This window comes from Marmota monax, unplaced genomic scaffold (genome assembly GCF_021218885.2).
Source record: "Marmota monax isolate L192 unplaced genomic scaffold, Marmota_monax_Labrador192_F-V1.1 WCK01_AAM20220418_F8-fsc00148, whole genome shotgun sequence".
NCBI lineage: Eukaryota > Metazoa > Chordata > Mammalia > Rodentia > Sciuridae > Marmota > Marmota monax.
Genome location: NW_026693034.1, coordinates 1,444,564 through 1,580,648, shown reverse-complemented (window position 1 = coordinate 1,580,648; position 136,085 = coordinate 1,444,564). Strand labels below are relative to the sequence as shown.

At 47.1% G+C, this 136,085-nt stretch overlaps 2 protein-coding genes and 1 non-coding gene across 4 annotated transcripts; 2 read left to right on the top strand and 1 right to left on the bottom strand.

Moving 5' to 3' along the window:
- The first annotated feature begins 20,351 nt into the window (after positions 1 to 20,351).
- On the top strand, positions 20,352 to 29,348 carry Bri3 (brain protein I3). Its single transcript, XM_046453670.2, has 3 exons — positions 20,352 to 20,574; positions 20,854 to 20,956; positions 28,961 to 29,348. The coding sequence occupies exons 1-3, from the start codon at positions 20,433 to 20,435 to the stop codon at positions 29,091 to 29,093; spliced, it is 378 nt and encodes a 125-aa protein (XP_046309626.1). The 5' UTR covers positions 20,352 to 20,432; the 3' UTR covers positions 29,094 to 29,348.
- A 124-nt stretch (positions 29,349 to 29,472) lies between these two features.
- On the bottom strand, positions 29,473 to 125,568 carry Baiap2l1 (BAR/IMD domain containing adaptor protein 2 like 1). 2 transcript variants are annotated; one of them, XM_046453668.2, is made up of 14 exons: positions 125,289 to 125,568; positions 94,320 to 94,395; positions 89,090 to 89,176; positions 54,786 to 54,847; positions 54,606 to 54,677; positions 52,990 to 53,127; positions 51,790 to 51,942; positions 49,141 to 49,308; positions 46,758 to 46,905; positions 44,521 to 44,728; positions 43,388 to 43,465; positions 41,426 to 41,606; positions 31,678 to 31,715; positions 29,473 to 31,255 (listed from the first exon to the last, which is right to left on the bottom strand). In XM_046453668.2, the coding sequence occupies exons 1-14, from the start codon at positions 125,337 to 125,339 to the stop codon at positions 31,180 to 31,182; spliced, it is 1,536 nt and encodes a 511-aa protein (XP_046309624.1). In that variant the 5' UTR covers positions 125,340 to 125,568; the 3' UTR covers positions 29,473 to 31,179. The 2 variants fall into 2 exon arrangements, with proteins under 2 accessions (XP_046309624.1, XP_046309625.1); XM_046453669.2 differs by lacking the exons at positions 89,090 to 89,176; positions 94,320 to 94,395; positions 125,289 to 125,568 and adding an exon at positions 88,159 to 88,369.
- Positions 90,741 to 90,815, top strand: Trnal-caa (transfer RNA leucine (anticodon CAA)). The gene has a single exon. It is a non-coding gene; the product is annotated as a tRNA-Leu (tRNA).
- Positions 125,569 to 136,085: the final 10,517 nt, after the last annotated feature.

Sequence of the window (136,085 nt, the reverse complement as noted above, 5' to 3'; positions counted from 1 at the left end):
CATGGCCTAAACCAATCAGTTCAAACGAATCCCCCTCTTGTACTAACCAATCACCCCTACCCAACTTGTTCCCTCCAGTGAATGTGCTAATCAATGTTAAGAATTATTGTTTGATTTTCCCACAGTATGGAATGATTTGCTGTGTGATGTTGTGACACGTAGAGTATCCCCCGCAAAACTATAAAATCTCACTGGACAAAGGACCAGGACTCACTCCCTGGAACCACTGAGTTGGGAACGGTTGTGAGTTCAGGCTCGAGCTTGCAATAAAGACTCTCGTGTGATTGCATCGGATTCGGCTCCTGGAGGTCTACTGGGGTCCCACGAATCTGGCATTACAGGCACAGTGGTACATACCTGTAATACCAGTGGCTCAGGAGGTTGAGGCAGGAGGATCATTAAGTCAATGCCAACCTCAGCTAAAGCAAGGAATTAAGCAACTCAGTGAGGCCCTGTCTCTAAATAAAACACAAAATAGGACTGGGGATGTGGCTCAGAAGTTGAGTGCCCCAAATTCAATCCCTGGTACCTCCCCCAACAAAAAAAAAGAAAGAAATCAAGAATCAATAAGTGGGATGCCATCAAGAATCACTAACTTTTGCCCAGCAAAGAAAATGATTAAGAGAATGAAGGGAGAGACTAAAGAATGGGAGAAGATCTTGGCTAGCTAGCCTCTGACAGGGAATTAATATCCTGAATATATAAAGAAGTAAAAAAACTCAATGCCAAAAAAACAAATAGCCTGCTCTGGATGCTGAGGCAGGAGGATTGCAAGTGTAAAGCCAACCTCAGCAGCAAGACTTTAAGCAACTCATCGAGATCCTGTCTCTAAATAAAATATAAGGGCTGGGGATGTGGCTCAGTGGTTAAGCACCCCTGGATTCAATCCCCAGTACCACCAACAACAACAAAAACCAAATATCCCAATCGATAAATGGGCAAAAGAATTAAACAGAAACTTTTAAAAGGAGAAACACAAATGCCAAGAACTATATGAAAAAGTGTTCAGATTTGCTAGAAATTAGGGAAATGCAAATCAAAACTACAGGAAGATTCAATTCAGATACCTGTAAGTAGACGAATGGATTAAGAAAACGCAATGTAGTGGGGCTCGATGGTGCACACCTGTAATCTCAGTGGCTAGGAGGCTGAGGCAGGAGGATCACAAGTTCAAAGCCAGCCTCAATAATTGAGGGAGACCCTATCTCTAAATAAAATAGATATATCTTTTTTTAAAAGGGCTAGAGATATGGTTCAGTGGTTAAGCGGCCCCTGGGTTCAATACTTGGTACCAAATAAAGAAAAAGAAAAAATGGTATATACACACAATGGAGTTTTACTCAGCCATAAAAATGAAATAATAGCATTTGCCAATAAATGGATGGAAATGAAGAAAATAATGCTAAATGAAATAACACTCAGAAAATCAGGGATCAAATGTTTTCTCTCACATGTGGAAGCCAGAACAAAACAAAGAAGGTGTTTGGGAGATCAGATATCCCTGGGAAGATGAGGAGAGAGAGTGAGGGATGGAGGAAGGAAGGGAAAGGGGAAGACAATGGAATGAATCTAATGAGATCATGTACTGGTCATATATAGAGGTACCACAGTGGATTTCACCTTTGTGTACATGTGTATGTGTTAGGAAGGAAGTGTAGGGCTACGGTTGTGGCCCAGTGGTAGAGCGCTTGTCTCCCATACATAGGGCCCTGGGTTCAGTCCTCAGCACCACATAAATAAATAAAGGTATTGAGTCCATCTAGAACTAAAAATTTAGGAAAAAAAGGAAGTTTAGTAGAAGAGGGCGAATAGGGGGCTGGAGGGGAAGAAAAGTGTGGGGAGGGGAATGGGGATTAAAAGCAAATTCCTTGTATCTATGATTTTGTCAAAATGAACCCAGTTACTGGTATAATTATGATGCTCTAATAAAACCCCAAATGGGCCAACATAGTTTAAGGCATTCTGAGGGCCAGGCATGGTGGCTCATGCCTGTAATCCCAATGGCTGGGGGTGGAGGTGGGGCTGAGGATGCAAGCTTGTGAATTCAAAGCCAGCCTCAGCAACAGTGAGTCACTAAGCAACTCAGTGAGACCCTGTCTCTAAATAAAATACAAAACAGGGCTGAAGGTGTGGCTCAGTGGTGGAGCGCCCCTGAGTTCAATTCCAGTGTCCTTACCCCCCAACCCCTACTCCCCCCACAAAAAAGTAAAGCATTACAAATAACGTTTAGCCCATTGCAACAGAAATTTATAAGGAGATGAAGTATGTGGAAGAGAAGTCCAAGGACATTTCCCCTAAGCTTTGTCATCTAAATTTCCAGGCCTCAGCCAGAGGGAAGGAACACAAAAGGAACTCTACCTGACTGGCACCTGACCCACCCACAATGGGTCACCTGCTGCCAATAAGCCCCAGGAAATTCCCCACTCACGTTCCTGTCCCACCCTAATAGGTCAGCTGGACCCCAGTACAATTGACCCTAGGAATGGCCCTCCCTCCCCACCCTAACTCAAGCCTACATAACCCAGGCCCTTGCTGCAGCCCACTGCCATTTTCTGCCCCAAGATGAGCCCCACCAAGGTTCCACTAATTGACTCGGCTGCTTCATACTGAGTAAGGAAAGTCTGCTGATCCCAGGTCTGCTTCCCAGCTCCCACCTTCGTCCTGTCTGCCTTCTTACAGGAGGGCGCCCATCACTTCAGCCACAAGGAAGCCAGAGTACCAAGCAGCAGTTTCCCACCGGAACTTTCCATAGTTATGTGTATTCACATAAAATTTATGTCAAAGTTTTCTGTCTTGAAAATTCCATGCTCAGCTAGATGAGGGTGACCTGGCAACAAAGGTCACCAAAGGAAGGTTCAGAACTAACCAAAGACAGGAGGTTCTAAATCCCAGAGGACCTGCCCCTAGGATGCCACTAGGAACACAGTGGAGCACCAAGGGCCCACATGGTTGGTTTCACTTGTGTCCGTGGCAGCAGAGATGAGGCTCTTCAAGTCCCCCTTCTGGCACCATGTGACATCCATCAGTTCAGACTCAAAACTGGAAAATCAAAGGACTTGAGGTCTTAGGAATCGCAATGCAGGAGACACAGCTTCTAATAGCTCAGAATCAGTGTCCCAAGGAAGGCATACAATGGGAGCTTGTGTGCTGGAAGGAACAGGAGCTCCATGGCTGACAGAAGACAAAAGAATGCCTGGACAGCCTGGAAATGCCCATAAAGCACAAGTCTAACAACCTCGCTATGCACCTTGAGCCTCTGAGCAGTGTCCTCTCCAACATATCTGGTTGTTCCAGATGCCTGTGGTCAAAGGGTGAAAGTGACCAAGGGTCAAGTCCCTAGGCAGCAGCTGATTGACCATCGTCTTCTTCCTTGGTGGCCTCCTGACTCATTTTGAAAAGCCTGTCAATGTTGTTTTCATAGTGATTTTCCTTTTATTTTCACAGTTTACTGGTTTGTTATAAAGGTTACAACCTGGGAATAACCAGTGGGAAGAGATGCCCAGGGCAATATGTGGGGAGAGTGGGGCGTGGAACGTCCAGGCCCTCTCTGGGGCCACCTTCCCGTGACCTCCTTCAGTTCACCTGCCCAGGCAGCTCATCCAGGGTTCTTAGAGGGCCTAATCTCAAGCTTCTGGCCCTTTCCACAAATCAGTGGGTGGGGCTGGAAGTCCCAACTCCGGATCTTTCTGGCCAGGAGGGTAAAGTCACCACTTTAACCTTAACTCTCACTACTTAACAAAAGATACTCTATCACTCAGGAAATTCCTAGGGTTTTAGGTGCTCTGTGCCAGGAACTGGGGCCAGAGATCAAATGTATTTCATATTCTACCATACCTACTCCGAGGTCCAGATTCCCCAAGCACAAGGAAGTTCACATTACTGTTTGTCACCTTTCCATTATGTGACAAATACCCGAAACCAACTTACACAGAGAAAAAGGTTATTTTTGACTCAGGGTTTCAGAGGCTCCAGCCTGTGATTGGTCGGCCCATTTGCTTTTTTTTTTTTAAGAGAGAGAGAGAGAATTTTAATATTTATTTTTTAGTTTTCGGCGGACATAACATCTTTGTTTGTATGTGGTGCTGAGGATCGAACCCGGGCCGCACGCATGCCAGGTGAGCGCGCTACCGCTTGAGCCACATCCCCAGCCCCGGCCCAGTTGCTCTTGAACCTGTGGTGAGATGGCACATCATGTCAGCAGGTAGAGATGCCAAGCACCTCACATTGCTGTGGCCAGGAAGCAAAGGAGAAAGGAGGAAAAGGGGCCGGGTTCTCATAAGCCACTTGGTGGGCACATTCCCCATAACCACCACCCCACCTCTTTTCTAAAAGTTTCTACCATTTTCCAAAAGCACCAAGTCAAGGACTAAACCTTTAACATGTGGGCCTTCAAAGGACATTTTAGATCCAAACTGCTGCACGCGCTCCATAGTCAAAAATCCAGCCATTGTGCCTTAGAACTAGTGACTGGGAGGACTGAGACTGTGTGAGGATGGCCTTAGGCCTTAGCCTAAGCAACCTCATTTTATTTTTTTTAAAGAGAGAGAGTGAGAGAGAGAGAGAAAGAATTTTTATATTAATTTTTTAGTTTTTTTTTTGGCGGACACAACATCTTTGTATGTGATGCTGAGGATCGAACCTGGGCTGCATGCATGCCAGGCGAGCGCGCTACTGCTTGAGCCACATCCCCAGCCCAGCAACCTCATTTTAAAACTCCAGTTTGAAACCTGCAGTCTCACCAGGCACACCTACAGAGTCCTCTAGTGTGGCCCTCAGACACAAACAAGTCACTTCTCCCCACCCTGATAAACTCAGAGTGAAGTCTCTAATATGTTGCCCTTGACCTGATAAGAACCAAGAACCGGAAGCAAGAAAATCAGGGTGGGGACCACCAGACCAGATGCTTTAACCTCAGGACGAATGAGGTCAATGAGAAATCCAGTGGCAGCTGATAGGGACTGAAAGGGTGGTCAGAAGCCCCCAAATTTAGTATAAATGGTGGAGCAAATGAACATTCAGCCAGCCACACTGATGCTCTCATGCAGGAGAGCCTGGTGAAGACCTGGACTGACATCCCAACTTTTCCCTCCGTTTGCCTGATCCTCTGCATCTTCCTCACCTCTCTCAAAAGTCTACAGCCGCATCTTGACCCTGGTGAGAGCCTCAACTTCTCCCTAGGACCCTCTCCTCAACCAGCTGTCAGCTCCACCCCAGGAGAAGCCTGCCTGGGTTCCTGATCTGATCACCGTGGTCTGAGTGAGTGTGCACCTGCTGGACTCAGAGCCTAAGGCTTGAGACATTTGATCTGAAACTTGAGCTTAACATGCAGGGGGAATGTCTTTCATGAGCCTGTCATGCTTAAGTGTGTTGGCAGTGCTTAGAATTAACCTAGAATTGTTTGCTGTGAATTGATTCTGTCTATTGCAATGCCTAGCATTAAGGGTTGTCATTTTCTTGATTAGAAACCTATAGAGTGAAATTGTATTAAGTGATTTGAGTGAATAAAGCATTGAAAAGGTCAAAAGCGCATGGACATTCTTTATTTCTCTCCCTCGACTGCATAAGTCGCACCTTTTGCCCATCGCGACAGACTGATGCTTGGGAAGACATGAATTTCTACTGTCCTGGTCTTGCTTTGGAGCTGGGGACTGAGATTGGACACGAGGGGACCACATCTACCCCCTGCCCCATGCCGTACCACTGGCCTCAGATGCCTCACTCACAGGAAGCGCATCCTTATGTGCTGGCCTGGGAGGCTACTGTCAGGAACCTGAGGTCACCTTACACAGAATAAATCCTGTCAACAGCACTTCACTTACCTTCAAGCCAATAAATAGAGCATGTCAGGGCAGAGGGGGCCAGGGAGTACAAAGAGAAGTACTTGGTAAGGTTCAGGTCCCTACAGAGCTGGGCCCTTTACAGTAAAGTCTTTAACATATAATTCCTGAATTCCTCCTTCTAGGTCACCATTGTGTCATCGAGTATGTTTTAGGGGGAAGACATTCATGCGGATACCTTTTCCAGATGTTTCACAGTTACTACCTGTTAGGACAAAGGTGGGAGAAGGGAAGCAAACCCCGGATCAGCAGGGTTTCCTCCTCTTTTTTTCCAGCAGGCTTTTCTTTATTCTGTATTTGGCCGGGGAGTCAGCTGGTGGAACTCCATCGTGGCTCATTTTCAAGGCAGAAAATGGCAGCCGGCTGAAGCAAGCTGGATTATATAGGCTTCAATAGGATGGGACAGGAATGTGAATAGGGAATTCCGGACCATCCAGGTGGAGTTCCTTTTGTGCTCCTTGCTCTGGCTGAGGCCTAGGATTCTAAATGACAAAAGTTTCAGTTTTACCCCAGACAAGGCCAGCTGCAGATTGGGAAAGTGTCCTTGGACTGATTTTCCACATCCTTCACTGCCTCTCTTCTTTCTCCCAAAGCAATAAAAATCATCAAATGAAACCAGGCACAATGGCACACGCCTGTCATCCCAGCAGCTTGGGAGGCTGAAACAGGAGGATCTTGAGTTCAAAGCCAGCCTCAGCAAAAGCAAGGTGCTAAGCAACTCAGAGAGACCCTGTCTCTAAAGAAAATACAAAATAGGGCTAGGGATGTGGCTCAGTGGTCCAGTAGCCCTGAGTTCAATCCCCAACCCCCTCCCCCCACCAAAAAAAAAAAAGATCATCAATTAAAAGAGGCTTTAGGAATGTGGGATAGTTTGCCCAGCTGTCACTCCAGGGCATAGTTCTTTGGTTATTGTTAAGTGCTCAGCAAGAGCGCATGTCAGGGGAAAGTCTCAGATTCACGGTCTCTCGGATAGCCCCCCCTTCCATCTCTTGATCCTCTTTGTTTTCCACAGGGCAGGTACGGGGATGGAGGAAGGGCTCTGCTGTTCCCTTCCCTGCCTTAAGACTGAGCCTGCCAAAGAGAACACTGTTCCTTCTACAAAATCTCATGATCTGTCCCAGAGGAGGACTCTCAGGACTGTAGCCACGCTTGGATGAACTCTTGTCACAAGATAATGTCTTGGGCTCATTCAGATTGCAAAGAGAGTCATTTGCAAGCTAATCTGTGTCTCCATGGGGTCCACTCCTTCTCCCTAATAACCATTCCCTATTCTTCCAGGTTGCCCACGTTCCCCCATCTGTCTCCTCCAATTGATACCATGGGTGATTGGTGACGAGTTCTGATCCCTCACATGTTGAAGTTTGAAATTAGAGAAGCAAGCATATAAAGCAGGGTTTATTTAAAAAGGGAGGGAGAAGGGGGCCATAGCTGGTATCCTAGTATCCCAAGAAGCCAGGGTGTTTTGCCTTTTAATAGGTCTTAGGCTTTCTCCTGGTCTTCCCCCGCCCCAATCTCCTTCCTGCTTATGTTACTAGGCCCAGGAATGCTCAGTGGGATGGCCAAAAGGTGGGAAACAGACGGACTGAAGGGGGAAGGGCAGGAGGGAGCAGCCCAAGACACATTAATTAGCAACCTTATAGCTCCCTGTAGGGAGAGGCAATTCCTGGGATAAGTTACCTTGGCAACAGGTTAGAGCAGGGGCAGGTTCTTGATCCGGTGGAAGAAGGGCTCTGAAGGAATTTCAGGGACAGCCTCCAACTTCTGGGACTTACTCAAAATTGGCCTCCTTAATCCAACCTGACTTGATTTACCTATCTATACTGACTGCCTGTCTAATTCTGGCTTCACCATCAGGAAGGGTTTGGAAGGCTCGGAACTTCCTTGGGTTCACAGTTGACACATTCCTGTGTGTGTGTGTCTTCTTCTGTTAATCTGTCTGTTGTTAGTGCATTGGGGGCAGGGAGTGGAAGTGATTTGGAGGATAAAGAATTTGGTTTAGGTATGGAGAGGCTTCCACGGGCAGCCCAAGATGATTACATCTACTAAAGGCTGGGGAAAGAGAACAGAGTCATATGGGTCCTGGAGAGAAGTATAGATCAGGGCTGTAACGACCAAGGATGAAGGTGAGTTCCTCCCAGAAACTACATGGGAGAGGCACACAGCGTCCATCCCAGACAGAAATGAGAGAGGTGGACGACTGTGTGCACCAGCCAGGTAACTGTCACAGCCTGATTGCTGTCCTCACCTGACCAGGTAGACACTAGTGCCAGGGGGGTTGGGGATCAAATGGCTGGTGCAGTGGCAGCTGGGATTCTGCCTTCAATCTATCAGTCACTGAGCCTGGCTATTAGTTCCTGCTCTCTGTGGCCTCTAAGAGCAGCCTTGGGGTCCTGGGTGAGATGATATTTTAGCAGAGCCCTCCGTAAAGTAAAGGAGTGAGTCTGGACCTTGGGGAAGACTGAAGTAGATAGAGGGGACATCAAGTGCAAAGACCTAGGATCAGCAAAGGGGCCAGTGTGGCCAGAGGCTAAGTAAGAGATGTGCCCAGGGAGCCTTGGGGATGGGGGACCAGGGATGTGGTACAGTCATGAGTTCGCGCCCCATCAGCACTGTGGTTAAGTCTAGTGAGACACTGAGCAGAAGACCAGCTAAGCTGTGCCCAAGTTCATGACCCACAGAAACTGAGAGTGAGCATGCATTGTTTCAAGGTGCTAAGTTTGTGGTCAGGTTTGGCAAAGCGTCTCACCAAACACATTACACTAGGTAACTTATAAATAATAGATTTATTGCTCACAGTTCCAGAGTGCGGGTGTCGCGACACATGACTAGATGGGTCAGCGTCACTGCAAATGAATTTGAGGACTATATAAAGACACAGACACAGAAAGTACCTTTTCTTCGGGTTCAGTGACCACTCCTCAGCTGCAGCTCCCACAAGGGGGGCAAGGCAGGCAAGAAAGAGAGCAAGGAGCATGTGCTGAACCCTTTTATTGGGGAGAGGCCATTCAAATGAGGTAAGGGGTCAGGTTTCAGGGGTTGAGTCTAGCTTCATGATGTCTTGCTGTCAGCAGGTTGACTGACATCTAGGAAGGCCTCGCCCATCTCATGTGCTGTGTGGGGATCATGGCAGAGCAAGCAAAAAGAGGGGCGACGTCAATTCAGTCCCCCCTGTGCGCTCAATGCTCACAGTTCACACACACACAGCCCGTGGCTGGCTTGCCACATCTCCATATTCTCATTGCTCAAGGCTAAGAAACACTGGGTTCTTATTTGGCAGCTCCAGACAGTGGGGAGTCCAAGGTCTAGGCATCAGCCGACTCAGGGCCTGAGAGGTCACTCTGCTTCTCTGGTGGTACCTCTTGGTGCATCTTTACAGGGTGGGAGAGGCCAGGAGCGCCCTCTAACTTCTTTTATAAGGGCACTAATCCCATTCAAAAGGGCTGCACCCCCACGATTTAATCTTAAGAGGTGGGGCCTTCAAGGGTGATCAATCATGAAGAGGATGATGGGATAATGGAAAGTTTGAATATAAAATTTAGGGGGACATAAAAGCAAGCAGCCTAGAAATCTGATGCAGTTGGGGATGGCTAATGTGTGGGTTATGTTTTCATCTGCTTGTGAAGCAATGCCATGGATATTCTCCATGGAAGTGGGAACAGAAGCACACAGGACATGAGGAACAAACAAAATGACCCCAGAAAAACTGCCAGTACTGGGGGTCCCTCAAGAGAACCAGGAAGAAAAGGGGCCCAGCCCTGGTGCTCACACAAGAACCAGGCAAGGAGCAGGTTCTACTGTGTGATCCAGGAACTACATCACCCCAGAGCCCTCATGAAGACAGGACAGACCGTGAAGCCTGGTCCTTCATGGCTTGGCAATGGAATTTCTGATGGCATGGCTCATTTTAATGCTATACTAGCAAGAAAATGTAATTTAAAATAATAATGATTCTAAACGATTCTCTATTTCACAATGATGGGACTGTATTAATCAATCAGAAAAACATAAAGGTGTATTATGTAATATCAGCTATAAAAGAACATCAGTCACATTGGGGGAATGACAAAGTTTCAAAACTCAAAAACCTCTATGAAGGGCTGGGGTTGTGGCTCAGTGGTAGAGCACTTGCCTAGCATGTGTGATGCCCTGGGTTCAATTCTCAGCACAACATATAAATAAATGAAATAAAGGTCCAAAAAAACCCAAAACACCGACATGAAGCGGGTGGGCCTTTTAGAGTGGACTTTATTGAAACTTGGTACGGTGGCCTACAACTGTAATCCCAGCAGCTTGGGAGGCCGAGGCAGGAGGATTATGAATTCAAAGCCAGCCTCAGCAAAAGCAAGGCCCTACACAACTCAGAAAGACCCTGTCTCTAAATAAAATACAAAAAAAAAAAAAAGGGGTGGGAATGTGGCTCAGGGGTCGAGTGTTCCTGAGTTCAATCCCTGCACCCCCTCCCCCCAAAAAAGAGTGGACTTTATTGAAATAGCAAATGGAATTTACTTATGAAGAGCAACTTTAATTGGATGACCAGTGGCCTAGTTTGACTTACCTTGGGTAGAGCAATCTTGATACAATCCTGGACCCAAATCAACCCATCTGTAACCCAAAAGTCTTAACTCAGCTGATGAACAATAGTAATCTTTTATTTTTGGATTTGCAAACTTGGAAGAATACCAAAATAAATATAGCTATAATGCTGAAAAGGCGTTTTTTTCTAAGTAAAGGAAATAAGATGTTAAACTCATGATGTTGAGATTATAGGTCAAGAAATTGGATCTGTAGTCATTACATTAGTATGTACCTTATTTGCTATGTAAGGTGTTTGCAATATTTGTAAGAATCAACCCTGCCACGTTTATAACTGCAGGCTAAATCACTTAAGAGAATTAATATAATGATGCTCTTAATCATTATTAAGATGTGCCCAAAAGAAGCATTTTTAAATTTTGGCTCCTAAGACATATGAGTTTAATAAATTGAGCATTAAACAAAACATAGGGAGTGTGGAAGCCCTCTGTGCCAGATGCTCTGGGACAGTCAGAAACCTGATCAACAAAGGAAAGAGACGAGGGTTCTGGAATCCGAGTGCAGTATCTGGCCTGCAGTGAACAGGCAAAATGTGTAATAAGGTGGGAGACAGACATGGAAGAGCTCTATGCAGGTGCAAAGATCTCCAAGGGAAACAGAAAGTCGCACAGAGTGTGATCCCACGTGGGCAAAAAGTCAAACTGTGCCAGTTGCTTATTGTTGAGGCTCAGCAAATGATGCTAGGAAAGACACCTCTTTGGACCTTAACCCAAGAGAGCAGTTGGGAGCAGCCAGTGCAGAAAGGGAGTTCCAGGAAGTTCCCTGTCTGCCTAGAGCAGGATTCGCCCAAGAGGAACAAACCTACCTCTGTCTTGTTTTTAAAATTTCTCCCACCAGGCTCAGGCTCGATGAGACTCGGGTCACAAAAAGGGAAACTAAAAATCAGACCCTATGTCTAAGGCCTAGAGAACTTTGTTCTAGGCCACTGTCTGTTCTTTGGGCTCATTTCCCCCATAAAATCATTCACTACCCCTCTAAAATTGCCTACAGTCCCCCAACAACTCTCTTCCCTATGAAGAGGGTATTTAGGCCTCAGCCCTCTAGCCCTTCTCTTTAGTATATTTTTAATAATTCTCATGTACATGTGTATGTAATCAATTTGCATACATTTTCCCTATTAATCTGCCTAGTTTGTTCTGTTTCAGCAAACTGAATTATGGAACCTTCGGAGGGTAAGTTTGGACCTCTCTGGAGTATACATGTAACTAATGGGAAAAGACAAAATTATCCAAATGATCCACTTGACACCATCCACTATGATACCTCTGGGCAGGGGACAGTCATGTTTTGCCTTATGTAAATGCTTGCTGTGTGGATTCTGTGTGCGGGTCCCTGGGCAGCACCAAGTGAGTGTTCAGAGGCAAGAACCACAGAGTGGGGACAGCGCCCACTCAGTGCCAAGGGCTGCCTCATTTACCCCACAAAAGTCTATGAAGCAGTTACAATCGTTGCCCCATTTTGCATACGGGGAAACTGAGTCACAGATGGATTCCTAGTTAGTAGATCAGGCAGCGGGGAGTTTGAACTCAGGCAGTCTGGCCTGAGTCTGTGTGCTTCATCAGAAAGCTGTGGGAGAATCCCTCCCTACCTGACTGACTCTAGCTGAGGGCTAGGAAGGGGACGTGTCAGAAAACAGCATAAATGTCAATGGACTGGGGTTCTCAGGAAATGGCCCTTTGAAGATGCCTCAATTGCGTATGCTAGGACACTAGGAGGGAAGGAAAGACCAGCTGCATGAGGTGCTTCTCTCAGGGGTTGATTTATCAGCTTCTTCACTGCCACCACTAAAAGACCAGACCAGAACAATTGTAGAGGAGAAAAAGTTTATTTGGGAGCTCATGGTTTCAGAGGTCTCAGTCCATAGATGGCCAACTCCATTCTTAAGGGCTCTAGGTGAGGCAGAACATGGCGGAAGAGTGTGGCGGAGGGAAGCAGCTCACATGATGATCAGAGAGCAGAGAGAGAGAGGGGACTCCACTTGCCAGATATAAAATATATGCCCCCAAGCCACGCCCCCAATCTATGCACCTGCATAGAGGTCTTTGATGTCATCTCCCACCTTATTAAGCCCACCTCCTCCAGCCACACCCTACCCACCTTTAGTCACCACTCAGTTAATCCCATCAGGGGTTCATCTACTGATTGGGTTAAGGCTCTCAGGACCCAATCGTTTCTCCTCTAAGCCTTCTTGCATTGCCTCACATATGAGATCTGGGAGGACACCTCCCATCCAAACCATAATAGGGGTACATGGTGCATCACTTGGCACAGGGCACAGAGATCTCAAACAGCATGCTGAAGAGCTTGGATCTCATGTCGGGGGTGGAGAACCACTAATGGGATCAAGCCTGGGACCTCACACATGCTAGGCAAGCATACTACCACTGGGGTACACCCCTGCCCTTTTAAAATTTTACTTTGAGACTGGATCTCCCTAAGATGTCCAGGATGGGCTTGAACTTGGGATCCTCTTGTCTCAGCTTCTGAGTTGCTGGGATAACTGGTGTACCCACTGATGTTTTTAAAGCAGGGACAGCTGGGAGCTTAGCCAAGAGACTCACTCTCCTGGAGGATTCCTCTGATGGTGGAGCGAGACAGGCACACACAGAGACACGGGGAAGGCTCTAGGGTCATGGGTCCAAACCAAGGGTCATGAGCTGGAGAAGAAGATTGTATATATCTTTAAAGGAAAGGCTAAGAGGTCCCATGTAATTCAGTGTCTAACACGAGGCCCTGGGTTCCATCCCCAGCACTGAAAAAACAACAAAACCCCTTCAGGCCCCAGTTCCTATGTGTATGTATAGAAATTCAGGGGGTGGGGAGGCAGTATGTGTGCACTGAAAGGAGTTTCTCAGTAGATCCAAGTGACAAGATATATTTTTGGGGGGATTGGGGGTACAGGGGATTGAATTCAGGGACACTCGACCACTGAGCCACATCAAATACTTTGTATTTTATTTAGAGACAGAGTCTCACTGAGTTGCTTAGTGCCTCACTTTTGAGGAGGCTGGCTTTGAACCCACAATCCTCCTACCTCAGCCTCCAGAGTGGCTGGGATTACAGGTGTGCACCACGGCACCCAGTGACAAGATGCATTTTGATTATTATTTTGGTACCAAAGACCAAAACTTATTTACCAGCATCCAGTTTTGCAAATTGTGATGATGTCGGCTTCAGATGATATCTCAGGATTTTAAAATGGATCCCCCAGGCAGAGTGGCACACGGTATGCAGGTAGAAACTATTCCATGTCTTGCACTTGTCACCATGTCCACCAGCAGCAGCCAGGATGAAGTTGATTCTGCCCAGTTGAGGGTCAGTAGTCCATGAATGCAGGCAGGCCCTGGATGAAGTGGACCCTCTGGGCTCCTATTGCTGATCTAGGCTGATCCTGATGGCCCTGGGGACATCTTGGCAGGGGTGTGGGGTACATAGCCCTTTTTCTAAGATCTCTGTTGGAAATGCAAGAATGAGCTTGTCCCAGGAAACTAAGAGAAGGGACCCCCAGAACCACAGAAATGAGTGTCATGGAATTTGGGGGCCATTCCTTCCTAATCACCTCCCCTGTCTCCACAGGTGCTCTCTGGTGACTGACCCAGGCTGTAGTCTTCGGTGCCTTGTCTTTGGCTCTGCATCCCCCTTATAAGTCGTGTTTTGTATCAAGGATTCCGTTGGCCGCGGGAGGAAAGGGGCCTGTCCTGGACTTGAACCCGCTCTGAGAGGACAGGTCTGACCTTCTCCTGGAGGCAGGGCTCCAGGCTCAGAACCTGAGAATCTTGGCGCGGGGCAGGATTGTGAGGCTGCATTCTGTCCCCTGCGAGGCCCGGCCCTGTCCAGTTCCTCCTGGGCCTCCCCACACCCTCAATGGGATGGCTCCCTCCTGCTGACTTTCTGGATCGCTCTTTCATGTCGGTCACTGCCCACCTGCTACTGGGCCATAAGGGGGCTTTTCCTGGCCTGACCTCAGGCTCCCTATCTTTGCTCTTGGGCGTCTCTCTGAGGCTAGCCATGGCCTCCACGGTGCAGGCAGCAGGTAGGAGGCCCTGGGAGGGCCAGGGAGGGAGCCCCCCCCCCAGATAGCAGGATGCAGGGAAGGGGAAGGGACCGGGAGATGGGGAGATGAGAGGACTTCCTGCAGTCGAGTATCTGGTGGCTTTCTTCCCTCTCCCTCTACCCCAGCGACCTCTCTTCTTCTCAAGGACTCTCCCACAGCTGTCCCCAAGCCTACCTGTTTCACAGAGCCAGGGACCCAGGACACCAACTCAAAGCCCCTGTGTTTATTCCTTCATTGGGACCTGAGTTCTGGGTGTTGCTGGCAACACAGAACAATGGCCGAGAGAAGGCTAAGACCCTTCAGCTTTGAGAGCCCCCTAAAAATCACCACTGGAGGAGGTTGGGTCCCAGAAGTCCTTCCCCCACCAAGGATTGACTTCTCCATCTCACCTTGGGAGATGTAGTTGGTCTGCCTCCCCCAACCAAAGATTCCAGATTGTCACCAGACTCGGCATTCTAGTAACTGGTGACAGGCGTGCTTCAAGTTCCACTTGGTTTCTCCGCCTTTGTAGAGTAAACCACAGCAGGCAGACTTCAAAGGGGAAGACCTTTGTGCGGTGCCCCCTGACAGGGCAGGAAAGCTGCGGAGTAAATGGGTTCCCTAGTGATGCCCCTCATCACAAAGCCCCACCCAGTGGGATTCCAGAGAGCATTCATTTGCCTTGCTTCACCAGCATCTTCCCTTTGGGGCACTCTTTTTTTAAAAAAAATAATTAATTAATTTTGAGAGAGAGAGAGAGAGAATTTTTGATATTTATTTTTCAGTTATCGGCGGACACAATATCTTTGTATGTGGTGCTGAGAATCGAACCCGGGCTGCACGCATGCCAGGCGAGCGCGCTACTGCTTGAGCCACATCCCCAGCCCCCTTCGGGGCACTCTTGAGTGAACTTTCTGGAATGATCCAGGCATATTTCTAGCCTGAAAGGGGTGGGAGATGCACTTCGTGGTCTATAGACCAGAGCTTAATTCTGGAGGAGGAAGATTGAAATTCTTGCTTTATTAGCCAAGTGATCCTGGCACATGACCTCAACCTCAGATGCTTATTGAGCACCTACTGTGTTCTAGGTGATTCAGATACACAAATTATATGGCACCTTGGGGGATCTTAGACACTCAGTGGGGAACCAATGTCTGACCTCCTCCGTGAATTAGGGGGAATAGTGTTCCTCATGGTTCTGAGAGTCAGATGTGATTCTGAAACACAGAAGGGTGAATCACATGTGGTGCCCCACACACAACGGGGGTGTGACAGATGTTGATGTCTCCCTTGGAGTTCCATTTTGAAAGGGTGATTCTGTCATCCTGGAAGGTGATGAGGCCAAAATGTCCCTAAAGAAGGCACATTATTCTAATTCTGAAAGGACCTTTGAAGTCTCTGGTTTAAGACAGCACTTCTCCCAGAGGTTAAGTGACTTGCTTAAATTGCACCTGGAGTTCTAAGAACCCTGTGGATGAGAACCAGTTGTTTCAACCACGGCTGGCTCCTTCTCTGTGCCTTCCTCAACATCCAGATTTGGATGGAGTTTCCTTGGATTCCTCCTGACCCTCAGTCAGGAAGTCTTGGCAGGCTCGGGATGTGGCTCTGTGGTAGAGTGCTTGCCTAGCATGCACAAGACCCTGGTTCTAGCCCCACCACATGTGGACATGCGTGTACACACACACACACACATACACACACACACTGTGCTATTAATTGGAAAGGCATTCAGTTAATTTTGCATGTTGGCTTCCATGTTTTAGGGTGTTCACATAGATACACGCTAAAATACATAGATATTTTGCATGTTGGCTTCCATTTTTAGCATGTTCACATAGATCTGTGCAACCATCAATGCTACCATGGCTTTTCAGGAGTTCCAAGCATGGTGACGTGGAAAACTGTTTAGACAGAAACTTGCTATTTGGAATTTGCTCTTTGTTCTTGTGAGGATTGCTTGTAAACATTGATTACAAAGGGAGGCCTTTCTATGTTCCTTTGGGTGAGCAGAATTCTGTGACAAGTACCACTCCCTTAGAGAATGAAGGGAATCCTGTGGATTTAAATATGTATGTATATGTCTTATGATAGGATGTACTAAGTAATTCAACTAAAGAGACATTTTTGTGTGTGATGTTGAAACTTATGTGCTTAATTTATAAAATATTTAGAAATATTTGCCCAGTAGAATTGCAAGGCTTACCACAGGCTTACCATAAAACTTAAAAGTGTTTATCTAAGATAAACATTTAACACATATTCAGCAAATATTTGGCAAGGTCCTTCCCTGAGTGAGGCACTTGTAATTGGTTACAGCCTTGGATTTTGAAATTATATTTGCTTCCTTTTTTTGGTCACAATCCCAACCATGTGAGATACCAGGATCCTGTATGTGCCAAGAAACTCACGTGATGGGTTATCAGCACTTCTCAAGGGCACGATCTTTGTTTTGGTTGCCTCTGATACATTTGAGAGAGTCACAACGACTGTCACTGCCACATCTGGGGGACAATGGCACTTCCCTGGGTCCCCCAGGCAGGAGCCAGTTGATCCTTTGTCTGACCAGATCCCTTTTGGGGCCCGGCAGAGAAAACATTTACACAAAACAGTCAAAATCAAAATTGTATTTACTTATTTTTATGGCAATACCAATGCTAAACCTTTTTTGTTTGTTTGTATAATACATTAAGTGGATAAAGAGCAGAATTTCAGCTACCTCAAAAATAAGCTTAGAAGGAGTTAGGATCTGTGTGAACTATATTCCATTCTGTAGAAATGTAGTTCTGTTCAAACCAGCCAACCAGCGCTGTGCCTCTCTGTGCATCTGGCGCAGAGGCACAAGTGTGGCGCACCTCAGGGCTATAAGAGGTAGATCTGATGTCTGAAGGTTGGGAGACCCTGGAGATGCTACAGAAGCTTTCTGTGCCTCAGTTTCCTCCATAAGCAACTGGGATGTCAATGCTTCCTTCCATGGGATAGCCGGGGACAAGTGGAGCACTGTGGCCAGTGGCCAGCATGTCTGAGTAGACTAGTGAGCACCGACCGCTGCAACCAGCAGTTTGCCTGCTCCTGCTTCTTGTCCTGTGGATGACTGGGTGGCCATCCAGGATTCTAGCAGGAACTGCCTCTGCTATGTGTGAGACTCCATCTTCGCCCTCTGCATCCTCCTCCTCCCTTTGCTGGACTGTTTCCATCAGCTTGCAAACATTCTGTTGCTCTCTCCTTAAGGAACAGGCAAACTTAAGCTGTTCCTCCTTCCATGTCTATGGCCACCTCTCTGACCTCCCTCCGGTCTTTGCTGAAATCCTTCCAAAGGGGCCCAGGGGGCTGGGGATATAGCTCAGTTGGTGCATGATTGCCTCACATGCACAAGGCCCTGGGTTCGATCCCCAGCACCACAAAGAAACCCAAACGGGGCCCACACTGTATGAAAGAAAGAAAATCACAAGCCTCTTCCCCACCCTGCCTGCCTCACTCCCCAGCTCCTTGAGCCCGTTCATCCCTGCCAGCACTGATCACTTCCTAATTCCCTTCCCCCACTCCAGCCCAAGAAAACTCAAATCCATAAGCAGGATGAATTTGAATATGCATTTTGTTCTGGGTGCATCCACGCACGTGCTAGGTGCTCCATAAATGCTTCTTGGATGAGCCACTTTAGCTGTGAGACATCGCAGAACTTTTAGCAAGAATCAGCTTTCAACAGATGCCATTTTGTAATGAGGCTTAGCTCAAATTCACCTTTGCAAAAGGGCTGCTTGGTCCTTTCCCTCACAGCAACTTCTCCTGAGTCCTCAGCAAGGAGCAGGTGTCTGTATCTAGGGTCATTTGAGCCAGAAACCTGAGCATCTGGAGTCCTCAGCGCCTTATCTCTCTACCCAGGAGGAGTCTTAATGGGCTCTTAACCTCTTCACACCTTTCCTTCCATCTTCTTGACTCTCCTGCTGCTGGTCATTTTTCTAAATATGCAAATCTGCTGCTAACCAGGTTAAACTCCATGCAGTTTCCCAATTAGCTCTTACAGGATGCTCTCCCAACTTCAATGACTGGGCCCACTTCTGGGGGTTTGTCTTTGATTCCAGGAGACCCTTCCTAAGGTTGCACTTCAGGATTTAAGAGTCCTGGCACTGAGTTGGCTGTTGTGTCCTCTTTGGGATTGTGGTTCCCCCTGCCTGGGAGGCTTGTGCCTGGTCCCTGGGACCAACTCACCACTGGCCCCTAAGATGGGCTCTGGCCCTAGTACTCCAGGATACTCAGGTGTACCACCTCCTGTGTGTGGCATCTCTTAACCTGTCCGTTGCAACTTTACGGCCTGGCTCTCTACCCAAGGGCTCCTTCTTTGTGTTCCCATGAATGCCATCTTTGTCTCCCCAAGCTGGGCTGGAACCAGGATAGCAGAGGTACATCAGCTGCAAGCTGCCTGAATGAAGGGCAGCAGTAATAAAGTAATGTTGGGAAATCAAGGGGCAATGCTAGGGGGAAAGAAATCAATTAATGGAAAGGAAGGGAGCAGAGGCTTGTTGGTTCAATGAATAAAGGTAGGCGAAACTAGCCTGTGAACTTTATGAAGGTTGATATTTTATCTCGAGCTGGATTGGCAGGAAAGGATATCAGGAGGGCTAGATGACCACCATTTACTAGTAGTCTGCAGGGCAGGGGGAAGAATGAGGGTCCCCATCTGGGTGGCCACAGCTGACCAGGTGTTAGGAAGCTTGACCTGGAACCACCTCTCATGTGATGATGCTGGACGACACGTTCCCTGGACAGACTCCCACTTTCACTGGCCCTCCTTTGAATTCTGTCTCTGAGGAGTGACTGTCAGGGCCTTTGCTCACCCTGAAACCCCTCAGCCACTCTCCATCAGTCTCATTCTTGACCTGTCTGCCCTCCTAAAGCAGATCAGGCCTGAATATGGCCCACTACTTGGTTCTTCTCCATGGGATTTTGGGAGATCTTACAAGACAGACGGAAATGGGCTTAGAAGAGAATATGATGGTTTTTTATTAAAAATCAAAAACAAGGCGGGTCTGAGTGGACTTGTAGTTTTCCCAGTGCGGAATCAAAATGCAGGTTACATATAAAAGCACGGAAAACGGGAAGTGCTACGGAGTCAGCCCTTGCAAAGCGGCAGGAAGTGATCCTAGGAGTTCCAATTTTGCAATAGTCTTCACACCAAACCCATTAAGCTTCAGATGTGGGAGCGCTTCAGCGAGGGGCCTAACAGCAGCCAGCCGGGAGCGGGTTGGGGCCCGGGTGGAGCCACTGCTCCCCCGCGCCCTCGCGAGTCTCAGTCCTGCGTCGTAACCTCGGGGCCACTACAGGCAACTCGCAGGGTAGTTAAGTGGGAAACCTGAGGACGCACAGCAGGTGCCCGGTAGTTAGGATTTGCCGGAGATGGCGGAATTATTGTAATAAGTGCCACCAACCCTGGCTACGACCTAATTTGTCAAAAAAAGCAGAGGGAGGAATGCGCCTCAGCTGAGCAGCCAAGCGCGGAGCGGGCGTTCCCGCGGGAGCCAGTCCTCGGTGCCCTGCAGCCCTGGCTCTGTGGGTGGCGGGCACACCCGGGGACCGTCTGGGGCCTCGCCCCCACTCCGTGGGTGGTCACCCGTAGGAGGTCGCCTCGGCAGGCCAGGGCTCTCCGCGGGCCGTAAAAATCAAGACTCCAAGGCGCATCTGGGGCTGCTGCGGGATCTCCTCGGGCAGGGAAGCCCCTGGTCCGCCGAGGAGATCGGAGCCAGGCGCTAACCCGCGGGCAGCCGCGGCCCCTTTAAGACGCCGGCGGCCCCGCCCGCCGCGCAGCCCACGTGACCGGGTCTTGTGACCGGCGGGAGGGCCGGGAAGCCCGCGCCCGCCCGCCCCGCCCGCCCGGCGCCTCCCAGGGCCGAGCCGCGGGCCGCCGTCCCCGCCGCGTCCCCGCTGGGCCGAGCGAGCCGACCGCGCCAGAGCGGGCTGGCGCGGGCCGGGCCGCCATGGACCACAAGCCGCTGCTGCAGGAGCGACCGCCCGCCTACAGCCTGGAGGCCGGCCAGGGCGACTTCGCGTGCGGCCCGCACGGCTACGGCGCCATCCCCGCCGCGCCCCCGCCGCCGCCCTACCCCTACCTCGTCACAGGTGGGCCCGCGGGCGCGGCGGCGGGGCGCATCCCGCAGCCGGGCAGCCTCCGGGCGGGCAGCGGGGCCGAGCTGCCCCGAGCGGCTCCGCGGCGCGCCCCTCCCGGAGCCTGCCCCTGGCCGGCAACGTGGGGTCCGCGAGGCGCGGCTGGCCGGGGGAGCCCTCCCTCCAGGGGCCGGCGCTCGGGGCAGCGGCCTGGCCAGGCGGGCCAGGACCAGGGGTCGGTCGCGGGGAGGACGGAGTCGGGCCACCCCCTCTGATGTGCACCCCCGCCCACAGGGATCCCCACCCACCACCCCCGGGTCTACAACATCCAGAGTCGAACGGTCACCCGGTACCCTGCCAACTCCATCGTCGTGGTCGGAGGCTGCCCGGTCTGCAGGTAAGTCCTGGCCCCGGGAGGCTGAGATCTCACGTGCCGGGACCTTGCAGAGGCAGCGGGGGGCGGCGAGCTGGGGTGAGCCCTGCTTTGGGAGAGGCCGCTGGACCGCCTGACTGCAGTGTGGGAGAGGTGGAATCGCTGGCCCACGGCGCGCAAGAGGGCAAAGGGCGTGGGCTCCCTTTGCTGGGGAGTCGTGTGCTTTTGGGGGGCATTGTACCTCCGAATGAGTGGCATGCAAAATGGGACTGATAGCTTTTCCTCGCTGGTGTTGGACCTGCAACGGGTTTTTTAGAAAGTTTGCAGTGCAGTTGATTCTTTAAGAAGGCTGATTCGTTTTGCCACGACTTGAGTCAGTTGGCCTTTATGTTTAGGGAGATGGGAGTCCAAGTGACCAGGGGAGCCACAGCTGTGAGGGTCAGTGAATGCAGAGCCCCGGAGCGGGGCTTAACAACTCTTGGCCACTGGCTAGTCTGGGAGGAAATCCGTGGTTCTTTGTTCCGCGCAGGAGTGGTTTTCTCATATCCTCAAACCTGAAGCCTGACAGAAACTTTCTAAGGACTTTTTATAGGGTCTGAGGTACAGCTGGGCCGTGTGCGTGGGCGCATGTGCGTGCATGTGTGTGTGTGTGTGTGTGTGTGCAGGTTTTGAGGATTCAAATGCAAATAAGACTTGATCCCTACCGTTGGCATTTGGGAGTACTCAGTTCAGGAAGTTGGGGCAGAGTTGGGGAGCAAGGTTTCAGCCTGCCTCTGAGAGGAGTAAGTTGAAGTCTCTGAGATGGAATTAAGAAACCCTGTTTTTTTTTTTTCAAAAGTGTCTTGGTAAGGCCCAGTGTGGAGCCAGCCATAGGGAAGTTAATGATTTCACAGCCCTGGGGGCAACTGTGCAATGAGGAGGGCATTGTGGGTTGAGGGGAGAGACACTGGAACCTGGGAGCTGACCATGTGCCTGGTAAAGGGGGCTGTGGGCCAGCGAGAGCCTTGGGAGGCTGTCTGCCCACCCAGGAACCCCAGTACAAACCCAAGCTGGGTGTGTGCGTTCTGACACCCTGGTGGTCATTTTCCCGCTGACACATGGGCCTTGGGAGAAGTGGGATCGAGGGGACTGGCTGTCTCCCAGTGCAGCTGTCTGCAGGTGCTGCACCTGGGGATGCCAGTGATTGGTTTTGAAGCACATGGGGTGGGCTTGGTGGAGAAGAGGGGGCATGGCTTGGGAGCTGGGCCTGTGCCAATGAGTGAGGAGGTCAGGACTTGGTCCCCTGTACAGAAAGTCATTGGGAAATTCCTCTGGATAATTGGTGGGAGAAGGAGAATCTCTGGCTTTGAGGTTCATCTTGGGTGCTCAGAGTGCTGCTGTGTGCAAGGCCCTCTGTCCCCACTCAGTCAACTAACTCCTGGATTCCAAGCCCCCCCCCCCCCCGCCTTTTTTTTTTTTTTTTTTTTGCGGAGAGCAGACATCAAGTGATCTGAGGTGAGGTTTCTAGGCTGGTTGACAAGAGGGAGAAGCAGGAAGGTCCCTGGAACAAAGGGCCCAATGCAGCTGGTCGCTTCCCAATCCTGGGATATGTTGGTGTTTGATGAGATGGTTTGGAGGCTTCTCTGGCTCGAGCCCCTGAACTTGGAGGGGAGGCCAGCGCATGGCAGGGTGGCCATGAAGTTCCCAGGAATGTGGGGTGCCTAGTCAGCTCCTGGCATGGGGAGCACTTTCCCTGGTATTTCCCTTTCTCTAGGAGGTGACTTGGAGGCTGTGGCTTTTGCAGGTCTGGAAAACTGGCTGTGCACTCTGGGGAAGGTCTGGAGGGGGGCTGCCTTCATGGGAGCTGGTGGTTTCCTCTATGCTCCGAGGATAAGGTTATGGGTACCAGATCCCTAAAGTTGGAACCAGAGCGCTCCTTGATCCTCCTGGGCCCTTCTGTCGGGGCTGAGCATGCCTGATGTCTGACAGTAAAGGCCCTTTGCGCCCTTGGAGCCTGTACACCTGGAGACGTGCTGTCCTTACTGCTGCTGGTATCCGAGGCTATTCTTGCCACGGTGGCAGCAGCCTCACTGGGTGAGGGGCCCCCTGCTCTCAGGCAGGAATCCTAGGTGAACAGGGGAGTGGGTAGCCACATGGCCAGCCTGGGAGAAGGCAGCCTCTTGATTTGGGGAGAGGGTGTGTGATCTAGGGCCACTTGTGCATAGGGACAGAGAACAGAGATGTTCCTCCCAAAAGAGTCGAGTCTGCCCCTGTCTGGCATCTTAGGACCGAGACAGGATACTTCTCATGTGACCACACTTCCTCTCTTTCCACATCGGGCCTGCCAGGCTCTGTCCCTGCCCTCCCTGGTGGCTTGGCAGGAATTTGCCCAAGTCACACGTCTGTGATTCCCTCTGAGCGAGGCTTGGCATAAGAGGCCTATGTCGCTTGTCACTTTGCCATCCTGTCTGAGCCGCTGTTGAGCAGCCTGACTCCATTTTCCCTTTTTAGCCGTGTACAAGCAGTGTTTTCTTCACCCCCAGCAGCTGAGTGAGTCTTGTGCCTGCTTCCTCCAAGCCACCTCCTGTACCCTGCCCTGCAGAGGCCTGCTGAAACTGCCTTGGCCAGGGGTGTCCATGCTGGTGCTAGGCCTCTGAAGCTCGGTTCTCCCCTGCCCTAGGCTGTCCCTAGATATAGGGCAGGATGGCAGCACTGTGGGTCTCTGCAGCCTCTTTGGGCCACCGTGTGCTGGCCCAGGTACCCTGGGAGCACAGGCTGCAGGCAGAACGTGTGTGAAGCTGCCCAGGAGCACCGGTTGAGTCTTTGCCATTCAGTATTTGGCTTTGGGGGTGACCAGGGAGGCAGGAGGAAATTCACAGAAGTGGGGTCCTGGAAGCCAAGAGAAAGTACAGGTACCCTGGTCAGACGCTGCCCACAGGCCCTGGATGTGGCACTGGGTGGTCCGTGTGGAGCCCTTGGGGGCAGAGACAGTCTTTCTTTTGGTTGACTATGGAGTCTGGAGGGGAAAAGGAGTGGCCGAGCCTTGGGCATCAGGTGATGGTGGGTGGCCAAGGGCCTGTGGTGGGGAACTGGTCAGGGAGGTGACAGCCTGAGCTGTGGTAGGGGCTGTCCCTGGCCTCGGGTGGTCCTGGCCTGAGGTGGAGGCACTGTGCATGATGGCAGGAGCTTGTGCCCTGGCCTGCATGCTGGCCAAGGTGCCTGATGACAGGATGCCTGGGCTGCCTCCCTGGCTGCCTAGTCTCTGCTCGGTCCAAGTCCCCCAGCTGTGGTAGTGTGGGCACCTTGAAGTGGTGGCTGGTGGGACAGACTGGTGTTCTGGGAAGCCCGCTGGATGCTGCCCTGCCCAGGTCTGCTTTCTTCCACTGGGGAGGCCCGAGGCTGGGCCTGGCAGCTGGGCTTGGTGAGAACTGCCCTGCGTGGCCTGCAGGTCCAAGTGAACCTAATGCTCAGGGGGCCTTCAGGTTGGAGACCTTGGGACAGCCAGAGGCAGGTTGGTCCTGAGCCTTGGCTGCAGGTTTGTGGCCCAGGGAAGAAGCCCTCTGTGTTCCTTTTCTTTTTTCTTTTTTTGGTATCAGGGATTGAACCCAGGGGTGCTTAACCACTGAGCCACATCCCCACGTCTTTTTTAAATTTTTTTTTTTTTTTTGAGAGAGAGAGAGAGAGAATGAATATTTATTTTTTAATTTTCGGCGGACGCAACATCTTTGTGTGTATGTGGTGCTGAGGATCGAACCTGGGCTGCACGCATGCCAGGCGAGCGCGCTACCGCTTGAGCCACATCCCCAGCCCCTAAATTTTTTACTTTAAGATGGAGCCTTGCTAAGTTGCTTAGGGCCTGGCTAAATTGCTGGGGCTGGCTTTGAACTTGCGATCCTTCTGCCCCGGTCTCTGAGCCGCTGGGATTACTGGGGTGCACCACTGTGGTGGGCTTACGTGTTCTTATTCTTGAGGAGGCTGTCCTTCAGGGGCGAGTGAGCTGGGTTGCTTTTGGGGCTGGATTGTGCCTTGAGCTTAGGAGAAAATGACTGGGTATGAACTGGGAAGGCTCCTGAGTGCCCTGTGCAGGCTGGGGCATTTTGGGCAGGACCATGACTGGGGAGCCCATCTGCATTTCCTGTCACCACACTCCCAGCTATGTGGCCTTGCAGGTGGCTTCGGGTTGGCTTGTCAGGTGGGGTGGTGATGACACCTATGGAGTTCTGTGATGTGAGGACATGTGAGGGGTAGGGACAATTCTGACTGGGTACCTGTCCTTGGGCAGCTCAGAGCTTGCTCTTTCCAGTGTCTTCTGCCCATTTCTGTCCTGGTGAGGCGGAGTTCATCTGGAACCCCCCAGGGCCCAGCTCCGGCTGACATCAGCAGGTTCTAGTGGCCACTTGTTCTGAGAGGCTCAAGTGGGGGTAAAGCAGCGTTCTCAGTGTTAGTCAGTTCCCTAGTGTCTCCAGCTTCCATAATCCTCCGACCCCCACGTGACCTGTGTGCAAGGATGGGGGAGGGACCTGCCAGTGCAGCTGGAAGGACTGCGGGTTTGGACTCTGAGCCAGTTGAGGGAGTTGAAACTTGCTCCTGCAGCGTGGGGCTGCCTTTGGGTCTGGAGAGACAGAGTGCGAGGCCACCAGGGCCAGGCTGGCAGGAGGGGCTGGTCTCCACACAGGCGGTCTTGTGTGCCGAAGCTAGGTCATGCTTTTTAAATCAGAAGTTGTTGGGTTTTAAAAATCTAAACCATGCCAACACTTTTTGAGGTTTGGGGCAGTACTGTAGTTAAAACATTAATATTTCTATGGCAAGATGAGAATCTTACATTAAATAGGAGAAATTAAAACTCTGAATAGCCACACAGGAGCTCAGGTCATGTCGCTTCCAGTGAGTTTGCTATAAACTTGGGGAAAGTTGCACTTTCCCAGCTTTTTGGCATTTGGGGTTGCAGGTAAGCGAGTGGCATCTTGGGGTGGAGGGCGTGTGGGCCTCAGGTTGAGCCCAGGCTCAGGGCAGCAGCTTTCTGAAGCAGGCTGTGGGCTGGTGTCGTCTCCATCCCTTGGGCCCATTGAAGCCAGGTCAGACCATGGGTGCAGGTTGTCAGGGGACGAGCATTCTTGGGTCCTGGGTTACAGACTCTTTGCTGGTAGATACCTGAGTCTTGTGGGTGATAATCCCACATGGATGGGCCTGAGGGGTGCATCCTCACTCTTCCCAGAGCGCAGGTAGCCTTGGCCCTCTCTGGCAATGGGATGAAGGTAGATGGAACAGGCAGGCCTGGGCAGCGGGAGTGTGGGAAGCTACGCGGGTGGGTGCTGCTGGGCACTTCTAGCATCAGGCCTGGCTCTTGTGACCCAGGTCAGTGGAGGGTGGCATAAGCTGCCCAGCCCTGAGCTCTGGCTCAAGGAAGCAGTGGGTTTGAACAGGAAACCCATGAATTTGGGCACTGAGGATGAGCTGCCCTAGTGCCTGGAGGCTAAGGGCCAGGCTGGCCAGTGTAGGCCACAATTCTGTTACTTTGTAAGTTCTAAGTGCCCCTCCAGGGACTGAGAAAATGAGGTGCTGGGTGTTGAGCTGGGCCCAGAAAGCTCGCCTGGCCACTGGTGGGAATCGTAGCTTCAGGTGGTACTGTGAGTTGGTGGCAGGGAGAGCCCGGGAGTGACCACCTTTCCTGGGCTCCCTCCAGCTTCTGTAATGTGGCCAAGGCTTTGGAGTCTGGAGAGAGAATCAGGATGTTGGGTGGGGCTGTGCCCTTGAGTGCTGAACCTCGAGGACAGCAGCAGGCTGCAGTTGGGATGGTCTGTGGGGATGAGACGCAGGCCAATACCAGGAGCCCACCCCAGCCCCTCACGCCTGCAGCCAGGAAGCCCTGTGCCACCTGCTGCCCTCCTGGGTGCAGCTCCTCCGCAGCCCGTGAGCAGAGTCTAGCGCTCTCCTCGCTCTGCCTTTTTGATCCTTATGGGAACAAGCCCGGCAGGCACTCAGCTGGTCACTGTCTTTAGGTCTCGGTGGTCCCCACAGGCTCCTGGTTTCCTCACAGCCTGGAGAGGTGCTGGACCTGGCTCCCTGGGACCCCTTCAGAGGGACTGGCTTCTTTGGAAGTTGACTCACCTGGCCCTCTCCTGCCCTCTGCTTTTTTCATGGGACATTTTCTAATTGAAACATGCAAACCAGTGTCCCCAGGGTTTCACCTGCAGGTGTGGGAAGAACGGGGTGGGGAGGGCCGCGCAGCCAGAAGCTCCCAGTGGTCTGGAGCCACCTGGCCCCCCTCAGCCAGGGTAGAGGTCCTAAGCCCCGGGCCCTGTCCCATCCATCTGTGTCGGGGGCAGCTGGTGGCTGAGGACACCAGCGTGGCCTCAGGTGCTATTCATCTGGGTTGCCCTGCCCAACCCCTGGTTAGCCAGGGCCCTAGGTCGGGGCATGCTGTGTGTAGCACACTGGGAGTGGGTACCCTCCTTGGACTGGAGGCAGGGGACCAAGGGTAGGCCCAAGTGTGGTGACCTAATGACCTTGTGTTACACAGAGGAGTCATACCAGTGGTAACTTTGCCATCATCAACTCAGACCTGATTTGTGTGGCCTCAGAGCAGGGCTTCTCCGTGCTCCACCCTGGCCCACCATCTTGATGCAGAAAGGGCCAGCTCTTGGGAGTCAGGGAAGCAGAGCTGGAACAGAGCTCCCCAGGAGTCTGTTTTTGGGGGGATTGACCCAGGGGCGCTTAAGCACTGAGACATATTCTGAGCCATTTTTATGTATTTAGAGACAGGGTCTCACTAGATTTCTTAGGGTCTTGCTAAGTTGCTGAGACTGGTTTTGAAGTTGCAAACCTCCTGCCTCAGCCTCCTGAGCTTCTGGGATTACAGACAGGTGTGTGCCACTAGGCCCAGCTCCCCAGGAGTCTTGACCCAGGGCACTCAGCCTGTGAGCCAGTGGACGCTGGAACCCCCCGGAGGGGAGAGACCAGAGTCCTACCTTCCCTTCTCTGCAGAGCCACCCGGAGCCAGGTGTGGTGGAAAGTGCTCTTGGGACTCACTATTCATGCCCCTTGTGTGGGTTGGAGGGAGGTGGGCACTGAGTTTGACATCTTTTTTAAGCAAAAAAACAGACTTTTGGGATATTCCGGTTTGTTTTTTCATGTGCCCCAGAGAAGCAGGTACTGGTCCCTGGGTCCCTGCCTCTGTTGGCTGCTGCTGTGGCCTGAGTTGGTGAGAGCCCTCAGTTCTGCCACCTTCACACCTTGGTTGAAGCTGTGCCCTTCCTCCTTTCCGCCAGGGGGCAGGAGAACTACGGTTGCTTCCAGGCCACTGTGGGCAGGGGTGTGTGTGTGTGTGTGTGTGTGTGTGTGTGTGTGTGTGTGTGTGTGGAGGGTGGGCAGCTAGAAGAGGAGCTAGGATAGGGGTAGGGGGGTAGGGAGTGGGATCCTCTAGGGCCATGGTGACATTTTTCCCCTCAGCTTTACAAAGGAAAGCAACCCTTGCCAGCAGGTCCCTGCTCCCCCCCTCTCCAACCCCAGTCCTTCTGTCCTTTCTGTAGTTTCTTGTGACCCAGGTCAGTGCTTGAGTTCGGGGCCACAGTCCTGGGATAGGGGGCAGCACCTCTGAGGCCTGGAGGGGAGTGCTAGTGACACTTATCACTTCAGCCCTGGGTCCAGCACTTTCTAGAGGGAGACCCAAGTGCTGAGCATAAGCCTGTTTCCCACCTGCCAGGACTGTGGGAAGACTCAGGTCAATGAACTTGTGCTCACTGGCATAGGACCAGGGCGGTGTCCCCAGTGTCTTGGTACCCTCCGCCATGCACACTGTAGGTAGACTTCATCACTTTTTAGGGACAGTTGCCCTTTAGGGGGTGTAAAAGATGCCAGGGTGTGGCCGTGAAGCTGGTGTCAGCAGCCCTGTCTCGAGCAGCTGCTCTGTGCCCTCAGCTGAGGCTGCTGCTGGGGGACCCTGGGGACGGGCCGCCTTTCCAGGCAGCTCTGCTGTGGGTCCCAGCTGCCCTGTGTGCAGTCCAGGCAGGGAGGGCTGGGGTCCTAACCGCCCGCCCCCTCTCTCCACAGAGTCGGGGTCCTGGAGGACTGCTTCACCTTCCTGGGCATCTTCCTGGCCATCATCTTGTTTCCCTTTGGGTTCATCTGCTGTTTTGCCTTGAAGAAGCGAAGATGTCCCAACTGTGGAGCAACCTTTACCTAAGGGAACAACACACCTGGCTTTCCTACATCCAGCTCTTTTCTAATGTAAATGTCGTGTATAATAGTTTTATTTGATTAAGCTTCAGGACTGTTTTGTAAAGTGAGGTGGGATAGATTGGCATGTGCCAGCTTGGCAGAATGTGGAAGGCTGCTCCCAAGGTTAATGACAACTCAAGAAAGCACTGCTTTTATTTTTTGCAGTCTTCGATTTGAGAAAGGTGAGAAATACTGTTTTAAATAAATGATTCATACCATTGTTCAGCGGGTCCTGCGTGTTTGGCGTTGCGCTTGCCGCCCATGGGAAGTCTCCTTGGGGGAAACTACACATGCAGAGCCCGTGAGTGGCCGTCTTCTCATTGGCACTGATGATGGCGCAGGAATGGGTATTTCAGATTCTTTATTCAACATTAAACACAAGACCCCCAACAATTACAGAGCACGCACCTCGGGCACCTTCCCGACTCGGGACTAGGAATAGCTGCCCTGGTTCCAGGCTGTAGGGGCTGCACATTGCAACTAATGAATGACCTTGGGGGCTGGCGGGGGGGGGGGGGGGCCCTTACTACACCAAAGTCACAAAGCTTAAGAAAACTCCCAAATGGGGAGCTATGAAGTCTAGGGTGTGGACCCCCCATTTCCAAACCATGGGCCTCACTCGTTCTCTGCTGCTGAAGACAGTGGACTCCCTTAACCCTGTGCTTCTGAAATGGTGGGAGCAGCAGTGGGCCACTTAATAGATTTTAAAAATTTGCTTTCTTTCCAAGCTGGGGCACCTTAAAGACAGTGCCACGTGACACCTGCTCATGATGTAACCCAGACCTTGTCCTGGGAGGGTGTTAACTAGTCATGCTGCAGCAGCCCTTCTTGGGGGGTGCCTGTGCGTCTCCCAGGAGAGCCTGAGACATTGTTCTGCCAGCTGGAAGGAGCCGGGAGTCTCACATGCACTGGTTCACCTCCACCTGACCTTGACCAACTTCTGATTTACAGAACAATGATTTATATATGCTGAGATCAAAGTAGCCACTATAAGCCGCCTCCTGCCCCCCTCTAGTCTTCACTGATCAGACACAGATCCTTCGGAGCAGGGTCAAGCCACAGCCCCTGGCCTGGGGCAGTGTGCAGAGAGACCTGACCAGAATTTGGTCCTAGAAGGCCTGAAGCTGAGTGCTTGACAGTGGTGGGCTGGAACAAGTGCCACCTGCAGAGGAACTTGGCCTCGAGGAGGCCCCCTAGGAAGAGGTTTGTTAAGTGGATGCAGCTTTGGTCACCCTGCTTAGGGAGAAGGCCCTTGGAGTCACATGTTGCGCCAGCCCACGGTGAGGACGACCTGGGTGGCCCACTGTGAATCCAGCTGTGACGCCAACACTGAACTCAGTAGTTCTTATGGACGGTTTCATTAGTGCCCAGTGTGGCTGTGCAGAGGGCAGGTGAGCTGTGTCTGCACTTTGCAACTCCGAGGGAGGCCAGGAGTCCTCCATCTCTGGGGAGCTCTATGTTTAACCACAAGTTCAAAATTTCTAAGTTAAAAAAATTATTACCTTTAATATGATGTTTTCATAATTTATATTGCTTAAAATTATGATTTGCATGCTAAGATGCAAACTTTATACAATATTTTCTTTAGATAAATGTTATAATGCTATTTAAGAGCACATGCTTTGTAAAATAAAACCATGGTCTCATTCGCATTTAGGTGCAGAAGCCAACCATGAAAGCATAGACTATCCCTTATTCTGGCAGTTATTATTAAAAATCAGAATATTAAAGATGTAGTAAGGATTGGAACCAAATATGCTTTTTTTTTTTTTTTTTTAAACAGAATAGGAAAAAATACTTCAAATGATTGAGCTGGTCACTAAACTATTATTCACTTATCTTAAAGACAGAAATGTGTAAACCCAACTATGCTAACTAAATTGAGAAAATGCATTGATTTGCTCAAGTAGGATACATTGGAAATCAGGCCCCCTTGGGTGAAGCCTACGACAGTCCCAGCACTTGTCAGTATAGACCTATTGTTGTGCAGGTGAGAACTCGACATCAGAGGGACCAGGAGGATCTGTGGCATCTTCATCGAATGGGCATCTTCATCGAATGATCGGTGCTGATCGATCATTTGTCACTGTTGGTCGGAGTTTCACAGTAGCAAAGGGATTTTCTCCACTGTAGAGGAGGGAGGGGGAAACTATAGACAAACTGTTCCAGGACAGGAATTCCATTTAAAATGAGTTGCTAACCCTGTTCTTGCTCTGGGTTGTGGCGCTCCCCACCTTCCCCATGTGTATAAGCCTCGAATGATGTTTCTGTGAAAGTCTGCAGTCCTTTCCATGTGACCCACTGGGGACACTCCAAAGCTTTACACCTCTGTGGTCCTGTGCTGGGAGGGGGGCTGCGTGTGGTAACTACCCGGAACAGGAGCTGGACAGGGCACAAGTGCTCAGTCCCTCTAGGCCTGATGCCGGGAAGGGCAAAGCAGGCGGGGATGATGGCCCTCTCAGGCTGGGCCTCCTGGGCTGGGGCGCTGCCCACTCCCCCAGGCAAGGGCAGCACCAGCTCAGAAGAGCTGCTCCAGGAGTCACACATACCTGAGAAAGGGCGGCTTTGCGGTCCCGTTTGCATCACTCTGTAGGAAAGATAAAGAGGAAGTTCATGAAAGGCTCATGAAATTGGGACATTTTTAATAAGACCTGCAGATAAAGAACCGGAAAGCGTAAGGACTATTTAAGGTTCCTTGTTTTAAAAGCACCCTGTGGTCTGTCTGTGAGATCACCTCGGTGTCTGAATTCATTGGAAAGAAGAAGGGTGAGATGTGACAATGTCCTATGGCCAGGAGGGCCCCTCACTAGTGTCAGAACATGGACCAAACAGCTGCCTCAAGAGTGTGGCTGAGGCGCCCACACAGGCCAGCCTGTGACGACCATGTCCTAAACACGGACACTCAGTCCTGAGCAAATTAACTGAGCAGCCGAGCCACCAGGAAACACCTGTGTGCAGGCCAGCGCCGCTCAGGGGAGAGGCAGACTCGGCTCTGGCAGAGCCGTCCTGATGGTGGTGGGCTTTTTTGGGAACTAAATACTGAATGAAGACCTGAAAAAGTAGAAGGTAAAAACCGAACCTTGCTGACTGGGAGGCTGAGGCCGATTACTGGGGCCAGTGGTCTTACAGACAGGAAGTCCCAAAATGGGAGGGAGAGAAGACGGCACCAATGCAAACGTTAACACCAGGAACTGCCCAAGCCCTGCAGCGCTGAGCCCTCCCACTGCCCCTCCAGGGCTGTGCCTCTGGAGTCCCAGGGAGGCCGCTGAGGTTCTCATGGGCACTGCTGTGCAGTGCTGACTGGGGCCAGGTGTGTGTGTGCACCTTTCCCCCTCATTAGTTCTTGCTGTTCTCTGGAGAAATTGCCGCTGCTGCACATGGACACCCAGCAGAGGGCAGCGAAAAGCCGTCTGGCCAAGAGAGCCAGGCCCGACTGCCTTGAGGTCCCCAGAAAGCTTCCCAGGCTCCGGGTTGTCTTGGCACATGGAGACTTGGAATGCTCTTCTCACTTCCCAGCGCCAGCCTTGAGGGTGAAGGCTAGGGCCAGGCTCTTGCTGGAAGGTGTCTTCCAAATGCTGGGCCCAAGATGGCTGTGTCCCGGGTGTGACCACAGCCTCAGAGCCCTAGGCCAGGGCAGCTGCAACGTCTGCTGTTCCTCACAGAAGCACAGCCATTGCCCTGCTGAGCAAATCCCAATAGGACCTTGAAGTGGCTGCAAAAGTGACTTCTCCAGGGGAGCCGGGCTTCCCCGACAGGCCTCGGTAGGTCATTTCTGGTGTCATTCCTAATATGTTGGTTTTTGTACTGGGGAGTGAACCCAGGAATACTTCACACTGTGCCACATTCTGAGCCCTTTTTAATACTATTTTTGAGATAGGGTCTTGGTAAATAACTGAGGCTGGCCTTGAACTTGGATCAGCCTGCCTTCACCTCCTGAGTTGCTGGGATTACAAGTGTGCCCCACCGTGCCTGTTGATTGCCTTCTCAAAGCGCTGGAGTGACGCACTGCCCGGAGTAGGAAGCCCGCGGTGACAGCCCCTGTGCAGGAAGGGAGCTTCCTGTAGACCCAGAGGTCAGAAGGGCACTGTGTCTGGCCAGAGCCACTCCTCACACCATGCCAAGCACCGCTCACACCAGCAGGCCCAGCCTCTCACTGGAAGGCACTTTCTAGCCTTGGGGCAGAGCACTGTTCCCTCCCTGTGCTGCCACCTGGGGGCACAGGCGCTCTGCCCACTGGAACCGGAGCCAGAAGCTTCCTCTACCTGGGAGCCCCCACCAGTAGCTGTGCTCCAGCAGAGGCCTGCGCTTGCCTGGAGCCTCAAGGCCCAACTGAATCTTAAAGCAAGTTCACTGGTATTTTAATGAGCCCTGGCATCAGTCTGGGTGCTTACCCACCTTGCCTGAAGGAATCCTGGCAAATCTTCAAGAGTAACGTGGCATGAGGCAAGGACTGCCGTGAGGAAGAGGGAAAACAGACCAGAACCTCTCAGGTGTTGGGGCAGATCCTGGTGCTGTGCCTGTGTCTCCTTGGGCATACCCCGGCACTGGCATAGACCAGCAGGGCACACGGCCACCAAGGTGCTGCGGGCAGCCGGTGCTAACAGCCCATGCTGAACACACCCAGGCAATTCTGTCCCCGGCAGGCCACTCAGTGCCAGGACACTGGGATTCTGGCCTTGTGGGAGGGATGGGAACTGCATGGGGTGTGCATGGGTGGTGGTGGGGCCCTGGGGACAGGGAACCTTGTTTCTTGAGCTGCTGCTGGATATAGAGTCACTTTGTGGAAATGTGTTGTGCACTTTTCAGTATGTGGTATTCTTTAATAAAATGTTTACTTTAAAAAAACAAGCCTAGATGCAGCCCTGAATATAGTGTCTTGACTTGATTTCCACGTTCCTGCTGGTGTGAAAGCAGTGTGTGTTCAGTAGAAACCGTACTTTGAACTTTGTGGATCTTCACCTGGGCCAGCAATATGTGTGGCGCAGTCTCTAGTGGCCCTGGGTAAGGTCTCGAGCCGTGGCTCCTGTCAGCCCCACAATCACAGGGGGGACACCTGACACTGTGTGCCCTGTGCTGCTACTCAGCTGGGATGTCTGTAGGCGAGGCGTGTCCTCAGTTTACAGTGCTGTCAGTCCAGGTGCACCTGTGTCAAGTCATTTTCAGACCAATTTCCCCTTTAACACTTGGGGTTTTTTCTGTGTGTGGTAGTGCACACCACTAGAAGGCTGAGGCAGGAGGATTGCAGATTCAAAGCCAGCCTCAACAACTTAGTGAGACCCTGTCTCAAAAAATAAAAAGAGCTGGGGATGTGGTTCAGTGGTAAAGGGCCCCTGGGTTCAACCCCAGTACCAAAGATCCCAGTGACTGCTGGGATGCTGGGTCAGGGGAGCTCTCCACGAGCCCGGATTTCTTCTAGTCCAGTGAGTGCCGAGACTGTACTTTTGGTGCCGAGTATCAGGGCCCTCAGTAGGGACCGCCATCTCCCAGCACCCCGCCCAGCTCGGCCAGCACACGCCCTTGGTAGCCAGGACTGAGTGCTCCCCAGTGCAGCCCCCTTTTCTAGCTGGCCCAAGAACGAGTCATCTCTGGGGCCCTGGGGCACAGTGGGCCTGCTGCACTTCCTCCTCGGTCCTCTTCGGCAGCCAGCATGGTGCTTGTCCCAGAGCACAGTGGACAGGACAGGAGGTGATCCAGGCTGAACCCAGGTGCCCACAGTAGGCCATCAGGAGAGTGGAAGGGTAAGGGCAGTGACGGCTTTGAAACTGGAGAACCAGAGAACCAACAGGTGGGGGCCGCAGGGCAGGACAGGAGAACCCAGAAATCCCCAACGCCTTGCACGGGACACTGCTGACCGAGCAGCTGCTGTCCACTTTACTTCACCCTTCCCTCCTGTACAGGTTTTTGTGGGGGTGTCTACCACAGGGCTATGTGCCTTGATGGGATCACTTGATCCCCGCTTACAAGGAAGGTCCCTGTCACCTCAGACCACCAGAACAGTTCCTTCCCCAGCTGCCGGCACAGAGGAGCCTTGAGGCCCAGCCAGGGTGAGCCAGGTCCAGCCGAGGACAGTGAGTGGGCCTCACTGTGGCAGGCCAGGCGGTGATGGGACGGCGAGAATGCTGGCCTCAGGACGTCCACTCAGTGAAACAGAACACTTCCTTCCTAAGCAGTTGGAGGCCAGTCACTTGCCACAAGGCCTCCAACACTTGTCCTCAGCGCTGGCAATTCATGCCGTCCCCTAGGGCTACCACTGTCTCCCAGCTCCCTCTGATCTAGTTCAACCCTTTATTCTTAAAATGGGAACACTGAGGCCAAACAGGGAGAAGCCAATGGCTCCGAGTCCTGGGACCTTTTCTGAATCAAGGTGCCCAGTGGGGGGCCAACCAAAGCACCCCCCGGCCTGCACCAGGGGCTCCGCCATGGCAAACGTGCACTTTGAAATGTGGCTCTGGGCTTGAGACAGCTGAGCTTTTAATCATGTTTGCAAGGATGTCTCTCAGGTGACTTAGGGAACAATGGCCCACGCTGAGCCCTGAGCTTGGTCCACATGGCCGCTCCCCTGAGCCACTTGGGGTGAAGCCCTTCTCGGCTTTTCTGAGATCTTTTCAGAGGCGACATCACGGGGCAGAAGGGCACCAGTATCATGTGTGGGTGTCCTTAAGCCCAAGAACGCTGATGTTAGAAACACCAAACCTTTGCGTGCAAGTGACCATAGCTGAAGACGGGGGCCCGGGAAACCCTGTTTAAGCACAGAGGTGGCTTTGCCAGCTCTCATGGGTCCCTGAGTCTGGCCTGAGCAGCACCTAGTTCCCCACGTCAACAACTGACTTAAATATTTTGTTAAGGAAAGAAAGTTAAACCATTTGGGTGTCAGAACTTGACTGGGTCCCCATGGCTGCCAGGCATGGCGGGCTGCCATCTTAAGCGTCCCACAGTGGGTCAATCTTGAACACTGCTGTAGTTTGCGCGATTGGAACCTGGCTGTCTGGCAGGGTGGCCACTGGCCATATATGGACAAAACAGTCAATCCAACTTCCTAAGTGCCCTGCACTGTTTAAGGCTGCTCAGCTGCTGCACTGAGCAGGACAGTTCCAGAACATTTCCGCCTGATGCCTAAATTCTCCAGTGTCACCTACTGCAGCTCTCCCCGGCCACACAGAGTACTAGACACAGCACTTCCTGTTGCTCCGGGAGAGGCGGCCAACACCAGGAGGCCTGTGGCAAGCGGCCACTCCTGCCTGGAGTCAGGGTCCCTGGCCTCCCAGGGCTGTGGCCCTAGGACTCCTGGTTTGAACCACTTGGCAGCAAAGAATATGTAGTGGCCCATCCAGTTGAAAAACAACGTTAGGAGAGGCCACATATGCCGGGGGTAATTTCCCTTCTTTTCATCTGGGCGTGGTGGCACAGCCTGTCATCCCAGCGGCTTGGGAGGCCGAGGCAGGAGGGTCGTGAGTTCAAAGCCAGCCTCAGCAACTTCAAGGCGCTAAGCAATTCAGGGAGACTGGTCTCTAAATAAAATACAAAATAGGGCTGGGGATGTGGCTCAGTGATTGAGTGGCCCTGAGTTCAATCTCTGGTACCAAAAAAGAAAAGAAAAACATGAGATCTTGAAATACTACTTCAAAAACGTCAATTCTGTGATAGGAACGTAAGGCGACCATTTAACCGTGCGTGCACTTGTGAGGCACTACCTACTTGGGGGTTGCTGCCCTCTTCCTCGTTTGTTTCAGAGAGAAGGAAAAGTGGATGTCCTCAAGCAGCACAGCTGGGTGGCCCTTGAAGTGGCGGCTGACAGCACCTGCTTGGGAGGCGCTCAGGCCTGGTGGCCCTTTGATTTTTAAAAGCCAATTACTGTTTTCTTGTGACTTTCCCTACTTGGTATTTTCCACTATCCTCTAGGTCAGAGGAACGGCAAAGCAACTCCTCAGGACCTCAGTGACTAGCCACAGGTGAGAGTGGCAGGTGTCCATCAGTGAGCATGTTCTGATGTGAAAGGATGATGCCTGTTCGCAGCTTATTTCCCAACGAGCTGTGGGACCTCAGAACTGCCTGTCATGTTTCTGTGCTTCCCCTTTCTGTATTTCACCCCTGGGTGTCAGGGGCCTGGCTGACCACAGGGCAGCTCTGCTGGGGCCCCGGCTCCGCTGTGTGGCTGGTGCAGACAGGTGGAAGTTAGGAAAGCTGTCCGTCTATCTGTCTATCTCTCTCTTGAGGGAATGCGATAAAATGTTAATAGTAGGTATCCTAGAAGTGAAAACATAATTAAAAATTTAAAAATATTTTTCTAGTTTCCTCAATGATATTACCAAAAAAATCCCAGAACCTTAGGTGATTTTTTACAAGCAGCAAATGTTATTTTAATAGAAGCACCATAGGTATGAGTGTAACGATTAATTAGATGGTTAAGTTTTTACGAAGGAGCCACTGCCCAAACTTGAACTTTGCTCTTTAACAAAAACCTGGAGCTATGACTTGCATGTGGGTTTAAAAAGGGAACCTAATCTGGTGGATGTTTAATGCATCTAGCAGACGATGACGTTTGACTACTACATTAAAACATGGATTTCTAGTGAATATTTTGTTTAAAGCTCTGCTACAAAATAATCAAATTGACAAACTGTTTCTGGAGGCAGAAACAAGGATGAACTTTAGAACTAACATTTATCAATTGCTTTACACTTAGAAAACAAATGTAGATTTTGGTGTATTTCTGTCTCAAAAGTCTTTCATTTGGGAATTAATGCATAAGATCGTAACCTATAGGCCCTTACTTAAGAATTCAGAATCTTCAAAATGGTCCCATCTTTTTTTCTAGCATTTAAAGAATGTTTTTCCTATTTTTAAGATTGGCATGTTGCCAGACGCCTGTAATCAGCTCAGGAGGCTGAGGCAGGAGGATCTTGAGTTCAAAGCCAGCCTCAGCAATGGTGAGGCCCTAAGTAACTCAGTGAGACCCTGTCTCTAAATAAAATACAAAATAGGGCTGGGGATGAGAGTCGGTGGTCAAGGGTCCTTGAGTTCAATCTCTGGTACTCCCTGCCACCTCCCCCCCCAAAAAAAAGATTGGCATGTTAAAGATCTAGAGCTCAAATTACATAAGTTTTCAAAAAATGGCTCCAAAATATGTAAATATGAGCAAATCAGACCTGCTGAGGGCAAAGACAGAACAATGGCTTGCCTCATGTGGTCTACACCAGTCAGTCACCAGTTCTGGAGAAGCCCTTGTCACCCTTCCCATGTCATTGGAGGGGAATGACCACCCAGCCTCACAGCCAACTGAAAGGCTGGACCCAGGACCCAATGCAGTTCAGGCCGCCTGGCTCATCAGGCTTTAGGCCTGACCTGTCCACCCCACCACGTTCCTGTTGGTCCCCATGCTGCTTGTCCCCCACAAGTCATAGCCAGATGCCACTACAGCTAGGTTGTGTGTTTGCTAAATCTCAGCCTTTAGAGCTCGGCTCAGATGCTTTCCTCTTAGACATCCACCCCCATGCCTCCAGGGCCCAGTCCTGCACTCTCGGCTCCACCTGCCCCCTGGGCTCCACCCCCAGCTTGGTCTTCGTCCTGTCTGTGCACAGACCTGGACCACAAGCTGGTCTGCAAATGCAGAATGGTTGAATGCTTATGTGAAGGTCTCACCCTAATCCACAGAGATTCCTCCCACACGGGCCTCACCTACCACTTGACAGTGTTTACAGAGAGGTCAGGTTGGTGGGAGGGCTTCTGCCAGAGGAATGTCAGCTGCCATCAGTCATCCACACGACTTTGCTGCAGGTACCAACTCCTTACCTGTCTGAGGGGCTAACCAGGCTTCCCAGGAAGGTTTCAGGGGTAGTGAGAGTTAACCAACATTCTAAGACTTGCCAAGTAATGACAACTGAAATCACCATTAGAACCACGTAAGGCAGGCATTTTTTTCTAGACATTGGAAACTTGTAAGTGTTCTTAAGTGAAACCCAAAATCAATGGCTACTAAAATGACACAGAAGGCCTTCTTAGCATGTGAAACAGAAACAGGACCCCAGGTCATGGGGATGGACTGTGTGGGGAGGGGTTCTGGATAAGCAGCTCTGCGGGGCATGACTCACCAGGAGCCCCTTAAGTGGAGTGGTCAGCTATCCCCCACGCCCCAAGAGCTCAGGTGGGAAAGCGCCAGTGGCTTCCGTGTGTCTTGCCCCCCCACTCTCCAGGGCGGGTCCCTGGGAGAAGACTCTGTGCTTGTTGCTTGTTGGGGTTTAGACAGGACGTGTTCCCCAGACGCCCACAGTGCGAGGCCGGGGGGGGGGCTATGAGAGCTGTAACTGATGATCCCTGATGGGGATAAACTGGGCGTTGCTGGAGGAGGTAGTCACCAGGGGCGTGCCTTTGGGACTTGTTTTGTCTCTGGTGAGTAGAATTCTCTCTCTGCTTCCTGGTGGCCATATCCTAAACTGCTTTAATCCACCACGCCTTTCTGCCATGATGTTCTGCCTCACCTTGGGCCCAGAGCAATGGGGACAGCTGTCTGTGGACCAAGGACCCACCCTAAACAAACTCTGCCTCCTCTATGTTGTTCTTGCCGGTCTTTTGGTCACAGTGATGCAAATGCTGACTATGACAGCTCTCCTTCTGTGCGAGGAGCGGGTGGAATGGAGGGGTGGTGTCTGCCAGCCTCAGGCCACCCGCCCTCCCCAGGCAGCCACCGAAGGTTGGCCAGGCAGGCCAGCGATGCCAGTAACCCTGCTACTTAGGCAGGAGGATCTCAAGTTCAAGGCCAGCCTCAGCAACTTGGCAAAACCTTGTCTCGGAATAAAGAGTGAAAAGGACGAGGGACGAAGCTCAGTGGGAGAGTGCCCCGGGTCCAGCCTCAGTACAATGGCAACAAGGGCGAGATGGACGTCAGTGTCTTCATTCGTAATCCCAGAGCATCATTTTGGGACAAAATTCTTTTGCCATAAGAGGTATCACATGACCTTGCTGCAGCAGTGGGGCCTGGTGACTGTCAGCAACCACCAGCCCAGAGAGAGGCCATAGGATATGCAGACAGGACCATGAACAAGCCATGGTGCAGGTCCGACCAGGCCTGAGGCCTCCCTCACTACCCGTGACCAGGAATGCAGAGAGGAGGACACCGCAGAGGACGCCATGTGGACACAGCCAGCATGACACAGCCTGGGCTCCCCAGGACAAGCAGCCCTGTGCCCTGCTCCACAGCTTCCCGTCAAACTTGCCCCCTCGCCTGGCCTGGCCAGCAGCTGCCACCTTCCCTTGCTCTGAGCGGAGAGGGCCGGGGACCCCTGGGTACACCCCTGCCCTAGGCCTCCTCCCTGCCTGGCCTGTCTGGCCTCTCAGCCCCCTCTCCATCCCTTCTGATCTGTGCTGGAGAGGAAATCCTGGGGACCAGCAGTGCCCTGACCCAGCGCCACGTTCTCTGCTCTCTCGGAAACATGGCGCCCAGGGATTTAAAGCTTCCTGCTCGTCTCATAAGAATCTCAAGCCCTGCACAGCTGGATCCTTGTCACTGTCAACCTAAATGTCACCTCAGAGAAGCCCGTGGCTGTAGATGCTCCATGTCCTTCAGGTTGGAGGGCTGCTCCCCATGCAGGGGCTGCTGGGGGACTGCTTTTGGCTGTCACGAGGCCCAGAGGCCTGGCCCCTGAGCCAGCTCCACACTGTCCGCACCCAGAGCACCCCTCCTTCCCTCAGGCCTCCCTCCCAGGGTGCTGAGGTCACTCAGCACACTTAACCTGTCCCGTCCACCTAGGTTGTCACCCGCTCTGCCACCTCCTCGCCTGGCCTTAGTTCTTTCATTCTGGATCCGCTGGTTTAGTTTTACACTCTGCTTCCTACACCAGGACTGGGCTCCGAGGGAGCCAGGGCCTCGTCACTCATTGCTGTCCCCAGAGCCCGCACCAGCGCCTGGTGTGCCACAGATGCTCTCCCTTCGCCTGCAGCTGTCAAAAGAGCCATGACGCCGGGAACCCATGCCTTGGCTGTTCTTCCCAGGGCTGGTCTAAGATGACATCACAGGGGTGAACACAGTGCAGAGGGGAAGGAAAGGCGGAGGAAGGGGACACAGCTGCCACCAGAGGACTGCAGCTGCCACCAGAGGCAAGGTTTCCCGAAAGCCCTAAAAGACCCAGCCACTAGGACGTGGAAACCGTCAGGGACACAGGGACACAGGAAGGCTGTTGTGATGGGGCTTCAGGAAGATGACCCGGAGTCGGGGGGAGAAGACGCCCCCAGCCCACCTGGCCAGGAGCCCACCCTCTGCCAGGGCAGAGCCAGGTGACCGGGAGGGAAGTCAAGTGCACTCACAGGAGACGTGGCCTCTGGTTTGGACGCCAGCGCTCTGAAGGTGGACGTGCTCTGCGCAGCATCGGCTCTCCCACCGGCAGCGGCTCCCGCGGACACGCACTCCAGGTAGTCGGGGGGCGGGATGACCACGCTGCTCTTCTCAGTCAGGTCCACCGTGCTGACGCTCCTCACCGGGGCAGGGCTTGAGGCCAAGACCACAGAGCAAAGTCAGAGAAGGTCCTCCACCCTGCCCGACCCCAGCACCCCCGACCAGGACCACTAAGCCAAAAGGGAAGAGGGGGGGATGGTGGCACACACTCTATGCATCTGCATAAGGCACTCGGTGTTTTTCCTGGATTATCAAGGTCTATTCAAAAAACATTTTTTTTAAAAGACATGAAAAAAGGAGAGAGATTAAAAAAAAAGATTTATAGTGAAACTGAAAAAAAAAAAAAAAGGAGAGGAAAACAATTTAATTTGGGGTTGACTCTTGAGTCATTTAAGGACATCAACCAGAACAGCCAGACCCTCAGCAAGCAGCAGGTGACCAAGATAAAAAATGTTGACACTCAGAATTTTAACATCTTAAGACGATAGTTTCTGTTGTTGGCAGGTGGCCTTCTGGCTCTTCTGCTAGGGACGCGCATACCCAGATGGTGTCACAAGAACCTGCTGGGGGAGGACCCAGGACCATGGTGTTAAGGGTCGACCTGCACAGCCGGGGGCGGGGGGGGGGGCTGTGATGGTTTCTCTGAGACAAGGAACACTAAGAGGCAGTGTAGGGGAGGAGGACCAGCTCAATTGAACTTGTCATTTGTGGGGGCCAAGGGACAGCCAACTAGAACTGCCTAATACACACACAAAAATCCATTCTTAAATCAAAGAGCCCTTTCTGGGTCTGGGTTCTGCACTTCTCTGTATCCTTGGACATTTTCTTTTTTTATTTTCCAATATTAATTTTTTAGTTTTTGGTGGATACAATATTTTATTTTTCTGTGGTGCTGAGGATCGGACCCAGTGCTTCACCCGTGCTAGGTGAGTGCTCTACCACTGAGCCCCAGCCCCAGCCCGTGAACATATTCTTAAACCCTGTTTCCTGTGTCTGTCCGTTTGTTTTTCGTGGTCCTGTGACTGAAGCCGGGGGCTCTGCCAGTTAGCTGCACAGCTAGCCCTTTCCATTCTTTATTTGGAGACAGGGTCTTGCTGAGCTGCCAGCCTGGCCTTGAGTTTGCAATGCTCCTGGCCTACAGGTGTGCACCTGCCCAGCAGCTGCCTGTTTTAAAGGTGCGGGGAGGGTCCCGTCTCTGGGTTGCTGTGAGCTCCCCAACACAAAGCAGGGGGACAGCCCCGAGGTGGGGCTATCATTACTGGTCTGATCCTGTGGAGTATGGATTTGTGGGGTCACGGTCGTGAGCGGATGAGAAGGCCCAGAAAGCAGACAAGGGAAAGGCTGAGGACGGACCCAGGAGTGCCCAGTACTGGTGGTGGGCAGAGGGGGCCCTGCAGAGGCTTCTGAACGGGGACAGGGGGTGAGCCCAAGGAAAACAGATGGCAAACGGGTCATGAAACCAAGGGGAGAGAACACTCACTGCAGAAAAGCCTTCTCTAGTGGTAAGAGCTGCTGGGAAAGGTAAGGGCATTGAATGTGAGCGGGAGGGGGAGGCAGCAAGGGTGGCCTCAGAGGGCTGCAAGAGGTGGGCCAGGCACGAGCATCTTCACAGCAGACCATCGGGGCCACTCATAGAAACCACTGGAGCAGCCACCACTCCTACTCCCGGGGGCTGATGTTCTATGGTGGTGGTGGGGCTGCTGCATGTCTAGGTTATAACTCAGCTTTTCTTGCTTTTTTTCTTTTTTGTCTGTTTTGTGGTCCTTGGGATTGAACCCAGGGCCTCGTGCACACTGCAGTGTCCTACACGGACCCACACCCAGCCCTCTGGGAACATTAGGGGAAGGTCAGGAGAGCTGGCTCACATCGGCTACCTTGGAGCAGGCGCGGCCACCGATTCCTTTGCATTTTCTTCCAATAACTTTGTATATGACGATGGGAACCAACCCCTCCTGCAGGTGAAGGAAAAAAAAAAAAAAGGACCTGTTTGTGCTATGAGATGCGGGCAGGTCAAGTGCACAGTACAGGGCGTCCTGACGATGGCCTGGGCAGGTGGCCCCGGCTAGCAGTGAAGGCTCATAAGGGACTGAGGGAAACCAGGCTTTATAAATAAGTCTGACTGCACACACAAACCAGGACAGTGAGCGTCTTACATACATAGTCGTGTCACTCAGACTCCCTTTATTTTTTTAATTGGCTTTATTCCATACACAGCAAACTGACAACCTAGTGCCAATGAGACTTATGTAGACTTGTGGTTGAAATGACAAGGGTGACATTTAAACAATTTGTCTTAAATTCTTTTTCTTTTGGTACTGGGGGTTGAACCCAGGGGTCTTTTACCACCAAGCTACATCTTTTTATTTTATATTTTGTGACAGAGTCTCACTAAGTTGCTTAGGACCTCTCTAAGCTGCTGAGGCTGGCCTCAAACCTGCATCCTCCTCAGCCTCCCAAGCCCTGGGATTACAGGAGTATGCCACCACTCCAGATGCTTCTTAAAGTCTATCTAATATCCCCGAGAAACCCAAAGTCCTGTATTTTTTTCCTTTTTGGTATCAGGGATTGAACCCAGGGGCACTCAACCACTGAACCACATCCCTACCCTTTTTTTATTTTTTATCTTGAGATAAGGTCTTATTAAGTTGCTTACAGCCTCACTAAATTAGCAAGGCTGGCTGTGAACTTGCAATCCTCCTGCCTCAGCCTCCCGCACTGCTGGGATTATGGGCCTTCAATCCACGCCTGGCCCAAAGCCACATTTTTTAAAACAACATGTAAGGCCCTGTCAGAGGTTATGCACACAATCTGTTAATCTCTTCATGTACCAAATCTATCTCTGTATACACAGGTGCAACAAAAATAGCCTGGGATGGAGCGACCCTGCCAACTGAACTACAAACTCAACTCTGGCTGAAGAGCTAGTCTGCCCCCACGATTTGCATCTTAAGTAAACCTTCTGAACGAGGGCTGGGTGAGCCCTGTGAAGCGGTTCACGTCAACTTACGCTTTGGTGGCATCATGCTCCCCGTACATCCAGCCGTCCTTTTCCTCGGGGATGAGCAGCGTGATGACATCTCCCTGTGCAAAGCTGAGCAGGGTCTTGTTGGTGCCCGCAGTGTGCGGGAAGATGGTCTTTACTTTGTGCTTTTTCATCAGGTTCAGTCCAGAAGCAACCGAAACAGAACGCTGTAAACTGGCGTCCTCTGAGGTATCTGTTAAAGCGAGTGCAGCAGGGACAGCAGGGACGGCTTCTCAGAGCTGACCATCAGGCAAGTTCAGAACACCCCCTGCCACACCTTGCCCATGTGACCCTTTAGGCTAGTGGGCCCCTTCCAGGCCTTCACACTGCCCAGATGGGACTGGCCTGCAAGGGAACAAGCAGGCTGTGGCCCGAGGGCTTTCACAGTGGGCCGCGGGCCCTTTAAGAGGAGAGGATGAGCAGGGAGCACTGGTTTTTCTTGTACTGGTGGCCGCCAGGCTGGCTCGCTTCAGAGACAAGACCTGTCCCAACACCCCGCTGCTCCTTGCTTGGGTCACAGAAGCATCTGAGGCAACAGCACAACCCCACTGCTAATGCCCTGAGCCACAGGGAGAAGGGGCAGACTGGAAAGGTGGACCTTCTGGCTTCTCTGTACTGAGCAAGGATGAGGAGACAATTCTCTTTTTTGAGCCCTCACTAGGGGGCAGTCAACGATCTCAGTGCTTTTCAGCCACCAGAAAGCCACGGTTACTACTGACAGACAGAAAAAGGAACCGAGCCCCACAGAGTCCCCAGGATGCACCACTGGGTGTGCGGGACACCATGCGGGCAGCAAGCCCACAGCCTCTACTTGGAGGTGCTATGTTACAAAAGTCATGTCTCAAATCGATGGCAGGTTGACACGTGCCACTCCAGAAAACAAAAATTGGATTGGAGATTTAATTTAAAGCAACGCAGGATCTCTTTTTGCTTTATTCTTACCAAAATAAATAAATAAATAAGTAAAAATTTCCCCTTTGTAGCACTGGAATTGAACTGGTAAGTGCTCTACCACTGAGCCACATCCCCAGACCTTTCTTCTTTGTTTTTTGGTACTGGGGATTGAACTCAGGGGCACTCGACCACTGAGCCACATCCCCAGCCCTATTTTCTATTTTATTTAGAGACAGGGTCTCACTGAGTTGCTTAGCACCTCGCCATTGCTGAGGCTGGCTTTGAACTCGCAATCCTCCTGCCTCAGCCTCCTGAGCTGCTGGTATTACAGGCGAGTGCCACCACGCCCCACTCTCCTTTTTTGTTTTTATTTTCAGACAGGGTCTCACTAAGTTGCCCAGGCTGGCATCAAACTTGCAATCCTCCTGCTTCAGCCTCCTGAGTAGCTGGGGTTACAGACGTGTACCACCATGTCTGGCCATGTGCCTTACATCTTGTGCAATTCTGTACTTCCTTTGAAAGGAATTAACCACAGGCTATCATTTTTTCCTGCTAAGCAATCCTCACTGTCATTAGGGAATCTCTCATCTTTGGCCAGCAGCTGCAAGCATCTGTAATCTGCAGGTTCTCTTCAACACCCAACTTGATTGCTGCTGGGGCCTCTGAAACACCCACACACGTGGGCCAGGCACCACAACATGGCCCTAGGGCTTGGGTGCCAATGACCACATAAGAGAGGGGCCACCAGGGAAGCAGCCTGAGACGTCTGCTTTTCCTGATTGTCAAACTGGTCCTGAGTGCTGAACTACAGTGATGGGTTCAGAAATTTAAGCAGTTACACTTAGGTCTCCAGAAAGTCTGAGGTGCCCTGTTAGAGATGATGGAGAATACAGAGGAGAATTCAAATGAAGCCTATTGGTAAGATTTATGACCATAATTTTGTCATGTGAACTTTTATAGTTTGTTTTACTGAAAAGGAAATTTTACTGTAACAGCCACCAAATATGGAACGCAGGGTGAGGCTGGGTGCATTCTAGCTGGCTCATTCTTAGATGTAGCACGTCTCAGCAGTATGTTTACTCTATCCAGCATCCATCAGCATTCAGAATTAGTGTCAGAAATGGGTCACTTATCAAGATGTCCTATGGTCTAACCCTTATTTGTTTTGAGATGTGAGCTACTCAAGGCTAGGGCCAGATGTATCTACTCTACTCAGCTCAGTATTTACCTTTTTACTTCCCAATACATTTAGCCAAAATATTTATTTTACAAATTACTTTTAAAAATTTAAAAAGATACCTGAAAGGAAATTAAACCAAATATCTTACCTGTTGAATTATTTATCTTTTCTGAATTCTGTGCAACTGTTGCTGGGTTATTGAACATATCAATCAGAGGACTAGTATACGCTCTGGCTGAAGGAGCTGGGGGCATCTTTGGAGAATGGTTAGAAAGGGTGTCGTAATCTTTCCCAATCTGTGGGAAAAAAATATTAGTCTAATATTAGAATAACAGTGGAACGATAAAGAGTCCCAGAACTGTTTTGTATCACGTGTTTTAAATCCCACCTTCTTCTCCAATTCTCTTAGTTGTAGGGCAATGCTCCATACCTCTTTTTTCCCCTCCATACGTTTTTTAAAAAATATTTACTCTTAAAAAAAAAAAAAAAAAGGCAGCAGCCACTCTCCATCCCTCATCCCTGCGACCACTCATTGATCCGCTTTCTCTCTATAGGTATTTTAGGTCCCCTCAAAGTGCTACTTAGTTATAGGATTCTACATTTAAAATAATGTTTCCACAGAATTTTGAATGTACTTACACCAAATTCTATCATCTTGTTTTGCTAAAAGAAATCTGGTATCAATGGGATTCACCTTTCTCTGTAAGTATTCTCTTCCCCCTGGAATTTTCTAGGATTTTCTCTGTATCCTTAATATTCTGAAACTTGGCTCAAATCTGTGCAGGTGTTCATCCCTCTGGCTGCTGTGCTGAAGACCAGGCCCAGGGCCACTGCAGGCCTCCCCAAGAGAGGACATTGTGAGGGGGCGCGGGGAAGCCATGAGTGGCCTGAATTGGGCTTTGAAGGCCAAAACAAGAGGATATGCTGACAGAGGCTGGTGCAGAGGACAGAGACAGGAGCAGTGCTTTGGTGGCTGAGGACAAGTTGCCTCTTACTGGCTGGGGAAGACGGGACAAGCAGGGTTAGGCAGAGAAATCAGGCACGTTTTAGACAAGCTGGACTTGAAAGCCTGTGGAATCCAAGCAGTGGCGGTGAGGAGGCAGTGAGTGCACCTGCTGGCGTGTATCTGTCCTGGGTCCCTTGTTTGTGAAGCCCTCTGGTTACTGCCGTACTGGGTTTGGGAGAGCTCTTCGGCTTAGTTTTCCAGGCAGTTCTACTCTGCTACTGAGCCGTCCACTGGGGGTGTTATTTTGGGGTAAGGGAGAAGGAAAAAAAATGTAACTAAAATTCAAACACCGTGCAAAGGTGGGACTGAACAGCACGGCAACCCTCCCTCGCCCAGGGCCTGGTCTCAGTGGTGACCAATTCACGGCTTGTCTTTCTTCGTGCCTCGCCCTGCTTCCCAAACCACGCTGGATTATCTTGAAACAAATCCAAGACATATCATTTCAACTACAAATAATAATCCACTTTTTAATTCCCAAGATTTCCAGCAGTAGTTCTTGATGGCTTCCTCCACCTCCGCTGACTCTGTGACCCCAGTTGGTCCTGCTGGTTTACTCTGGTGCCTCCTTTCGTGATGTGGGTTTCCCAGTGTCCAGGAGCCCCCGCTGGCCCCTCTTCTTTTCACTGGTCTGCTAGTCTGTACTTGTTCCGTTCTCATTGCCACCGGTGCCACAATGAGGGAGGGGGCAGGTAGCACGTTCTTCCAGGGGCACTCGCCCCCGCCCAGAGTCCAGATACGCTGTCTGTCGGGTAGACCAAAGGCCCTGTGGCCTGTACTTGGGGCCAGGGAAGAGACTGAATAGAGATCCACGTCCTGTCTCCTGTAGCTCTGCTCCCTGCTCCTGCAGCAGCTCTACCCTTGGCAGGGGCCTCTCCCTGCCTGGGCCAGGAGGAGGCTCCTCCCATGTTGATTCCCTGCACCTTGATCCCGCCCTTCTCTCTTCTCTCACTCCTCAGCGCTGCTGCTCCTCGTGGCGCTATTTCTTACTTTTGCAGGTGCTCAGGGTTCTGTTCTGGGGCTAGGAGGCTATCATTTTTGGGGGCTGGAGATGAACAAATGTGGGGGATCCCTGTGTCCAGACACCTCGGATCCAGATCTCCACACACGCTTGTGAAAACTAAGAAGGCTGTCATGCCCAGGTCCCAACACCAGGGAACTAGACAGCCTGAATTCCTTACCTTGAATACCCCCCTCCCCGAGTGACTGACGTTGGGTCAATAGCACAGGAGATTTTCAGTCTCTTTTCCAAGATACCTATACTTTCTTCACTGGGGATAAACTTATAAAGCTGGAATCGTTACAATTAAAAAGAGTAACAATAAAATTTTAAAACAGAGATAAAAGTGCTACACATAGTATTCCACATTTGCACAGCTAATTCCAAATCTGAAGGTAAAGGAAAAAAGCTGAGAAAAGTAGACAAGGAGAGATCATGATTTCAACCAACAAAGGAAGCCCTGGTCCTTTGAGCCAAATCATATCAGTAAACATGCAGTTGAAATAGAGAAGAGTGATCGATTCCTACCATGTTGCTTCTTTGAATCATGGGTGACGGCTGAGGTGTCCCGGCTACAGGGGTAGAGACTGGAGTCCTTATTTCTTCTATCATGTTCATGATTTTCTCTGGCACTTTGGTGGCATCACAACAGGTTTCCTGCCACCTGGGCAGTTTGGAATTGAGTAATTCTGCAGACTGTAAATCCCAAAGAAACAAAGTAAACACAGACGTGCACTGTGTGAAGAGCTGGCAACACCGCATCGCGTGGCATCACTGATAATGAACCACTGGCTTCCCACCAGAAGGGGGGAGCTCCGAGTTTAATTCAGGAAGCCCTGGTCCTTTGGGCCAGTCCACTGGGGGTGTTATTTTGGGGTAAGCATCTGTGAGCACCTGCTCTCATTTGCTGAGATGGCAGCAGACTCCACCCTCAAGGAACTTCTCTGCTGCCTCAGTGTGAACACACACCTAATGCAGAGGTGGCAAATAAGTAGAAATCGCCCAGGGCTGGGGTGCGCTCAGTGGCAGAGCACGTGCTTGGCATGCACAGGCACCAAAACCAACCAACAAACAAAAATGACAAAACACCTGCCCCCAAAGAAAGAATCAGTTCAAATGCTAAAGGAGGCAGGGGTGGGCAATCTATGAATCTCACTATTTTCTGAGTTGCCCCAGAAATACCAATGACCGTCTCCTTCCTCCTACTCCTCAGTTGCTGGTGAGAGGCCCAGGAACCCCTTGGACTTTGAGAAGACCAAGGCACATGTTGACAAGTCAGTCAGATTTTGGCCTGGGATGGAGGGACTGCAGGCAGGGAGTGGTGGAAGCACCAAGGGTGCCCTCCCACAGGCTAAGCAAGGCCTCATGGAGCAGCGGGGACAGCCCAGAGGCACAGGTGGGCAGAGCAGCCCGGAGCCTGGGACAGCCCTCCTGCTCCCTCAAGCCTACTCTGCTTCTGGCAATGGGACTCCCAGAGGCTCCGGAAGCCTCTCAGTGGAGCCCTTTCCCAGGGCAGCAGTCTGGCCAGAGAAGGGAAGTAGGAGCCTTTCATGAAGCTACTTAACATGGCAATCGCATGGTTCCTATGCAGACTCTAGGTTTATCGGGAGTGGCTGGGGATGCTGATGTATATCCTGGGGACGCAAGGACCCCCCACAAAGCCCATTCTGACTATTCCCTTGACAAACTGGGGCAGTGCCACACAATGGACCAGCAGCTTGGCCCTGCCTCATCCAAAGCCACAAAAAAGACTGGGATGCTTTGGCTGTGATAAGGGAAGTCACAAAGCAGTTTTCAGATAGTCAAAGAAGTTCTAGTACAGAAACAGAACTGGTGTGTGCCACTCCAAAGCATAGCAGGGACCCAAGGTTAAGTCTAAGAAAGAGCTTGCCAATAAACGGCGCTCCCTGAAAACAGCCCAGGCTGCCTCACGGCACAGTGGGGCTGTGCCAGAGGAAGGGAGCTTCGGGGCCACTTACAGCTCTCCACAGCATGACCCTGCTGCAGGACGAGGCCCTCGCCATGGAAACAAGTTTCTAAAGCTACCTCAACATTGCTCTAAGTAGTGTAAGGTTAACAAAAGGAAACACTTAATACAGTAGTTCGTTTTTTGCTATCACAATTTTAAATCTTAGGTATTTATGTATTAGTTGGCTGAATATTTCTTCAAGTTGCAAAACCTTCTTAGAATAGGTAACATATGCACATATACACATAAGGCCAAGACTGCCCCCAAAAGAGAGGGACAGTTGACTTATGTTTAAGCTTTTGCAAAGCATCTCCTACTGTGGAGCACTCTCTGAATTACCTTATTATGAACAATGGTGGATATTTGACCTCAATTAGTGCTAGTTTTGGATATGTACATAGGCCCCAGAGAATTCATAATTAAAAAAAAAATAGAAGGAGGAGGAAAATTTAGCACGTTGTATAATAGCTCCTGGGTTCTAACCTCACAGCTGCACGTATCAGGAGCAGGGAACTAAGTCAGTCAACCACTCAGCTGAGGGGATCATGAATGAACACCTTGAAGATGAGTGAACAGTAATGGGACCAGCTGTCCTGATGGGTATGAATGGGGGGTCCATGCCTGATGCAGAGTTGCCAGTGACCATCCCCACAAAGTCTACAAGAAAAGCATCTCAGACCACCCAGGGGCTGGCCCTGGTCAAGACACTGGCACAGGAGCACACCTGTAATCCCAGCTTCACGGAGGCTGAGGCAAGAGGATCGCAAGTTCAAGGCTGTGCCTGGGCACCTTAGTGAAACCTTGGTTCAAAATAAAAAGGGCTAAGGGTATAGTTCGGGGGTCGAGTGCCCCTGGATTTGATCCTCAGGACAAGGGAGAAAAAAAAGACACTGACACTCCAGACCATCAGAGTGTACGAAAAATCAATTTGTAGGTGAGAAAAGAAAAAAGGTGCCATTTCTCAATGAATAAGCATTATAAGGAATTTTAATATGGGTGATTACTAAATATTATAAGTAGACATATGGTTAATATATCTGTATTTTTATATGTTTACACATTCAAATTGGCAAAAAAATAATTTTGTTTTGAATCTTCTTATTGGCAAATAGGCTACCACTGCTTTATAGGGGGCCTACCCAGAAGGGAGAGCATCCAGGGCATCTGCCTATGCTGGTACACTTACTGCGATCTGCCCACACACTCACCTGTAAGTGATAATAGTGTATGTGATTTGCAAAGCTGCAGTGTTTGTCCACTAGAAAACAGAAGCGCCTTTTCTCCTCAAGCAGAGCTTCTTTGCAGCCATCTGCAATGAATTTCTGGATTTCGCTCTGGCGAGAAGTAACAGTCTCTACGTACTAGGAAAATAAACAACAACGATAAAAGTATGACACAAGGCATCAGATAGCTGCATGGCCTGACGTTTATCTCCTGTCATCTTTATGCTCAGTTTATTTTGATAACAGAATAAACACTAAATGCAGACAGACCTTCTACGGGCAGAGTTGGAATCTGACTGGAGCAGATACCATCATCAAGGTCCTTGACTCACGTGTGGAAAGAAGTGGCCAGGAGTTTCATATTCCCACAGGACGCTGGGCACAAAATACTACTTTGTGCCCCAGAGATATGGTCGTGATGACGGCGTTCTACTGGAGAGCACTGTGGACTGTGGAGCCAGAGAGCTCCAGGTTTAAGCCCGGGTTCCAAATGCCAACCATAGGATTAACCTAAACTTCACTTCCCCTCACTGTAGGGTGTTAAATGGGGACAGCAATACCAGTCAAGGAGGCCCCTGCTCCTAACCACGTCAGGGGGAAATGCTAATGTTTTTAGGTGGCTGTGGACGGATTACTTTTTGAGTCTGGGATTGAATCCAGGAGCTCTTCATCACTGGGCTACATCTCCAGTCCTTTTTTTATTTTGAGACAGGGTCTTGCTAAGTTGCCCAGGCTGGCCTCAAACTTGATCCTCTGGCCTTAGCCTCCCGAGTTGCTGGGATTACAGGCATGTGCTACCATGCCTGACCCAGTCAGTTATATTTCTTGCTTGTTTTCTGAGGTGCTGGAGATGTAACCCAAGGCATGTGCTCTACCACGGAGCCACATTCCCAGCTCTTTTTAAAACTTTAAGGCAGGCTCTCAATAAAGTGCTCAGACTGGCCTTGAACCTGGATCCCCTGCCTCAGTGTAGTTGGGATGACAGGCGTGTGCCAAACCCAGCTCACAGACTAATCATTTTTGACGCTGGAAAATTCTGCAGTCTTCAGCTCTTAATACTTTTAATAAATAATGCTTACTTTTAACTACAGCAGTAGCACAGCAGTGAGTAGGCACAGCCCCGCCTCCCCGTACAGTGTACAAACAATACCCTACAGCAAAAGCAAACACCGAGGAAAAGCTCACCTCGATCTCTTTGTGTTCGTATTTTAGTGCATTTCGTCCTCCTTGACTTTTCCTTCTGATCTTCTTCAACTCAGCTTGAGATTTCTCCAAAGAGTCTAATTTATTCCTGTGTTCTGCTTGGTATCTTTTTAGAGTTGCCTGTAAATTAAATGTTGTGCTTATTTAACTGAGGCACCACGCGTGACCATTTTTTGCTCACGCATCATTGTGTGGCTCACTGCAACTCTAACACCCTCACACCCACACTTCACACAGATCCCCCCATTCATCTTGAACACGTTGGGGTCGTCTGTTCTCACGTCCCCTGCTTGTACGAGGGCCCTTGACCACAAGGGCAGCTCTCCAGGAACAACAGTCTCTTTTATTCTTCCTTTTCCTCAAAGGTTTTTGGACACTGGGTGGTAAGTATGTGTTTTAGTGATTACATAAACTCAATCACATGTTCCTGTTTTTTGAGTCAACCTACAAGAGACGGAATGAACAAATGAAATTGCCTGTGGCTTTTTGGGGGTCCTGTGTAACAGAGTGGATTTGTCTGTGTGTGTGTATACACCGGAGACTGAACTCAGGAGCGCTCTACCACTGAGCCACATCGCCAGCCCTATTTTGTATTTAGAAACAGGGTCTCACAGAGTTGCTTAGACCTCGCTAAGTTGCTGAGACTGGCTTTGAACTTGCGATCCTCCTGCCTCAGCCTCCTGAGCTGCTGGGATTATAGGCTGCACCCACCATGTCCAGCAATAGAGTATTTAAGAACTTAGTGTCGGAGCCTCATAGACCCAGGTTACACTCTCATTGCCTGTGTGATCTCAGCAATTAATTTCTCCAAAATCCATACCTTCCTTCTACTAAGCTGCATGTACGTTATGGGGTGTTTGTAGGGACTAAAATCAGATAATGTACACAAAAGGCTCAGAATTAAATGTGCCTGAACGGTTGTGTCAGGCCTTGTGGTCTCTCCAGCAGTGCACAGCAAAGCACTGTGCAGGCCACAGGCCTCATGAGGACACGGGCGGTAGGGTGGGTGGATGGGTGGGCATGATTTGGGGGTAACCTGTATCACTTACTGCCACATGGGGTCTTGGTAAGAAGAAAGGGGACTCGGGGTGGCAAAAGCAAGCAAGCATTCTAGAGCAGAAATGAAAGATGGGGAGAGCCCATGCACTGCGGCGGGGGACCAAATGGAAAGAGCCCAGAAAACCACTGAAATGGACGATCCTGGGTGACAGGCAAGAGGCACCCACAGGACAGGCTTCTGGCACCCTCCCACGCATAACTCATGCCCTCAACCACTGGTCTGTGAAAGCACCGGCTGCAGGACACGATGTAGTGGCCCTGTCACAGAGAAGCACCCTCTGAGACCCCTGCTCTCCAGGGCACTGTGATTTCTTCCATATTTTTTCTTCTATGCTTCTTTTAATGCAGATCCCGCGTGGTGGCAAAACTGGGCCTACTCAGCCCAAAGGGCTTGCTGGTTTTATGCAGCCAGACCCATATCAACGCCAGGCCTATATCAAGGCCACCCTCACCCCACTGGCTGCTGACCGAGCAATAGGGAAAGTTCTGGGGCCACGAGGTCAGACCCCGGGGTGGGAGAGGGTGACCACCCTACTCACGTTCATGTATTTTACATCCAGTTCTGTTTTCTTTTCCAGCTCGTGGATAATCTCTTTATGGAATTTTTTGAACTGTTAACAAAAGGGAATAAAAAGTCCACACCAGATTTGTGATTTTAGGCAAAATAAAATTTAAAAATAAAATGAACATATTTTGCAAATATGAAGACATCCACATACATTCTCATCAAGAGTCTCGTTGAGCTTCTTGTGGGTGATGGAGATCTCTATGAGGACGTGGCCTGCGGACAAAACCAGACCCATTAGCCGAAGCCAGCGCACCCTCCGCACAGATACAAAGGGCGCACAGGGGTGGGAGGAAGCACAGCAGGGCCATGGTCCCCAGGGGGTCCCAGGAGGGCCGGCTGGGGGCAGACTTTCTTCACAACATCCAGAGCCCACTGTCTTCAAATCCACATTGTTCTATTTTACTCATTTCCTAAGCCAGAACCTAGATCTGATTAATTTTGAAATTTTCTTACAGAAGATTACCTCGGTCATCACAGGAACTAACTATAGGAACAAATTAGTTATTTTTATCTGACCTCCGGAGTAATCTGATTATTTGCCAGTAATACGAGAAAGTGGCTATTCCCTCCCCTCCCGCTGTAGTTCTTGTATTGTTCAGGAAAATATGAGTGCCAGGGGTAACTGCAGCCAGGACCGCGCTCAGCCCCAGGTCTCCCAGGATGACATCACTTCTCTGAAACAGGGGCAGTCACATGACAGAAAGAATGTTCTAGGACAAAGAGCCTCACTGCAGAGAGCAGCGGTCTGACCACACAGTTTGCGGAGCTCGTCTCTTGCAGTTGGTAGCAGCATGTTGATGTTTTGCCACTTTCCTCTGACAAGAGTGAGTGACAGGCTCTCTCTGCCGACCTGTCTCCAGGAACCAAGTGCATCCAATACCTGACACAGAATCATTCAGAACCACACCGAGCCAGACAACAGGATGGCTGACCCCACAGTTCAGTGGCCAGGTTAGAACGTACACAGGAGTGTCACTCAGCCAGGCAGAGGGTGACTTTATGACCTTCCATGTAAATGGAAGGGTCTGAGGACCAGCAGACTGCGCAAAACAAGCCAGTCCCCCAAGCCAAAGGTTGAGTGTCTTTGCTGCCATGTGGAAGATAACCACCAAAACGGGGGACAGGGGGAGAGCAGATATTCAGTAGATTAGACAAACGGGAATGAGGGGAAGCCAACGGGGTTAGGAACAGAAAAGACAGTGGAGTGTGAGCCCAATATACTTTTCCCATGAACTTACATGAATACACCCGAGTGCACCCACCATCATGTACAGCCATAAGATTGGGGTTCTAATTAGAATAAGATATATGCCATGCTTGTATATTATACCAAAGTGAATTCTAGTGTCGCGCATAAGTAAAAAGAACCCCGTGGTGAGCTGAATGACTCCGGGGAAGGGTAAAAACGAGGACTGTGGTGGGACTCAGGGAAAGACTGTGGCCTCAGCTGTGACTCTGCACAAGTGGCTCTCGCTGCCATCCAGGAGCATTCAAGACAGCTGACTTCCCCTCACCCTCTGACTCAGAATTCCCACCTCCGCCTGGACACCCCCGAGGCACCTCAGACTGGACAGGTGTGTAGGTTAAGTCGCCCCCGCCCTTCATCTCCTCGCCCCAGCTCTGCCAGCCAGCCACGAGGGCTGCCACTTGCCTGTGTCTTACTCAGGGCCGAGGCCTGCTGCTGGGCACATGGTGCCTCCATGTGGCTGCCTCTAGGGAAGATATGCCCTCCCTCACCGTGCTTCCTTGGGCAACAGCTGTGCCGGCCCTTCCCAGGCTCCTATCTCCTTCCTGCCAGGGAGAGGACATGTGGGAAGGACAGGTGATATCATGGACACCCGCTCACTGAGTCTGTTCAACCAGCAGTAAGGGGAGGAATCTCCCCGTCCCCACAGGGTGCTGCCAGCTGACTCTTTAAGGTCCTTTCCTGCCTCCCCTGTACCCAAGCCCGGCTCAGGCCTTATCTCTGTGGACACCCCCACCTTGACCCCGTGTTCTCTTAGGGATCACCTTCTTCACAGGGGCCAGGGATCTTTCCAAAATACAGGTACAACAGGTTGCTCCCCGGTTCTCCTGGTGTCCCAGACAAACCAGCTCTGAGCAACAACTGAATCCTCCATGAGCAATGTCCCTAACCTCTGCAGGTGGTAGGACAGAGCATTGCCTACTGGTACATAACCGGGGAGGTCACACACTGTGAAGTCACAAAATAGCCCCTTCCCTCAGCTCTGTGATTCTAGGAAGTCAAACAGGACAACCTGCCAGACAGACTCGAGCCAGAGCTCAGCCATCCCCAGCCCTCAGGGTGCCACCGCCCAGTTCACCAGCTTTCCCTCCTGCGTCTTTCATGCTTTCCCTCCCAAAACTATGAAAAAACAGAGGGGATTCTTTGCAAAAGGAGCCTTCTGTGGCCGAGAACATGAGGACATTCATGTGCCGTTTGATCATCATTTAGTCATCTTATGTATTAAAATACTCTGAGTTTCTTTTACATCTCTTTTAACCCCCTGAACAACTAAGTCCTTGTTAAAGATGAAACACAAACAAAATTCACTTCAATTATCTGAAGATTAAGTACTCTATCTTTGGCAAGTTAGAGTCACTGAGAAAAAAAAAATGCCGAAAAATAATTTGGCTTAAATCATGAGAGCCACCCAGGCTGAAGTTCGGCAGCCACAGTCTTTGTTCTCTGTGACTTTGTTTCCACAACCCAGTGTACTGAGGACTTGAGGAGTGCGCAATGTGCGGCCAGGACACTCCTGAGGACAGGCGCTGGGTGACCCTGGTGCTCTGGCCCTGCGGGCCACCCCGCCCTGCTCCTCACACTGAGGCTCAGGCTAGTGAACCTGTCCATTCACGGCGGGCAGGCAGGGAACCCGGGCCTTGTTACTCCCGTCCCTGGCCCCACAGTGGCAGCCACCGACTCCTCGGTCATGAAAGGGATGACACACACCTTGGCTAGGATTGTGCAAGCTGCTCAAGTGTATTTTGAAAACAAGATGAAAAACTGTGTTTATGTTTGATCTGCAGATCTAGTCTTGGATTCAGTGAGTGTTGCTTTGTGTTTGAAAGTCATGCCCCGCCCCCCCCCAGGCCTTTGCTCTGAGTCCTGTGAACCTACTTCTTCATAAATCACAAGTGAGAAGGAAAAAAAAAGAAAGAAACCAAACCCTGAAAACACTGGAGGGTGGAGTGGAGAAAGCACAACCCAGATTCAAATAGAGCAGAACTAAGTGCGCGTGCCCCGACAGGAGGCCGCCATGCCCCGCCCCAGCCCTCCACACCTCCCTTCCAGGTGGGGAGAAACTCACAGTGATTATAGTCCTGCGATTCAGTCTGCACGTACTGTGTTCTTAACTGACAATATTAAAGGAATCTATAATTTTTTTTTTAACTAAAAAAAAAAATTCCGTGTGCTGGGGATGGAACCCAGGGTCTCTCTACCTCTGATCTGTACTCCCGGCTCAAAGAATTTAGATTTAATATATATGTACTTCAAAATCATGAACTCAAAATACAATACCTACCATCAAGTTTTCAAAAAATTCATACAAACAATAGGGATATACTCTTATTGGAAACCATGAACAAATATGTTCAACACTTTAAATAATACTATATAAAAATATATATTCGGTGGAGTGTTGTAGCACACACCTATAAACTCAGTGATGGGGAGGCCGAGACAGGAGGATTGCAAAGTCAAGGCTAGCCTCAGCAACTTAGTGAGACCCTGTCTCAAAAAATAGAAAGGCTGGGGTTGTGGCTCCATGATTAAGCACTCCGAGTTCAATCTCCGGTACAAACAAACAAATAACAACAACAAAAAAAGATGCATCTGGCCAATAGGCAGTATGGATTTTAAATGCTAAATAACAAAATTTAAAGGATACTATTGGCATAAGCATAGAAAGTTTTCATTTGCAATATGGGTCTTTGAATTTTTCTTCTTTTTGAGGTGCCAGGGATCAAACTCAGGGCCTGGCACATGCTGGGCAAGCGCTCAGACACAGAGCTACAGCCCCCACCACCCACTGGACTATTAGCATATTTTTGACTATACAATTCTTCACCAATTTAAAAATTGTAAAAATTTCAGGAGCCAGATGGAGACTGCCGAAGGACCCGAGCAGCAGGGAACATGTGCGGAACGCGTAGGCCGGGAGAAAGACACTTTCCATTTATATCTGATCACGGGTGCTCTGAACACTCATTATTTCCAGAAAGCAGAGTAGTAGCTGAGTCACGTGCCACTTCCTACGTGTTACTACAAGTGGAATGAGACTGTTCAGTAACCGAGGCAGGCCAGCCTCCTACTGGCCTGAAGTAACGCTGTGCGGAGTAAAGCAAGACGGATCAAAAATGTCACTGGAAAAGAACAGAATCTTTCTGATGATTTTCCAAATATCAAACATGATCAGGAGAAAATATAATAGAAGTGAAGAGCAAATACATGGAAGTTGGCAAGTGTGCAGCTGAGGTCAGAGGCCCCCGGTGTGGAATTAGCACACAGGCAGATTAGTGACCACATGGGGGGCTCGGCCCCTCTAACAGTGGCTCTGTCCCTGTGCAGGCCAGCAGCTCATGTGCTGTGCAGGTAAGGGAAGTGAATGCAGGGACAATGCCACACCGGGCACAGGGTGACACTCATTGCACGTTCCTCCAAAGGTCTCCTTCTGACTTAACCCACTACATGTTACTGCTCATGTTAGAATTCCAGCTCTAATAAACGTCTTTCACAAGGAACGGGTACTGGTCAAATATGGGGCAGTTTGAGCACCAAAATAGTGAAGGGCAATAATAAATAATAAATTGTTGAAGATTCTAGGAGTCCACAGGTCCACGGTGACAATGGATCAAACAAACAGGGCAGACAAGGAGGTGCGGCCCAGCGGCCATCAGTAAGGGAGGAGGGAGGGTCAGAACTGAGAAGTCACCATGCAGCAGTGAAGACTGGCTGGGGCCAAAGTCACTAATAGGTGCTAAGTAGAGGGTACAAATATTGATGAGGAAACAAGATAGTTGCATAATTTGGAAGTTTTCTCCCACAAATTGCTTGTTAGCAACAGTAGAAAAAAATAATTACCTGCGGTGTAGAAATCACATGACCCCTTTACTGGACAACCATATTTACATAAAAACAAGAGGAAATGAATGCTTGTATGCCCACATTTGATATTCAGTGGACACAAAATTAGCCAGACAACATTCCAGCTACGGGAGTATAACCTGCCGGGTGCTGTGGTGCTCGCCTGAAATCCCAGTGTTTTGGGAGGCTGAGGCAGGAGGATTGTAAGTTCAAAACCAGCCTCAGAAACGTAGCAAGGCCCTAAGCAACTAACTCAGTGAGACTTTGTCTCTAAATAAAATATAAAAATGGCTGCAGATGTGGTTTAGTGGTAAAGCACCCCTGGGTTCAATCCCTGGTACCAAACAAACATACAAAAAACCATAATCTGAATCCAATCACAAAGACCAGACATTTCAAAGTTACGATCTTGAGCTCCTGAGTGTTGGCCTACCATTCGGCATTATTTATTTATTTTTTGTATTTTGGTACAGGGGATTGAGCCTAGGGGCACTTAACCACTGAGCCACAACCCACCTTGGCATTTTTGATTCAGGCTTACAATACCAATTCTTTTTGCAGTATTTGCTTATTTATTTTTGGAGACAATGATTTTTTTTAAATATTTATTTTATTCATTTTAGTTACTGATAGACCTTTATTTTTTATTTATATGAGGTGCTGAGAATCGAACCCAGTGTCTCACACATGTGAGGCAAGCGCTCTACCACTGAGCCCCAGCCCCAGCGGTAGAGCGCTTGCCTTGCATGCTTGAGGCACTGGGCTCAAATCCTAGCACCACATTAAAAAAAAAAAAAAAAAAAAAAAAAAACTAAAAAAACTAAACTAAACTGAGCCCCAGCCCCAACCCTTCTTTTTCATTTTGTATCTTACACATATGTATAATCTTTGTACGCTCAAATGTTTCAGAATAATGCTTAAAAAGTACGGAACAAAGGAGAAACAGACACCTACTTCACCTAAGCTTGGCTCTTACTTCTCCTCTCGGTTCCTTTCTTCGCCTATCCCCTGGGTTCCAAAGGAAAACTGTCAATCTATCATGTAAGAAAAGACACTTAAAGGCTTTCCTCCACCTCACTGCATTTTGCTATATTAAACAGAATTCATAACAGTCCACCCTTAAGGACTGACCTTTCTCCTGTTTTATAAACTGTATTTATCAGAATTTATCCATTGGAGAGTACATATTCTGGCTACTGTTGATTACTGAATAGGCAATTCTGGGTTCTGCTCCGACAGGTAAAGGGCTTGGAGGTTATCCCTCCCTTACTCACAAAACAAAACAAGCAAAAGATTGTTCCAGAAGATTCCAGCAAAGAGCCTGGTGCAGGGGTCTGTGCCTGTAGTTGAGCTGCCGCAGGAAGATCCTGCGGAGGCTGCCGCAGGAAGATCCCTCAAGCTCAGGAGTTCAAGGCCAGCTTGGGCCAAACTGTGAGACCCCATCTCAAACAGAACAACCCCCCCCCCCCCCAATCCCAGCGACATAAACTGAGAAACAACAACTCTTTAGGTTCATCAGAGAATTGAGCTGACAGGTTGGCAGGCTGACCCAGAAGAGTGGAGAGGAGGTTGGTCAAGGACTCAGTTTCCTGGGAGCAGAAGGCAGTGTGAGGAGCCGTGTGGGCCAGGGAGGCTGTGATCCTAGACCCTCAGCTGAGGCAGGTGCATCCCAGTTTGAGGCCAGCCTGGGCAGCTGGGTGAGACCCTGTCTCAAAATAAAATACTAAGGTCTGGGGAAGTAGCTCAGAGAGAGAATGTCCCTGGGTTCAACCCCAGTAGTGCTTAAAAAAAAAAAAGCCAGTGCAGGAGCCACCCTGGGGGGAATCTCAGGGATGAGTGGCTGGCTTAGTGTGGAGCTGAGGTAGGAACTCCAGAGCTCGGTCCCTGGTCCCCTCCTCTAGGAGCCGCATCAGGTTCTTACTGTGAAGACTGGAAACAATTTCCCTTTGGCAATGGTGAGGGAAAATGTCACCGCCCTTAAATAAGCCTAGAGTCCTGTTCTGTGCTGGGTGAGCAAGGCCAGCCCTCGAGGGACACTGGAGGGACACGGCTTTATTAATGCTTCATCTGACCTGGGGGAGAGCGATGGCTCACTCCAGCCCCCTGAGTCTTCCTCTCTGAGGGGAGGGCCAAAAAGGCTGAGAAACTCTTCCAAAGATCAGATCCCAGGTAGCCAGGAAACACACAAAACACAACAACCAAGATTAACCTGAGATAGCAGAGCTACACTTCCTGTTCCCAGTATTTCACCACCACCCCAGGGCTCCAGGGCAGACTCCACTGAATAGAATTTTCTAGAGAAACCACAAAAAACAGAGGAGTCACAAACAGGGACACTGGAGGAAAACTGGAGCCCCTGGTGCAGGCAGAGCTACAGGCACATAGAACATGACGTACACCCTGGCCAGAAAACACATCCCAGCACTGAAGGCACTGACCCACCCAGTGACCTGATCCAGCACGTTCACCTTCCAACAGGCATGCGAAGAAAAAGAACCTGAGGAGACACAGCAAGCATCAGAACCAAACTCGGTCACAGCACAGATTTTGGAATAAGACTGAAAACTTGGGACAGCCATGATGAAGATCCTAAGGGCACTACTAGGAAAGCAGACACCCGGCAAGAACAGATGTCCACATAGGCAGAGATGGAAATGCTGATGAAGGACCAACAGGAAATGCTAGAAACCAGAGAAACGGAGAATGCCTGGCTCTCCCATGGACTGGACAGGGCTGAGGAAGGAATTGATGAGCTTGAAGATCTTGTCGGTGGAATCTCACCAGGCTGAGATACAAAGAGAAAAAAAGAATGAGAAAAGGGGAACAATATACAAGAAGAATGGACAGTTACAAAAGATGTGACATACCCATAGTAGAAAAACCAGACAGAGAAAAAAGAACAGGAAAAAAAACACATTTGATTATAATGTCAGAGAAATCCAGAAAGCTCAGAGAACACAAGATAAACACTAAAATTCTGACATCAGCATATTATATTCAAACTGTAGAATACCAAAAACAAAAAGAAATACTTGAATGTTAAAGTAGGTTCTTTAGACAAAATCACATGGTCAAAAACACGGATCTACATAAAGGAAGACCATTCAAGAAGGAATAAACAGCTGTGCATGGTAGTGCACCCCTGAAATCCCAGCGACTCGGGAGGTTGAGGCAGGAGGATCCAAGTTCAAGGCCAGCCTCAGCAATTTAGCAAGACCCTGCCTCAAAATGAAACAAAAAGAAAAAGCAGGGGTTGGGCATAGGCCCAGCTCAATGGCAACATGCTTGCGCTGCATGCTCCAGGGCTGAGTGGAATCCCCAGTAAGACAACAGAGAGAAAAAGGATTGAACTAAGATAAATAAAACCTTTTACTATTAACTCATTTAATAACTGAATGCGCAACAAGGGGAGGAAAGAATTGCTAATCTCCTATAATTAGGCACAGATGGTCTCCAACTTAGGATTTTTTGATTTTTACAATGGTGTAAAAGTGATATGCTTTCAGTAGAAACTATACTTTGAGTTTTCATCTTGATCTTTTCCTGGGCTAGTGATGCATGGTATGATGATTCTTTCCTGTGACGCTGGGCAGTGGCAGTGGCCAGGGCTTCCAGCCAGCTACGTGACTATGAGGGGGGACAACTGATACTCTACAGTGCGCCGCGTTGCTAAGCTCCGATGTTCAATAGGTTAGGTGTTTTAAATGCATTTTGACTTAATGGTCATCTTCAAGTATGACGGATTAATCAGGATATAGCTCATTGTAAACTGAGGGGCATCTGGACCTGCAGAAGTATAGTATTATCTGAGAGTGGACATAGACTAACTGTAAATTGTAGTAAAAACATTTTAAAAGTATAATTGAGATTACATGAAGAGGGGAGAAAATGGAGCATAAAATCTTCAATGAAAACCAAAGAAGAGGGATGGGGAGAAGAAATCAGTGGCGGAGTGCTTGCCTAGATGTGTGAGGCCCTGGGTTTAATCCCCAGTGCTGCAGAAACAAACAAAAAAACCCAGCAAACTAAAAACAAGGACAACAAAAAAATCAGAAGACAAAGAAGTTAAAAAACCAAAACAAACACCACTGAAAGAGTACAATGATAGAAAAATCACAAATCCAATAATCACTAATCACTTTAAATATGAATGGTCTAAATCTATCAATTAAAAGAGACTGACAGAGCTGGGTGAGGCAGAACACACTGGTAATTCCAGTGGCCTGGGAGGCTGAGGCAGGAGGATCATGAACTCAAAGCCAGCTGCAGCAACTTATTGAGGCCCTGAGCAACTCAGCAAGACCCTGTCTCTAAATAAAATATAAGGAAGGGCTGGGGATGGGGCTCAGTGGCAGAATGCTTGCCTAGCATGCATGAGGCCCCCTGGGTTCCATCTCCAGGGAGGTGCGTGCACACACAAGAGAGAGAGAGAGACAAGAATGGGTAAAAAAAACCCCACAAGACCCACATACATCATATGTGTTCTCCACAAGAAACCCTTTAACTCTAAAGATATAGCTATATTAGAAGAAAAGAGATAAGTAGGGTTACCGTGCTAATACTAATCCCAAGAAGTCTTAGTGGTTACATTAGCTTCACACAAAGCAGACTTCAAAATAAGGATATATTCAGGGATAAAGAGGGGTATTATATTACGATAAAGGAGTCAATTCTCCAAGAAGACATAACAATCTTTGATATGTGACCAAATGAAAAAAGTCAAAATACATACTGATAGGAATGCAAGAATAAACAAATGAATCTACTTTGATAATTGGAGACTTTAATACTCCTGATCAGTAATTGGCAAGCCCGGCTGGCAGGATGTCAGTGTGCACAGCTGAACTGCGTACCACCAACTCACTCCATCTCGTCAACATTTATAGACATTTCCACCAACAGCAGAGAACAAGTTCTTTTTACACTCACCAAGACGGACCACAAAACACACCTTCGTACATTTAGAAGAACAGAAATTGTACAAAGTAGGCTCTCGGACCACAATGGAATTTAACTAGCAATCAGTAATGGAAAGATAGCTGGAGTATCCCAAAATATTCGGAGATAAAACAACATATTTCCGAATAACCCATGGGTCAAAGAAGTAATCTCAAGAGAAATTTAAAAATAGTTTGAACTAAGGGAAAATGAAAAAGTGTAACTTATCAAACTTTGTAGGAGCAGCAACAGTGGGGCTTAGCTGGAAATTTATAGCATTGAATGCATGCATTAGAAAAGAAGACCTAAACCAACAAACTAAGCTCCTTTTTCAGGAAATTTGGAAGAACAATAAAAGCCTAAAGCAAGCAGAGAAATAAAAGTACAGCAGAAATCAAAGAATGAAAATGGGGGAAAAAGAGAAGAAAATAATACAAAAAGAATCTAGTTCTTTGAAAAGCTCCATAAAATTGGTCATCCTCAAACTAGGTTAACCAAGAGAAAAAGAAAGAAACATACATTACTAATATCATGCCACAATAAAACTCATTGTTCTGTATAACTGAAATGTGATAATTAGGGGAAAAAAAATCAGAGGGCCATCACTACTGACCCCATGAACATTAGAAGAATAATGAATTCACTCATGCAGGGCTGGGGTTGTGGCTCAGTGGTGGAGCGCTTGCCTGGCATGTGTGAGGCCCTGGGTTCGATCCTCAGCACCATGTATAAATCAGTAAGTAAGTAAATAAAGTAAAGGTCCATTGACAACTAAAAAAGTATTTTAAAAATTCACACACACCGAGTTTAATTTGAAAAGGATTGTATCTATTGAAGGAATTAAATCAACAAGTAATGACCTTTCAAGGTAGAGAGCAGTAGGCCAAGATGGTTTCACTGGTGAACTCCAAACACTTGAGGAAGAAAGTAGTATAAGTTCTCTACAGTCTCCTCCAGAGGATAAAAGCCAAGGGAGAGTTAATTCATTCATGAGAGAAGCATCACCCCAATTCCAAAACAAGATAAAAACAGTACAAAAGAAAACCTACAGATGGATGCATCATGAATGGGATGCAGAAATCCTCAAAAAACATGATTCACAAAATCCTATAGATAACATCATTCTTAATGGTGGGAAGCTAGAGGGAAACCCTCCCTCTTTCAAGTGGGAACGAGGAAAGACTATCCCCTCTCATGACTCCTATGCAGAATCCCATTGGGAATCAGAAGTAACGCTATGGGAAGAGTGAAGGAAATAAAGGTAAATAGGCTGGGAAGGAAGGGAAAACCTGTTATTCACAGATGACATGGTTCTCTAGGTAGAAAATGCCAAAGAACTCATCAAAAATACTCCTAGAAATCCAGGCCTGGGGGCACACATCTGTAGTCCCAGTGGCTTGGGAGGCTGAGGCAGGAGGATAATGAGTTCAAAGCCAGCCTTAGCAATTTAGTGAGGCCCTAAGCAAGTTAGTGAGACCCAGTCTCAAAATAAAATATAAAGAGGGCTAGGGATGTGACTCAGTGGGTAAATGCTCCTGGGTTCAATACCCAGTACCCCCCACCCAAATATTCCTTAGACAGACCACAAGTTCAAGGCCAGCCTAGGCAACTTAGCAAGACCCTGTATCAAAATTTAAAAAACAGTGGGGATGGGTGTGCTGAGGACGTAGCTCAGTGGTATAGCACCTCTGGGTTCAATTTCTGGAACTGCAAAAGTAATGCAAACAAACAAAATTTTAAAAACCTTCTAGAACTAAGTGGTTATAGCAAGGTTGCAGGACAAATGGTTAATACACAAAGTTAATGACTTTCCTTTATATTAGCAATGAGCAGCTGGAATTTTAAATTTAAAGCAATACTGCTTACTTATATTAAAAGGAGAACAAAGTATTTAGGAATAAAACTAATAAATCCTATGTGAAGAAAATGATAAAAACTCTGATTAGGGTTGCTGGGTGTGGTGGTGCACGCCTTTAATCCCAGCAGCTCCGGAGGCTGAGGCAGGATCCCAGGTTCAAAGCTAGACTCAGCAATTTAGTGAGGCTGTTAGTGAGATCCTGTCTCAAAATTAAAACAAACAAACAAACAAAACAAAAAAAAGGGCGGGGGTGGTGGTGTTGGGGATGTGGCTCAGTGGTTAAGCGCCCTTGAGTTCAATCCAGGTACCAAAAAACAAGTTATTTGTGTGTACTAACAACAGGATTCTATGCTTTATATGTATAGCAGAGGACTTCAAATAACCAGAGCAATACTAAAGAAGAATAAAGACGAGCTATGTGTGGTGGTACAAGCCTGTAATCCCAGTGACTCAGGAGGCTGAAGCAGGAGGACAGCCTTAACAACTTAGTGAGGCCCTAAGCAACTTAGTGAGACAATGTTTCAAAATTTAAAAAATAAAATAAGGGGCTGGGGTTGTGCTTTATTCATACTGCCCAAACCTAGAGGTGACTAATAAGGCCTTCAGAAGGTACACGGAGAAGCGAAATGTGGTTCAACCATATAATGGAATAGTATGCAAAGGTTAAAGAAAAGAAAGAAGCTATTAAGCTACAAAAAGACAAGAAGGAACCTTAGTATAAGCAGCACCTGTAAAACCTGTATAACATGTGTTTCCCGCTACATGACATCCTGGGAAAGAAATACTATGGAGACAGTAAAAAGATCAGTGGCTGCCTGGGGTTTGGGGAGTGAAGCCTAACGTACTAAGGATTTTGTTAATAATAATGTATCACTGGACGTGGTGGCACATGCCTGTAGTCCCAGCGACTCAGGAGGCTGAGGCAGGAGGGTTGCAAGTTTGAGGCCAGCCTCTCAGCAACTTGGTGAGACCACTGTTTTAGAATAAAAAATAAAAAAGGGCTGGGGATGTAGCTCAGTGGTTAAATGCCCCTGGGTTCAATTCCAGTACCAAGATGGTGATGGTGATGATGATGATGACGACGATGATGATGATGTAGTAGCAGCAATACTAGCTCATTATTTGTAACCAATGAACCACAACAATGCAAGATGTTAAAAATAGGGGAAACTGGGGAAGAGGGCAGCATATGGGAACAATAACAAGACCTGCTTATTTTTATGTAAACCTGAAATTGCTCTAAAAACCAGGCTATTAATTAAAATAAAATACAAGAGCAGACATCACCTAGAACTATCAGTAACTGGGAACCAGAGCTCTGCTGGGAGAAAAACACAGTTGCCCGTGGTTCTGGACAGAGACTGGTCCGGATTCTACGGACGGTGTGCCCCAGGGCTCGCGGGCCCGGAACAGGCCTTTAGAGTGTCACAGACAGGTCAATCTGTCCCGCAGATGAAGGTGGGGCCACTTAAGTGACAACACCGTGGAAACAAGTGCTGCAGCGGCGGAAGAGCCACCAAAGGGCCCTTAGAACCCGAGTCTCCTGCTCTACACACTCTCTACAGGGATTCCTGGGGGAAAATGACGCCTGTGGGACCTGAACCCCGCATCCTCACTGAGACGACTGTTTCTGGTACAGAGGGGCCTCTGTTGTTCCAGCGCTGGACCTTGAGCCCCCACAGGGCAGGAGCTGTCCCCACGTGGGGTCTGTCTCCCATCTTGGAGTTACCAGGAGCACATGCCTGGCAGTTTTCACTTCCTGTCACCGGGGTTTAGTGACACCAAGGTCCAGTCTCAGAGGATCCTGAGCCACAAGCAAGACGTGGGAAGGGAATGACAACAAACATTTCTGTTCACAAAGTTTTCCTTTTCCCAAGCAAGAATCGACAGCGCCAGACCCTCCCGCACCAGGACCAGACGCCTGGCACCAGGTCCTGCGGGTTCAGTCCTGGCAAGCGCAGAGTGCCAAGATCAAGGCGTGGGCTCAGTGCTATGTCCCCTCCAGCTTCCTGGTTTATGGCAAAAGGTGGGAAAAAGAGGGAGAGACGAGGGAGAAAAGAGAAAGTCGGAATAAAATGCTCAATTTCCAAGACTGACAATAAAATAAAAAAGGGCAATAATAAGAAAGAGCAATATTAGATGACTGCTTTCCTTTTTAAAAAAGAGATGACTTTTAAGGTTTGAAGGAAGAACAATCCCCAGGTGATTGGAAAACAATTAATTATAAACTTACACATAAAAAAAAATCTTTAAAAAGCTAAAACATTACTATTACCCTTGAAGTGGAACTCAAATCTCACTGGGAATTCCCATTAGAGAACATTCTAGACAGGCGTGGTGTGCATGCTTGTAATCCCAGCGACTGGGGAGGAGGCTGAGGATCATTAAATTTGAGGTCAAGCCCAGCAATTTAGCGAGACCCTGTCTCAAAATAAAAAATAAAAAGGACTGGGGATGTGGCTTAGAGGTTAAGCACTCCTGGGTCAATATCTATACCCACAACCCCCAAAGAAAACATTCTAGAAAGCCAGGTTCAGTGGCACAGGCCTGTAATCCCAGCAGCTCGGGAGGCTGAGGCAGGAAGATTGCAAGTTCAAAGCCAGCTTCAGCAACTTAGTGAGAGCATGTCTCAAAATAAAAAATAAAAGGCCTGGGGATGTGGCTTCAATTCCCAGTACCAAAAACAAAACCAAAACGTTCCAGACAGAACAAATACAACAGGAAACGAATAGACTACTGGGGATCTAATGGTGGTGCCTAGTAGAGATGTTTTCTCTGAAAATTAGAAGCAAGTTTGCATTATTAGGAGGAGTAGGGAGACATAGGGCGTAGGTAACAAGTCTATCTTTAGGGCTAATAAGTTGATTCTGAAGCAAATTAAATGTTTATTTCCCACTTGACTTTTGGTTACCTACTAAAGCAGTCAGTCTATCTGCTGGGCACAAGTACTGTGGAGTTAAACAAAACACCAGCTTGCAATAAATAAGTATTTCCCCAACTTAGATCCCGCCCCCCCCAGTACTAAGAACTGAACCCTGACTGTGCTCAATTCTTAAGCTACCTCCCCCTCCCAAGACAAGGCCTTCCTTGCCAAATTCATGAGGCTGGCCTCAAACTTGTGATCCTCTTGCCTCAGCCTCCCATGTAGCTAGGACTCCAGGAGTGTACCACTGCATCTGGCTCCTAAGTTGGAATTTAATGTACTATTTTAATTTTAGCTAAAAGGACAATGTTAGTTTATTCAAGAGTATCAACTATATACCACAAGAAATAATTTATCAATTTTGCATCTATTACAGATTACAGGTACTTGTTTTCTTTAGATCTGAATGTAAAACACAATATTAAAAGATTACAAGTTTTCTACAAGTTACTTTATCAAGTGAGGTAAATTAACATTAATTATTCATCTTCCTTCTTCACTGATTAGAAGATTAAGGCAAAAATACAACCATTGTGATGCTAACAAAAGTGAAGACAGGTGGTATCAATAAGGACAAGCTGACAACCACTTATTTCCTAGGATGTAACTAATTAACTGTAGGTATTTTCATTCAAGACTGAAACAATGCTAAGTCTATAGGCCAGTGATGTACCTCTGTGGCAGAGTGCTGCTAGCATACAGTTTCACAGCATTCCCTTTAAAAACTGGAACAAGGCAGCGATGCCCTCTTTCACCACTTTGATTCAACGTAGTCCTCGAAACTCTAGCCAGAGCAATTAGAAGAAAAAATTAAAGGGATACAAATAGGAAAATAAGAACTCAAACTATCCCTATTTGCAGATGAAATTCTATATTTAGAAGACTCCCAAAATTTGTAGAACTCACAAATGAATTCAGCAAGCTGGGTATGGTGGTGCAAGCCTGTAATCCCAGCATCTGGGGGGCTGAGGCAGGATGATCACGAGTTCAAAGCCAGCCTTGGCAACTCAGCAAGGCATTAAGCAACTCAGTGAGACCCTGTCTCTAAATAAAATACAAAATAGGGCTGGGGATGTGGTCCTGAGTTCAATCACTGGTACCAAAACAACAACAACAACAACAAAATCAAGAATACAAGTAACAATAAATGTTGGAGAGGATATGGGGAAAAAGGCACACTCATATGTTGCTGGTGGGGCTGCAAATTGGTGCAACCACTGTGGAAAGCAGTATGGAGATTCCTTAGAAAACTTGGAATGGAACCACCATTTGACCCAGTCATCCCACTATATCTATATATCTATATCCAAAGAACTTAAAATCAGCATACTATGTGACGTTCATGTTTATAGCAGCTCAGTTCACAAGCTAAGCTATGGAACCAACCTAGCAAGCAGATGAATGGATAAAGAAAATGTGGTTCATATACACAGTGGAATATCATTCAGCCTTAAAGAAGAATGAAATTATGGCATTTGTGGGTAAACGGATGGAACAAGAGACTATCATGCTAAGTGAAATAAGCCAATCCCCCCAAACCAAAGGCTGAATGTTCTGATTTGTTGATGCTGACTCACTATAGGCGAGGGTGCTGGGAATGGAGGTTCACTGGATTGGACAGGGTGGAGTTGGCGAAAGGGATAGGGGTTGGGAATGGGAAAGACAGTAGAATGAATCGACGTCACGTTCCTGTGTTCATATATGAATACACCACCAGTGAAACTCCACATCATGGACAATCACAAAAATGGGAGGTAATACTCCATGTATGTATGATATATCAAATACATTCTACTGTCATGTTACCAAAATGAATACAAAAGTTTTAAAAAGTTTCTGTTGAATATTACTGTGACCATCTTAAAATTTTTAAGAATTATTTTCCAAAGAACTAAGGTTTCTTTGTTGTTTTGTTTTAAAGCAACCAGTTCTAGCTGAAAAAGATTAAAAACACAAAAGTAAAACAGAGCCCCTGATCCCAAGTTTCAGGTGGCCATTTCTTCGTTTGATCTGCAACCACGACCCGGGTAGAGGTTGAGTGGTCCCATATGATGTGAATGCGAGAGATTCTGCAAAAGCTGGAATCTGTTTTTTCTGGATCCGACATTCCCCAGTGACGACTGAGACAGACTAAGAAAGTGTAGGTCCATGCTCTCACAGTGCCAATGTCAACCCACCTGCCACCTTCAGGCAACGACGGCAAACAGCACTGAACTAGGGCGGCGCAGCAGCGACCCGAGGGGTCAAGTCCTTTCTTCTGCCATGCACCATGTGACTACCTTAGAGAGACGGTCACACTCCAACCCCACAGCCTTCTGAGGGAGGTTCTGTGGATACCCCCATTTTACAGAGCAGGACACTGAGGTCTGGAGAGGCGCGATGGTCTTCCCAAGGTGACCCAAACAGCGAAGGCAGCAGGGCCAGGATGGAGCCTGGGCAGGTGTCCTTGGTCAACTATGTGAAGAAAGAGATTTGCTCCACTGGCACCTGAGGCGGGAATGGTCTCCCCCACACCAGCCGGAACCTTCTAATTATTAGCACTGTTTAGAAATGAGCCGGCTACCTCGGGAGGGCTGGCCAGCACCAGGCGCAGGCCCGCAGGAGCCAAGGGCCGGGCTGGTCTTGGAAGCAGTTTCAGCTCGGAGTGCACCACGGGTCGTGCGGGAGGCTCAACTAAAGTGGTGGACTGACTCCCCAAGACAGGCCCTGGCACCCGTGTCACAGCCCAGACACACACAGAGGCCCTGACACACAACAGAGTGGTCAGTGGCTACCAGCTCTGGGCACCTAAACTTTTGAAACCAATCAAATATGGTTTTGGGGGGGGGAGGGACGTCTCCGTGCCTGCTGCGAACTCATGCAGGAGATGTGGCAGCCCTGGCTCACCTGCCTGCTGCTCAGAGCTATGCAGAGAGGCGGGGCCTATGGGCGGAGGAGGCCTCTCCTGCACCCTGTAGTCACCCGTGAGACAGAGAACTGCCCCCTCCTAGGAGCTTGTGAGAATCGAATGAGAAAACCCCGGTCGGGCACACCCTGATCCTAAGGAGCGTTAGGATCCGACTGGGGAAGCCAGGGTGCTGGTGTTGGGTGTCAGTGTGGCCGAGGTCAGGGGCCGCTCCTGTTCACAGGGGTATAGAACTACACGCCCACACAGGCCTCCCCTCGCATTTCCAGCTGGTAGACCAGGCACCAGACTTTCCCCTACCTGAGAGCCAGCACACCTGTCACCTCTGTCCCTGTCAGGGCCATCACCTTTCTCACCTGGCTGGGGCAACAGCCTCCCAGTCACCCTCCTTGTCTCCACTCTCCACGGGAGGCCTGGAAAAGCCTTTTAACACCTAAGTGGGGTAGAGTCATTCTCAAGTTCAAAACCTCCAGAGGCCACGCCTCCACCTCAGGTAGAAAGGCAAGAGTCTCCCAGTGACTTCCAGGCCCCAGAGACCTAGCCCCGCCTTCTGGCCTCCAGGCTTCCTCCCCTCCACTCCCCATCCTTAACCGCACCTCAGACGGGCTTCCCCAGGGGCAGAGCCCAAGCCCACTAAGGTCTCTGGGCCTTTGCACTGATTGGCCTCCATGGGAAGGTCCTGCCTGATGAGCTTCCCCAGTGCCTGTCCCAGGTCACCCTACCTGAATCAGCTCCACTCTGTCCCTCACCTTATCATTACCTGGTAATTTGTCTTTACCACCCACTAGAAAGTCAGTTCCCGGAGAGCAGGGACTGGAGTTTCACTGCTGCCCCCAGTGACTAGAACAATGCCTACCAGGTAGTAGATGCTCACTTAAACGTGGTTTAACTAGGCAAGAAAAACTACGGAATACCTTGATCACTGGTATTTGGTTTTATGTGCCTTTTGGAATACCACAGAGTGATTCCCCTCTCAATTAAAGAACAACTTTCTCCCAAAGAGCAACAAAAACCAAACTCTGTCCTCCATGCGGGTACTACCACATTCATCTTTTTCCCTGGAATAAGGCTGTGCTCTGTGTCAGTGTCAACAGAGAGAAATTTAGGGTGAAAATAGTCATCAAAACTGATGGGGCGCTGAGTTCGATCCTCAGCACCATAAAATAAAATAAAACAAGATACTAAAAAAAAAAAGATGAGTAAACGGGTAGTCAATTCAACAGTAGACTGTTACATCTACAAATCAGTGGGCATCACAGAGCACACCTGTAACCCCACAAGCTCAAGAGGCTGAGGCAGGAGGAGCCAGGTTCAAGGCCAGCCTTGGCCACTTAAAGAGATGCTATCTCAACAAATAAACAAACAAACAAAAAACCATAAAGGGCTGGGGATGTAGCCCCTGGCTCAATCTATAGTACTTTATAGTATATGTCTACTACACAACAGTGTAGTAGACATTTTAAAATAATAAAGATAAAAACTGAGCTTGAGGGGCTGCAGTTGTGGCTCAAAGGTAGAGCGCTTGCCTAGCATGCGGGAGGCACTGGGTTTGATCCTCAGCACCACATAAAAATAAAGATCCATCTGTAACTAAAAAATAAATATTTTAAAAAAAACCGAGCTTGATGTTTAATTAGGTTCATTTTTCAATAAAGGTCTGACTTTTTTAAAAGTACATTTTAATTCTTATTATAAAGTGAAAGTGTCTCGACTTCCCAGAGAACTCGTGAGCTACAAACATCAAGTGGGAAACTGGGCAGGGTTGGGCAGAGAGGAAAAGAGGGTAAGATTAAAATACTTTATCAGGGACCCTGAAGAAGAGAGGGGGGATGGGAGATTGTCACAAGTCCATTGTTACAAAGATGAAAGCCTCCACCAGCCCTGCTTCTCAGTCACGTGCCAGCTTCAGGGCCCTGCAGTTTCAGAAGTGGACACTGGAATCTGAAAGTCCAGTTCCTCACAGGGAAGAGCCTATCGCTTACTGTGCCTCTTCAGTCACCTGCTAATTTGTCTTTTATCTTTGAACCCCATGATCCTAAAATATTAGTCAGCTTTTAATAGCTCAAAACCTTTTATTTCTAATACTAATTCTTACTTCAATTTGAAACGAAACCTACAAACGTGGAAACTGCAACCTGGCACAGAGTGACCAGGCTCTCCTTTCCTCTGCTCACCATCTTCCGTGATCCCGACAAACCTCAGGGTTTACCCAGCAAGCAGAGATGAGCCTGCCCCATCTGCCAGAATCCCGCCCCGCGGGGGACATAGCTCTGCCTGCCCAGTGTTATGCCCTGGGTTCAATCCTCAGGGCCAGTAAGAGAGAAAAGTGAAAGAAACCACCACCCCCCCATCTCCCACTTGGCCTTTGAGGTTTTGGGGTACCGGGAGTGAACCCAGGGTGCTTTACCACTTTACAACGCCCCAGCCCTTTTTAGTTTTTGTTTTGAGATGGGGCCTACGTTGTTGAGGCTGCCCTTGAACTTGCACCACCCCCTACACATTGTCCAACATCCCCTGAGGTGGTTCCCTGGCCCCTGCGGTACCTCCACCATGGGTGGGACCACCCTCCTGGTGATCTCCTGTCACTTCTACACATTTTACTCTTGTGTTGGTCCTATACACTATACATGTGCCCCTCATATGCCCCTTACTGTGTTGGGGTTATCTTGAAGCCGGGGATCAGGTCTCACCAACACTGGAAATGGTGACCCTGGATTCAAGAAGCTTAGATAAAACGGATCCCTAGGATCAGAGCCAACCCCTGAATCCGACACATGGACATGGTCAATCAACATCCTTAGACTATCTTACTCCTCACATCCGGGCCTCTCTAAAACTTATCACTGAGCTGGGCAAGGTTCTGATAACTGCTGTCACCCGGCCTTGGTACCTCCTCCACCAGGACATCTTCCCCAGTCCCAGAACCATTTCTGAAACACTGTTGCCAGCACAGTCGTGGGCAGGCCTCACACAGGGGCCGAGCCCAAGGCCTTTTTTTTTTTTTTTTAAATATTGAACCAAATTCTGGTTTCCTGCTTCTTCCTGCCACTGGATTTAAGGAACAATACGCAGATGATTCACATCATTCTCTGATACGCCCAATCTTTCAGTTTTTAGACTACTTTTATGATTTGCTTCCTGCCTAGGCATCCAACTTTTGTGAGGTCCTTTTTAAGGCAGAGAATACAAAATGACAAATTCACAATTAAGAACCAGGCTTTACCAACCCCCCAAAACCAAAAGCCGAATGTTCTCTCTGCTCACACACAGTAACAGGGGGAATTAGACAAAGGGGAATGAAGGGAAGGGTGGGGGATGAGAACAGGAAAGACAGTAGAATGAAAGGGACATCACTTCCCTGTGTTCATATGTATGAATACGCAACCAGTGAAACTCCGTATCACGTACAATCAAAAAATGTATAAGGTCAAAATACGCTCTACTGTCATGCATATCTAAAAAGAAAAATGTTTTAAAAAGCAAGCAAGGAGTAAAAAAAGAATAGAAATGAGGCCCTGTAGGAACTGGGGGCAGTGGTACACCCTCTAATCCCAGCTACTTGGAAGACTGAGGCAGGAGGCCGGGATGGGAGGATCACAAGTTCGAGGACGGCCTCAGCAGCTTAACAAGACCCTCAGCACCTCAGCAGAACCCTGTCTCCAAACAAAAAATAAAAAGGGCTGGGGATGCAGCTTAGTGGAAGAGCACCCCGAGTTCAACTCTCAGCACAGTACAACAAAGAACAAAGTTACTGAAGGGTGGGGGGACCCAGAAGCCTAAAGCCTGAGCTCTTTTGAGGGTCATGGTAAACCCTCCAGGACCCATAGAATCAGTGAATTGAATTTTAACCCCAACTTGACACCTTACAAACTGTAGTTAGATAATTTTCTTAAGCTGAGACACATCTGTCACCTGCTTGTCTAGGGGCTACAGGTAAGGTGTGATGGTGGCCCCTGGACTTCCTACAGCAGCTCTGTGGATTTTACTGTTTTAGTATGAATGAATCAGGACACCCCACACTGGGGACTTTACTGGCACACTCACTCGTTTGTTCTGGTGGTGGGACACACACGAAGATCGACAGTGATACTCACAATGTTGCGCACCAACGCTACCACCCAGTTGGAAGACATTATCACCCCAAGAGAAACCCTGTGCCCACGAGGCAGCCAGTCCTCATTTTCTGACCCCCCTTGAAACCTCAAAGTCTGATTTCTGTCTCTGGGTTTGCTGTCTCTGGATACTTCGCGTACATGGACTAAGGCCACATGTGGCCTTTCCTCCTGGCTCCTTCCATTCAGCATGTTCTCAAGGTCCCTCTGGGTTGTGGCATGCGTCAGCGCTTCATTTTTTAATTGCTGAATAATATTCCATTATACGAATGGACCCTATTTTGCTTTTCCGATCATTAGCTGCTGGACATGTGGGCCGTTTCCACCTCTTGGCTATGATGTGTGTTCAAGATTGGGTGTAGGCCTAGGTTTTATTTCTCTTGAGTAGGCGTCTAAGGGGTGGACAGCTCTGGAGGGGCCTTAGGCCGGTTCCATACTGGTCATATGGTAACTAAGCTTCAACGTTAGGGAACCAAAGGCTGCTTTCCAAAGTGGTTGCTCCATTTTACATTCCCATCAGCAATGTACAGGCTTCCGATTTCCCTACACCTTGGACAAAGCTGTTATTGTCTGTCTTAATGACAGCTGCTCCCTTGGAGTGAAGTGGTTGTCTGGTAAAGCACAAGGATTTGCATCTTTTCCTGTGCTTATGGGCACCCCTGCTTTTAATAATTTTGTTAAGTTACCTGAAGAGGAAAGAGTACCCGAGGAAGTACATTCACTCCCAAATAACTGGCGTCCAAAGACTTTAGTACCCGGCCCATGTTAGCAAGGAACGGGCCTAAGGCCCCTCCAGAGCTGTCCAGCCTGTTGGGCTCCACGGCATACTGGGGCGTGTCTGCTGAGGCCAGGCCCCACTCCCTCCACGACTCCAGCCATCTTCTGTCTTGGGGATGTCCCTCTCCCCTTTACTTAGCTGTCCTTCAGCCTGTCCCTGTGTTGTTTTCTGTGCATCTAATCAGAGCCACTTCTTGTTGGCGAATTCTAAATTCCCTCCTCTATTGTTACATCTCGGTGCTTTCTGATCCTTAATTTCAGGTCTAGCACAGCACTGTGAGCAGAATAAGAAACCCACATCCGCTTGTAAGAGCATGTAAGGAGCTCTGGTGACCGAGGATGGTGACAGTGGCTAAGGTAGAGTCCCTTGGGTCCTTTGCAGCTGTTCTGTGGCTGTCAGCATGAGAACAAGGGTGCCTCGCCCTGCCCCTCGGAGTTGTGAAGACACATGATGTTCTTTAAGAAGTGGATGACCAATTTAACTAATTGTGAAAATTAGGTTTAAATGAGATAATTTTATTGTACACTCAAAATTAAAAGATTCAGGGAATAGGCAAGTATCATGAAAATGAGGGAATGATGTGGTCTTTACTAATTAGAGTACCACATGGGTACATGGTTGGTTCAAAGCAGAGAAAAGTGCTTTCCTTTTTTTTTTTCCCCTTAAGTACTTTTTAGTTATAGTTGGACACAATACCTTTATTTATTTATTTTTATGTGGTGCTGAGGATCAAACCCAGGGCCTCCCATGTGCTAGGCGAGCGCTCTATGGCTGAGCCCGAGCCCCAGCCCCAGCCAGAGAGGAGTGCTTTTCTTATAACAACTTCAGTAAAGTGAGATTCATAACACAGAACATCTTAAAATTTTTAGGAACTTACACATACTTAAAACAAGCTGCCTATGTGATATATAGGCTTACATGGTACATGCAGAGCACAGACCTTATAAGTACACACTTAGAGATTATAAGCCTATTTTTCACTACGATTCTTATAGTTGAGATCCTTCCAGCTCTGAAAGGGGAAAAAGATGTTTTGGGTGAGCAACAGTCACCTAAAAGTTGAGGTACGAAAAGTCTCTTGTGAGGTCTAAAGGCATTTACCATATGGGCGATTCCAGGAAATAACACACTGTCTTCCAAATCTCTGACTAGAATTGCACAATTAAAAAGTTGGAATAAATGGTCACATTATAAATGCTCCTAAGTAAAAATGAGACAATCTTGATTACATCCGAGGAAAACCCACAACACAGACTTACATGCACGTGAGTCAGTTTTAGACCATGATGCCTCTCTATTTTCTTTTGCTGAGCTAGGATGGGAAGGCTAGTCTGCTATACAATAAAAAATGTCAGAAAGGCATCTTTCAACATATAGGAAATTAAGTTGGCACAATAGGCCACATAGCTGGCAGGCTGCCTGGGATCAAATTAACCAGCCATGAACAGCTGGATGACCTCAGCAATTACTCTTTGACCCCAGTTTCCACATCTGTAAAACAGAAATGATAATCATAGTGTGAATCTCACAGGGCTATCCTGATGATCTCAGGAGCTAACATCTGTGCGGTGCTTAGAACAGTGCCCAGCATGTAGCAGGCACTGGTAAGGAGGTAAAATAAAGCCCAGATGACTTCTTTCCTGTGTTTGTGGGAAGAATTTTAATCTCTTTAAATCAGCCTAACCTGTAACCAAAAGATTAAGTGATTTTAGACAACAGTAACCACTTTGGCTTAGCAGCACTGTCACTGATTCTGGAATGAATTCTTTTATTTTTACTGAGATCTTAGGAATGTATTTGTAATTTTCTATGAATTAGCAACACTTCTTTAAAAACATTTTTGAAAAATATTTGTTTTGCTCTTGCTTTTAAGACCAAAGACTGTCCAGGTTGGAACTTGAGTATCAATAAAACTGTAATAAATATATATATATATTTTAAAGTTGTAAGACCTATAAACATCCTATCAATTACAAAAAAAAAAAAAAAAAAAAAGAAAAAGTCTGTGATATTCTAATTTTCCTGATGGTGAGGAGATAAAATCTACTCTGGGTCCAATTTAGGAAGCTGACCCAACAATTAAATGTGATTCAAAATAATGGAACACCTGGCGAACCTGGAGCAAAAGAACAGCCTAAACTCATGTGATGGTGAATTGTAAGAAATCAAACAAATTTATAAAGTCCCCAAAGAAAGCCTGTTTTTTTTTTTTTTTTTTAAATAAATGAGAATAACCTTTAGTTTTCTCTGCTTTAAGGATGAAAAAACTAACTCAAGTTTTTTTCCCCCCAAATATGTTGCCACAACATTTTCCTCTGACCATTTCTGTTTTCCCTTTTCAATATTTTCCAAATTAAAAAAAATAAACTCTTCTTGATTTAGGGGGAAGAATGGAAGTTTGCTTAAATTTCAGCTTCCTTTTTGAAACAAGCTTTGCTAAGTCAGTGTGCTGCCCAGGGGAGCTGAGATACGCACTGACAAGGACTCATGTGGGCGGGGGTGCAGGTCAGCAGCAGGGCACTTGCCTGAGTTTCATCCCCAGCACCACACACACCGACGTGTGTGACAAAAGGTACACACCAACAACTGTAGAGTCATATACATTTGGTCCTGTGACTTTACTGTTTAAAAATTAAACAAAGTGGATGAAAATATTTTACAAGCCAAAATCTGGATTCGGTTTTAGTCTGTTTGTTCCTCCCAACACGGCTCAGTGGTTAGGGACTTGAGTTTCTTTTCTTTTTTTTTTTTTAAATATTTTATTAATTGCTGATGGATATTTATTTATGTATGTATGTATTTATATGTGGTGCTGAGAATCAAACCCTGTGCCTCACAGATGCCAGGCAAGTGCTCTACCACTGAGCCACAACCTCAGCCCCAGGGACTTGAGTGTCTTATCTGACTGTGGTGTCAGGACCATGTTGCTAACAATGCCTATTAAACCTGGATACTTGGGTAAGAAGCTGCTTTTTCTTTGGAGAAGAGGATGTCAAACCCTCACAGGATTACTCATATTCAGGCAATTCCATGACATTAAAGTCTTCCACCATCCTGGTAAGGATGACTAGACTGCAGAGTTGAGGCCTGTGGGCCAGACTTCCCAGCTGCAACCACTCAACATCCTCACCTGAAGATGGCCACAGCCAAACACAAGCCAGTGGGTGTGGTCGGGTGCCAGTAAAACTTCAGACACAGGTGCTGGCCAGCCCCTGGCCATGTGTGTTCACCCTTCAGTTAAGGTGTGATTGACAAAAGGTGATACTTGGCAACATGAATCTGAACAAGCCTTAAAAATATATGCTAAGGGCTGGGGCTGTGGCTCAGTGGTAGAGCACTTGCCTAGCATGGGTGAGGCACTGGGTTCGATCCTCAGCGCCACATATAAATTAATAAATAAATAAAGGTCCATCAACACTAAAAAAAAAAAAAATTTAAAAAATATGCTAATTACTATTGAGGAATTGAGATCACTCAGCATAAAAATGACCAGAGTTTGGTATTTCTCTTAAATCATCAATATATTTCCATTGTTTTCAAATATAGTTTAGAGCAATGACACATTTTCTGAAAGAGAATAGATTCTATTCATAAAGGACATTTATTCTCAAGAAATGAGGTCTGGGGAGGATGAAATATATACTTGGAAGATTAATATATAAATTAAATCTGTCATTATTTATTAAGTTTTGATAATTAGAGAAACTTGCAAATTTTGCGTATTTTAAATATCACTTTTTCTTTTTTTTGTTTTTTAAGTGCTGGGAATTGAACTCAGGCCCTCCTGCATGCTGAGCACAGGCTTCACCCTGAGCTACATAACTCCACTCCTACATCTTACCCCTCTGTAAGAAGTAAACCATGTTATATATCAGGCAATCGGAGAAGACCCCACTACTTGGCCTTTCTCATTTCTTGGTGACTTTCAATGGCAAAACTTCTACAGCCTTCATTGATTTAGGAGGCTGAGGGAAGCGCATCAGTCCCAGGTCAGCCTAAGCAAGTCATTGAGACCCTCAGCAACTTAATGAGACCCTGTTTCAAAATAAAACAAAATGGGCTTGGAATATGGCTCAGTGGTAAAGTGCCTCGGGCTTAAATCCCCGGTACCAAAAAAAAATAAAATAAAAAGAAGCCCAAAATAGCATCAGCAGGATTAGATCCTCAAGAACTTCATATCAAGGGATGGCAATTCTCCAAAGACAATAGTGAATGGCCAATAAGAACATGAAAAGATGTCTGGTATCATCATCAGTCACTAGGAAAATGAGAATAAAAATCAAAGTGAGATTTTTTTTTTTTTTTTTTTTTTTTGGTGGCATTCGGCCACTGAGCCACATCCCCAGCCCTGTTTCGTATTTTATTTAGAGACAGGGTCTCACTGAGTTGCTTAGGGCCTTGCTAAATTGCTGAGGCTGGCTTTGAATTTACAATCCTCCTGCCTCAGCCTCCCAAGCTGTTGGGATTATAGGCGTTCTCCACCATACCTGGCTCAAAATAATTCTTGACATTCACTAGGAAAACTATAATAAAGGCAAAATCACAGAGATTAACAAGTGTTGACAAGAATGAGGAGGAACTGGAACCACCTTGTACTACTGGTGGGAATATAAGTGACTGTCACTTTGAAAAACAGTCTCAAAAGATTCAATTTTGAGTTACCACAGGAGCCAGAAAATCCATGAGAAGGAAAAGCGTGTACACAAAATTCGTACATGAACTTTCACAGCAGCATTATTTTTAATAGCCCAAAGGTGCAAACAACCCAAATGCCCTTTAACTGGTAACTATGTAGACACAATGTGCTGTGATCTACACAGGTTGTGTATCTGTTATCAGAAATGCTCTGTACCAGAAGTGTCTGGGATTTCAGATTTAATATTTGCATGGACCCAAGTCTAAACATGAAATTCACTTATGTTTCATATCCATTACATACATAGTCTGAAGATAATTTTATACAGTATTTCTAGTGTGCCTGCGTTTTGACTGTGACCTGTCACATGAGTCAGGTGAGGAATTTCCCTTTGTAAAGTCATGCTGGCACTCATAAAGTTTCATATTGTGGAACATTTTGGATTTTCATATTAGGGATATTCAATCTGAACAATGGAACATTATTCATTCATGGGAAGAAATGAAGTATTGATATATACTACCTGATGAATAAACTTCAACATCCCTATACTGAATGAAAGAAACCAGTGATAAAAGACCACATGTTGTATGACTCCATTTACATGGAATTCCCACCAGAAACAGATTCACAGAGGTAGGAAATAAGCTGTTGCAATATGGCAGAGGTTAGGGTTAAATGGGAAGTGACTGCTAACAAATGCTAAGTTTCCTTCTGGGGTGGGTCGACTGTGGCGATCCTGCACAACTTTGTAAACATACTAAGATCACTTCATTGCACTTATTCACTTTGGGATGAACCCAGGGCCTCCTGTGTGCTACCACTAAGCTACATCCCCAGCCTGAACTGTATACTCTTAAGTGGGTGAGTTATATGTAAATCGTTCCTCAAGTGAGCTGTTGTAAAATAAATGCTAAAACTTTTCACATTTCAAAAAAGAACAAAAGAGAATTTACAGTAATGACTGTCAGTCACTGAAATAAAAACCTCAATGGGACCAGCAATCAGAAAATAGAAATTTAAAAACACCATTTACAATAGAACACACACACACACACATACACACACAAGTGTCTAAGGTGAATTTATAAAAATGTGTAAGACTTCCCCAATAAAAATATAAAAAGAGTGCAGAGAGAAATTAAAATGTCTCACATAAAGGTTATACCATTTTCATGGATTAGAAGATTCAATATCAAGATGTCAATGCACTCCTGGTCAAAATCCCAGGAGACTTTTTTTTTTTTTTTTTAAATTTTTTTTAGTTATCAGCAGACACAACATCTTTGTTGGTATGTGGTGCTGAGGATCGAACCCGGGCCGCACACATGCCAGACGAGCGCACTACCGCTTGAGCCACATCCCCAGCCCCCCAGGAGACTTTTTAAAGTGGAAATTGACAAAATGATTCTAACATATATGTAAATGCAAAAATTCTAGAACAGCCAAGACAATCTGGATGAGAACAAAGCTGAAGGATTTAAGTACTAGATACCACAATGTGCAATGTAGCCAAGTAATCAAGACAGTGTGATATGGTTAGGGACAGCGAACAGCCAAGTGGCCCAGTCATCACCCAGGTGACCTGTTAGAAAGACAAATAACTGCAAGAGGAACCGCCCGAAAAAATGAAAGTGCAGTACAACATGAAAAATGGCAGCTCTTAGCTGAATGTCGGGGGTGGAAGAAATGCTGACTGAGAATGTTGGCATTGCCCCTGTCTGAGGGACGCTGGATGTGCAGCGACAGGTGACGCCCCCAAAATGTCAACCTAACAGAAGAAAGTGGCTGTAATAAAAAGGATGAAGACGTTTCAGGGGAAAAAAAGGCCAGAAAAAATGCCCTTCACATTAAAGAACTCCTGACGAGATTTCCCATCACTGAAATCACGAAGGATAAAATGTGGGAACTGATCATGATATTGTGAAACACATATTTGGTCTTTGTCCAGTTTCCCAATATACAGCTCCAAAAGTCCCCAGAATCCCAGTCTGGAGCTGCGTGTCTTTCGTGTGCCCATGAGCTGACTGATGGCTGGGGGCTCCTGCGTCCCTCAGGCAGGGGCTGGTTGCTAGGACAGGGCAACAATTTCATCAATCACTTCTCTAAGAATGCAGAAGGACTGGGCTCCGGGAGCTTCCAGCAGCGGGACAGAAGGAGGTTCCTGCAGGCCATGCGTCTGGGGAGGGCATGGAAGCTCCTCACCTCTTCCTGTCCCACCTGGCCCTAAGTGTGTGCGTCTGTACCTTCACAGTATCCTTTACAATAAATGGGTAATAAGTGTTTCCGGGTTCTGTGAGTCACTCTAGCAAATGAGTCAAACCCAGGAGGAGGTAGTGGGAACTGCAACTTATAGCCACCTGGCCAGAGAACAGGTAACAACTTATTACTTGTGACTGGCTCTGAAGTTGGGGGACTGAGCCCTCAACCAGTGGGGTCTGTTACTATCTCCAGGTAGATAATGACAGAGTTGAATTGAAAGAGAGGACACCCCAGCTAGTTCACTGCAGAATTGCCTGCTTGGTGTATAGGGTTTGGTCATATAAGTGTTTGCGCTGGAGAAGAGTAGATACTGAGTTGATTTTTTTCCCTTTATGTCTCAACAATCCAAATTTAAGAGAGTATGACACTGTGCTAAAGCAAAGAGAAAATGCTCACTCCATGTTCCAAGCTGTATGGGAAAGCAGTGTAGTTAAAATTACTTGATAAACTTTTTACCTATAAAAGCACTTTAATTTGCAATGTTTCTAATTATTTAAATTACAGTGTGCTTAATTAAATATTAGTTCTATTATTTTTTACTTCCCTATACACTCATAAATAAGATTATTTTAAACATTCTGACAAACATTTTTAAAGGTCACAAAATGATAACTTTCTCCATTAAATATCAAGAATGACAACGTGGTTTCCACTTGCAGAGATATCTTCATTACAATGAAAAGCAAGACTGCTATATTTAAAATTAACACAGTAAGTGTGCCATTTGAGAAATTAGGAAAAGAATAAGAGTGACCTCAAAGACAGAGAGGAAACAGACATCCATGAAACAGAAAACAAAGATACAACGGAGAGAACTGAACAACTGTCTCAAGAATAATCAAGGAAAGAGCTAGGGGTGTAGCTTGGGGCAGAGTACTTGGCTAGGATGTGTGAGGCCCTGGGCTGCCTCCCGAGTTTAAAAAAAAAAAATCAAGGAAAAGTGCATATTCTTACAAATTCACATCACCTGCTTTATAGAAGAGGGTAATGCTGATGAAAAATAATTGCTGTTGCTTTGAAATTCTCAACTAAGTGTGAGCCCGTGGACCAGCACTGGGGCGTCTTCGGTCTTTGATACTTCAGATGCCACAGGCTCACTGCCTCATCCGTCTTCAGGCTGTGGCCATCGTCCTTTAGGCCTGGCCGGCCCACCATAGTTGACAGCAGCAATGCAGGCCCAGGTGGCCCACTCCCTAGCCGTCCAAGGGGAAAGTAACACGCACCAGGCCTCACTCCTGGGTCCTCCTTGGGCTCCTGGGCAAGGTGTGCTCTCCACCAGGTGCACAGATGCCTGCCCAGCTCCAGGGTGGCCGCCTCTGCAAGCTTGCTCCACCTTGCTTGGCTGGGAAGCACATGCTGGGGATAAGGGAGTCCAGGTGGTCACCCCTGCAGGCTAATTCTTACACCCCGAAATTGGTGACCATCATGTTATCACCTCCCAGAGGGATGCTGCACCTGCGCACAATCTGGAGAAATTCATTGGGGGGGGGAGGGCTGGGGGGAATGAGGTGGTGGACCCACAGTTCGGTGTGGACGATGTCTCTGGAATCTCCCTTCTCCTTGACCTCCAGACACCTGGTGCTTATGGTCAAGACCCTAGTGAGATCATTTCTACGGACACTGGTCATTGCCAATCACCACACCTGCTGGCCCCAATCTGCCATTAACAACAAATAACCTGTCATTCCTTCTCAAAAAGACCTCCATCTTTGGGACCCCATGTTCTTCCTCTTCAGTGACCTTTCCCGGCTGGCCTCTCCTCTTCCCCTGGCCTCAGCGAAGTGCTCCAGAGTTCGGGGGTGAAGAACTCTGAGTCCCGGCGACCCAGGTGGGGCGAGCCGCTGGCTCTGGAGCCTCACTGTGAGGCCACGGCACAGCTGCCTCAACTCTACCCCCAGGGCCGCGGCGAGAACTGAAGGCCAGCGCTGCCCGCAGAGGATACTGGTCCCCGCCCAGAGCAAGCACTTGTCCGCTGTTCCTGCTGCCCGGGATCGCAGGCCGGCTGGGGCCCCTCACAGGAAAAAGCGGCTTCAGCAAGCGCAGGCGCACTGCATGAGGTCGCCGCTGTCCCAGAGCGCAGGGACCCATAGCAGCGGCCAGTGGCTGCAGAGGGGCGGGTGACTCATTTTCTCTATCCCCCCATCAGTCCACCATACAGCCGAGGGGGTCACAAGTGAAAGCAGCTGCTGACCTGGCCCTGCAGACTCCCCAGCCAGAAGAAGACCCGAGGAGGACCGTGGAGAGGGCGGCGTGGGGAAGATGCGCGCTCATGGGGACAAGTCCTGGAGGCTTGGGGAAAGCCCGAGGGCGGAGGACACAGAGCTGCCCACGCCCTGCTGCCTCTGCGCTAGAATTCCTGCTTCCACACAGGGCAGACCAGGAAGGACCGCCATGGCCTTCTGGAGGAAGTAACGCACCCCCCAGCCACGTGGGAGAAAAATGTCACCCAACCAGACACACGCAGAGCTCAGAAGCGCAAGGTCCTGCTAGAGGGCACGCTGGTATAGCTCCTTTCCTTCCATCAGAAGCTGTTGAAACAAACCTTTCATGCCAGACGCCTGATGTGGGGGCCATCACTAGGCCATCTCCTAACAGCTGTGCCCTCTCCTCCCTGGCATTCCTTGGCTAAGGTGCCAGGGAAGGCTTTCTGGGAGCTGGGCGTGGGTGTGTGATCCAAACTGGACTATGAGACCCGAGGGGTTGTGTGCTGGGGCTTCTGGGCAAAGGTTTCCTCCTTTGTAAAAGAGTACATCTGAGAAGAAATCCCCTTTCCTGCTTTTGGAGACCATGGGAAGAGAGGTGATGCTCAGACTGGCAGCCATCTTAGTACCATGAATGAGGAAATGGGCATGACGCTGAGAATAAGGAACCTAGGTTCCCCCGATTAACTGGGAACCTGTTACTCCTGGCCTTATGTGGAACAAGCAGCATGCTGTTGCTTAATCATTGTTGGCTGTATACTTTGTTACTTTTAGGCAAAAGGATCCTAAATTATTCACAGAGCAATGGGTGAACTAATGTCAGCTGGGATGTCTAAATGGGAATATCCACAGCTAGAAATCAGCCATAGTTCTGCGGCAGCTCTGGCTTTACTAGTGGACTTCAACCCAAAAGACACAGTGAGGGACTGGGACTGTAGCTCAGTGGTACAGCGTGTGCCTGGCATGTGTGAGACACTGGGTTCAATCCTCGGCACCAGAGAATAATAAATAAAGGTATATAAAACAAAGAACACTATTAAAATAAAAAAAGACACGGTGAATGAAAGTTTATAAGATTTACAATCAAACTATGAGCACCAACACTGAAAGGCAGGAAAAACCACACAATAAAATCTTCTTGGAAAACAAGAAAAATATTGTCTACCTTTGGCCACTTTTTTTTTTTTAATTAGTTGCCACTACTCTTCTATATAGGGAATTTAAACAGATGCAGGATGGTATTTTAGTCTAAAATTTCATTCACAACGAAATGAAAACTTGCAAGTCAAAAGAAGTTAATATCAGCCTCCCAATCATCATCTCGTACTGAGGTGCTATTTTATCCTGGAACTGTTGTAGCCCCGTGGAAATCTAGTAACTGTGAGGCCGCGTGTATAAGCAAAAGGATATCTTGAAACAAAAAATGTGAAACCAAAGTTATTTCCATTCCCTCCGAATAAGACACACATCCACATGAAAGAAACTTCGCCATCGAAACATATTTTCCTTACTGAAACTGGAGTTTCAAGCCGTGTTTATAACAACACTGTTGCTGTGGAAATAGTTGATTCACGGCTGGATAAAGCAAGGTGTGGAGCCGAAGTCTTATTTAAACAGTGGCAGGACCCATAAAACATTAAAAAGGCACCCTGAATGGCAGTGAGTCAGAGCGCCATATGTTTTAATGTAAGGGTCACACTTGGTTTTTTTCCCCTGATGACACAAATGGGACGTTTCTTATTAATTTCACCCTGTTTGGAACCCTACAATCATCCTACCTACTCCCCCAAACGTCCTGGGTTTTGCGTCTGTGTGTTGTTACCTGCGGGTGCTGGAGCAGTGCCCCAGGTCAGTCCCCAGAGCACTCGAGCTAGGATCCAGCCACCGTGCACAGCTGCATGAGGCCCCATCACACTGGCTGCAGCCCACCTGTCACCTACAGCTTAAGGAAGCGCCAGAAATCATGAGTCCAGATGGACTTCGCCCAGCTGGCCCCACTCCATCCTGGCCGCTGATGGTCAGGGTTTCGCAACCACTTTGAAGGCCCTGGGCCGGGCTGACTTTGGGACCCTGCGCTCCTCTGCTTTTCCTCCCCACGTTCCAGACACTTCTTCAAACCCACAGACCCCTCTTTCCTGTCCTTTCCTTCTGGTTTTCTGAATGTTTCCAAACACTCTGAGGCTGAAATCTTACCCCTTATACAATAAAACACACTCAACAGTTTTGAAAATGAGGGCGACGTTCGGGGCTATAAAAAAAACGGACCTTTCTTGGCAGGCAATGGCAACAGCCAAGTGGCTCTGTAAATAGAAATCCGCTCCCCCGCCTGCAGCCCAGGGTGTGGCCGCCCTCCGCTGCTGCACAGAAGATCGATTCATACCAGCAGAACCGGAAAAGTCACCACCAAGAGCCACTGTGGAAGCAGCAAGAGCCAAGAGTGCCACGCAGAGCCCGTTTCCCTCGGTGACTCAGGAAGCACTCCTGCCAGGCCACGGCTTGCCCACCTCCTGCGGCTCAGAATGTAGGTCAGGCTCCAGGCTCGAACCTCGGGGCCAGGGTGAGAGGCCAGAGCAGGAGCCAGGATTCCCCGGTTGCAGGGAAGCCCCTCTGCTCGGCCGGGCTTTGGGCCTGGCCTGCCCTCCACTGAGCCTCTGCTGCCACAGGCCATGGAGTGCCCGCAGCCACCCTGTACCTTCTCATCAGGGTGCCCAGGATGACAAGTTAGGTTTCTGAATAATGGATGGTTGGCTCACCCAGCTCGGTGGACACCAGAGACCCGGTGGCAATTTCCCCCATCTTGGCCACTCCATCGTAGTAGGCTTTTCCTGCGAGGATCATAGCTAGACAGCAAAGGGAACACACAAAATCGTCACTTAGACAAGGAAAGGAGGAACTGACACAAGTTTTCTTTCAAACATCCCAGGTCCCTCCTGGCTATGGCAAATGTGGCCTGGAGGCGGGACTCATGCCTGATGGCTGTGCTGGTAGCCTCTGCCCACAGCAGAGCCCCATCAGATCCTCATCTGGGACCAGCCTAGGAAACTTCAGCAATAGGAGCCAGAGGTCCAGAGAAGGCCCTGGCCACTCCTGGCACCAGTTCCAGAGCAGATGTGCCCGACACCCAATCAGGATTGGGAACACATCTACTCCAGCGAAAACTCTTTTCCCAGATGGTTATTCTATAGCACTACAGGTCAGCAACATTATTAGTTAGGAGGACTTGAGTGGGGAGTCTAAGAACCTGGTCCTTTGATGGTACGTTTTTTTTTTTTCTATTAAAAAAGACATTTGAAATCACAAAGAGCCAGCATATTTGCTACCGGGGAAACCTATGAAATTTGAAATATAGTAGCAACCCCCCCCAAAAAAAAAACCAGAATTATTTAGGGGGGAGAACCCAACAAAACAGAATGCTCCTCCTCCCTTTTTGGCAGAAACAGAAAAATGTTTATTGCCATATGAGCTGGGTTCGAATTATTTTAAAAACATTTCCCCCTTCAAACTGATTTTGAAGACTAAACTATGACTCCATGACTTCTGTGGACAAGTTGCATATCCTTTCTGAAATGAGGTTGTTCATCCATAAAATGCCCTAATGATGAGAGTGTCTGATGAAAAAATGGCAGCTGCTCCCTGGGCCCAGTGGCCCACACCTGTAGTATCAGCTCCTCAGGAGGCTGAAGCAGGAGGATTGCAAGTTTGAGACCAGCCTGGGCAACTCAATAAGACCCTGTCTTGAAATAAAAACTTCTACCCAGGGCTAGGCAGATAGCTCAGTGGTTCAGCTTTCCTGGGTTCAATCTTTAGGACAGAGGAGTGGGAAACGTGGCTGCCGATGGCAGGGGCCAGAGCAAGTGCAGCTTAAGAAGGAAGGTGCTCGACAAGCCGGCCTTGCCACGATACCTTGTAGGTGATTTTGGAGAAAATAATTTATTTTACTTTACTCCAAAGATTAGTTTCATACATAGAAACTGGCTTCTCCTGCAGCTTTAGGTATGGCAGGATTTTAGAACCCAAAGGACCCCCTGTCCAGTCACCGCCTTTACCAAGAGGACAATGAGAGGGTGTCCCAGCTGCTTTGCCTACTTCATAACCAGCATATTCTTAAAGAGTGGATTTAAAAATATATATGTATTATATGTAAAGATGGCTATATTCTATTTTTGATGAAAACAAAACCAGATGCATATCAAAGACACAATGACCACAGTTGTATCAACATCTATATTTATGTAACTATTCTAAAGATAGCCGGGAAAGGCCCTAGTAAAAATGTTAATTTTTTTTAAATTAGTTGTTGATGAATTTTTAAAAAATTTATTTGTATGCGGTGCTGAGATTTGAACCCAGGGCATCACACATGCTAGGCACGGAGTCTGCCACTGAGCCACCCACGGGGGAGTTGGTGGGGTATAGCTCAGTTGGTAGGGCACTTGCCTCAAACGCACAAAGCCCTGGGTTCGATCCCCAGCACCATCACCCCCACACACACGGTAGGAGGGGGCAGAGAGTTACATCAGGTCCAGCTGAAGGCCAAAACAAATAACCCAATTTTATGACAAATTTATCTATTATTGTAGACATTTAAAAATTTTAAGTTACAGCATTTACTATGTCTGTATAGAAGTTCAGGAAATGCAGTGTTCTGCTGTACAATTATTTTATATGACTGGGGATAAACTTAAAGCATAATTACAAAAAGAACAACAGCAATTACCATTTATATGACTTTTCAAGCCATTACTTGGTTAATCTACCCTATAATGTCAATGGGAATGTTATCAGCCTCTCTTGTGAAGGGGAGTGGGGTGGAGATATCCTGGGAGGTCCCCAAGGTCAGCAGTGAGTCAGAGACAGCCACACAGCTCCAACTCCACTTCCTTAGGCCTAAACTGTGGTGCTTTTTGACTCTCTGGTCTTAGCTGGGATGAGAAAACAGTGACTCTACCTCAAAACATGGTGCATGACCAGTAAACTGTCAAGTTAATATATGCATTTTAGAATGAAGATTTTAAATTGTAGAGTACTGATAAGCTGAAAAGCCAGTTAGTGGGAGAACGGCATGCAGGATTGCACAATATTTAAACAAAATTTCTGGTTTGCATCCCCACGTGAAATCGAAAAATTTCATTAACTGTTGACTTACATTTAAAGCCATGTAATCTTGTCAGTCTTAAAAAATGTATTTGCTTTTATGATAAAATTAACTTTAAAATTATATAACTTGCTGGGCACCGTGGTGCACGCCTATAATCCTAGCGGCTCGGGAGACTGAGGCAGAAGGATCACAAGTTCAAAGCCAACCTCAGCAACCTGTCTCTAGATAAAATATATAGAAGGGCTGGAGATGTGGCTGCTTGGTGGTTAAGTACTCCTTGTTTCAATCCTCAGTGCAAAAAAAAAAATATTATAAAATTTTATATATATTATAAAATTATGTATATAATAAATGTATCTAGAACTAATAATAAAGTAACATTTTAATAATTTTGCCTCCTTTTGGGAACACAATTCTTATTGTGTTTCTACTACTTATTGTTTAAGGAAAGAGGCATATTTGTTCCACTTTAGTGGCTGGTAAACTATTTCATCACACTAGATAAACTATATACATACCTCTACCAGCTAAGTTTTCCTTAAAATAGTTTTGTTGGGTTACTTGCCCTGTTCAAAAGCCTTTAATGGCCTCCCTTGGCCAGTAGGGTAAACCCATGCTCCCTGGAGATCATGGTAGATTTTTACAGTAATGGCCTTCAATGAACCACACCTCCCAGAATTCCATCTGTGTGGTTCCCAGCCACACTGAAGGTAGGTTGGCCATGTGACTTGCTTGCTTTGACCAGTGTGGCATCGGCAAGCACCAGAGATGCTTGATTGGTGCTAGGTATTGGTGCTTATATTCTCGGGACACCACCGCTGTGGTGTGAGGAACCAGTGTGGTCTCACTGAAGGGAAAGACCTCGTGAGGAGAGAGCTAGCCCAGTTCCCAGCCTTGATCTGGGGCTCAGCGGATTGCAGCTGCAGAAGTGAGTTCCAGGTGTCTGAGAACTGTCCTGCCTTCACAGAAGAAATCACAAACTGCTGTCCAAAGCCACAAGTCTGAGGACGGCTTGTTGTACAGCAACTGTGACTATGATGGATTCAAATGCATACACAAGCCAGCCCTTCCACCTATTCCGCACCAGCCGTATCCAGGCCGGCCGGACCCAGGGTTTGGCCTGGACGCTGTTTTTCTGAGTGACACAGCGGGCGCCTGCTGGAGCTCAACATCTGTTGGCCAGTGAAGCTCCCGCACGGCCTCCTGCCTGCTCCAGTCCACAGCAGCCCCCGCTGACCAGCCTCCTGGGACACGGTGTCCACACGGCTCTTATTCATTCAGTGTTCTCCATTTTATAATCGGCTGACTGCACATCTGGCCGGCATCCTCAACTCTACTCCAAATCCCCACCAACAATTTTATAAATATTTAAAATTTCTCAGTGGCTTTGGCAAAACTATGGCCAGATGGACTGCAGAAACTCTGGGAATGCTTGCGAATTAGTGAATCTTCTCCAGGAGGTGTTAAAGTGAGAAGTCTTGCTGGCAGGACGCCACTCTGTGGGCAGCTCCCTGACCTACCTTGCAATTCCGCCTCAGAGAGGCAGGGGAAAAAAACACCACCCCTCTGTGGGCCACAGTGATCTCCTTCACAAGGACGTCTACAGCAATGACTCTGGGGCTTGTGATTAAGCAACCACCCAGGGAGAGACAGCAATGCCAGGCGGGCTCTTGCCCTCTGAAGGAGGGAAGGCGCCTGCAGACGGCACTGAGGCTGGGGGTCAGGGGGCTGGGGGTCCCCGACCTGCTGCCCTTCCTGACACTGAAAGTGTCAGGCAAAGCAAGCTCGGTGACGAAGTAAGGAAGCGGTTTCCTTCTCTGATGACTACAGCAACAATGCTCCCTGTCACCCACGGTCCAGCCAGCACATCCCCCTTTCCTGGGCTGCCTCTGCTAAGGGACACAGGCCACAGGTTTATTTTTGAAATATCAACAGGGAGCACGGTGGGGTGTGGCGGAAGAGAGAAGGAAGGGGTAAGTTAAAAGCCACTTGATCTGAAGTGGCTGAAACTTGATCTGAAGACTTCTTCAGATTTAAACCACTGGAAACTAAAGTTTTTACTTATGTTTCTTGACGATCCTGGTGAACCAGGGTAGAAGGTGAACCCGGAGTGTGGATATCTGGGATGGGTGGGTAACACCAGCCATACAGGAAGAATTGTCTTGACCATGTCAGAATGTGGTGATTGTCAGCGCCTTAAGATCTTAAGGTGATTATGCTTGAATTATAATAGCATCTATTTTTTAGCAGGGAAACACATGCTTACCTGCATATCAGTTTTCTCAATGAAACTTTGAGTTTGTGAACAACACTAGTTCACAGAGAGGCAAATGTCAACACTCAAGTTTATTTTTAAATGAATGAGAAGCTTGTTTATTTTGAAATGAGAATCTAAGTCCAAACTCTGTATGTTTTTCCATTTGGACTAAAACTACTAGTTCTCATGTTATTTCCAAAAGTGCTACATTTAAAGGCAAGAAAATCTTTGATATAAAAAAAAAGCAGAAAAATTCCTGTGTGCAGGACATGAACATGCATAATGTTTTAAATACACATTTTATATGTTTATTAGTCCACGGAGAATTTGGTTTAAAAAGGAAAAAACACACTGAGGGCAATGATGTAGAAGACTGAGCCACGTCAACAAAGCCCGATTTGAAGGTTAAAATGAGCCTGGCAGTCGCTGCATTCCGGTTCAACTCGCCTCATTTCATACACACTGAAGTCATCGTGCACTATCACTGCACAGTTCTGTGGATTCAATTAATTTTGCCATTTAAAGCTGTTTTAAACATTCAATGTTAAGCATTTAAAAATAAGTAAACTATTTACTGAATAACTTTTACATGGGCTTTACATTTATCAATGTAGAAAAACAGACTTACCATTAACAGCTTTTTCATAATTTTTTCCTAGGTTTATTAAATTTCGCAGCCCCGGGTTAAACTGTTCCATAACATTCTGACAAACAAACAAACAAAGCAAAAAAATTAATAAACAGCAGACCAAGCAATCTTCAGATTTTGCCACTGTGTGGCCTTGGATACCTGTGTGTGCTTACCAGTCGAGCCCCCAAAGTCACACATGTGGACTTAAAAATCACGAAGAGCCCATATTTCTTACCTGATGGAGCAGGTGGCAAGGTGTGTGTAACCCTGGCCGTTCTCACCTGTGCAAGGGCTGCTTGGAACCTACTATAAACGGAGCAAGCGGGCGACAGACATTCACAAGCCTGCCATGTCCTTTTACAGGGACTATGGTCCCAGAGGCGAGGGTGCCCTCTTGGGTGTAAGTGGATTGCTAATCGCTGTCACTCTAGTGTGAAGAGACGGGCTTCAGCTGCTCAACCCGCTACCTGAACTTAATTCACAGTCAAGGGCAGTGTTTGGGCTGCCCCGTGAATAGAACCTTCCAGGAGAGCCTGAAAGACAGGCAGATGACTCCTGCGGCGTGGACTTCATGAGGGGAGGACAGGGCACTGTATTTGGTCCATCTGGGAACAATGAGCTACACAGCGTTGACCATCCCACGTGGACTAGGGGAATCTCTCTGCCTCTTCTCCCCAGGTGTGTACTACCCGACATTCAGTGGGGACAGATTCTTCACACCCCGCAGAAGTAAAAGTTTCTCGATTGCTACCGGGAACAGAGAGCGCGTGGAGACTGACAGTCACCGAGCAGTGACCAGCTCGCCTCAGCCTTCCCCATTCTCACCCTTCGCTCCAGAATGCTTCCAGCCAAGCGCCTTTTCTCCTGCATGTCACCAGAGTCCAGAATGTTTTGTTTTCCCAATTTTAGATAGTAACTGGCTTCTTCCTACAGTCCACGAGGACCTAGCTCTCCACACCACTCCACTCTCCCTCTCTTAGTCCTTTTAGATAATCACATGGCAATGTTCTGGTGAATCAATAGTCAGAGTTTAATATGACTTTATAAATATTGGTCACAATTGAAGAATACACTAAAGATTACATTTCTTGGGGAAGCCTTTTTCTTATTTCTGAGATCAATAATTGTCTGATCTTACCCCTGCCTGCCATGCTCCGTTTTCTAGGTATCTTCAGCTCTCCCCCATGCTGTCTAGCAAAGACATACCAACACTGTTTCTCAAATATATATAACTGTCAGTTAACCTTCCATTCCATTCCCCCCAGAACCCCTCCAAGGACTCTGTCCTCCTGCTCAGCCTGTCCCCCTGTGGCCTTGCGTGTCCTTCTCTGGTTGCCTGGGGTGTTAAGAGCTCTCATTACCTGGGTCCACACCCTCCTTCCCCTCCTTTCTCCAGGAGAACATTCTCTACAACTGATCTAAGAAATTTTGTGCGAGAGGTAAGTTTGTGTCCCCATGTGTCTGAAATTACCTTTATCTTTTTGTTTGGAGTGTAGTAAGAAGACTGAACAACTTTCCTTACATTTTAAAGATCCAGCTCTGGTCTTTAGCATTTAAAAAAAATTTTTAATGTGTTCTTTTTAGTTATACGTGACAATTGAGGGTATTTTGACATATTATACACACGTGGAGTATAACTTTCCATTCTTGTGGTTGTACATGGTATGGAGTTTCACTGATCATGTATTCATATACGAACATGGGAAAGTTATGTCTGATTCATTCTGTCTTTCCTATTCTCCCTCCCTTTCCTTCATTCCTCTTCGTCTAATCCAATGACCTTCTATTCTCCCCCCCACACTTTATTGTGTGTTAGCATCCACATGCATATCAGAGACTATTTGGCCTGTTTTTTTCAGGATCGGCTTATTTCACTTAGCATGATAGTCTCCAGTTCCATCATTTACCAGAAAATGCCATAATTTCATTCTTCTTTATGGCTGAGTAATATTCCATCATCTATATATACACACACATTCTCTTCATTCATCTATTGAAGGGTACGTAGGTTGGTTCAATAACTTAGCTATTGTGAACTGAGCTGCTATAAACATTGATGTGGCCACGCCACTACAGTATGCTGATTTTAAGTCCTTTTAGTATATAGCATTCAGTTTTGCTACTGAGAAGTCATCTGTCATTTCCTCTGTGTCTTTTGCCTCCTCTTAAAGCTTACTTCTGGAAGCCACTTCTTTATCCCTATGTTGTTAAGACCGAATACTGTTCTGCCTCAGTGTGGGTGTTTTTCCATTTATTTTACTGGACACTGGGGATGTTAGCCATAAGGAAAATCAAGTCCTCTAAGTCTGGAAAATGTTCCTGGTCTTATTCTTTCTGGAACTCTGATGAGGATTTTACACAACCTGGATTTATTCTCTCATCATTTTATCTTCTGATTTTCCCCTTTGTTTTTATATTTTACATCTGACAAATATCCTCAACTTCATATTCCAACTCTTATAGTACTTTTAAGCTATGTTGTCATATTTGAAATTTCTAAGAGTACTTTAAAGTTCCTTGCCTGGTCCTTTTATAAAGCACCCACCCGATCTTGGTTTATGAATGTGGTATCATCTCTTATCTGAATAACAGTGGACTGTGGTGTTTAATTCCAGTTCTCCACATCATCTCCTGATTACTGTCCCCATTGTTTACTGTCCTCTAGCTCCGGGGGTCCTCCATGGCCAGTTCATGTTGCGAGTAAAGCCCTCACTCACTCACCAGCAGGGAGCTGTGCACGCCGGTGGGTCGGCCACAGACAGCAGCCAGGACCACTGGGCTTCTCCACAGAAGATCCTGGTTTCCTCTCCTTGGGTGGGAAGTGGGGATTGGCTGACTGAGAACCCTGCTCATCCTAAGCCGATTTGTTCCAATTTTTTTTTTGTCGGGGTCGAACCCAGGGCTTTCTGAATGCAAGGCAGACGCTTTGCCACTGAGCTACATCCCTTTATTTTTTTATTTTTATGAGGTGCTGAGGATTGAATCCAGTGCCTCACGTGTGCCCGGCAAGCACTTTACCTCTGAGCCACAACCCCAGCCCCTTGTTCCAAGTTTTACCCCTGGTGTTTCCAGACCAGCGCTCTCGGCTCCGGATCTGAGATTAACTTTCTGGTCGGTCAGGCAGAGGAGCTAGTGCTGCGGTGGGCAGGAAGGAAGGGGACCTGGGAGGCCAGCTAGCCACACCCCATCCCAGGTTCCCATCCCAACCCCCCCATCTGCAGGCTGGTCCTGAGCTTCTGGGGTTTGGGGAGAAGTGGCTCAGTCCTGCCCAGGGCAGCAGATCCTGCTCAGCCAGCCACTGCTCCTCCATCCACAGTCTGTTCCCCCAAATCCCTACAGGACTCCCGCCCTGCAACGGATGTTTCCTTTTCAGGTCCCTTTGTACTTCAGATTTACATTTAAAAAAAAAATCCTTTACCATCGTTATTGTGTGCAAGAGGAGGAAACAAAAAACACGAGGCGCCTCTTCCCCGTCTCCCAGGAAGCCCACTTGTCCTGTGTTACTGGGCGGGCAGCTGTCCTGGGCCCAGGTACCACAGCAGTCAGGAGGCCCAGGCCAAGTGACCCCCGCCTCCTGCAGGACAGCAGAGCCTCAGTACTGGACGCCTGTCGCCATAGCTGCTTTTTCTGTGATCTCCTATCAGTTCTCTTTTTATTTTGAAATAAAGTTATAATTTTAAAATAGTTTATGACTCACAAGGAGTGGGATGGCCAGTTCCCAGGCATGCTTCCTCCAGCATCTTCAATGATGTCTTCTATGGCTGCAGGGAACCCAGGGAAAGGACACCCCGGTGACACCAGTAGCCCCACTATAGACCTTCTTTGGATTTTTCCAGTTCTCATCTCACCTTTTATTTGGTGGGGGGTGTTTCATTATTTCTATGAAATTTTATCACCTGTATGGATTGGTACAGCCCTCACCTCAATTATACAGGACTGTCCATCAACACAAAGACTCCTTTGTATGTCCCTTCCTAGTCATACCCTCCCCACGCATCCTAGAGCTCCATCTCTAACCTGGTCATGGGGAAGACCTTGAATGAATGGCATCCTACAGTTTGTGACCCACTGAGATTGGCCTTTTCACTCAGCATAATGTCCTTCAGACACATTCCATGTATTGGCGTATTAACAGTTTATTCCCTTCTTTTTTACTTACTAGTATTCCACGGTACGGGTGAATCTTAGTTTGTGTATCAATTTACTGTTGGAAACCATCTGAGTTATTTTCAGTCACTAGCTATTCCAAATAAAGCTGATATGAGCCATCATGGGTGGGTTTTTGTATGAACACAAGCTTTCGTATCTCCAGGACAAATACCCAGGAGTTCAGCGGTTGCGTCATGGGCTAGGTATATGTTTAACTTTATAAGAAACTGCCAGGCTTGCTCCCGGGGTGGCCGCACCATTTTACATTCCTATCAGCAATCAAGGTGAGCTCAATAATTTTAAAAATTAATAATTTCATTAAAAAATGGTCACTTTATGGGGCTGGGGTTGTGGCTCGGCGGTAGAGCACTCGCCTTGCACAGGTGGGACCCTGGGTTCGATCCTCAGGACTACATAAAAATAAATAAGTGAAATAAAGATATTGTGTCCAACTACAACTAAAAAATATTTTTTAAAAAATGGTCACTTTTTTTTTTTTTTTTTTTAATGGTAATGGGGTTTGAACCCAGGGCCTCTGCATGCTAGACAAGGGCTCTACCACTGAGCTATAGTCCCAGCCAGGAAATGTTCACTTTCTAATTAAAAGATAAAACTATCTTAAGGAAATCTGGCTTAAAATTCTTGTAATATTCTTAGAAGGCCGAGTCTAGGCCATAAAGAGGAAACCAATGCTAAGTTAGCACCGTCCTACTGTGTGGAAGAGGTCACACAGAAACCCAGGTCTGTTTTCTTAAGCATGCTCCTTACCCAATAAGGGAAAGCATACTTTGGTTTCTTGATATAATTTTTGAAATGTTCACATATAACAGTCACCTTAAAACACCAAGAACAACGCACACCAAACACAAATCACTGTCCAAATGGTTCCACTGAGAAGCAAAGTTCAAGACTCAAGATCACAACCAGCTTCAGAGGAAACAACATGAGGGTTTTTCAGTTTGAAAAGTACAACGTGTTCAGAGCAAGACTTTGTTATTTAGGAAATGTCCCCCCAGAAATTTTTGTTCCTTTAAAGAGTGGAAAATATATTTCTACACTGGCTTTTGGCCATTGATCTAGTTATTTTAGCTGATGTCCATGTGATTTCTACAATGAGGAACAAATAAGAAGTGCTGCCTTTATATTCCAAAATCTACAGACGTCACAGTGGCATTGGACACATTGTGAGCTTATGGGTCCCTGGTTTGAGGGAGGGCAATCGCTGGGTCAAAGGCCAGTGCTATGGCCAAGCCTGCTAAGATTTGATCTGCAACTAGAGTCATCAGCAATACCCACAAAGTCCAGCTTAAATTTGGCCTGAGGATAAAAGGCTTAAGACCCCAAGTGTAAAATAAAGTGAACAAAAAGGGTACAAATGGGCCAAGAAGCATTCTTTTGTTACAAAGAAGTAATGAACACTTAATATGCACCTCTGGTTACTACCTGATAGGAGAATTTGCCAACCTGGTTTCAATGAGAATGTTTCATTTCCACTCAGAGAGTAGGCAAGGCTACGGTTATAAAATAAATTCTAGGCTAGTGGACTGGTGATGTTCCAGTTCTAGTTGTGCCAGTCTCAAGTGAAGAGGGGCTGGTTCTAGCAAAGATGCTGAGCAGCACTGGAGAACTAGTTGTCAGCTATTCTTTTTGTCGGTGGTGCTGAGGATTGAACCCAGGGCCTTATGCATGCAAGGCAAGCACTATACCAACTGAGCTATGTCCCCAGCCCAGTTGTCAGCTATTCTAAATAACATATTGAAGAGCAGGTCCCTTGGAACCTGTAGGCACTTTTCACCAGATTTCCAATTGGTCTGTTTATCATAGGCCCTTGTAGTTACTAATCATAATTTTATAACAAATTATGCACTCTTATCATGGCCTTAACAACTTTGGTATTTAGATTTTTTTCATTTTTGAAAAATCACCTTTGCCAGCTGGCCTGATGGCACACCTGGAATCCCAGTAGTTTGGGAGGCTGTGATAGGACGATGGAGAGTTCCAAGCTAGCCTCAGCAAAAGTGAGGCGCTAAGCAGCTCAGTGAGACCAGCAACTCAGTGGCTGGTGATGTAGCTCAGAGGTAAAATGCCTTTGGGTTCAATCCCCAGTGCCACATGGTGAGGGAAGGGGAATAATATCTACATTAGATTATCTAATAATTACATTATCTACATTAGAATAATATCTACAAAAGATTCATGAATCTTTTTCCTTTTTTATCAGTACAATTACACAGAATAATGGATTTCATTGTTAACTGATTTGTGTCTCTAAATAAAATACAAAATAGGGCTGGGAATGTGCCCTGAGTTCAATCCCTGGTACCAAAAAAAAAAAAAAAAAAAAAATTACCTTTACCAATACAGAACTATATACAAATTAACTGGGTATAATTAATTTGTATTTAAGAAAGTATAAAATAATTAAATTATGATTAGCCAGACAGTGAAACTAAGACTTTAAATTTCTAAGCATTAGTTTATCTTCTAGTTTTCTCCCATCATCCACCAGTTTTCTACATGACCAAGAACAAATTATTTGATATTTCAGCATCTTGCTTTTCCTTTCCTTTTTTTTTCAATATTTATTTTTTATTTATAGTTGTCAATACCTTTAACTTTTTATTTATTTTTTTATGTGGTGCTGAGCATCGAACCCAGAGTCTCGCACGTGCTAGGCAAGCGCTCTCCTGCTGAGCCACAACCCCAGCCCTCAGCCTGTTTTTCTTAGTTAAAAATGTAAGTAATAAACCAGCCATGGTGGTACATGCCTGAAATCCCAGCAATTTGGGAGGCTGAGGTGGGAGAATTGCAAGTTGGAGGCCAGCCTCAGCATTTCAGTGTGAGATTCTGTCTCCAAAAATAAAAATGGCTGGTGATGTAGCTCAGAGGTAAAGTGCCTTTGGGTTCAATCCCCAGTGCCACATGGTGGGGGAAGGGGAATAATATCTACATTGGATGAGCTTTAAAAGTGATTCGTGAATCTTTTTCCTTTTTTATCAGTATGATTACACAGAATAATGGATTTCATTGTTAACTGATTTGTGAATCTTTAAATATTTGGAGTTCTACAACTTGGCTGAGTATGTATCTTTGAAATTTCATATATTATTTTATTCTACATGCTCTCATGCAAATTAATCACAATTGCTCATATGAATCAAGGCACATTCTAGTGTCACATGGCAAGAATGTGACAAGGGCTACCTGGGGGTACTTCTTTTTTGATTTTTTCGGTGCTGGGGATTGAACTTGGGGCCTTGTGCATGGAAGGCAAGCGCTCTACCAACTGAGCTGTGTCCCAGCCCCCTATCTGGGGGTACCTCTAGGTGGGTTTTATTTGAAGAAAATCCTGCTTCCTTTTTGGAAGTTGCTGGCAGTTGTTGCTAACCTCCCTGGCACTGGGTTGACCCCCTCTGCCTGAGGGAGAGTATCAGTAAGCAACTCTGGCAAAGAGGCAGCTGCTTGAGGGCCAGCAGATGGCCACAGGAGTCATAGTTCATACCCCCCATGGATGCCAAGCACAGCTGCTTAGAGGAAAAATCAGACAACTGAGATGTTTTGTATAGTTTTGAAGTATAAAGCTAGATCAGAAATACTCATGCAAACACAAACACAGAAAGGCTTTCTGTCCATCAGGTAGTGTTTTGCCCCCCACCCCCCAATTTATTAAATCACCTTCAGTTTGTACTACGTATACCTTATGTGACAGGCCCTGAGAGCAGCAACAAGCCTGGGGGGCGAGGGGTTGTGCCTTGAATTCTTGGGCAGATCACGTCACCACCTCTCTGAGCCTTAGTCTCTTCCTCTATAAAATGGGAATAAAGGCGATTTTCACCTTATAAGGGATATGAAGACTGAATGTGAAAACTGAATACTACAGTGAACTTACGGGCATCAAACCCAGGGCCTTGTGCATTCTAGGCAAACCTTGAGCTAGCACTGAGCCACACCGAGGCCCTGCGGGGCACTTGTTATGTGCTCTTCATAGCTCTTGACACTTAGCACATACTGAACGAATTATAATTAATATTTCAAAAGGAAAGCTCTAAATATTAGTCAACCTTCAGATGAATAAACATTCCTGTTTACACAGATTTCTCTAGGTACTTCCATTTGCAACATGAAAATAAATGGAATCGTTTTCTCACCTCAAAGTGTCATTATCGGGATAAGAGAGATCACGACTACAAACCATCTAGGATTTATGGCACCCTTCTCTAGAAAGAAAATCGGTGTTATCTGTTTTATTCAGTTGAGAGCATTTGCTTGTTTAATTTTTGGGTCTGTGTCTGGCTACATGCCCAATATTTTCCATGGAGCTTCTCATCTGACCTTATCCTTGTTTTATAGCTGAGATATTTAAACCTTGCTGAGGTCCTAGGGGCAGCAAGAGGAGAGGCAGACCCAGGCAGCTTCAACCTTTGCACTCAGCCCGGGGCCTCCATGGTTCCTCCTGGAGGATTGTGAAATAGAGAGGGAACTGCTTTTATGAAGTCGGAGCACAAGTTCAGGGAGGAGCTGCGCTTTCCCCAGTGTCCCCTTTTCCTTTTAGATCCTTCTTATGCTTTTATTCCTCCTCCTGGGTGAATATTTTAACCTCATAGCATCATAGCATGGAGCCGCTCCACCTGGGCAAGATCTCTCACCCCATTCCCTTTTTCCTTCCACTAGGAGAGGGAGGGGAGGAAGAATCCACAGCACTAGAGTCCCCACAGGAGTGGCCAACAGTCAACACTGTCCTACTGGTTCCCTTTGCTGAAAGTCACTAAAACAAACTACAGACAAAAACTGTAGGACGCCATAACCACCCAAGTCTTGGACCCCCTCCCCCCACCAGGGAAGCTGCTAATTAACACTGCTGTTAGCTTTCTAACCCGCCTTTTATACTTTTACATGAATATCTACTTAGTCATATTGACATATAGTTTTGCTTTATGCATTGAAAAGATGTTTAAATGAAAAATACTTAAATGGCACCATACAATGTGTTTCCCTTGTATCTTTCTTGTGTTATTCAGTATTAGCTGCGGGACTTGTCCATCTGGATATATAGGATCTGGTTCATTCCCATTTAGCGTCTGTGTGGACGGTGATGGGGCCTTTCAGGTGTCCCCGTGGCTAGGCCACAGTCATCAGTTGCCTTAACACTAGCCCAGCTGATGCTAGGGGGCATCTGCAGATGCGGGTACTAGCTATAGTTTACTTAAATTAGAGCAACTCTGGATGCACTCCATCTAATGATCTGAGAGACCTAAACTACAAAACTGGGGGTTCCCTGAGGAAGAGAAAACTTCACTTAAGGACCACAACATCCCTTGCCACCTGCCCCACAGACCTCACACTGTCAGCCCCCATAATTGTGTGAGCCGTTTTCCTGAAATAATCTTTCTGTGTGGACACACATACATGCACCCAGCGTACACACACCCAGCACACACACGCCCAGTGTACACACACTCAGCATATACACAGCTACATGGCCTCCCTCTGCTCCTCCACTGAGCGGCTTATGTATGGCTTACAAGCTTTGCTACAATCAGCTACGGGGCAAGGAATCACACAGGTGTGCACACAGGTGGAAATTTTCCCAGAAACAGAATCACTGGGACCCAACATGTGACAGGTCTTTCAATTTTGCAGACGCAGTACTGCCAAGCTGAAAGAAAGTGGCTACACAAACCCTATGCTCCCACAAATCCTGACTAAGAATGTCATGTCCCACAGCCTGACACTTGATGTTACTGTACTTTGGTCCACCTGGCGAGCGGAAGAAAGTCCCCTTTTTAAAAGGCCATAAACTGTTTCCCTTGTCTGCATTAAAGAGAAAAGCATGTGTGTCTGAAAACATCCAAGTAGGGAAGAGAAAGAGAAAGGTGGTTTCCTGGTGTAAAGATTTACCCTCAGTCCTCAAGTTTGACGATTGTCCTCTTAACAACAGGGCAGGAGGAAGGTCTTGGCTGTGCCCTGGCCAGAGCTGTGCTCTCCACCCAGTCCTGGGCTCCAGCTGTCCCTCAACAGGATGCACTCATTCCCAGAGGGGAGCATCCCTGCTCCTCTGGCGCCTGAAGGCTCAATCTCTGGGAGCTGGCCACTGGCCTCAGCCTAAAACCTCTGAGACCCTCCCTCCTGCTCAGGGACCGTGGCTTCTCCTCCTTCAAAGTGCTCGGCACTCCCACCCCCCAGGACACGGCCTGTTTACACAGTTCCCTCAGCAGGAACTAGATGTAAATAAAGGACAAGGGCCTTAAATCAGCCACCACGGCTTCCCCTGCACCAGGAAGAGAGACTGCACCATCGGGGGTCGGCCAGGGTGGGACCGTGTTCTGCGGAGAGGCCTGTCCACTGCCACCGCCTTCCCTCGGCCCCACAGCTCATCTGCACTGCACAGACACCTCGGCCCAGTGGGCCAATTAGCCGCGAAGACCAAGCATGAGGTAATGGGGCCACTGCTCGCAGCTTCGTTAGCTCCAAGTAACAGGCCCATCCAAGGATCATAAAAGCTGCAAGGCTCTGCCCTCCACCTGAGAAGGCTTCCCAGACTTACAAAATCTGAAAACGCCAGGGCTTTCCTTATGAAGTCTGCTTCCAAATTCTGTGTTTTCCCAAGTTGCCATTTAAGTCGCCTTTCACACATTAAGCAATAAGGTGGCTCTTAAAAAAAAAATGCCTTATTGGGCCAGGTGTGGTGGTGCATGCCTGTAATACCAACTACTCAGGAGGCTGAGGCAGGAGGATTGCAAATTCAAGGTCAGCCTGGGCAATTCAGCAAGACCCTGTTTAAAAATGAAACATAAGGGCTTGGGTTGGTTCAGGCTTCAGTGGCTGAGTAACCCAGAATTCAATCCCCAGTACCATTAAAAAAATAATTAAATAAACATGAATAGTTATTGGAGACAACTCAATGTCCATCAACTGGTGAGTGGACAAAATATGGTATATCCATACGATGGAATATTATTTGGCCATAAAAAGGAACTAATTCATGCTACATAGATGAATCCCATTATGCTCAGTAATCACAAAAGATCACACGCTTCATGACACTATTTATATGAAATTTCCAGAAAAGATGTATCTATAGAGAGAATACATATCAGAGGTTGTTTGAGATGCAGTAAGAAAGGACAGAAAATGGGCATGAAGAATGTGTACCCTTAAAAGGGGTGAACTTGACAGTTACATAAACTACAACTCCATGAAGCTTTAAAAAAAATAAAGCTTTAAAAATCAGACAGCCTTTGACTGCTAAGGATTCACATCCTCATGCTGTGGGACGGCTTGCACGTTGGTTGTGGCTAACTAGCTCACACACAGAAGAGCCAGATGTTTTGAGACACAGGTCATTGCCATCCTTTGGGAATGCTGTTCAGGACCCGTGGAAAGTACTATTGTTCTAAAGCTTTGTGCTCACTTAGCTGTCTGCAGCGATCTCCCCTCACAGGATGAAAATCAATGTGACCCATTAGGAGAAAGTGATAACCCACGAATTTGGAGATCAAACTGCTGAGGAGCAGCTGTCTTTCCAGCTATGACTAGGGAAGAAATCTGGCATGTTTTTCCAGCAAAAGTCCTTACTGTGTCCTTCTTTTTGTCTTTTGAACCCAGGAATGGTCTACCACTGAGCTGTACCCCCAGCCCTTTAAAAAAATTATTATTATTATTATTATTATTTTGAGAGAGAGAGAGAGAATTTTTTAATATCTATTTTTTAGTTTTCGGTGGACACAACATCTTTTATTTTATTTTTATGTGGTGCTCAGGATCGAATCCAGTGCCCCGCACATGCCAGGGGAGTGCATTACCGATTGAGCCACATCCCCAGCCCCTTTAAAAATTATTTTGAGATAGGGTTTTGCTAAGTTGCTGAGGCTGGCCTGGAGCCTGAGCTCCTCCTGCCTGGGCCACCGAGTCTCAGGGATCGATTATAGGCACATGCCACTGCACCTGGTCTTACTCCGTCATTCTATAAAAGGGAAGTTTCATAGGAAATCTTCAGCCCACAGAGAAAACTCTCCATCGAACATTCACTAAGACTAGAACATTGTCCTCCTTTCCCTTCATCATGATCCAGGTTTTGTCTTATACAGAATTGTTTCTCCTTAAGGATGGGGGATGTAGTTCAGGGGCAGAACATTTGCCTAGCATGCATGAGGCCCTGGGTTCAATCCCCAGTACTGCAAAGGAAAAAAAAAAAAAAAAGATCCTTCAGGTACAGAGGTCCAGCTAGAAAGAAACAGGGGGGACTGTGCAGGTTCACATGGATCTATTCCTAGTGATGTGGCCTGAGCAGCTCAGGGCAAGTGGTCAGTGAAGCACGGATACGCCTTTGGGCTTAGCCTCTTATAGAAGAATGTTCTGAGTCATGGGTGCACCTATGAGGTCCTGAGCTCCCTAAGAACCGACCAAGAGAACGAGTGTGATCATCCAAAAAGATAGGTATAAATTACCAGATGCAATCACATGCCCACAACATCTGTGTCACTGTTTAAAGAAACAGATTTCTGTGACAAACTAGTCCCTACTCATTTAGACATCAAGAATTGTGCTCAGCTAAAGCCAAATACAGGCAAACAAAAAGCCCCAGCACACTGATGGAAATGAGCAGGAAGTTCTGCCGTGGCTCACACCTCTTAGGTAAAGTTCTCAAGGCTTTCACGAAAATTATGTGTCGGAGTGATCCCAGCCAGTATATTATATAAAAATCTGGATTTTTCAATTACTTTTTTAATTGTGGAGGGAGAACCACATACAGGTATTCAGATTTCACGGTCGTCTGATAAAAAAGTAACTTGAAGAAAAAAAAAATAATGATCTGAACTCAGTTCACAACCAGAAAATCTCTATTTTAAACATTAGACAAAAGTTTTACACTTTTTGTTGGTAGAATTAAAAATCACTTTTCCTTGTAGTTTAAGTGCAGATGATCACACTGGGTTGGGGTTAGTGGTGCCAGGAAGACCCCTGGCTGGAAGCAGGCACCCCCAGCCTTGGCAGCCAGCAAGCCATCAGGCTCGCACCAGCGCCTAACCTGTGCTGGCCTCGGGAAACCCTGCCCCAGAACTGGAGCAGCTTTCAGACTCTGAACTTCAGGGAGAATAGTATCTATGAAATTGAAACAAACACTGCTTCTTGAAATCCCAATTATGATAAGAGCTATAACCATTTTTGCTTGGTTGATAGAGGCATACGTTTTTATTTGAAAGAATAGAAACATGATCGTTCTTGTTCTAAATTGTGGTACCAGGATGACTACCTCAGAATGTAACTTTAAATTCTAAAAGTATCACTGCAACCAGGATCTGACAATGTGTCTCTTTTCTGGTATTTGAGAGAGACACACACTGAACAAATGAATCAGGATAAGTACTAGAAAACACATGTACTTAAGTCTCATTCCACTAGCTCTGTAAAATCCTTCTCACATTTGGGCTGTTGAAGCAACCTGAAAAACTATAAATGCTGGGCTGGGGATGTAGTTCAGTTAGTAGAGTGCTTGCCTCGAAGGCAAAAGGCCCTGGGTTCAATCTCCAACATCACCAAAACCAACCAAACAAAAACTAAAAATGTAGCCAGATATAGTGGTGCATGCCTGTAATCCCAGTGGCTCAGGAGACTGAGGCAAGAGGATTCCAAGTTCCAAGTCAATTTCAGCAATTTAGTGAGGCTCTAAGCAACTTAGTGAGAAGACCTGGTCTCAAAATAAAATAAATAAATAAAAAGGGCTGTGGCGGTGGCTCAGTGGTTCAATCCCTGGTACCAAAAAAATAAAAAATATATATGTACACACACACACACACACATCATCTGCCCACATTGAGCCTAGAAAACATTGAGATAAATGAGGTGACAGCTCAGCCCTCAAAGTGTATAGTCGAATAGGAAGACAGGTGTGTGATAAATACCACGGCAATTCAGGTTGATGTGGGAAAAATAAGAAATGCAAACATCTTTAATATTACTTGAATATCACTTAGAAATATGTAACCTTAATTATGTAAATGGCATATATTAAAAACAAAAATTGATTTGATGCTGGATTTAAAACAGCCGTCAATGGATATATGCCTTGAAGTACGTTCCACCATTTGGTTAGGGGTTCTTACCTGCCTAGTTTTTGTTTTTAAAAAGTGTATCCTGGGATAAAAAAGCAAGCAATGGATTTGCAGGAGAGCCCAACTCATGTCTGGGGCTGCATTTGTTTAGAAAGCCCCAAAGTACTAAATAGGACACCGAAACTTTATCAAACCAAAGTACATTGACTTCATACAGCAAGTGCCATTTTTCTGTGAAGCTCACTAGTTCCTTCCTAACCCCATTCTTTTTAAAAAAAAAAAATTTAAAAAATATTTTTATTTGTAGACAGACACAATACCTTTATTTTGTTTATTTAGCTTTTTATGTGGTGCTGGGGATTGAACCCAGGGCCTCACACATGCTAGACAAGTGCTCTACCGCTGAGCTACAGCCTCAGCCCCCAACCCCATTCTTTTTTTTTTTTTTTTTTTTCTTTTTAAATTTTTTATTGTGGGTTGTTCAAAACATTACAAATTTCTTGACATATCATATTCCACACTTTGATTCAATTGGGTTATGAACTTCCACCTTCACCCCATACACAGATTGCAGAATCACATCAGTTACACATCCATTGATTTACAAATTGCCATACTAGTGTCTGTTGTGCTTCGCTGCCTTTCACATCCTCCCCCTCCCCCCTCCCCACCTCTCCCCTCCCCTCCCCTCCTCTCTCTCTACCTCCTCCACTGTATAACCCTGAGGGTCTCCTTCCATTACCATGCAATTTCCCTTCTCTCTCCCTTTCCCTCCCACCTCTCATCCCTGTTAAATGTTAATCTTCTTCTCCTGCTCTTCGTCCCTACTCTGTTCTTAGTTACTCTCTTTATATCAAAGAAGACATTTGGCATTTGTTTTTTAGGGATTGGCTAGCTTCACTTAGCATAATCTGCTCTAATGCCATCCATTTCCCTGTAAATTCTATGATTTTGTCATTTTTTAATGCAGAGTAATACTCCATTGTGTATAAATGCCACATTTTTTTTATCCATTCGTCTATTGAAGGGCATCTAGGTTGGTTCCACAGTCTTGCTATTGTGAACTGTGCTGCTATGAACATCGATGTAGCAGTGTCCCTGTAGCATGCTCTTTTTAGGTCTTTAGGGAATAGACCAAGAAGGGGAATAGCTGGGTCAAATGGTGGCTCCATTCCCAGCTTTCCAAGAAATCTCCATACTGCTTTCCAAATTGGCTGCACCAATCTGCAGTCCCACCAGCAATGTACAAGTGTACCCTTTTCCCCACATCCTCGCCAGCACTTGTTGTTGTTTGACTTCCTAATGGCTGCCAATCTTACTGGAGTGAGATGGTATCTTAGGGTGGTTTTGATTTGCATTTCTCTGACAGCTAGAGATGTTGAGCATTTTTTCATGTACTTGTTGATTGACTGTATGTCCTCCTCTGAGAAGTGTCTGTTCAGGTCCTTGGCCCATTTGTTGATTGGGTTGTTTGTTCTCTTATTGTCTAATTTTTTGAGTTCTTTGTATACTCTGGATATTAGGGCTCTATCTGAAGTGTGAGGAGTAAAGATTTGTTCCCAGGGTGTAGGCTCCCTATTTACCTCTCTTATTGTTTCTTTTGCTGAGAAAAAACTTTTTAGTTTGAGTAAGTCCCATTTGTTGATTCTAGTTATTAACTTTTGTGCTATGGGTGTCCTATTGAGGAATTTGGAGCCCGACCCCACCGACTGTAGATCGTAGCCAACTTTTTCTTCTATCAGACGGCGCGTCTCTGATTTGATATCGAGCTCCTTGATCCATTTTGAATTCACTTTTGTGCATGGCGAGAGAAAGGGATTCAGTTTCATTTTGTTGCATATGGATTTCCAGTTTTCCCAGCACCATTTGTTGAAGATGCTGTCCTTCCTCCATTGCATGCTTTTAGCCCCTTTATCAAATATAAGATAGTTGTAGTTTTGTGGATCGGTTTCTGTGTCCTCTATTCTGTACCATTGGTCCACCCGCCTGTTTTGGTACCAGTACCATGCTGTTTTTGTTACTATTGCTCTGTAGTATAGTTTGAAGTCTGGTATCGCTATACCGCCTGATTCACACTTCTTGCTTAGCATTGTTTTTGCTATTCTGGGTCTTTTATTTTTCCATATGAATTTCATGATTGCTTTCTCTATTTCTACAAGAAATGCCGTTGGGATTTTGATTGGCATTGCATTAAACCTATAGAGAACTTTTGGTAATATCGCCATTTTGATGATGTTAGTTCTGCCTATCCATGAACAGGGTATATTTTTCCATCTTCTAAGATCTTCTTCTATTTCTCTCTTGAGGGTTCTGTAGTTTTCATTGTATAAGTCTTTCACCTCTTTTGTTAGGTTGATTCCCAAGTATTTTATTTTTTTTGAAGATATTTTGAATGGAGTGGTTGTCCTCATTTCCATTTCAGAGGATTTGTCGCTGATATACAGGAATGCCTTTGATTTATGCGTGTTGATTTTAAATCCTGCCACTTTGCTGAATTCATTTATTAGCTCTAATAGTTTCTTTGTAGAGCCTTTTGGGTCTGCTAGGTATAGAATCATATCATCTGCAAATAGTGATAATTTAAGTTCTTCTTTTCCTATTTTGATTCCTTTAATTTCTTTCGTCTGTCTAATTGCTCTGGCCAGTGTTTCGAGAACTATGTTGAAGAGAAGTGGAGAGAGAGGGCATCCCTGTCTTGTTCCAGATTTTAGAGGGAATGCCTTCAGTTTTTCTCCATTCAGAATGATGCTAGCCTGAGGCTTAGCATAGATTGCTTTTACAATATTGAGGTATGTTCCTGTTATCCCTAGTTTTTCTAGAGTTTTGAACATAAAGGGATGCTGTACTTTGTCGAATGCTTTTTCCGCATCTATTGAGATGATCATATGGTTCTTATTTTTAAGTCTATTGATGTGGTGAATAACATTTATTGATTTCCGTATATTGAACCAGCCTTGCATCCCAGGGATGAATCCTACTTGATCATGGTGTACAATTTTTTTGATATGTTTTTGTATCCGATTCGCCAGAATTTTATTGAGGATTTTTGCATCTAGGTTCATTAGAGATATTGGTCTGTAGTTTTCTTTCTTTGAAGTGTCTTTGTCTGGTTTAGGTATCAGGGTGATGTTGGCCTCATAGAATGAATTTGGAAGTTCTCCCTCCTTTTCTATTTCCTGAAGTAGCTTGAAAAGTATTGGTATTAGTTCTTCTTTAAAGGTTTTGTAAAATTCTGCTGTATACCCATCCGGACCTGGGCTTTTCTTAGTTGGTAGTCTTTTTATGGTTTCTTCTATTTCCTCAATTGATATTGGTCTGTTTAGGTTTTCTATATCCTCCTGACTCAATCTGGGCAGATCATATGACTTAAGAAATTTATCTATGCCTTCACTATCTTCTAATTTATTGGAGTATAAGGATTCAAAATAGTTTTTGATTATCTTCTGTATTTCTGAAGTGTCTGTTGTGATATTGCCTTTTTCATCCCGTATGCTAGTAATTTGAGTTCTCTCTCTTCTTCTCTTCGCTAGCATGGCTAAGGGTCTGTCGATTTTGTTTATTTTTTCAAAGAACCAACTTTTAGTTTTGTCAATTTTTTCAATTGTTTCTTTTGTTTCGATTTCATTAATTTCAGCTCTGATTTTAATTATTTCTTGCCTTCTACTTCTTTTGCTGTTGTTTTGCTCTTCTTTTTCAAGGATTTTGAGATGGAGTATGAGATCATTTATTTGTTGGTTTTTTCTTTTTTTAAGGAATGAACTCCAAGCAATGAATTTTCCTCTTAGAACTGCTTTCAATGTGTCCCATAGATTCCGATATGTTGTGTCTGTGTTTTCATTTATCTCTAAGAATTTTTTAATTTCCTTCTTGATGTCTTCTATAACCCATTGATCATTCAGTAACCTATTGTTCATTCTCCAAGTGATGTATGCTTTTTCCTTCCTTCTTTTATCATTGATTTTCAGTTTCATTCCATTATGATCAGATAAGATGCATGGTATTATCTCTACTCCTTTATATTGTCTAAGAGTTGCCCTGTGACATAATATATGATCTATTTTTGAGAAGGATCCATGTGCTGCTGAGAAAAAAGTGTAACTGCTTGATGTTGGGTGGTATACTCTATATATGTCAATTAGGTCTAGGTTATTAATAGTGTTATTGAGTTCTATAGTTTCCTTATTCAACTTTTGTTTGGAAGATCTGTCCAGTGGCGAGAGAGGTGTGTTGAAGTCTCCCATGATTATGGTGTGGTGGTCTATTAGAGTCTTGAACTTGAGAAGAGTTTGTTTGACGAACATAGCTGCACCATTGTTTGGGGCATAAATATTTATGATTGTTATGTCTTGTTGGTGTATGGTTCCCTTAAGCAGTATGTAGTGTCCCTCTTTATCTCTTTTGATTAACTTTGGCTTGAAATCTATTTTATTTGATATGAGTATGGACACGCCTGCTTGTTTCCGAAGTCCATATGAGTGATATGATTTTTCCCAACCTTTCACCTTCAGCCTATGTATGTCTTTTCCTATCAAATGCGTCTCCTGTAGGCAGCATATTGTTGGGTCTTGTTTTGTGATCCATTCTACTAGCCTGTGTCTCTTAATTGGTGAGTTTAAGCCATTAACATTTAGGGTTATTATTGAGATATGGGTTGTTCTTCCAGCCATATTTGTTTATTTCTGTTACTAAACATGGTTTGTTTTCCTCTTTGATTATTTCCCCCCCGCTCTTTACTGTCCTACCTCCCACTGTTGGTTTTCATTGTTATTTTCCATTTCCTCTTCCTGTAATGCTTTGGCGAGGATATTTTGAAGAGATGGTTTTCTAGCTGCGAATTCTTTAAACTTTTGTTTATCGTGGAAGGTTTTAATTTCATCCTCCATCCTGAAGCTTAATTTTGCTGGATACACAATTCTTGGTTGGAACCCATTTTCTTTCAGTGTTTGAAATATGTTATTCCAGGATCTTCTAGCTTTCAGAGTCTGTGTTGAAAGATCAGCTGTTATCCTGATTGGCTTACCCCTAAATGTAATCTGCTTCCTTTCTCTTGTAGCTTTTAAAATTCTCTCCTTATTCTGTATGTTGGGCATCTTCATTATAATGTGTCTAGGTGTGGATCTCTTATGATTTTGCACATTCGGCGTCCTGTAGGCTTCTAGGATTTGGGATTCTGTCTCATTCTTCAAGTCTGGGAAGTTTTCTTGTATTATTTCATTGAATAGACTGCTCATTCCTTTGGTTTGGAGCTCTGTACCTTCCTGTATCCCAATGACTCTTAAGTTTGGTCTCTTAATGTTATCCCATATTTCTTGGATGTTCTGCTCATGGTTTCTTAACAGTCTTGCTGAGCTGTCTATGTTCTTTTCCAGTTGAAATACTTTGTCTTCATTGTCTGATGTTCTATCTTCTAAGTGTTCTACTCTGCTGGTAGTATTCTCCATTGAGTTTTTAAGTTGGTTTATTGCTTCCTGCATTTCTAGGATTTCTGATTGCTTGTTTTTTATAACCTCTATCTCCCTGTATAGTTGATCCTTTGCTTCCTGGATTTGTTTGTGTAATTCGTTGTCGAAGTGATCTTTCATTGTCTGATTTTGCTGTTTAATGTCTTCCTTGATACTCCAGATCATCTGAAGCATGTATATCCTGAATTCTTTATCTGACATTCCATCTGCTGCAGCTGTTATCTCTTCTAAAGTTGCGTTGACCTGCATTGCTTGTGGTCCTTTCTTTCCTTGTCTTTTCATACTGCTTGCGTATCTTTCCTGCAGGTGCGGGCGGCGGCTCTGCTCTCTCCTTATTCCAATTGGGGTGTCGTGGCTACCACGCCGGCAGGTCACTGGGCCTGTTCTGGGAGCTGGCAGTGGCTCTGTTCTGCCCCTACTCCAATTGGGGTGACGAGTGTACCACGCCGGCAGGCCACCGGGCCTGATCCGCCGGTCGATTGCAGGTTTGCCTACCCTGCAGGCGCAGGCGGCGGCTCTACTCTGCCCCTACTCCAAATGGGGTGACGTGTCTGTCGTACCGGCAGGCCACTGGGCCTGTCCCGCTGGTCGGTCGCAGATCTGCCCACCTTTCGGGCACGGGTGGAGGCTCTGCTCTGCCCCTACTCCAATTGGGGTGTCGTGACTACCCCGCCTGCAGGACGCTGGGCCTCTTCCTGGCACGGGAGGCGACTCTGCTCTGTCACTACTCCAATTAGGGTGGTGTTTGTACCACGCCGGCAGGCTCCTGGGCCTGATCCGCCGGTCTGTTGTAGGACTGCCTACCTTGGAGGCGCGGGCGGCGGATCTGCCCTGCCCCTCCTACCACGCCTGCGGACCCCTGGGCCTGATCTGCAGGTTGGTCACAGGTCTGCTCACCCTGCGGGCACGGGTGGCGGTTCCGCTCCGCCCCCACTCCAATTGGGGTCACGTGACCACCACACCGGCAGGGCCTGATCCGGGCGTGGGAGAAGGATCTGCTCTGCCCCTACTCCAGTTGGGGTGACGTGTGTACCACACTGGCAGGCCACTGGGCCTGACCCGCCAGGCTGTCACAGGTCTGTTTACCTTGTAAGCGCGAACAGCGGCTCTGCCCTGTCCCTCCTACCACGCCCATGTACCACTGGGTCGCGGGTCTGCCCACCTTGTGGGTGTGGGTGGTGGCTCCGCTCCGCCCCCTCTCCAATTGGGGTCACGTGGTCACCACGCTGGCGAGCCGCTGGGCCTGCTCCGGGCGCTGGCGGCGGCCCGGCTCCTCCCCTCTGGCTCGAGGACAAATTGAGGAGACTCGGGTGACTGTGCCTCACCCCCCCACCAGGAGACCAACTGCTTATGTCACCGCTGGTATTGATGAAGATCTCTCCTCCGCCGCTTTCTGATGACATCAGATCTCTGCCATGTTGGTATCCTATGCGAATGGCAGCATTTCGTTCCCCTTGCCAGGCAACCAGAGCAACGGGTGAGTCCTGACCGGCCCTCAGCAGGACCCGGACCGAGACGCAGTTTCCGCGGGCTCCTAGCCCCGGTCCAGGGAAGTTCCGGGAACCGGAACTCGGCCGCTCCGTGCTCGGTGTAAGCTCCTATAAGTGTAAGCTCCAAGAAGCAGTCCCCGCGGGCTCAGTTCCGGGAGCCGGAATTCGGCTGCTTAGTGCTTGGTGTATGCTCTGATAGTAGCAGGGTCCAAGAAGCAGCCTCCGCAGGCTCCGCAGCCCTGAGCCAGGGCGGTTCCGGGACGGTTCCGGGAGCCGGAACTCGGCCGCCCCGCGCTCGGTGTTTGCTTCGATAAGATCAGATTCTAAGCAGCACCCAGGCGCTGAACCCTAGCAATCTGTCTGCAAGCCGCAGGCGAATTGCAGCCTGAAATTACCTGTTCTATGGCTGAATGAGCTGCGGTCAGTCGAAAACAGGGAAGGTGACGTCAGTTTACCAACATGGTGGCTGCTGGCCTCCTCTGTGGTCTGACTGGTGTGGAGAACCGAGATGGACCGCTTCCTTCCCCCGTCTCGAACCCAGAATTCAGCCCTGAGTGCGGTGCTTGCGCGTCTGGCAGAAACTGCAGCGCTGTAACCCTGCGTCTCTATCCCAGCGCGCGCTGCAGACTCTAGCCGCGGGGCGATTTGCTGAATAAGCAGTGTTACCCTCCGTGCGACAAACCTCTCGCGTTTGAGTCCCTGTAGCCGATCCTCGTGCGATGGAAATCCTTCCTCCAGGTTCCGGAGCACCCCACTATTGCTGGAAATTCCTAACAAGATATCCTTTAGCCGTCCTGACTTGTCATACTCCCACACAGTGAAGCAGCACACGGGGGTAATGCACTCCCCTCGCCGCCATCTTCCTTCTTCTCTCCCAACCCCATTCTTATATGGTAGTATCTAGAAGAATTCCAGTGAACTTACACCTGAGAAGAGTCATTCTGCTCTACACTAAGATCACAGCCCCTGCAATGCGAAAATTATTGTTCAAAAACCCCAAATAATTTAACGACAGTTCAAGATTAGATTCCAGTAAGGAGAATTAAAATTTCTAAAAAATATACTTTTTATCTCTCCTCTATTTCTTTTATATATCCAACTTTCCAAAGGCTTCTTACAAAATACCTAAAAAAACCTCTCTGAAACTCAATCTTCACATCTCTTAATCCTTTCTTCCTTTCTTCCAATATGAGAACAAACTCCCAAGAAATGAACTGGCAAAGGCAGGACAACTCTGGGCTGGGGCCAGGGGGGCGCAATCCATGACTCCAGGCAGGCGGAGGGGGAGGGGAGGGCTGGCGGGGCTAAACTCTGGTAGCTGTGCCACCATTGGTGATGACTTCAGAAGGCCAGTCTGTGTTGGTCGGTTCTCCAGTGACCACAGGGCCTGGCACAGTTGTGGTGCTCCAGAAAACAGTTGCAGAAAGAATGAATGTTGGTGGTAAGCTCAGGACACACATAACAGGTGCTCATAACAGGGCCACTGTTGTTAGTAGTGCTGTCTCAATCCCACATGCTAAGGAGCAGGTGATGGTTTTAGTCACAGCTGTGTGAGGAACACAGATCTTCAGTATTTATCCCACAAATATTTTTGAGTTCTTACTATGCACCAGCCCCATGAGGGAATTAAAAAACCCTGAAGGAGCATACAGTTCATTGAGAGAAAAACAAGTGCCAATAATTTCAACACCACTCTTATCAAATATTTATTCAGCTCCACCTATGTGTCAGCCTTTTAGATACTGAGGAAGGCTGTAAATAAACACGAAAATCAATGCTTGTATGACAGTTACAGTCCAATAGACTCAAGCTACCAATAGGAACACTAACTGAACACCTACTATGTGTTGGACACTGTTTTAAAAGCTTTCATGCATTACCATGTTTAATCCTCATGAGTACGAACCTCATGAGTAGATACTATTATCATCCTTATTTACAGACAAGAAAACAGAAGCACAAGATCAACTGGAGGAGAATGACTTATCAACTACCCTCAAATCTAGGCTAACAGGGGATGGATTGGTTAGCTGGAGAAATCTTCTCAAAGAGCATTAACAGTCAGACCCAAAACTCTAATAGAAACAAGGTTTCACATATTTACATGCTTAGAGATAAACAGTGTACTGTCAAGACCTGGTTCATGTCCTGCACCTCAAGCTGTTCAGAGAATAATTGACCTAAATCTCTCTTTCTCTGTGGTGCTGGGGATAGAACTTAGGGCCTCATGAATGCCATGCAAATGCCTGGCCACTAAACAGCATCCTCAATCCAATCATCAAAGTCTTATATCATCGTCATTATCACAACACTTAAGGAATTATCAATATAATTTTCCTGATTTATCATTTGAATTTCTGTAGCCAGAGTGGATTGGTTTATTACCTTAAGTCTTGAGCACCTGTATCTGACAGGCATGTGACGGCGATAGGGCTGTCTTCTGTACCCCTCACCTCTCCCCATAACTCACACGGTCAGCTCTGCACTTATGATGGCTGGTGTTGGGCTGGTCATCGGTTCTGATCCCCTCTTCCCCTCTGTGCATCTATGCAGGTGCTGTGCTCTAATCAGGTGAACTTCCTTGACAGGTTGTTATCACCAGTTTTATACCTTTGTAGGACACAGCTGCACCTTGAAGGTGATCAGCTGTTTGCAACAATAGAAATAAGCTTTTTAAAACAAGTTTTAAAAATTGAAATCTGAATGGTTTAATTCTTTTGAGGTAGTTTTCTGTTGCATTTATAATCTCAGGTTAGTAAGTGTTAAAAAGTATTCCTGTATGTGAAAATTAAGAGAAAAACCATTAAAACTTTTTAACTTTAAAAGGTCAATTTGTAAACAGAGGTAGAAAATGGTAATTTTACCTTAGTAAATGGACTATATAGCCCTTGCTGCTGCTTTTCAGTTAAGCATTGTAAAAGTGACCCTTCGACATTAAAAAATGTAAACACTTCAGAAGGCAGAGCCTCCTTAAAAACTCTAAATCTCCCTCCTTCAGTTAACTTGCTGGCCATTGAGATTTTTAGTGAAGGAATTGTTATTGCCTGGGGACTTTTTAACCTCCAAAGCACCATATAAACAGTTTAAGCAACAAAACACAGGAGGGCATCTTGACCCCTTCTGCTCTGTCCAAACCACTCAGCCTGGCAGGCTGCCTGAAAGGCATGGATCTCTGAGTAGTGAACATCTATTTCTCCCTGGTTTGGGAACTCATTCTAGTAACATTTTTCATTTATCTTTGAAAGAGAAAACAGCAACATTTTATCTCATATACATGAGCCTCACCTTTATCCACAAAGATTTGCAGCAACTGTTAGAGGCTGAACATAATCACTAACTTGATAAGTCAGAAAGAGACTCAAGGTCAGGAAAACATAAATAAAAGTATAAAACCAAGGCGGAGGAAAATAAGGACAGAAGGACATAGGTCCGAAGGGTCACAGAGCTGTAATTACTTGCTACACATCCACAAGTTTTAAGTTTATGGGGAAATATGCCTAAAGCTGGTGGAATATCTCTGGCACTCTGGACAATGTCCCTATCTCAGCAGAGCTAAATATGCTTTACTGCTGTAAGCTCATGCACCTTCTGTGGGTTATTTAAAAAAGGAAGTAGTTTTAAAAGACCTACTTGACTGGTTGGGTTCAGGGAAAGGTGCGCTCTCTCATAATGCAGGCTACAGCATAATTTGGTGTGTATTTTCTGGAGGGCATTTTGCAACGATCCACCCTTTGACCCAGCCTCCCTCTTGGGGATTTAGCTTTCAGAAACATCATGGATTTGGGCAAAGCTTTACCTGCGGAAATGCCCACTGCAGTGCTTTACCAGCAAAGTCCTATGTCCAACAACAGGGGCTCAATCAGTAAATTATGATGAGAAACAGAGTACCGTGGAGTCATCAGAATGATGAAGCACCAAATACTGACTGGCGTGGAAATAAGTACTGAAAACTGGGGGTACACCTTAGTGGTGGAGTGGTCCCCAGTACCATAACATAAAAAGCCTCCAAGATGAAATATACACACAGATACATTTGAACCAACCGGGAAATGTTGAAAGGTATCATTTGGAGATTTCTCAAGTACATACAGCTACAATGTAACTGGGGAGAAATTAAAAATAACATTTGTTTTAGCCCTGAAATCTAACTAAACTGAAATCTTTTTAAAATACTAGCCTATTGTGCCCCTAACAATAAAGTTCATATATTTCTAAGAAAAGTTACATAAAAAGAAAGGGAAAGGCTAGGCTTGGAGGCATATGCCTTTACTCCCAGTGACTTGGGAGGCTGAGGCAGGAGGATTCAAGTTCGAGGCCAGCCTCAGCAAGTTAGTGAGACCCTGTCTCAAAATGAAAAATAAAAGGGGCTGGGGGTATAGATCAGTGGTAGAGCAACAGAGTTCAATCTCGTGTGTGTGTGAAAGAGAGAGAGAGAGACACACACACACACACACAGAGAGAGAGAGAGAGAGAGAGAGAGAGAAAAGCTTTCACTAATACTCAATTAGCAAGAAAATTAATTAACTATAAGTGCTGTACTCCACCCCAAACATCCCAGTTTGTCTAAACAGGGCTCTTGTCTATGCCCTCAACATTCCTTCCATAATAAACTCTTTGATATGTGCAGCTATGATAGTTTTAGAACTGAATATACTGAGATTCATGTTTTACCTTAGGGAATACCACACTACAGCTGTATGGCCTCTTGGAGATCCAAACCCCTAGGACATGATCCTGTCTCTGACATAAAGTGTCCCCTAAGGGGCTCCTGTTTAGGTTGTAGGCATCCTACAGAGAAACAGATAATCAGTCAGGAGGCCTGGAGCAAAACTCTGGTCTTGAATTTTAAAATTTTATTTGCACACACCCATCAGAATGGCAAAAAATTAAAAGGACAGGCAATATCACTTGCCAGCAGGATGCACAGTAATAGGAACACTCATACACTGCTGGTGGGAATGTCAGCTGGTGCTACCACTTTGGAAAACTGCCTGGCACTTTCTACTAAAGCTAAGTATTCAAATACTTTACATCAGCAAACTCACTCCTGAGCGTATGCCCAAGAGATATGAGGGTCTGACTATAACTGTAGTAGACACATTCACAAAGCACTACTCCTAAGATCCGGAGTCTACAAACAATCCAAAATGCCCGTCAAGAGAAGAATGAATTGTGATTCATTCATATGGTAGAATGCCACTCAGCAACAAGACCCACAATTCCTCCCATGTCAGTGATGAATCTGACAAGCAACCTGGGCAAAGGGACAAAATAACCAAGGCCATCAGAGGTTAGGACAGTCATGTGTTCAGCTTGTGGCAATTTAGTAAACTATATATACTTGAGCACACCTTTCTCTATGTATATTGTAGTTTAATAAAAAGTTTAAAAACAAAATATATTTGCATGGGTCAACGGGTCAAACTGTACATTTATAATAATTCTTTTTTTTTTTGTACTAGGGACTGACCCCAGAGGTGCTTTACACTGATTTTGAGACAGTGTCTCGCTAAGTTGCTCAGGGCCCCGCTTAGCTGCTGAGGCTGGCCTGGCTATTTTCTGCTGTTGGACTGCAGAATAAATGGCCATGCGGAATGAAGAAAACGAACTTGGGGCAATTCTGGGGACAATAGTTTTCCCTAATGTACAGGTCTTTATAAGGCTAGTGACTTCTGGAATAATGTCACAAATGTGAACTCAAAAGCTACCTGAAACCCATGGAAGGTGTCACTTGTCCAGGTGGTCCCCTGGGTTTCACAATAAAGGATGCCGCACGGCAATGTTATTGAGTTCAAAAAACCTCTTTCCCATCAGGAAAAAAAAAATTACAGAAGAAAAAAAATCTATTGTTTGCTTTGTACTTTCATTTTACCAAACAAAAAACTAAGGCACTGGGCTGTTCAGAATACTTCCAATACCTGGCACCCCCTCCTGCTCCCAGCACATGGCTCTACTCTGTCAGTCCTACGGAGCCAAGAGCAAGCTGTCTGGACTTCTGCAATCCCATCTTATCTCAGCACACCTGAAGAAGGTAGGGCTGTGGGAAAAGATTAAGATACCCAGCAGTGGGTAGAGCTACAGTGATGAGCACACCTCAGAGAGGGGTCTTGAAAGGCATGAAAGTTTTACATGCCAGACTTGTATATTGTTGTCTCACACTGGAAATCAACCTGACAGGTATTCAACAGACAAGGAAAACACATGCATAGATTGTTCCCTTTACCCAGTGAAAGAAAAGCACTTGTTTCTTAACAAAAGGCTTGTTCAAAACATGCCAAAGGTGAATTGTCAGAATGACAGAAAAATTCCAGTGACATCTTAGATTGCCAAATTAGAAAATATATTTGGGGAAAAAAAATAAATGTATTTGGTTTGTGCATTTGTTGATCACTAGAAACTACAAATTAAATTACTATTTGGAGACCAGTGTGGAAGCCGGTCATAGATTCTAGGCCTTAGTTTTTCATCTAAAAAATGACAAGTAAATACACATAATTGACAAACGTCCACCTCATGGGCAGATATATTCTTAGCAACAAGATGCTCTATGAACATGATCAAGGGTGGGAGCAGGGAGCGTGGCACAGGATTAGGTGTTTAATAAATTAAATGTGTATTTACTCAACAAACATGCACACCTACTATGCACCAGGAACGGTTTTAGGCATAAGGAGAACAATAAAACAAAGCTCCTTGCCTTGTCGAGCTCAGTCCAGTTGAGGAGGAAAGAGATGAAAAAAACACAGAAAATATATCACTTAGGATACTGAGTAGGAAGTTTTATGAGGGGAAAGGTAAAGTAGCCCAAGTTGAGGTTGAGAGCACTGTCAGCAAATTTAAAGTTGTTTGAACAAGCCTCCTTGAGAAGGTGACATTGAGTCTTCTGTGTCCCTGTCCCTCCTTGTCATTTTCCTCCTGCACTCAACTGTTTAGCAAGATTTGTGTAGGTAGGACATCCCTAGATGACACCACACGGGGCCTCCATCAACTTCCTAAGACATGAACAGTTCTAACTTCTAGGAAGGTTGTGGCTACTCTTAATTAAAGGTTTGTTTGAACTTGACTTCTTCCTCTCCCACTAAAGCATGTACTCATCAGAAAACCATGTAAAAATTACAAGCAAGCTTTTGAGGGAAAATTATGGGCATACTATGGACTAAAGTGTGGGAAGGGGCGGGATCTTTGGCCAAACTCTTAATTGGCAACAGCAAGATTATTTGATATTTTGAGGCTTATTATCATGTCATTTGTTTATGAAGTTGTAAAATGCATGCCGTCTTGGGAGTTAGCATGGATTGCCAGTAACAATTTGTCTAAGTACATATTTTAGAAAACTCAGCAAATGTTTAAATATGTATTAAAGGATATTTGATACTGCATATAGAGGATCACACTACTTTATAAACCTCCCTTTTCTCTAAAGAATGTATTCCTTTATTTCAAAGAAATTTGAGTATTAAAAAAAAAATCTCAGTTGCAGGTGGCTTTTGCAATCACACCTGGTTAGGCTGTGTTTCTATTAGTAAAATATTGCAGGTTGCTAGGTAACATAAAGGAAATCTGTTTTTTATAAGAATGAGAGTCACCAATATTGTCAGTAGAATTTTGTCATACTATGCTTGCTTTTAGCCTTGATCACTGTGGGTGGGGCCTGGGGAAGAAGAACTCAATAAGGAGGCGGCAGAAGGCTTTTCAGGTTTCTAATCAGACCTGTGGATGTAAAACTTCACTGTGTATTCATCATAGCCAAACCAAGGGCTAGCAGCCTTTACTGCAACGATTATGTAAACCTGTTTTCTGGTTCTGCAAATTCTTTCCCCATCACCTCAACATGAAAAGGCCTGATCCCAACATATTAACAAGGAAAAGGTGATTAAAATCAATCAATATTTAGTGAGCTTGGGGTGTGCTTTCAGACACCTGGGAATAGAAAGCAATAAAGTAGTGGTCTCTGATCTTCAGAATATTATAACCTTTCAAAATTTGAAAATGACTTACACTGTTTTATGACTACAAATTTGGATAACCAAAACAATGAAATCCACACTTTTTCCTTCTGTCCCAGTTCCATGGGTATATGACTTGCCAAAATTGTTGACATTTGTGACTCTGTAATTCGCTTGAATACAACCCGTCTTAAGACTCCTGCAGTCAGTCAATCAGAAGAGAGAGAGAATAGTTTACCCTGAATATCTGATTGCTTGTCTCAAGTTGATATTCTCATTTCAGACTGGAAAAACAGGCCTACTTTGGAGAACTTCAATATTCATGTGTTTTTGAACTCCAGTGAATACTTAAAGAATCCACACATAATTTGTAGTGATCTGCATTTCAGTCACATACAAATTTTCCTTAACTATAATCAGAGTAGTGATGACTCCCCAATCTAAGAATGTTTTACTTACTCTCTGTCAGCGCCCCACACCTCCTGCCTCGCCATCTTTGGGGTCATTTAAATGTTAACAATCTCAATATAAACATAACAATTTAAACATCCAAATTTCTGGCATTTCTAGAAATTGCCTTCTATTAAGGAAACACATTAGCAGGAACAGTTTTTGGTCACAGTTCCTGACCCCCAAATGCTGTGTCAACAGTCTATCTATAAAGTAATATTTCACATGATACAGTACACACTTTATGTATTGCGATGAACAGAATCGATAATTTTGGGGCCTTCAATGGCTAGATTATGAAAATATTTTCATGCTGTTTTTAGACTCTTACTCAACAAAGGTCAATAAACTCCTCTGATTACAGGAACTCACTCAGTCCTTGCAAATTTAGACTCAGTTTTAAGATTAAAAGAAATCTACAAAATTAGCAAAGCCATGTAAACATAGCTACAAATGAATTCAGAGAACTTCAAAGTCTCAAGGGTGTAAGGAGTCTAAGCAGAATTAAAACAAAAGTTGTTTTGTATTCTATTAATAGCAGATGATTAAACGCATATCTTATTTCAACTGGAATTCATTTATTAGGACTTAAACTTACTAAACTGGCCACTAATCCCATGTGTTGTTTCTGGGAAAATTCTCTCTCGCACAACATGCAAGAGACGGACCATCCAGCGCTCCTTAAAGTTATGTCAATTTTATTAACTCCTCGGTGCTGCAATAACCTCACAAAACCATGAATGTATGAAAGCCAAGTTCAACCTAAAGCTGCGGAAGAAAGGTGCAAGGGGGAGGGCGTTTCAAGGCTTCCCAGAGCAAACTTGCAGCCGAACCAGAAAATTCCCCGAGCCTCCTGCGAGGTTCCGGCGGCGAGCTCGGCTCACCTGGCGATGGCTAATTACAGGGGAGTTCCCCCCCCCCCACATTCCTGTGCGCTTTCTTTTCTCGGAGGAAACTCGAGCTGGTCTCTCCGGCCTCGGAGGGCTGCAGCCCAGCCAGGCCACCGCGGTCACTGATTCCAAGGAGAAGCTGGGAGGAGCACGGGGCCCAGAGCCCGCTCGGCCTCTCCCCGCCTTCCCCAGCTTCCCCCAAACACGTCGGCTGTGAAACGTGGGGCTCGCTGGGCGTCTCCGGCTCAGGCAGGGGAGGGCCTTCCCGCGAAAGTCCCCCTCCTTACCCCTTAGGTGAAAATCCCGACCTCTCCCTGGTGACAATTAATTGCCAGCTGCCGGCGGGGCTTCCCTTCCGGGCCTCGAACCCCGAACTCCGGTTTCCCCCGGAGTCCCAGGGCCTCCCAGCCTCCCGCCCTCGGCCTCGAACCCCTGCGCCCGGGACCTCCGCACCCGGGACCTGGAGAACCGCCCCCCTCCCCCAGGGACCAGGGCCTCCAACCCCGCGCCCGGCGCCCCAGGCTCACCCGGTAGGTGTTCTCGGTGAGCCGGTTCACCTCCTCGGGCCCCCGCGACATGGCTGCAGCCTCCGGACGGGCGAGCGAGCGCGGGAGGACGCGGCGGGGCCTCGTGGCCGCCCGACCCGGGGCGGCGGGAGCAGCGGGGCGCGACCGAGGGCCCCTCGAGGGTCGGCTGCGGCCACAGCCGTCGGCCCAAGAGTGCTCGCCCGGATCCCCACTGACAAAATGTCAAAAGTTGCCGCACCGCCGCGCGCGGGGAGCGGAGGAGCAGCGGCCAGACGCGGCCGGGGCAGGCGGGGCGGGCCGGGTGGCCCCACCTGAGGCCGCGGAGCGGGCGGGGCCGCGGGGCCGGTGGGCGGGGCGGCCCCACCTGGGGCAGCCTGGAGGGCGTGGCCTGGCGAGCGGTGGGCGGGCCCAAGGTGGGGTGGGTGAGAGTGGGCGGTCCAGCCTCCGCGGAGGCCAATGATATTGCGCCGATGGGCGGGGCCGAGCCGCCGGATGGGCGGGGCCGAAGCAGGATGGGGTGGAGTAGGCGTGGCGGCCCCACCTGAGGCGGGCGGGGCGGCGGCCACCGCGCGCCCTCTCGCGGCCCTCCCAGGGCTCCTGGCGACCAGGGGACTTGTAAATTACGAGTCTGCTGCTGCGTCGCTGTTGTGCTATGGAACCTGGACCGAGGACATTCGGGTCTCTGTGGTCCTAAATAAAGCCCTTGTGTGCACCACACGGAGCTGGGACTGGAGGTCAGAGGCCCGCGTCCTCCGCGAGCTCTTCCCCTAAGCTCTGCCTTTTGGTAACGCAGGAAAGGGGCATCCGCATCCCCCAGGCGCAAGGATTTTCCTGATGGTTGCCTCCCCGACCACCCCTTCGCTGACCTAAAGACTGGAGGGCATGACTCTCTTAGGTGGAGGAAGGGGGACTTCCACCTGTAATTTGGGAAGCTCCTGGAATATAAAAAAATGAATAAGTGCCCAGAACTGGTAGCTGAAATGGCAGTACGTGTTTAACCTTTACGTTAAGCTCGACCTTTAACTCACTGGAGCTGTGCTTATCAAAAGATCTTTATGGGATTTAGAAACCATGGTGAGCTGAGTTTTAGGGAAGCCTGTCTTCCTTTGTCTCCCAGGTGGGGCCCCTCAGGCTCCTTGTTCTGTCTACTCCTGGGTCGAGCCCTGCCCAGGGGTGAGGCAGATGTCATCTCTGGGCCTCTCCCAGAGTGTGCACCTAATGTCGGGGTGACCCAGACCCTGAGGGTGCAGAACAGTTTTACAGTAGGAGCCACTGCTTAGCATCTGACTCTTCCACCAAGCACAGACAAGAGATCTTATTCTGATTTTTTTTTTTTTTTTGGGGGGGGGGCGTGTACTGGGGATTGTACTCTGGGGCACTCGGCCACTAAGCCACATCTCCAGCCCTATTTTGTATTTTATTTAGAGACACAGTCTCATCCAGTTGCTTAGCGCCTTGCTTTTTTGCTGAAACTGGCTTTGAACTCTGCCTCCACCTCCAAGACAATGGGATTACAGGTGTGTGCCACCGCGCCCGGCTTAGTCTGATTTTTTAAAAACCATATTCCACTGCATAATTGTCACAGATTTTATGCCAATTTGTTGTTGTTGTTGTAAAAAAGAGGGGTGTGACCATTATTTGAAGCTGATTTTTTTTTTAATCTTGCTGGTGTACTTTAAAATAATTAATTACTAAACTGTCTTTGGTACAAGGTTAGTATGCATGGAATATTCGTGAATATACTTTAATGTAGTGGCAATGATTATGCAGTGAAATACTGAACTTCTATCTAGGTACATTGCATCACTTATAGCTTCTACACTGCTCCTGGGATCTCAGATGTAGCTCAATGGGAGAGCACTTGCCTAGCATGCACCAGGTGTGGGTTCAGCTCCCCAATACGGGGCCGGGGGGGGGGGCGCGATTTAAACTGCTCCTGGGATAAAGTTCACTAGGAAATCTCACAATGAAGGCACTGTGTGACTGGGATGGGAAACCCGAAAGTATGAGATGTCTCTGGACTTAGAACAGACACATCCACTTGGACTCTGGGGCAGTCTTATCAGGTTTTGCAAGCTATAAAATATACCATGCTTGAATGTTGGGGGGAAATAACACATCGTCCTGGATTTCAGGCAAAGGAAGCAGCTACCCCCTTCCTTAATATGTATCCAGTATTTGGCTAGTAATTTTTCCAACTAGGCCTCCTTTGCTGTATGTGGGATATGTTTATGGCCTTATAATTACCACCATTACATACTAGGCTCTTAGAGTATGTCAGTTTTTATTTAAATGTGAAAATCACCACCTTAACTTTGCAGATCACCTTCTGTCTTAGAACTTGCTTCTGAGCCTTCCTTCTGATGAAGTCATTCCACTCTAGGTTGCCAGGCAATCATCAGAGGAGCTGGAGAGAGAGCAGAGGCTTAACCTTTAACCCCCCACAGCCCAGCTGTGTGAGTCAGAGCTGGAGGAGACAGGGACTAACAAGCCACCATAAAGCCTCCGAGTATCTCAGATAGCCCAATTTAATTGCGGAGGTTGGAATTTGATGGAAGGACCAGGTTATTAAGTGTATGCAAATCTTCCAACAGATGTTTGGTCATATTTAACATGCCTTTCTGGAAATAATTTCCTAGGAAATAATTTCCTATGATCATCCTGCTCCTTCAGAAGTCTTTGAGAATTATTGGATTTTTCTGGGGGGTGAGGGAGTACTGGGGATTGAACTCAGGGGCACTCGACCACTGAGCCACATCCCCAGCCCTATTTTGTATTTTATTTAGAGATAGGGTCTCACTGAGTTGCTTAGCGCCTTGCTTTAGCTGAGGCTGGCTTTGAACTTTCGATTCCTCCTGCCTCAGCCTCCCAAGCCACTGGAATTATAGGTGTGTGCCTCGGTGCCCAGCGAGAATCATCAGTTTTTAATCTGTCCTGGCATATATAATATATCTCAGCCCCCGCTCAGGGCTCTCTGTCCTTAGATTCTTGGGAGTTCTTTATTGAAGAACAACAACAACAACAACAAAATGAGTATTGATTATCCAATACTCTGCGCCAGGCACTCTTTTGGGGGTTGCTTGGGTGCAGAAGGAACCAGGTTTACCTCATCCTTTAATGCAGGAGGCAAAATTCAAGGAGGATTAAAATGAAAGCTGTAATAGAGGTATGGTCAATCCTGCTGTATGTAAAAATATAGGTGTGCCCTCCAGGCCATTTATATTATATTCTTCACCTATGTTTGTTGATTGCATGTAAACCTGGGAACCCATAGTCTTAGTTGTTCGTGGACTATGTGATGCTCAAAGTGAAGGAAAATGAATCAATGTAACGGAATGACTCAGGAAAAAAATGGAGAAAAGTCACCATTGTGGTGTCATTCAATAGCTTAGTATGTGCTAAGAAAGCACACACACACACACACACACACAGAGCTAGGAAGAGGAGCTGGTCCCGTCTCTTAGCATCTCAGCATAACACCTCCTGAGGGACAAACAGCCACCCCTTCTTCTTTTAGCTCCTGCTTCAGTTGAAATAATCTAATGTCCTGTTTTATGTTAACACAGTTTGCAAAGTGCAATTGCAAACAACCATGTCAATAACATCTTGGTAACCACAATCAAAACAAGCTCTTGTTTAGGGATCTGTGTCTTCTGAACTTGGTATGCAGTTGCTGAGGGGCTCTCTGCCTCCTGTGAGTGCTCCCAGCTGTCCTGGAGTATCCTATCAGGTTTTGTGACAAAAGAAGTTCCTGTTGAGAACAGAAGTTTGGAGAAAGTTCCCATAAAGATTCCAAGAGACAGGATGGGGCTTACAGTTTTCTCATTCTTGAAAAGCCATTGACACACCAAGCTTCTGCCGTAGAGTTTCTCCCTAGCTGTTTCCTCTGCCTGGATGGAATGTTCTCCACCCTGCCCTCAGCCCTCTGGTTCTTTCCTGTCATTTGGATTCCAGAGAGGCCTTCCCTGACCACTCATCCTGAATAGTACTTTAGGCGTCCTATCCGGGACATCCTATTTTAATTCTAATAGTGCTTACCACTGGCCGTGGCAGGTTGGGTGATAATTCCCCAGAGATGTCTGTGTCCTAATCTTCAGGATCTGTGAACATCAGTTATCTCACATAGCAAAAGAGACTACAGATGTTAGGGATTTTGAAAGAGGTAGATGGTCCTGGATTAGCTGATGGGTCTGATAGAGTCACAAAGGTCATTCTGAAAAAAACACAGGAAGGGCCAAAGGAGCAGGTGATAACGATGGCAGAAGGTAAGACTGAAGCAGTGCCCTTTGAAGATGGAGAAAAGAGCCCAAAACCAAGGAACACAGGTAGCCACAGCTACTCAAAGCTGAAAAAGGCAAGAAAATGAACTCTCCCCTCAGAACTTCTGGAAGGAACCAACCCTGCCAACACATGGGTCCTCTCACATACAGCTGTAAGAGAATACATATGTGTTGTTTTAAGTTGTAAGTTACCGCTAAGTTTGTGGTAATTTGTTATAGCATCAATGAGAAACCAATACAGTCATCCCTCATATGAATGGCAGATTGGCTGCAGGACTCCTCTTTGATACCAAAATCCACAGATGCTCAAGTGCCTTACATAAAATGGCGTTGAGTTTGCATGTAACCTGTGCATATCCCCCAGCACATTTACATCATCTCTAGATGATTCATACTTAATCAATTCATACATTGGTTAGGGAATAATAAGAAAAAAGCTGAATATGTTCAGTCCTTTTTTAAAATATATTTTTTTATTTGTAGATGGACACAATATCTTTATTTTATTTGTTTATTTTTATGTGGTGCTGGCGATTGAACCCAGTGCCTTATGCATGCTAGGCAAGCGCTGTACCACTGAGCCATAACCCGGCCCCTGAACATGTTCAGTCTTGACAGTGTTTTGGAGGGTTGGGTAGATACTGGGGATTGAACTCAGGGGCACTAACCACTGAGGCACATCCCCAGTCCTGTTTTCTATTTTATTTAGAGACAGAGTCTCACTGAGTTGCTTAGTGCCTCCTGTTGCTGAGGATGGCTTTGAAGTCGTGATCCTCCTGCCTCAGCCTCCCGAGCTGCTGGGATTACAGGTGTGCATCACTGTGTCTAACACAGATTTTTCTGAATATTTTCAACCTGTGTTTGGTTGAATCCACAACAGGAACCTGCTGACATGGAGGACCAACTGTACGCTAGCTCATCTTTTTCTTGTTCATTGCTGTCTTCCTCCTCCGCCCCACCATTAGATCACAAGCGCCATGAGGGCAAGGATGATTTCTGTCTTGTCCATTGTAGCTTGCTCAAGGCCTAGCACACAGTAGGTGCTCAAGAACTGTTGAAAGAATCCCATCCCATTCCCATCTGGGTTATACATTATTTCTCCATCTTTTCCTGCCAGGCATTCCAAAGAGCTCACCATGGGGTGGGGAAAAATTCAGACTCTGTCCCTGGCCTGTGACACAATCTTAGGATATTAATTTTTTCTACTCAAGACCCCAGTTAAGCTGGGTGTGGTGGCGCACACCTGTAATCCCAATGGCTCAGGAGGATCTTGAGTTCAAAGTCAGCTTCAGCAACTTGGCGAGACCCTGTCTCTAAATAAAATAGAAAAAGGACTGGGGATGTGGCTCAGTGGCGAAGCACCCCTGGGTTTAATCCCCTGTACCAAAACAAACAAAACCAAAACCCAAAAACAAAAAAAGACCCCAGTGAAGGTAGGCTCCCTTGGCATCCCCCTAGCCCATTAAGAATTTTCTAGTAATTTCAGCTTCCTGAATGAATGAGTCTTAGTGTCTACTTTCCATTTTGCACGGGCTGTGAGTCTCCGTACTGGTGAAACACAGGACATTACAGCCACCTGGCTATTTGGGCCCATTTCTAGCTCCTATATTCCCACCCCACTCCCAAGGGCTCTCCTGTGCTGTTTGTTTGGCTTTCTTTCCTTTGTGTTTTTGATGTCTTTTTTTTTTTTCTTGCAAACTCAGCTAGGTATTGAAACATTTTTGATAGATTTTATCTGTCATTTTTAATCTTTGTCACTAGAGGAATTCTAGATTGTCTCATGGGCCAGAAACATGAAAAGAACCTTTGTTGTTTCCCTTTGAGGCTGTGTGTGGCGTGGCAAGTTCTGGACAGGAGGTCAGGGATCAGGTTTCAGTTTATCTCTATCAGTTGTGGTATGAGGGGACACTTTTTTTTTTCCCCCACTTCTTGGTCTAGGATTCTTTTTGCCTCTGGAATAGAGTTGTTGTTCTTTAAGTTACTTTTAGTCCTAAAGTTCTCTCTCTCTCCCTCCCTTTAAACTTCTGTGCACAGATCTGATTGTGAAATCTTTTTCTCTTGGTGTAGGTTGGCTTCTGGGAGGGGGGGGGCATTATTTGCCCAAGGCCAAGATAACCGGAACATTCTTTACTTTTCCAAGGGCAGAAAAGGAAAGCCACGGATCTGTTGTCCTGAAAATTCCTCATTGAGTTGGCCTTGAGGGGACATGGCCTAGCTGGATTTGTGGAAGTGGATCTTCCTGGCCTCTCCTCCTTGGCCTTGTCTTCATCACCAACCTCCCCACCCCGCCATGGGAAAGCATCGGCAGAGAAAGTTCTAGACTTTCCTTCGCCAAGCAAATTTGGGTTTTGCATTTACCAAATACCAAACATCGACCGCTCCCGTCGATTTCCTTTTCATAGGACTCAAATCCCTGCATATGTGCTCAGTATTTTTCCTTGATAAACTCAGTAAGTTCTGGAACAGTCTTACCTTCCACTGGGACTTTTTCTGAAAGAGAAGACTTCGAAAACAATGCTCTGAAGTACTTTTGCCGAAATCTATGGAGACAGACAAAAGTTCATTCCCTCTCTCTGTCTCTGTCTCTGTCTCTCTCTCTCTTCCCCAGGTCTCTATGTAGCTCAGGTTGGGCTTGAACTCCTGGGTTCAATCAGTCTTCCTGCCTCACCCTCCTGAGTAGCTTGGATCACAGGTGAAAGCCACCACACCAAAAGGCTGGGATTACTAAGGAGTTTTTCCCAATGAGAACACCAGGAGATGCTAAGGGGGTGGAATATCATGGACCGATCTTTTCACTAGGGTGATCTGTCTTTTAAAATTTTAATTCTCTTTCCAAGAGAGCAAAGGTCATGACACGAGGATGCCTCAGTTGATCCTTTTTGTCTACACCCACCTTATCACACACTCATATTTATGTTCTTGTACCAGATGCCATCTCACCACACCAGCCTCTTTCACCTTGGACCCTGGCATTTCTAGTGAATTTGTTTCCCTGAACAACTCAGACCTTTTTGCGACCGACCACTCTGAGCATCACAGTCCCTCGGTTCTCACTTTAAATTCCCGGGGATCTATGGAGTGCAATAAACAAGACAATGCTCAAAGGGGATGTATTAGCCCCACGGATCTTAAAATTCAGCATAAAATGAAATTTTCCATTAGGGCAAATGCATGCAATTATAAATAATTAAGCAAAACCTTGAGTAGTAATTTATGTGTTTCTTTACAAATGTCCCCAACATATTGACATTGACGGAGAAGTGCAAGGATTAAGAATCAATGGAGACTCTGCTGAGTATAAACGGCAGACCTCGCCAATCCACATCCCATCAGTATCTGATCAGTATAAAAGTTTTAGCAGGAGTTTGGCCATGATGTCAGGAAGCACTGTGGTCTCAGAAATAGGAGCCATAAATTCACTGTCCAAAGAGCTTCACTATTTTCATACCGAGAAGTAAAATGCAGCCTATGCATTATTTCTTTTGTATTTAGGGATATTTAAAGTTTGTAAATGCTGTAGCATTGAAAAGATCATAGTAAGCATATAAAAGCTGATGTGCAAATCCTTTTTTCTACTATAGGAGATGGTGAGCTAGGGGAAAAAAATGTGATTTTCTGGTCTCTTTGAAGTTAGGAGTGGAAAAATAGACACATTCTGGCCAAAGAGTCAGAGTAAACAAAGGTCTGCTTTCCCTAGAAAGCAGATCCGTTCATGCAAGAAGTAGCCACCATCTGTAAGCCCGAAGCAATGAAAAAGGTTAAACGTGAACAAGTAGAGATGGACCGAAGGGAGAGACCGTCATTGACTTCCAAGCTTTGGTGAGCACTGAGCTTTCTGATTGGCAGCTAAATAAAGCCTTCCTAAGTGACATAGTTGGTTTTCCTTTGATATCTGTAGGCAATCGGTTCTAGGATGCCCATGGATACCAAAATCTATGGATGCTATAGTTCCAATTTTATATATAATGGTGTAATATTTGCATATAACTTACATTCTTGCAATACTTTAAATCACCTCTAGATAATACAATGTAATTTTTTTTTTTTGGGTACCAGGGATAGAACCCAGTGGCACTTAACCACTGAGCCACATCCTCAGCCCTTTTTAAATTTTATTTAGAGACAGGGTCTCACTGAGTTGCTTAGCGCCTTGCTTTTGCTGAAGCTGGGTTTGAACTCAAGATCCTCCTGCCTCAGCCTCCCGAGCCACAGGGAATAAAACGTAAAATCTAAATAAATAGTAGTTATGTTGTGTCATTTAAGGAATAATGTCAAGAAATAAAAGTCTATCCATTTTCAGTGCAGGTACAATTTTTTAAAAAATATTTTCAATTGGTGGTTGGTCAAATCTCAAGTTCTAGAACCCGAGGATCCAAAGGGTTGCCTATATTGTTCTTAAAATTTGGTGGGAGAATTTGAGATCATGTCAAATTCAACACATATAAGCATCATGAATCTTTTTTTTTTTTTTTTTTTTGTACTGGGAATTGAACTCAGGAGGGATGCTCTACCACTGAGTTACAAACCCAGCCCTCCTTTTTAATTTTGGTTTTTAGAGGCAGAGTCTCCCTAGGTTGCTTAAGGCCTCACTAAGTTGCTGAGGCTGGCCTTGAATTTGCCATCCCCTTTCCTGTCTCCCAAGGAACTGGGATTAGAGATACATACACTATGCCTGGCTAAACATCAGGCACCTTCAAATAAAATAATAAATCCAAGTGGTAGGAAAGAGTTTCTTAAAATTTTTATACATGTAAGTTTTCCCTTTTGGGGAATGACCCTATTTTGCAATTAAAACAAAAGACCCCTCCCTGGGCAGCCATGTTTGAAAATGATTATGGAAACCAAAGAGGAGAGAGTATTATTAAAACTGGGACTGTCCTGAAAAAATTCCCTACTGTCTGATTTTTTTTTTAAATATTTATTTATTTATTTTTAGTTATTGGCGGACACAACATCTTTGTTTGTATGTGGTGCTGAGGATCGAACCCAGGCCGCACGCATGCCAGGCAAGCGCACTACTGCTTGAGCCACATCCCCAGCCCTACTGTCTGATTTTTTAAATATCCTTAAACCACTTTCCAAAAGTACTTTCATTTCATTGTAATCCAAGAACATCATTTGACACCCACTTTTCCAAGAAACAAATTTCAGTGTCAATGTTCAAAGTTGTCAATTTGGAACCTCGTCAAGATAAATCATCCGTTTTGCTTTGGAGTCAGTCACAGTGGTTTGCAAGATGTCCCACAAAATAGCAACAAGAGAAGCAATATTCTCAGAAGTCACCAGATAGGAAAGCATTCACACATTATTATTAGCTAAGATGATGCTACGTCTCTGGACTCAAATGACTTGCTCATTCTTGGCAGTTTTCTCTTATACCAGCCGCTTTTCTGTGAATGTGAAAGGAGATGAGATTTTGTCTGTTTGCTCTTGCCGTAGAACGTCAATCAGCGCTCCTTGGGTCTTGAGATCTTTGGCTATTTGACACTAAGCTGGTGAAATTTGGGTGTCAGCACTCCCCCAAACCTTGCCTGGGTGAAGGGTTTGCTCACTGAGTAGACTTCAGGGTCTAGAATCCATGGAGTCTCCACCGTGTGTACATAGCAGCTAGGACCTAGGGGCAGCCTCCTTCCACAATGCAGAATGGCTCTCCGCTGGCAGAACTCCTTCCCTTTGTGGTTCATGACTGGGTGACAGGGGACCCCTGCTGCCCTTCCAACCGGGTAAGGTCTGAGAAGATGGTCCCGTCTGGCAATTTCAGTTTCTATCTCAGTGAAAACGATTCTGTGACTCAGAGCTAGTCACAGCCTGTCCTGGGCTTCTGTTTCCTGGTCACTCCAAGTGGGGGAGGGCGGTGCTTTAGATGACCCTGAGGGAGTAGTCACAGAAGCTATGTTTTTCCTTGGGGCATTTCTCAAAGATGAGTCTGTCAGGCTCCAGACCAGTGGACGAGACTCCATTATCAGGCTCCCCTTGGAATCAGGCTCCCCTTGGAATGCACGGATAAGCCATAAGCCGGGCAGTCCCCACTGCTCTGGGGCTGCTGGCGAGGCACTAGGCAGAGGCCCCCAGGGCAGCCAGGGCTGTTGGAATAGGCCGGGTCATGGGTCCTGCAGTTGCTACCCCTTCTGTCCCCTCCAAGACTGCCTTTGATCTCCACTGTCAACAGAGATTGCAGCTCACAGGATTTCCCAGCCAGCTCTTTACCCCCCACTTGCTTTAAGCTCTGAGCCGGCTGGGTCAAGTCACATGTCATCTCCACACTGCTCACAGGTCCAGCAACCACTGGGCCGATGCCGCTCAGGTTCTTTTTTTTTTGGCAGAGTGAACATCCTTGATTTATTTTTCTTGGCCAATCCACTGACCCTTAGCAGTTATGAGACTAGAGAAGGACGAAATGACCAGCAAGGGCTGCGAGAAACTGCCCCTGGGCCATCAGGGGCTTCCAGGACACCCCTGGGAGCAGGCTGCTTTGGAGGAAGCCTGGGGACAAGCTGCTGGAACAGGAGCCCACGCT

Coding starts and splice junctions, on each gene's coding strand:
- Bri3 (XM_046453670.2), top strand. CDS start 20,433: ATGGACCACAAGCCGCTGCTGCAGGAGCGACCGCCCGCCTACAGCCTG. Junction 20,575..20,853: donor CTACCCCTACCTCGTCACAG/GTGGGCCCGCGG, acceptor CCCCGCCCACAG/GGATCCCCACCCACCACCCC. Junction 20,957..28,960: donor GGAGGCTGCCCGGTCTGCAG/GTAAGTCCTGGC, acceptor CTCTCTCCACAG/AGTCGGGGTCCTGGAGGACT.
- Baiap2l1 (XM_046453668.2), bottom strand. CDS start 125,339: ATGTCGCGGGGGCCCGAGGAGGTGAACCGGCTCACCGAGAACACCTAC. Junction 51,943..52,989: donor ACGAACACAAAGAGATCGAG/GTGAGCTTTTCC, acceptor TTATTTTCCTAG/TACGTAGAGACTGTTACTTC. Junction 46,906..49,140: donor TGATTCAAAGAAGCAACATG/GTAGGAATCGAT, acceptor TTTTTCCCACAG/ATTGGGAAAGATTACGACAC.